Below are 125,000 nucleotides of genomic sequence, written 5' to 3' on the forward strand. Positions count from 1 at the left end.
AAAACCAGATGTATTTTGGTCCCTTCAGGTAGATGAAGCTTATAAGCCACCTTACCTATCTTGTCTGTTATGGTGAAAGGACCAAAATACTTGGGGCTTAATTTATTCACCAGCCCTTGACTAATGGACTTCAAATGCGGGTACCGAAGCCTCAAATACACTTGTTCTCCAACCTCCAACTCCCTGTCGCTTCACTTCCTGTCTACAAATTGCTTCATTCTATTCCTAATTGAAGTCAACTCCTGTTTTAATTGTTGCAAGACCTCTCTCATCTGCTGTAGATATTCCTCCACCGACAATTCTGTAAACTATCCTTCTACAGCTGGTAATAGCGGGGGTTTATACCCATAAATTGCTTTAAAGGGGGACATTTTTTAAGCAGTGCGGTATGTGGAATTATACCACCATTGAGCCAAGGCCAGCCACCTATGCCAATGCTTGGGTTGCATAATACACATGCACCTTAGGTAGGTTTCTAGCACCTGGTTAACTCTCTCTGTCTGTCCATCCGTTTGTGGATGGTAGGTTGTCGACATATTGAGTTTAATTCCCATAGATCCATTAGTTCCCGCTAGAAATGGCTTGTAAACGCCTTGTCGCGATCTGAAATAATTGTGCCCGACACTCTATACTGAGAGACCACTTTGTCCACAAACACCCGAGCTACTTCCTTGGCTATGTAAAGGTGAGCTAACCCAATAAATTGAGCAAATTTGGTAAACCGGTCCACCACCACCATTACACTATCTTTTCCTCTGACTTGGGCATTCCTTCGACAAAATCCATGGCCACACTAGTCCAAACTCTGTCAGGTATTGGAAGGGGCTGTAATAGACCCAGGTAAGACACATTCTCTAGCTTACACCTCTTACATATGTCACATGTTAGCACAAACTGCTTGACATCTCTTCTTAGGTTGGGCCAATAGAATAACTGATTAACTCTGAGGTAGGTGTTTTGGATACCAGAATGCCCGTCCACTGGTGATTCGTGTAGAGTTTGCAATATTTTTTGTTTGAGGTTCCCTCCATCCCCGATTACAATCTTGCCTTTGAACCTCAACATTCCATCTGATATGGTGTAACCATCAACCCCACTAGGTTCCACCACCACTTCTTCTAGTATCCTCGTCATCTTTTCATCATTGGCATAGCTGTCAATAATTTCTTGGCACCATTCTGGTACCACAACAGTAATGGTTGTAGAACTACCTTCCTCCTAGCACCTTGACAGTGCATCGACAGCCACATTTTCCTTGCCCCGCCTATACTGTATCAAGTAATCAAGCCCCATCAATTTTTCCATACCCCTTTTTTGCAGCTGAGTATGTAACTTTTGTTGTAATAAAAACTTGAGGCTTTCATGGTCCATTTTAATAATGAATCTACCACTTTCTAAATAATGCCGTCATTTCTCCACAGCCAACAACACTGCTAGGAACTCCTTCTCATAAATACTCAACCCCAAATGCCTTGTGCCTAAGGCTTGGCTCAAAAATGCCAACGGTTTGCCTTTCTAAACTAAGACTGCCCCTACGCCGACCCCACGAGCATCAGTCTCCAGTATGAATGGTTCGCTGAAATCTAGCAATCCTAAAGTTGGGACTGCACTCATTGCTTCCTTAAGCTTTTGAAAGGCTTCTTCGGCCTCCTCTCCCCACTTGAAAGTTCCCCTTCTTCAAGAGTTCTATCAGTGGCCTACTTATCACTCCATATCCCATTACAAACCTCCTATAATAGCTGGTTAACCCAAGGAACCCCCTCAATGCCTTCAAGGTTGCGGGTTTAGGCCAGTTGACCATAGCTTCTATCTTCTTTGGATCTGTTTTAACCCCCTCTCCAGATATTAAATGACCCAAATATTCCACCTGCTCTTGGCCAAAGGAACACTTAGACCTTTTGATGAAAAGCTGGTTGGATCGGAGGACCTCTAGAGTAATTCTCAAGTGTTTCAAATGCTGGTCCAAGGTTGGGCTATAAACAAGAATGTCATCAAAGAACACTAGTATAAATTTTTGCAAGTAAGGTTCAAATATTCGGTTCATGAGTGATTGGAAAGTGGTCGGGGCATTAGTGAGCCCGAAGGGCATCACAAGGAACTCGAAGTGTCCATGATGGGTCCTAAAAGCAGTTTTATGGACATCTTCAGACTTCATTTTAATCTAGTGATAACCTGACCGAAGGTACAACTTGGAGAAAATTGTGGCATTGTTCAATTCATCCATTAGATCTTCTACTAGGGGTATAGGGAATTTATCTTTTATGGTTATGGCGTTTAATTGGCAGTAGTCCACGCAAAATCGCTAAGAACCATCCTTCTTTTTTTCTAGGAGCACTGGTGAGGCGAATGGGGAATGGCTAGGTCTTATGAAGGACTGGTTTAACATTTCCCTCACCATTTTTTCAATTTCTGATTTCTGGGTTGGTGAATATCTGTAGGCTCTGATGTTTATAAGTTCATAATTAGGCTTAAGGTTGATGGAATGGTCAAGGTTACGAGTGGGTGGTAGGGTGTTAGGCTTAACAAAGAGGTCCCCAAATTCCAACTGCAGTTTATCAATAAGGTGCTGAGAGTATACCTGGCCAATCCTTCCTTGAGAGCTGCTAGTTGACAGGTTGAGTTCCCCAATCACCCCCTTCTCTAATCCTTCTTCCGCAGCTACAATTGAGAACAGTTGAATAAGCTTGCTCCAATTATTTTTTAGGGCTCTTTGCAATCTCTTCCCCCTTTTAGTCTCATCCTTTTCCCTTCTTTATCAAAGGAAACCTCCATCCGATTGAAGTCAAAACTTATGGGACTCACCACTTTCATCCAATCAACCCCAAGGGCCACGTCACAACCACCCAATTGTAACAACCTAAGATCCGCTTCAAACCCTTCTCCTTGCATCTCCCACTTAAACCCGTAACAAGCTAAGTTGCTCAGTACCTTGCCCCCATTAGCCACTGTCACACTCAATGTCTGAGTGTTCGAGAGTGGACACTTTAAGTTTCTGGCAGTATCCTCATCAAGGAAGCTGTGAGTGCTTCCGCTATCTATCAGAATCAGCAAGCTCTTATCCTTCACCTTACCTTCTACTTTGATTATCTTATTGTTGGTCACCCCTTTCAATGCATGGAGTGATATCTCCCCATTGTCCTCACCTCCAAAATCCTCATATTCTTCGATTTCATCTCCTTCTTCTTCTCTTACTTCCCCTGAACTACCCTCTAGAAGCAAAATTTGCCGCCTACATTGATGCCTCGGGAAGTACTTATCCCCGCATCTAAAACATAGCCCGGATTGCCTCCTCTGGTCAATGTTCCGACCGGTTGATTGAGGCATCCCTTGCGGCCTGACTCCGGGGTTACCCCCTGTCCACTCACAGTTTATTCCTCTGCCGCCTGAGTGGGACGCTCCCACCATAGCTTTAGTTTGTTGCCTCTATTTTTTCATTAGTGCTTCCACAACCATTTCTTGTAGCCTAGCACTTTCCACTGCCTGTTCTACCATTCTAGGCCTGATCATCTTGACCATTGGTCTCAAATCATCACTTAGGCCACTTAGGAAACTGGACACAAAATAGGCTTCAGATAGGTGTGGGTCTTGGCTGCTCATGAGAGACCTAAGCTCTTCAAATCTCTTCAAGTAAATTTTCAAGTCTCCCACCTGCCTTAGTTTGTTAAATTCTTCAATAATGTCAAGACATATTTCTTTCCACATAGTTTCTTGATGAATTCTCCCCACATAGGTTGACCCCTCACATTGGTCCAACCCTGGTACCAAGCATCTACTACATCATCAAAATAGGCAGCCGCTAGGGACACTCGTCTACCCTCTGGTATGTCATACCATTCAAACATCCTCTCACACTTCCTCACCCACCAACAAGGGTTGTCCCCCTCAAAAACGGGTATCTCCATCCGAGGCATGGGGAACCCCGTTTGTTGGCGATGTCCTTGCTCTCCACGACCCCTATCCTGCATTATCCCTACCTCATCATCCTGACCACTCCCCATATCAGGAGTTACAAGCCTGATATGACCTCTGTTGTGTCATAAGAGAGGTTCCGTTCTATCTCGAGGAGGGAATTCGAGGGCCATACTAACTGGGTTTTGACGTGTGAACATCAACATAAAATGTTGAAGTTGGTTTCCCAATTCTTCCCTCATCTGCATCATCTCTTCTTGCATTTGAACCAACGTCTCATCCAACTTTTGATCGATCGCCATGATTACCTAGTGGTTACGACTATTTCCCAGTTCGAGCTAGTTGACTCGCCTTTGGACTTCGGACATGGGCGAGCTGGACTTGTTGCAGTTGAGTCTCCATGTTTTTCATGCGAGTCCCTTCCGCCATGAGCTAGCAACAATCCGGGGCCAGGATCAAGCTCTAATACCAAATTATCACAGTGTGACAATGATGATTACCTTGAATCAGTGAGATTCAAGGGTAGAACAGAGCAAAGGAAGAATATATATATAGAGAGAGAAAGAGAGAGAGAGAGAAGAAAGAGTAAGAGAGAATTTAGAGGGAGGTTAATTGAGAAATTGTTCTATTGATTGTTCATTCCCCTCCCACAAAGTTGGAAGAGTTGATATACTCGCTTGGGTGGGTGTGGATGCAGCAGATTGCTCCCCCTCCCAGCGGTTACAACCAATTCTTTTGTCCTTTTCCTAAGGCCTCACAAGTAACCTTTTGATTCTAACAAACTGGCAGCTGGAAATTGAAATACAATACTAATAACAATGTAACAAGAATCCTAACAGCAAGCAATAAGGCAACAGCAAAAGCAAAAATTAAAATAGCATAGTCGTGACATGTGTCTATGCTTCTTACAATGGGTGCACCATAGGACATCTTTGTTTAATCGTGACAAATCTATACATTTTTTAAGGTAAGATGTTCATTGATATAAACATCTCCTTGTTGAACTCAATAATCACCAGTTCTGAATGCTCCATTTCACCCACCTGTTGTGTGTTAGCCACATAGGCATGCTTCTACCTCTTCTGCTTACCTGGTTCTTTACCTTCAACTTGTGGTTTCTCATGTAACTTCTAGCACTTATCTATAGTGTGTCTAGGTTTCTTACAATAGGTGCACCATGGGAGATCTTTGTTTGACCGTGACAAATCTATAGGTTTTTTAGTCTCACCTCCTCGTTGTTCTACACTAAAATGATGGATCTTTCTTGTCATTAGTGCTGAGTTTTCCACTATATGAGTCTCAAGCAAGACACCTCTCCTTCCTTCTTCAACTTGAACAATGGCTATAGTCTTATTTAGAGATGGTAAATCCTCTTTTCCTAGTATCTGGACTCTCACTGCATTAAAATCAATATTTAGGCCGACAAGGAATTCATAAATCCTTTCTTTTTCCACAAACCTTTTAAGTAAGGCAACATCCTCACTACATTTCATTTTGATACATTGGTAGTGATCCATTTCCTGCCATAGAGTTTGCAGGAGATTGGAATACTCAGTGATCGCACGGTTTCCTTGCTTGGTTGCTGAGATCTTTGTCTTGATCTCATAAATTTGGACTGCATCTCGAACTTTGGAATAAGTTTGCTTGATTGCATCCCAAATTTCTTTAGATGTACCTAGAAACATAACAATATCACTTATCTCAGAAAGCATAGAATTCCATAGCCAAGACATTACCATAAAATCCTCTTCATCCCAAGCTTCAAAAGTAGGCCCTCCTTGCTTAGGCCTAGTACCGAGTAGAAGGCTCAATTTGCCTCTCCCTTTCAAAAAAGTCCTAACCAATGGAGACTACTTCAAATAGTTCTTACCATTCAACCTATAGGCTGCCTGGATATTCTGCAATTCTCCATTTGACGGATTGCTTTTATTCTCCCCACAAACAGTGGTTGTAACGGGTGATTCAGAGGCACCACTTGTTTCGATTGAGGTAGACATAGCTCCTAGATGAACTGCACTTGAACTTCTCGAGTCACGAGATAGCTAGGCTTAAGGCCTCGGACTAAGATGTTGGGTTTCTTTGAAAATCAAACGCCTTTATGGCTCTGATACCATGTTATGAATTGGCAAGAAAAGCTCTCTTTATTTCCAGCCTATAACTCAATATATATACAGTTTAGGAGAAACACTCCCCACTTCCTTAAATTAAGGATCCACTACTCAACTACCAATCTGAACACAAAACACAACTTGAGGGCCATAACTTCAGCCCACTAACAGATAATACAACAGAAAAACAACCAAATAACTGTATAAAAAACAACAAATCATAAATCTTATAAAACTGTAAACATGCTCCTTATTTCCCAACACAATAAAACAATGTGAATTTTCCATATTTTTTCAAATAAATACTTGTCACAAAAACCAAATATTGTAGTTAATGTTGAAATCCATGTGTAACATCCTTGTGCTAAATCATTATTCCAGCAAACATAATGGGCGGGCCATATACCAAAGGGATAAAACGTAAACACTTTTTTTCAGCTCACTGCTGGGTGTGTTGTTTCTGTTCTGCAAATTCACTTTCACAAAAACAGCCTTAGAAGTTGGAATTTCCATTTCTCTCACTTCAAATGTTCGCAAATGGAACAAATTTGACACATTGATTCACCTTTACCACATTTCTTTAAATATTCCAATCCCGCAAATTAATCTTGTTTACCAACGAAAGAGATATATGTTAATACTCAGCAGCAGGAAAAAGCAAGTTTCACCCATTGAACGTTTGTTTACCTATGCAAATAATCAGTCTACTTAAATTGGAAATTTCTCACCCAATTCTATATTTAGCCCAACAATACAATCCCAAGCCTTAATCCTAGTAGGTGGAGTCGTCTACATGAATCCTACGCCTCCAGCCATTTCTATCCGTGGCCATATTCTCAATAGGACCATTGTAACCTATGTTATATCTAAAGGTTTCTTACCAAATTTTCTTTGGTCTTCCTTGTTCTCTTTTGTTACAAATTTCCTTTGTTTCATCCACTTGCCTCACAGTCTATTGGTCTTCTTCTCATGTGTCCAAACTGTATTAATTGTGACTCATCATCTTATCTTCAATAGGCCCCATTACAACCCTAAGCCCAACTCTATTGGTTCGATGAAATAATTCAAGATGAAAACCTAACCCACCAACCCCCCCCCCCCCCCCCCAAAAAAAAAAAAAAAATCCCTCAGTTACACAAGCTGAATTCAATTTAGTATCTAGACAGCCAATCTGACAAAAAAATTTCAGGCCAGAGCATATAAAACCGACATATATGCCTAGGCAAAAGTGCAGAGCTCAAAGCAATTCAATTCTCCCAAGTATAACTCAAACGGAACCCATCAACTTCAAATAGCCACCCACCAGAACAATAAACTAAAAATTCCACCAGCCTAGCACAAACTAAGTCGAATTTGGAAACCCATTTCAACTCTACGGCATATAATACCAACGCATATAAATATTCATGCATATATATAGTTAACGAAGGATAAGCGCGTATACTGACCACCATGAGTACGAGACGAGGTGATCGAGCTTGAAAACGAGCAGAATCGTGAAACATAAGAGCAAGGTGTGGGCAACCAACGCCTGCACCGATTTGGCGACTCTTCTCCAGCTCATTCCTCCCCGCCGACGCAAAAACAAAACTAGGGTTTCGCCAAATGCGAAGACTTCAGATTTACATATATGTATGTATGTATATAATATATGAGTGTTTTGTGGAGGTGAAGCTACAGAGCAACAGTGAAAGCGGATCGCTGAAATGACGACGACGACGACGGTAACGATGAGTATCGCGAAGAAAGAGACCAGAAAACGAAACGTGAGGGGTGGAGTTTCAATTTTGCTTCATTCTTGGGGGTGCAAGTGCAATAAGCATATTTTCCCCGCCTAATCAGTTACACGAAGACAAAAATATTTAATCACCCTCTCCACTCTCTCCAGTCCTCACCTCACCTCTCTCTCTCTCTCTCTCACCCTCCAAACGTTGCTTTCTCCTTCTCCCTCTCCCTCTGCCCAACTTAGATTAGACTTGACGCAAAAGGAGAGTTTAAAATTTTTAAATGCTTTGCTTTAATTTCGTTATGCCGTGTTTGGATGATATATTTTCTCGTTGATTTAGAAACTATCCGATTTTTATTTACATTTTCTTGTAATTTTTTTTATATATTTACTTAACATGTTTAATTTTAGATTATTACAAAATAAATAATCATATTATATGTATGGTTGGATATGGTATGTGTGACAATTTGAATGGATTGATAAAATTATTTTCAAATCATTAAATAATTGCAATTATTCTTATATGGATGATGGCTTATGTTGTCATGATGTTTTGTGGGGGTAAATTTGGAAGACGGCCTCTAAAGTTTATGGTTAGGTTTACCTAAACTAATTAATAAGTGAAATATTATTAACCCCACTTCTAACTTTTTAACAAAATAATTATTTTGTCATAACTTTTTTGCTTTATTTGATTTTAATTATCATTCATGATCACAGATAGTTTTTAATCTTTATCATCTCAAACTCTTTAAAATATCACAATTTATTTTAACCATATCTTAAGTGTACAAACGACTTAAGTCTCAAACTCTTTAAAATATCACGATTTGTCTTGACCATATCTTAAGCGTACAGATGATTTAAGTGGTTCGTAGAATAGATAGATACAGATAATTTTAATTGCCAAATTACTTATCTAAAAATAGATAAGGTAATATGGTAAAATATAAAGTAAGTGAGCACTCTGTATCAATTATGATATTTTATTTTATTTTTGTTAAATATTATTTTTAAATCTTAATTTATTGGCATTAATTTGTAAACACTCATTTTTTATGCTTTTTATTTTTATTTATTATTATATTAAAAATATCATTGATCAAAAGACTATTAACTTTGCAAAAAATAATATTTATTTTTTTCTTCCCTATAAACACATGGCATGAGGTGATACTTTATAATATTTTTTTGTCATAATTGTTGTGTTATATACAAAAGCTTATTAAAAGATTAAAAAATGTCCAAAAGTCTAAAATAATTATTTGGACTAAAGTGTTTAAATTTCATTATAACCGAGGGGTTTCGTTACAACGTATAAATTAAATAATTTTAATATTCAAATTTTTTTTAAGAATTTGACGAAAGAGATAAATAATTATAATTCTAAAAAAAAATTAAATAAGGAGATAATCGTTATGTATAAAAATCTTAATCTTAACAAAATAAGAAAATATCAAGATATAATCATAATTTTAATAGGATTAGAAAATGTTAAGATTGACATTATTTGTAATAATCATAATCATGTTATGATTGAAAAATGTTAAGATAGACGTTATATACGGAAATCTTAATCTTGAACTACTTAAGATTATCCCATACTCTTTTATAAATAAACAATCACTTATTCTAAAAATGTATACTTTTAATATTAGTATAAATATTACTCTCGTGTTTTCAGCATTCAGCATTTATAATGTTTGAATTAAGTATTAAAATGTTTGTACGGGAGATCTTTCTCCGTACTTTGACTGTTTATTTTCTTGCAGACTTAAATGACTAGATGATGACTTTTTTAATTAAATAAATTTATTATTATATTTTAACGACAATAACAACTAATACTATGTTGCTACCCAAATAAAACATATTTTTTTTTGTTTTTTTTTCCATGTAACTATTGTTATCAAAATTGAATCAATATCACGTGATACATCTATACATGTTCTAATTAATTTTTGTAAAGAAGTAATAATATATAATTAAACAAATTCAGATTAAAAGTTGGAATTAGTGAGGCATTTTCAATTAAAAAAGTTATTTATTAATTTCCAGACTCATCTCATAATTAGTAATTCTAATAATAGTATAAATACAGAAGCTAAATTTTATTATTATTTGTATATAGTTTCTGATTTGAGATTCCAAGGAGACAAGCTGAATATATTATCTCTAAAACAAACAAGACCATTAATAGCTCTCTTAAAGCTGTCAAGTCACGAGTGTAATCAGACTTTGGAGTTTTCAGAGGAGAAGATGCCATTTAAGTTGGTCCAAAAGGTGAAATCGCTTACACGGCGCCTCTCACATTCGGCTCGATAAGACGTGAGAGAGATTAATCATGGTGACCCGGCCGGACGCAGTGGCTAGATCTGGACTCACCGCGCACAAGGAGCCCCCTCACTTTGGAGAGAGAATACCCCCACACTGTCACTTACAAGACTTGATCCTTGGTCTTTTGGTCCAAGATTCACCACAAAAAACACTTTGTGTCTCCCTTCTTAACCAACTAGGCTGCCCATGCAGGCAAGATGCCATTTAAGTTTGCTTGGGTAGAAGGAGGGCATTCGCTTACTCCAAGAATTAAATTGATTTAAAAATATAAATAAATAAATAAAATTTAAATAATAAAAATTTAAATAATTATACAAAAAAATATAAAAATGTACAAAACAAAAATATAAATTTGTTCCCATCTTGGCGTATATTTTTAAAAGATATTGATATTTATTATTAAATAATATGTTTTTCTTTAGTGAATACTCATCCTTTTAATTGAGTTAAAAATGTTCATTTCAAGTATAATTATTACAAGATTCAAGTATTAAAACTTAATCTTTCTAATTAATGAAATGTTTGGGACTAAAAACTAAGTTACAATTTAAATTTGTTTGAATGTTGTAATTATATATACTGGTAGAATTTTTAGTATCCACCATCTTAATATTATATGTTTCACTTGTTTTAAATTTTATCATTAATTAGATGATGTCATGTTATATAATTCAATAATTTATATAAAATATTTAATAATATTACTGAAAATAATCTTTAACAAAATATTAAGATTCAGTAAAATATTTGAAAGTTAAATTACTGAAGCCTAAGAAAGTGACACTGAGTCCACTATCCTTATTATATACATATATGTATGTATATGGAGACAAATTATTGATTGCTAGTATTGATTAGAGATATTTCCTAGAATGCATGAATAGTATATAATATAATGGTTGAAAAATGAGGGCACCCACAGAAGATATTGAATGATATAAGCAAATAATTGGCAGCATATAGCTTGTTATCTGGAAGGAATATCATCATTGAGCAAGTCCACTCCACAAGCTGTACTTTTAATGCATCAAGGTAAAGGTATATTTTTTTTCCCAGTAGCTTTCATAACTTTGTCATTTCCTTTCATAATTATTTGGTGTTGGATAATCCACCACACACACATATTGTCATTGTCACCCATATTATATCTATTTTTTTTCAGATTCTGTTTATTATTGTGTTTCCTGGCTTAGCTCCACAGGAATTCCTCAACTGGAGGCCCATCAAAGCACCAAAGCAAGAAAATGAGATATTTTCTAACACTTGTGAATATGAAAAGAAAATTAGAAATTGGATGACCACATGATTTTAACTAATTGGATTCAAGCAATATACATTGTTTTATAGACTTAGTTTTCGTAGTAACAACAAAAGATCACAAGTTTAAAATTTGAAAATAATCTCTATGAAAAATACAAAATGTTAAAAAGTATAAAATCAACCCTCCCCATCATCATAGAACAAAAGAGTTTCGGGCATTGAAGTCGACCTTTTTTTATAAAAAAAAAAGAGATGAAAATGGTAAAGGAATTATGAGACAAAAGTGATGACGTAACAGAAGGCGCAGAGAATTATCCTTTAGAGTTGGGAATAAAGAAAAACTACTTGCATAATAGGGATAGACACAAGGCTATTGACAGAGTTCCTTGCAGTATTACAGACATAATCTCGAATCCCATAATGCAGTCCTCTTCCACTTTCCCTTCAAAGCAAATTATCAGATTGACATTAGATAAATCCATAATACAAGCATACTTCAATGGACAAAATATGTAAAAACTCACAATAGCAGCAGTGGGACTGAGAAGCCATTGTTTAAGACAATGGCTATGTTAAGATGTGAAACCTATACAAGAGGCATTCATTTCCCCCCCCCCCCCGACGGTTAACTTCCCATGTAAGACCATGCAGACCCAAAAAACAGAAAATTACCCAGTTCATTCTTTTCACGCCCATTGAGAACCTAGACGAGTACGTACGCAATCACCGGGTCCGTGTGCTGGAGCGAGAAACGGAAGAATTGGGGATGGATGAGAACTAGTCAATCTGAAGACTTCTCACAAAAGATGCCGAAAGGAGGCACAAGTAGAGAAGTTGGCAAGGTCTTGAGCTCCCCAAGAGCCTGCTTGAGAGTTAACCGTTGCCGGCCATCACATTTACAGCATCAAGGCTATGCAAACATCCAAATGTGGCAAGAGTAAAGGGCTTTTTGAGGGTAAAAGAATAAATGCTGAAGCCAGGGGGTGGGAGAAATTATAGGAATTGCTGAAGCCAGAGAGCGTTCACAGCATCCTTCTCTAAGTCATTCTTCAATTTATGCACCTGTTCCAATGCATCCTTCAAGTCCATGTTCTCTAGGGGCAATTCAGAAAAATCTCTCAAGAACTGGTGAGCCCGAGCAGCACCTCTTGATATATCATCAGGGTCATGCTCTCTCTTTCGTTTGGATCCAACCTGTAAGTCGCACTTAATAAATTAATAAATTGTCCAAACTCCAGAGTCATTGACAAAGAAATCTACATAATCCAAAACTTGATATCAAGCAAAATCATATCCCATACAAGAATAAAACATACCTCTTGTTTAGCATCACTTGAAATTAGAGTGATAGGTGAGAAATCTTCCAACTCTGCAGCCTTTTCTCTAGCAAGGCTTACAACACTTTGAGGGAAGTTTGCAAATTCAGCAACATGAATACCAAAACTTTGATCGCAAGCACCTGGTTCAACCTGGAAAAGTAAGACCAATATGAGAGGCTGTGGTTGACTTGATCAATCAATGTACATGGCCTTACATACAGACTAGCAATTCTATAAGACACATTTGGAGGAAATTATGCAAATTATTCGTTTTCAAATAAGAAGTGAATATAGTAACTTAATTCATGAACAGATGATACACTACTAATTTTCTTTAAGTATTTCATAATTTCACCTAGTCTGTAGGTAGTTGTAATAAGTGCAATAGTTTAGCAAAATGTAAATACAATCATATTTGAAAATATGAAGGGTTTTAGCATCCGTGATTGTACGCATTGCAATTATGAATTATTTGTTACACCACCAAATAGTTATGCATGTAAGACAATTGACATATGCTGGCACGAGTCTTGTTAGAAATAGACGTGCAAAACTGAAGGTCTCAATGGGCAACACTTGTTTTTCATTTTCTAGTTTTATTCTCAAATTTTTCGGAAAAAAAATGTTTGGCAACTGTCACACACACATCCAACCACCTACACTTACACTGCACATCCTATCTCCATCACATTCAATCAAACACACCACATCCCATCTCCATCACTACCATCTAACAAGCATAGAACAAGAGGATTTCAGAACACAAACATGTTGATATGACAGTTTTGAAAGGATAAGAGCCAAAATGGCAGGTAAGTAACTATAAATAGAGATATATTCATATATGCATATGAAAAAAATAATTCCATCTTATTTTTCATTACTATTTTATTACATCAAAATGGTAAAAAAGATTCTTGAGCACATGAGATAAGGCACAATTGATGATGAGGCCATGGCATGAAACACGCAGTCTCTTATTTCAAAATTCTAAAAATGTTAGTGAAATAAACTTTGCAGACATTTTAGCCCCCTCCCACATGCTCGCGCTAGGAATTAAAGCATGATACATTGTTTTGTTCAACCCACTCACTGCTTATCTCTCAGAATCACTCCCTTGCCATTTATTGCCACTCACCACAACACCTTGTTTTCAAAAGCACTACGCAAGGGCCTACAGAACTTAGCGCACAGTGAAAAACACATAAATGAAATAGTATAAACTTTTACAAGCATAAAAAATATCATCTATTAAAAAGAAATCATTAAAAAAACTAAATAAGAATGAGGCCTACAAATTTAACAAATGAGGAAATACCACTTTTCATTTATATTTTATACACATTTACAAGTTCATAAAATCATAAAAAAAGCACAAGGAAAAAATCATCCCTAATTTACATCTATCCCTGATCAATCAACCCCTAAACAATCAATCAACAATTCACAACTTACAGCAATCGGAAATTAATAATCAATCCCTAATTTACGACAATCAAAAATATATTAACAATCTCTAATTTACACCTAATTACATGTTTCCATCAATATTTTTGCTCGAGAAATACAGCCTCTTTTTGTTTAAATGTATATATGATTTTATCAGATCTTAAACAATTTTTTTTTAGTAAGGTTTCCATTCAAGCAGCCAGATCATTGCAAAAATTTAAACAAATCCAACCATTTATACTGTGATAAAAAAAAAAAGAAAAAGAAACCAAGTGTTTTTCTAAAGTGCGCCTTTTTGCGCTTCAAAGCTCAGGTAAAACTGCAACTTAAGTGTGCTTTAATTGTGCTCGGCTTCACACACAAAAATAGCATGCTGCCCTTTGAGCTGAAAGCACACCTTCTTAAACACTGCCACAACAGCCACTACAGGCCACCCAAAGTACTTTTTCTCTCATACAAAATAATTCAAAGCGAAGAGCATTGACTTACACACACACATATATATATATATTTTTTGTATTTATTGTGACTGAATGTACCAAAATGTTTCGGTCTTTGTTTTTTGTTTTCTCCTTTCCTTCGGCAAATTGGAAAGACAGTTCCTTTTCTCTGTATTAAGCAATTGAAACTAACCCACATTATTAAAGGTCATCCAAACTAAGTTTGTTAATATGGCAAAATGTTTATTGAAGCAAGCATTTTCTGAATTTGACTAAACGTCCAGTTTCTAAGTATGTATGTATGAATGTATGTTTCAAGTGCCAGCTTCTTGGTAAATCTGTATCTGTCTAAAATGTTGACTTCTTGGTGCTTAGGGCAAATAATACACCCAACAAGTTGGTTGCCATATCTTTATTCAAAGGAACTCAACAGCTGGCCAAACCTTTTTATTACATTTTCCAAGAAAATTTAGAATTAAGTAGGTGCCTAGAGGCAATTTCCCTGTTTGATATAGCGTATGAAAAGATAACAAGAACAAAGAAAAAGAAAATGAAAGCAGAACATGTCATTGAGATACTATACCTACCTTGTAAAGCATGGTCAGCTTGTGACTTGATGAGTCAATGTGTGCACTGACATGATAATTTGCAACACCAACAATTCTCCTTGAAGCAACCTCACGATCTACACTTTCATGAGCTAATGCAGTGAGTTCATGGAAATGGGTTGCAAACAAAGTTGGTGCTTTAATGATGTCAACAAGATGCTCGCAAATGGCCCAAGCCAAACCTAGTAAACAAACGCAACATATTCATTTTTCTGTATGTTCTGCATATAATTTCATCATACTTTAGGAGACATTCAAAGATAAGTTCAATTAGAGCAGTGAGGTATGGCCTAAGAGCAAGCAAATTCCATTGCAATAATATGCAAGTGGGACAAGCATGTGAAAATAAAACTCAAGCTCACATATATGCTCTTTCAAAATATAAAAACCACAGTAGGTGACTTATAGGTCATCCCGCAATTCTTTAGCAAACTCCCATTTAATTAGTCCATTTTCCCAATTTATCAAATTTTATTCTCACAACAATAACTCTAATGAGATAAGTGGATAGGGGAGTTAGAACTTTCTAGATCTCAAAGAGTGATATAGAAAATGACAAGCTTCAAGTATGAAACTAACCGAATCCATCATATGTTGATGTTCCACGTCCCAACTCATCAATTATTACCAGTGACTTGTCTGTGGCTCCTTTAAGAATTGAAGCAGTCTCGAGCATTTCTTGCATAAAGGTAGAAACTCCACGTAGCTATTTGAGAGAGAGAGTGGGAGAGTCATATTACAATAGCATACTAAACCATCAATTGCTTGCCTTGAATTCAGGTGATTATTGCTAGTTACATATTAAGGATATTTCTTGGTCAACTAGCATCTTGCTTAGTCTTGTCAAGATTCAATAACCGTTTTTCATAAGTAAGCAAACAATATAAAAACAGGAAAACATGTAACGATACAAGGGCAATATCCATGCTTTACAAGCACTGGATGGCTACCACTACCAGCAAGCAAGAGAGAAGGAAGCCACTCAAGCAAAGGATAAAGCCAAAACATGCAGGAATCATGCAACAAACAATATGCCTCGCAACACATGAGCCATCCTTAGCAGGTAGTGGTGCCTACTGAAGATTAGATGCACAAGATACAAATAAGAGGATTGGAACATGTGAGAGGAAGACTGCAAGAAACACCTGTGAGGTCAGTATATGAAATGGAAGAAATTTGTAACGAAAAAAGTAGAGGACGACAAAAGAAAACTCAACAGAAAACCATTAAACATAACATAGGACATAATGACCTTAGCATATTGCATGGATAGAAATGGTTGGAGAATTAGAATTCATGTGGCCTACCCACCCAATGAGGTTAAGGCATGTGATTGTTGCTGCAGTACATTTATTTTTAATATTTAAAATGTCAAAAATGTTTCTAACTGTTTCTATATAATAGAATATTAATACAAAAACAATGTAAACATTAACAAAAATACTCATTCGTTGTTGTTCTTACCATATGTGCTAATCTTTTCCAAAGTACTGCATCTGCCACATCCCTATTGTGTTATATTTTTCCCATATCTGTATCCATCTTAATCATCCACACAAATCATTTCAGGGGTGATTAACCCAAAGAAGCAACTTTATTCTTCTTTACCAAATAGGTGAGGGATATTGGTTACAATATACACTGTAAAATGTATATATATATATATATATATTGAATTACTTCAGATAAGAAAAAAATCATTAAGCTATTTTAGTAACATATCAAACTATTATGAGTTTACTAACACCCAAATTAAGATACATTACTTCATGCAGTTCAATTTTATTTTTCCTCTGATTTCAACAAAAAGTTAATATTTAGAGTTCATGGATGCAAAAGAAAAAGAGAAGAAAACATTTCTTAGCATCTCTCATGTGTAAAACATGTATTGGCATTTCCCAATCCAGAAGAGGCAAGAATAATGCAGGAATCGCATCACTTAAGTATATGCCAAATTAACGGTTATGAAGCATAAATAAGTAATTCCCAGTTCTTGCCCCTCAAAGCAAAGTAAGATGGTGAGATGAAAGTCTTTATGAACTCTATTATCCTATGAAGTGCTCTCACACTTAACTTGAGTCTCTCTGATCGACTTCTAAATGATGAAAAGTGAACAACTATAAGATGTAGAATAGAAATTAAATGAAAATAAATGATTTTCATGTTGAAATTCTCTTCTTAAAAAAACTTGCGAGGTGTTTTTCATTTCCCCCCTTCATTTGGTGTTCTTCAAATCCACCAAAACATGTCATCTGAGTCTAACCTGGCAGTCCCCTGCACCCACACGGGCAAATATGCAATCACGAACAGAAATGCTAGCTGTGTCACAAGGAACAAAACAGCCAACCTGTGCCATCAAGATGTTCACACCAACCTACATTTAGCAAGAAACAAACAGAAATATTGAACTGTCAATGAACCAAAAACAGTAACTCTAATAGTATAGGAAAATCTACTTTATCCTGTTGATCAAGGACAACCAGATGGGTTCTATGTCCAGCATGAATGAGCTAATATAGTGGCTTCTAATTTACTATATTCATTGAGTCTATTTTAAATAAACTCCATCAGACATCTCATATCCTATCCCGAGTTCAAGTGCTCAACGAGGTGGTTCCTTCAAAATTTTGGAAGAGTCACGAGCACAGGTGACTAGAGAATCAAGACAGGATACCTGTCTAATAAATGTGGATTTTCCACCCATATTGGGCCCTGTGATAATCTGGAACCAACTTTTTCCCCTAACCTGTGGCAAGGATAAATTAAGTAAGATTCAAGACATTTTAAATGAAATAAATACAGAGAGAGAGAGAGAGAGAGTTTTGCATCAAAGACTCACAAGTCTACAATCATTTGGTATAAAATTCACCCAATCTTGTGCCTCGACACAAGGATGTCTACTCCCTTCTAATATAATATCTCCAACATCCTGTCATGACCAACGATACAATAAGCATAACTACTGCATAGTAATTTTCTGGCATGATTGGAAAACATTATTGTTTACAATAGAGTGAGCAATTTGTACCAATGATACAATAAGCATAACTATTGCATGGTAATCTTTCTGGCATGATTGGAAAAACATTATTGTTTGCAATAGAGTGAGCAATTTGTACCAACGATACAATAAGCATAACTATTGCATGGTAATCTTTCTGGCATGATTGGAAAAACATTATTGTTTGCAATAGAGTGAGCAATTTGTACCAACGATACAATAAGCATAACTATTGCATGGTAATCTTTCTGGCATGATTGGAAAAACATTATTGTTTGCAATAGAGTGAGCAATTTGTACCAACGATACAATAAGCATAACTATTGCATGGTAATCTTTCTGGCATGATTGGAAAAACATTATTGTTTGCAATAGAGTGAGCAAATAACTTGCAAATCATTACCGACGGGGTAATCTCTGGCCTTGTGTAGGGACTGGGAGAGCTAGCAGCCAGATCAGCAAAACTGAGCAAGACATCCAATTCAGAAAGCAACGCAGCTAAAGACTCAAAAACCTGCAAGAAGTAGTTTTGATTAGTTGGAAATAATAGATAAAAAGTAAAATATCCAGTTAATATAACTACCTCAGAAAAAGTTGCAGCAGTTTGAACTACCCTGGCAACCAACTCCTTTTGACAACTCTTATAATTCTCAACAATCTCTTGGTATTGGTCCCCTAACCTCTTTAGCTTTGCATTTGTAAACTTCACCCCATCCTTCCGAGTTTCAAGAACAATGAAGTGGGTGTTGAGCTTTTTCCTAATCTTTGGTTCTTCCTTCTTTGTAATTCTGAAGACGTGTCCAAACTGTGTGCCCTTATCTAACTTGAGAGTCTTATCTACAGCCAAGTCAAGGTCATTAGCTGTTTGTTTGTGCAAATTATGTATTTGACTTTCCAATAATTCTTGCTCATTCTTGAGTTCAGATAATCTTGGGTCATAACTAGATGAAATCATGTACTCCCCATTTTCAAGTTGATCAAGGTCAACAGCAGCTTCCACAAGAGCAATGAACCTATTCAAGTGATTGTCATCAGTCAAGACATCCAGTTCATCCAGATACCTTAGCTTGACAAGTGCTGAAAACTGTCCATCATGCCCTTTCAATGCACTTTTAATGTATGGAAGTCTAATGCTTGACTGCAGCATAAGAAAAACATGAAATAAGTGAACTGGCAATTTTCTCCAAGAGAAATTTATCCGGACACCTTCATGAACATTTGAGGTGCATTCACCAGTATGATATCAGACATTCAGAATAAACTCTCAGAGAAAGATATAACATTGAGTGAAAACATGAATCATGCAGGGATTTTGGCAACTGAACCATTATAAAAAAATTAAATTTATTGAACCTTACAATAGAATGATAAAATACCTGATAAAGCTTTACTATGTGCTGTAAGTTAGCTCTACGCTTCTCAACAAAGCGCATCAATCGCTCAATGTCAGAAATTCGTTTCAAGTGCTGTCTCAACCCCTGGCGAAGAGCAGTATCCTCTACAAATGCTTGTACCAAATCTAACCTTGAGTTGATTTCATTCACATCTAACAATGGCTGTTTGAGCCACATGTGCAGTAATCTTTTACCCATCCCTGCAGTACAGGTTCTATTCATAAGACCAAACAAGCTATAATTTTTGTTTGCATCTGTTTTGCTCTCCACCACATTCAGAGCCCTCATTACAGCAGAATCTAACCTCATATAGCTGTGTAGATTATATTGTTGGATGCTATAATTTCCATAGTTGCTCTCATCAGCAAGTAATTCTGCATAGGACAGCAATGAACCCAAAGCCCCAGAAGCAACTTCAAAGCCAGATACTAAATCCCGAACTGGTTCAATAGAACCTTTCACAAGCCTACCAAGATCCTGCACTAAATCCCTTCCTTTAAACTCGCTTTTCTTTCTTTCCATTAGCATCACACCACATCTTGACAAAGCATCATGTAAAGGTTTACATTCAATGGATTTGGAACTGTCAAGGGGCAAAAGGCATTCCTTGCAACCAAGAGCAACTAAAGCTGACTCCACATTTGTGAAGTGGCTATCTTCAAGAAATTCAGCCAGACCTATTACTCTTTTAGTAAGGTTAACATAGCCCATTCCTACAGTGCACCCATTTTCACAGAAGTTGGGACTGAGGGCAACAATCACAGGAGAATCCTGCATATCATTGTTAGCAAACAAAATGTCTTCAAAACTGCCTAAATTTCCAGGGCTACCACGTTTTGTTAGTCTCCAATTTGACCCACTTCCTTCATACAGCTCTAGAGTATGGTCTGCTCTCTCCAAGAGAAGATCACGGGTAATGGTCTCAAACATATTTCTACTTACACTAACACTAGAAATAGCATCAGATCCACTACCCAGTTGCCGTAGAGCAGTAGTAGTATGGTAATAGGTCTTTGCAATGAAAGTTGCATTCTCGCCATGAGAGGTATAGTAATCCTGAGGGAATAACACCAAGTTTTAGCAATATAAAAGGAAAGCATTTAATCATCTTGTCTCCATGCATTTGTAACTTTGTGAGTGGAAAACCATATGATCCAAACAACAAAATATTGTTGGACAATTAATTCTATGGTACATGCCTGATGATACAACAATATTACATCAACAGAAATTAATACTAAGATACATGCTTGACGTTCACTATTACATCATCAAGTGTGTCTAGTTTGAGTGTCTTAATTATATGGGTTACATCAATTCCAACCCCTGGATCTTATGTAGAATGGAGTACAAGTATTGAAACTGCTCACCCTTGGGCATTAACTACAATAGATTGCTAAATAAAATTGATTACTTTTATCCAATATTCTGTTCTTAGTCCTCATGAACCTAAATGGAAATATTATTACATAGATAATACCATTGCTTTCTGTCAAGGCATTTTGTTTTGTTCAAATGGATAATTAGGATTGGGGGTAACTCAGTAAATGCATTTGAAGCTTCCAAAGGCAGCAGATATTGCGATATCCTTAAGCGATGTTTTGGCCAGACAGACTTATTTCATGATATTAATAGGATTCTATTAGTAGAATTGACAAACCTCGGGGGGGAGAACATAATTCTCAAGAGCCTAGAGGATCCAATGTAATAGTCAACAGAACTTGAGGAAAATGGATATGCGTTGTGCTATACTCAATGGCATCCTCACAACTGGACCATGCCAATTCCAGAATGGTGGAAGGAGAAACAAGGAATTTTTTAGTAAAATTGATAAAGGATCAATGATAGGCCCTTACCTCTTCGCATTCTTTTGGGATTAACACTCTAGAAGCATTCAAGAGAATCTTTCAGGGTATGATATTTGCAAAGAAATATAGTTTCAGATATGATGAAACAAGAGGAGTATCATCAAAGATAAGAGTTAAGAATATCCTATCTAATAGGATTAAGTTACTTAGGATAAATGAACTTTTTCATAATTACATTCTGAGATGAAATACAGCAGGATTTAATGGACAATTGGCTTTTGTTGATATCTTAAATCAAATATTCACAGAAGTGGAGAGATTGCAGAGGATATGGATTGGGCCAATAGAATTATAGGAGGATGGGGGGAATAGAAACGTGTATTAGGAGCTCTGAGTGATCGTGGGATCTGCATTAAGTTTGAAAGAAAACTTTGTATAAAACTTATTCATGGTACTGAATGAAGTGTGTGCAAATTACTATAGATGAAATAACAATGTTAAGATGGATTTTAAATTACAATAAAATAACCAACACAGAATTTTAGATAAGTACAAATGCCAAAGTTTTAAAATAAACAGCACTAAACGGTTTGACAAGGTTCGGTCGTGCGCATCATAAATCAATTAATCTAAATTTCAGCTATTTGGGTAAATACATACACTAACATTGATATTATATTTTATTTAGAGGAGGTGAATGCACACTGTATAATAACATAACAATCATCGCATCCACAACAAAATCACTATCTCTCACACACACAACAAACAGAGAGAAAGAGATAGATGAAGAGAGCTAACCCGGCGATCAAAGAACCGAACCACCTTAGCGTCCTACAAGCACAGCAAATCATCAGTCAAATACATTTTTTTTTCTTAACAATCCCAATTTAAAAAATAGAGACTCAAACCAACTGCAAATATACAGAAAGGGTTTGCTTACATGCGGTAGGGTTTTGAAGAACGAGAGAAACCCCTGAGCTTGCTTAGCATCTACAACAACAATCGAGACCCACGGTAAATCGAAAAAACAAAAACCGAAAACCCTAGTTCGTATCGTTACATTTTCAGCAATCAAAACCACGAAAGCAAACAAAAAACTCAAGAAAGGGTTTCACTCACTCCCCTTTTGGCATACATACCGAGTTTGAGCTCGGGAAGCTTGTTCTTTTCCAGCAAATCTCCCTCCATTTTGGGGCTTTAATCTGCAAGATACAGAGATGGATTCTAGGGTTTACGTTAAAAGTAAAGATTCAAGCGCTCCGAACACCTCGACACTACAGAATTATATACATCTTCCGATGGGTAATTGCTCCAATTTATACGAAGACGATTCTTCAGGCCGGCAATTGGCGGGAAGAAAATGGCGGGCACAGGGAAGGGCGTGGCGACTTTGTTCTTCCGATTTGGGCCTAAGATCCACAATGAAGGCCCATAAACTTTGGGCTTGTTAAAATTTGAATGGTGTGTCTCTCTCCCAAAAAAAATAAAAAATTGAATGATGTGGGCCCACATTGCTATTAATGTAACTTTAATTTAATTCTAATTCGATATAATTATTATACAGCCAATGGCATATTTTTGACTAAAATTTTATATATTTTTATTTGTGCAACTTTTTGTAATTTTCAAATATGTCATTAGATCGTGCAAAATTACTTATTTAAATATTTACCCAACAAATAATATGCACGCGCACTAATGTAGTAGTTTACTAGCATCTTCTTAGCTTTCCCCCTCTTTCTAACTATGTCTCCTCAACTTCATTTATTTTTTGACTTTATTTCTTTTCTTTCTAATGTCTTTTGTGTTTTGGGCTACGTCTCTTCCAATGTCTTCTCTCTCTAGCGTTTCTTTACCTTTCTCTTTCTCTTTGATTACATCATCTCAAATTCAATAACATTTTTGCTCTCCCTCTTTCTTTCTCTATCTATTAAAGAAAGAGGGAACTAGAGAAACTCAAGATGACATGTAGCTAGAGAAAGATAAGGAGTTAAAAAACTTCAAAAAGAAAATAGGAGCTAAAAAGATGCTAATGTAGAGAAAGAGAGAGTTGATAAGACATAAGAGAGAAAGGACTTTGGAGAGAAAGAATGAAAGAAAGAGATGGAACTGAAGAAATGCTAGAAAACTGTAATATCAACATACGTGAGTATCAATTGATAGCTAAGTGTTTAAATGAATGATTTAATTTACATGGTTCAGGAGCACGTTTAAAATCACAACAAAAATTAAGATTTCACAAAATATATATATATATATAAAAGTTTAGGGGTAAAAATATGCTATTGGCATTGTTGAACACAATGAATATTCAATGTAATTTATGAAATTGAATCTTTTTTATATTTAAATCTATCTTAAAATTGTTGAGTGTAATTTATTATTATTATTATTATAAATGACTTCTGATGCCGGTTGTTTTGACATATTGCATATTAATTTACTTAATCAACCAATTTATTTTAATTTTATTATATTTAAGTTTTTTTTTTTTTGGTAACAAGTTAAGGAATTGGAAAGACCCTCTATTTTATTTGTTTTCTTGTAATGAAAAAAAGGAATCAAATATAATATGATGGCAAGCTATAAATAGATATAGTTACAAAATGGGTAAATTACAAAAAAATATTAAATAAAAATAACTTTCACTTGGTCTTTAAATCTTGATTTAACATTTAAATGTAATCAAATGAGGTATTCATTCCATGTTTAATTTCACTTTAATTTTTAAATAAAGTGATTGCCATGCCATCATATCTCTCTCCTTTCTTTTACAAGATTAAAATGTTGTTGTTGGAGTTAACAAAAAAAAAAAAAAAAGAAATATAACTAAAAATCACTCAAAAAAGGTTAAAATATTGGTTTAAATAAACAAAAAAGTTATTGAAAAACTATGTTTGCATGGTAAATATGAGCACAATAACATCTAAGGGTGTTCAAATTCTTGTTCGAATTAGAAAATCGATCGGAAAGTGATGGATGCAGTCCATGTTTCACTTAGAGGTCTAGTCAGTTTTTGATTCAGGATTGATCTAAAATCGAAAATCAATTGCAATAATACATATAATATAAATTAAATTATTTAATATATAATATAATATGTTATTAAAATTATACGAATAAAAATTACTTTCGGTCTGAACTGCATTTGTTTTTTAGAGTTTGTGTTATGAATATTTTAACTATATATCATTCAATAAAGTGTATACAAATAGACATTTATTAAGGACATTTAAAACATTTTATACCCCAAACTATAAGAAATAACTATAGTCTAAATTGAAAGTAATCAACAACAAATTATAAAATTCTCCAGCTTATTACAAACACACACACACACACACACACGCATATATAATATAATATATATTATTAAAACTAGTGTTGAAATTTTATTTAGATGATATATATAAAAATTTTGTTTAGATTTAGAATTTTGTTCAGATTCTCAATCTAATTAGATTTGAACCTTTGCAAGGACACTTTTTTGGCATTAAAGGTAGTCTCCATGATCATATCTGGTCCACTGGAATGAGAAATTGAGCATCAAAGAAGCCACTATCACACAGTCTACCCTCCCATTTAAGGGTTTTTCCCCCCCTTTTCAAAGCCTAATTCAGGCTTTCAAAACCCATCTTCCTGAGATTAGTCAAATAAATAAATAAATAGTCCTATCTTCCTTAATTAATCAATTTTTCATCTCTTATGGAAGTTCCTTGTTAATGTCTGTGATTTGGTTGGTCAAGTACTAGTTCTATCTTTGCTCAGAATATATATATATATATATATCGGCGCTTAATTAATCAATGGGTATCATCATTGCTTAATCCATCAACCGAAGGTGATGCTGAGATATTGACACAAAAGGTAGAGTTTTAGGGTTAGGTATACGTATATATAGCTCACACATGATCAACAGAGAGGTGCAATACATTCCAAAACAGTGAAGAAGACTAGAGCTAGCGTGCCACGAGCTGTTCTACTGAATTGACTCGAGCAAATTAAATTGCATCTTAATTATTCATCAATTTGTACTCGGGCTTTATATATATATATATATATATATTTATACACGTATAGCCACGCTGGATTAAGTTATATGATTTGTTGCTTGTCACAGTCATTAATTAGCTTAATTATTATTTGGTGGTTAGTTGGAAGTTTAGTTTTCAAGAATAATGGTTGCCCTTTTACTGAAACAATCTAGGGCTTGTCCTAACATTGCTTGGTATCACACCATGCCACAAGAGAACAAAGGATAAGATAGTGCAAGGAAATCAACAAATGCTTTCTTCAGAATACTATGAAATGATTCAAAGGCTTTGGCTTTGGCAGGCAGGCAGCAGGCAATAGTACACCACTCCCTTTTCCTTTCTTACTTGTTCTTTTCCTCTCCATCCAAGGAGAAGGAAAACCAGTTTAGGGTTTATGATTTAATTAGGTAACCGAAAAGTCTCTTTTGTATCACCAGGGAAGATTAAACTTGATGGATCAATTAACATATATATACAAAGCAAATATATATACAGTATAAGGATTAATACATTTTTGGAGCACACAATTGGAGTAAGTAATTAGTGGCCCCCCACATGCAATTCATTAAACTAATGAGAATTTTTTCGATCACGCTTAGAATGATCCGAGGACAGTATAAGGAAATCATTATGGAAAAAGCAGGAATAATTAGGACAAGCAAAACAAAGCAAAGCTAGCTGCAGATGATGATTAATTTAATTTGCACACACTTATATATATATATATATAAATATATATATTTTTGGGGATAAAAAGGAGACATCTTTTCAGGTCCAACTCCAAGGCAGGCGTTTGGGTCCAATCAAGAACATCTTCAATTATAGAAACAACACATAGAAGAAACCAGCTCTAGAGCGAGCCAAACAGGTGCTATCCTAACATGGTACATATCATCTACCTACTGCACAAAATGGTGACATTTCTTGTCATTACAGAACTGCTTCATTGAGAAACCATTCCTGGAATGCTTTTTAAGCTGTAAAGTGTCTTAATTAGTACCCCTTTGAAGCGTATGTATATGTGCGCGCGTGTGTATATATATATATGTCGAATTTTACACAAAAAAAATAACAAAATGAAATAGAACTGTGAAATTAATCAAATCTAGGGTTCTAAGACTCAGAGCTGTAAGAGTAAAGTTTTTTCATCACATGTGTAATTATTTTTTTTCTTTTCGTTTTTCTAAACCAAATATTATTGGAATGAATTAATGCGAACTGATGCGAAGCATGTTACAGACATCTATGAAATAAATTGTAAAATTAAATCTTGAGTTCTGAAAAGAAAGAAAATGAAGGAAAAATCAAACTTAAAATAGGGAAGTGGCCTCTAACTCTTAAGTAACAATTTAGGACTATGAGTTGTGAAAAGAAAGAAAAATTAATGAAGTTATGTATGTTCTATGTATAAAAACTTATAATGGGCAATCAGATTCAAAAGTGAGGTTTTTACACATACATATCTATTCAGTCAGTTCTCATTTTTCTTGACTGATCAAATAAATAGATATGGATAAAAAAGGAGACAGTCAAACAGACATCTTTAAAAGAGTACTGCACTCTGCAAAAGGATAAATAAATAAAATAAATGGTACTGCAAAAATAAATCTTGGGAAAAGCTCCCCTTAATTAGGGGGCAAGTTCCACTGGGGAAGTGACCTTAACCTTAACGTTAGATATTTGTGGAAAGAGAGGAAAAAACAAAAGAAAGTTAAATTGCTTATCTTTGATGGGTAAATAAATAAATATACTGCAAAAATAAATATTGGGAAAAACTCCCATTAATTAGGGGTCAAGTTCCACTTTGAAAGTGGCCTTAACCTTAATGTTACACATTTGTGGAAAGAAAGGAAAATAGAAAGAAAGTTAAATTGCTTATCATTGATGGATAATCACTAATGAAATAGGAAAGATGAAGTTTTTGGCACAGATTTACACGAGGACAATTGAATTCCCCATTTCAATTTCGTGTGAAGGTACAGTACTGGAGACAAGAGAAGGGCTAAAAGCCTGAATGGGCAAAATTCAAAGTACCACTGCAAACACATAAAGTTACGGAACAAGAAATAATGAACAGGTCGTACCCAAATTTCTTACTCCCAGTGGAAACTGGGAATGGTTCATCCCCTAAGAAGCTGAAAGTTGAAGGAATATGTATATATATAGATAGAGAGAGAGAGAGATAGACGAAGAATCTGCAGTGGCAGGTTGAAAAACAGAAAGGAAAAGTAAGCATATAAATGGTAGTGGCAGAGATGAGAGATATAGCTTCTTGGATCGCCATTGATGGGCCATCAAAAGAAGGGAAGGGAAGGGAAGGGAAGGGAAGGGGCCTCTTTTGCATATATCAGCCGAAATGAAAGCACTTATTTTGGAGTTGAATGGTCTCATTGTCACCAACCTTTAAATGGGCTCTCTTTTGGCTTCATAATAACTCTCTATCTACTACTTCATGGTTATCTCATCCTTTCCCCTTTGACAGCAACCCCAGCAAAACCTCACCATTTGTGGTCCTCCTACTAAGCAAGTAAAGCCAGTCTAAACATGACAGCCTCTCTCTCTCAGCCATATAGAGAAAGAGAAGAAAGAAAAACCGGAGAGAGAGAGAGGTGTGGAATAAGGGGCGGCATGTAAAAATGGAAAGGAACATGTGAGGAGAGAGAGAGAGAAGTATATCAATGGTGGATTGGACTATTACTATATTGTCAAATAAAGATGAGTAGGCAGTATCATTGGCAGGAAGTGATTGGATAGGGATTCAAGCAGGTCTAGTGAATATCAATAGCAAGTACAAGCATATGCAACTCTTTCTTCAAAACGTCCATCTCTCTCACTCTGTGTGAGAGAGAGAGGTAAAGCTTTAAAGATGGAAAAGAAAAGATAAAACCGATAAGCATGCGTCAGGGAGAGAGAGAACCCAACAACGACATTCTCTCTCTCTCTCCATATAGACTCGGAATATATTGATTGATGCACATACATAGAGAGAGAGAGAGGAGAGAGAGCGCGGGTGGGGGGCTTCCTCTTTTTGGTGAAAGCGACATCGTCACCCCAGTCAAAGGATCAATTGCCTTACAGAGCAGGCCTCACTGTATAATGGCTCGAGAAAAATAATTGTCCTTGTCTAGGGTTAAAGGTGGCCACGTGGTGCCACAAAAGGTATGGTGTCACACGGGCAGCATCTCCCCAAGCCATCAAGCTACTAACCCTAAACCCACAAACTCCAAAATGGAATCCTGCAACTGTTTGATTTAACAGCGGAATAGGGAAAGGAAAATTCGGAAAAAAAAAAAAGCCACGACATCAACTATATCAACAATGTATCAAGTTTTTATTTTATTAAGTGAAACTGAGTATTTGAATTTTAATCTTCCAATCATTTGTATATATTTATGTATATGAACTCAATTTTTGTAAAATTATCATATGATTTACATCCTATTTAAGTGTTTCTGTGAAAAAAAAAAAGTTGAGTAGATGAGTTTCCCTGTCAATCTCTCACCTGCAACCATGTGAAGTGGCACTATACCATCAAGTGGCTTCCTATCCACTCACTTCTTACAATATCTCTGCCGCTTCCTTTCCCTTTCATGGTCCAACCACAGAGACCCAACTTTTGCTATAAAGGTGTAGATGTAGAAATTCATTGCTCTTTGTCCCCAATAAATTCCTCCTTTATTATCTCCATCCTTGCTCGTCACAACACAAGAACTACTACTACTATTACTGCAGAGAAGTCTCTCTAGTTTGAAACCCACAAAAAAGCTAAAGCCTCCGTGGCTGTCTTTCTCAAACTCTGGTTGTCATTTGCTTGACGGAGAGAGAGGTGAAGACACAGTGCCCTCTCTCTTTCTCTCAGGCACGCAACCAATTAATCCCCCATAACCAACACAAGTACAAGGTGTTTTAGGTTCAAATAGGTTGTCTTTCTCAAGCTTTTAGACCCAAAAAAAGGACTGTTTTTACTCTCAAAATCTCCATCTCTGATTGTGCAGCACATACACTTAACCTTGAAAAGGGTTAGAAATTGACACTTGGAGCTTCCAAAATCAGTCCTCTAAACTCTCAACTAAGTCTTTGTTTGTTACTCTCTTACAGGGCTGAAGTTGAAGCTATCTCAAGAGATGGTACGGAGCTCAAAATCTTAGGGTGCACCTGTCTTTCTCAACCTCTCTCTCTCTAGTCCCCACTATAGCTTCAAAGTTAAGCTACAGTTTCAAAGCCAACCATATAGATAATATGTTTTCTTCCAACAGCAATGGCTACTCTCTTCCTAATTCAGTCCATGAAATCAACCCCAATTACTTTTCTCCGTTCTTCCACTACGAAGACGACGTGGTCCTTCAGAACTTCCATGAGCTCTTCCTCCAGCCGGCCCTGACAGCAGACTGTGCCGCCGCCGGAACCGCCATGGCGGAGAAAGGAGAATGTGAAAAGCAGATTCTGAGAAAGAGATCTTCCAAGAAAGACCGCCACAGCAAGATCACCACGGCGCAAGGCCCGCGAGACCGGAGGATGAGATTGTCGCTTGAAGTTGCCCGGGAGTTCTTTAATCTGCAAGACATGCTGGGATTCGATAAAGCCAGCAAAACAGTCGAATGGTTGTTAACCAAGTCCAAGGGAGCCATCGAGGAGCTCACCGGAGGGATAAAGAAAAGCTTCAGCGACGGCGCAAACAGTGCATCCTCCACTTCTGAGTGTGAAGTTGTGTCCGGGACCAACACTTCTGTGGCCACTGGAGATGTCATGATCCAATCCCAAATCCATAAAGCCAAGCCGCCCTCGGCTTCTTCTGCCAAGGAAATCAAGAAGTCGGCCAGATCAGTGGCCCGCAAATCTGCATTTCACCCTCTTGCGAGAGAGTCTAGGGAGAAGGCGAGGGCGAGGGCAAGGGAAAGGACTAGAGAGAAGAATGAATCGAAATTTCCAGTGGAAGGGGTGAATCATGAAGTGAATGGCCGATTAGGGTCTTCTTGGAGCACTGATCCCTTCGAATATGGAGAAGAATCCGCTGCTCAAAGCCACAACATCAGCCCCTTCGACATTGAAGCGCTCAGTTCATCCATGATTTTCAACAACAATCTGCAAAGCAGTGGGATATCTGAAGAGGTAATAAGTTCTAAATTCAGTCAAAATAAAAGACAATTAGGACATCGAAACAGTGCAATAACATGGTAAGATCCTAATTCAATTACTTGTCTCTCCAAAAGGAAAATAAAACTGAATTATATAGGATATATATATATATATTTCAAAATAGTGCAATAACATGATCCATCTAGTAGTCATGTGTTAGAAATTTTATTTCTAGCAAAATTAGGCTTCCATTAATCGCACAAACACAATACAATTTTAGTGAGATATGGATAATTAATTATACTACTTGATAACGACCCACTCATCGGATAATGTGAAGCAAGTAATACCCAACTCAAAATATGCTGATCCTCACATGTATATATTGTTTGCAGCATCATTTCCCAGACTTCCAAGTTTATGGCAAGCCATGGGAGGCCTACAACAGTATAAATCTAAGCTAAGTAAGCCCATCACGATTACTTGTATCTTCTTTGTTGCTTTGAGAGGAGAAAAATCCGAAGAAGGCTCTAGATACATAATCTGCCTTTCTTTCCATTTGGGAAATATGTTCCAATAGATATGTATCTATTAATGAACATATACATATCCCTCTAATTTGTGAACTGAAGCTACTTTGTTGAGATGATTGTTATGTACCATTTAATTGTAAGTGAAAACTCCTATCTTTCTTGATGTGGAATCTCTCTTGTGCCCTTCTGAACCTTCTGTGGTTTAAAGAGACAACCAAGATAAGCCTAGCTAGGCCAAACAGAACTGGATAAATATAGTACTCTAGAGATACCGTACGGTGCAAACTATTAACAGCCACAGGCCTTCTGCTTGTTTCTTCATTCTTTTCTCTACTGCATATATATTGATGCAATTCACGACCGCATGAAAATGGAGTATGAAAATACAAGGTTGGAGATTTTCGTCATCAGCTCAGCTCATAGATTTATATAGTACAGTACTGCAAAGATCTAAGAAAAAGGCTAATTTTTAATGTAACAGCTGATCATCGATCAACTAACTAATTATACTTGTTCTTCCCACTTCTGGATCTGTGATATGCATAGGCAAATGAAAATCATGTCTAGATTAGCTAGGGACTGAAGGTAAGTCCAATTTTGGCTTTCAGAATGATGTACGACTCAAATCGATATTTCATGCTATAGTTGGCTATTGATGAATTATTTTCTTTGAAAAATTAAGCTTCAGAAGGAGCCAGTCATATATGAGAACTACGGTATATGAATGGAGAATCAGATTAGGTCCTCCAGTTCATAAACTATGCTATATACTCATTTAATTTTAAACATGTGATAATTCAAAAGTTAGCTAGGAAATATACTGTGCTTCATTCCAGAATAAGAGGTTTTTGTTTGTTGATTGCCCATATCTAGGAAATATCTTCTTCATTGTCTCATTGTTTAAACATTCTAGTTAAGTTGGGTACTCCAATACCATAGTTTCTATATAGGATAGATCAATGTTCAACCTGGTAAGGAAATAAATCATTTGTGGATGAAATATGTTTTTACAAATAATTTAGGGTCCAAAATAAATAATATGAATGATTTAGGGGATCTTCAATTGCATAGATTTCTCGTTCACATGCATACACAATATACTGATTCTATATATGCCTCGACAATTAAACCGTCGAGGGAATATATAGGTTCAAATGTACAAGAGTTTTATCCACAAAAGTTTTTCCAACCATTCTACGTGCATTTAGAACACTTTCACACCCAAAATCCAAGATGTTATCCCTGTAACTCCTTTCTCCCTTGATCTAGTTCTTCCTCTTTGTTTCATGTTTTCACCAAGTAAAAAATTAAAACACATGAGCAAATAACTTTAAGTATGCATGCTTGATGAAAATCACTGAAAGGGATTGAAGATAAAATCCCTTTTTCACTTTCAATTCATGCTTTCAAGTGAATTGATACATGGAGAGTGATTGATCTTACAAACTATATGTTGAGCTCATTTTATTTGGCGACAATAATTAAGGTTTGGAAGAAGCCAATCATGAAATGAAATAATATATACTTGCAATTTACAAAAATTCATATACAAAATTAAACTTTGTATTCAATACTATAAATTGAATACTTGATCTTAGAAGTATTAAATGTAATACCTTTTCTTCTTAATTCATTTTTTTGAGTTTTTTTTTAATTATTTGTTGGTAAGTTAAACAATACATTATTCTTAATGAAGTATTTTTATGCTTGTTTTCTACTTTTATACTTTTTATTTCTGTTCTTCCTACGAGCCCTTATTTCTTTCAAACTCGTAGAGATAAATATTGTATTCAGATAACATAGATTAATGAGTTAATGATTGAGATTAATTTGGCATCAATCATGTCCTTTTTCATTACCTATACATACATAAATAAACAGTTTTTTTTGCTTGGTCATATTAATAAACAATTATTCTACTATACAACCCAACTTTTGTATAACTGGATGTTAATGAATAAAAAATAAATCTCAATCTCAAACAGGTGTTCCCTAATCAAGTGCTCTGCATGCACGAATATTATATATTTTCATGAACATGCTAAACCTGTAGCCATCTGCATTTTGGTTCTATTCCCTTATCCCAAAAAGGTTTTCTACTTTTGGTTGGGTTTTAGTAGAGAAGATTGTGAAGTAATTCAAACTTTCAACATCTTAACCATGCCTGATCATTAATCATAATACCTAATTTAATGTAACAAGTATTTCTCTCTACAGTTCTCATCAGTTAGGTGGAGAATTAATGAGAATATGCCAATAAAATTGAGAAACAATCCAGAACACAGTGCTGTTGCAGCCATGGCATAATGATAGCAAATCCTCGGTTAAGGATGGAAATTGACCGACAATCAATTAAATCAAATGCATTGATGAATATACATAATTTCAAGCTGTAAAATATAATGTTTAGCAAAGGGTTAACAAACTTTTGGATTCATGAAATGTAATGAGATCTTCAGATAACTAACTATGCACTCAGAGAACCCCTAAACCATATAATTTGTAATGAAACTTCATGCAAACAGGAAATCTTTCAATGCTCAGAATATACCCTTTTTAAAAAAAAAAAAAAAAAATTCTAACCACAGAGCCAGAAAGCACAGCAACTGATGATTTTCTTAAGCAAAGAAGGAAGATGTGTTCGTTGTTTATTGCATTCCTCATATTTGGGAAACACATTAATTTTTCTTAAAGAATTCTCATAATCATTGAGAGAAATAATTGTGGGATCTGGTTTTGTATACCTTTTAATTCTCTTTCATTCAATAAGAACATAAGATTACCACAAAGAGCAAATTTACTGAAAAGCAAAGGCATGAAGGGAGCATTGAAACAAGTTACCAGCTTTCTCTAAATGGAAGGCCCTTTCTATACGCCGATGGTCGATCCCCTTCTGCAAGAATGTGAAAACAAGAAAGGAGAAAGTTGAGCAAATGACATAATAGAGTTGGAACAAACAAAAACCATCACCTCCGAAATTTTGAATAGTATTTTCACAATTTTGAGCTTTAATTAAGTCCAAATATGTAAAAGATTAAAAGATTACAGAAAGGTTTATGGAAAGAAAAATGCTTCTTGATCATGTATAAGAATGGGAATTGAAATGGTTCAATTTGTGTATAATAGGAATATCTGTAATAAGAAAAAATAAAATAAAATTCATCCATTAGACAAAAAGGGGATTACAAAAGGGAAGCACAGCTTCCTCTGTTCACAGAAGCCAGTGTTATAGTAATTTTTATAGTAATTTGCAGGTTCTTGATGTACTCATAGGATTGTTTTGATAAAAAAAAAAAAGCATGTTCTATGAATGATCAAATGAACTTTCCAAGGTTGTAGCCCCAAGGGCATAGCTCATCTGGCAAAAGAAGATCCCACCTGCTCTGTAGTGTTGTTCTCTGGGCCCGCAATTGGTCGAGGGATCGAGCACTGGCCACGACGTGACATATCCTGATTTACCTCTCTAGTGTAGATTTTGGGGCGGGGAGGTTAGAGACGCCAGTGATGGGTTGTAGTTCCCCCTCCAAAAAAAAAGCTTTCCAAAGTTATATGTTTGAATTTTCACCTATATATGATAATATTTTGAAAAAAAAATTATTTTTTTAAATGATCGTTCGAGACATGGGGTGATTAGATGAAATACCCAATCTAACCTAACTTCCTCTGAAAAGAAGTGCTGGCTAGTCAGCGAGGAATGCATTATAGTTTTCTGTTTTTTGTTTTCTAATTTATTTATTTAGAAGAGGTGACCCTTTTCATCACCATTCAAGTAATGTTGGTTAAAATGTGAAAAATCAATGGAAAAGTGTGCTTTGGATGCTGGTTACAAAAGTGAAAAGTTGCAGACTAACTCATCACTAACTAAAGATGAAAATACAGAAAGTTGGAACGATTTCCTAATAGGATATAGATCTCATGTAATTATAGTTAATGCACTAATATACTAATCATGTTTGTACATTTTTCTCTGAGTTTTCCGATCACTATCCTTTGAACAAATGTCATGTAAAAGGTTCATTGGAAAAAAAATCAAAACAAAATACAATAAAATAGACTTTTGAACAAAGGTGAGTTTTGCAAAGATATATCAGTTTTTTAGGCACTCATTAAACATGTATAAAGGCCCTGTATTTGTGTACAAGTTCTTAGAAAGGGAAATATTAAAACAAAAGGATTTTTCAATTTTACTTAGAAAAATAAAAATAAATTCATATGAATAACTAAATATAAGTATATTGTTGTTGTGTGGTGTATGCTTCTTAATAAATTGTCACATTTCGAAAACATTATTTATTTGGGAAAACATATCCTATACACAATCACAATAATTCAATTATATAATATCCAGATTATTAGTGTGGTTAACAAGAATCAAATTGGGGTTGGATTTCACAAACCTTAGTCAAACCCTAACGGAGAGAGTCCAATACCAACTAGATATATCGTGAAGACTAATAATTTTTCTAAATTATCTTCATAGGTATAACACTTCCCACTTCTCCCCTCCCAATTTATATGGTTCTTGATGTTCATTTTGTTGTTATGGAAGCCATTTCACTTTTTGGGTAGTCATTGTCTCTTTCAAAGAATGCTAAGACCACCGTATATTACTTTCATTCTTATTTCAAGACTCTTTAGATATTTTACATAATTTCTTTTTCATGAACTATATTAGTTATAGGCTCTAAATCATCAATCTATATGATAGTCAGCTAGCGTAGATGGAGACTTAATCACTCTCAAAATCGAACAATTAATCATTTGTACCATACCTAATACTTAAATGCAAGCAAATGAGGCAAGTCTTTAACTAGCATATATGATGGAAGGTCAAGTCTTTTAGCATCCTAGCTTGCTAGAGATGTTTGTAAACCACCTAATCAATGCCAAATTGAACCTCCAATAGAATCAAAACCATTGCTATAGTGGCTTGAATTTTGTGCTTGAAAATGATGAGCAATAAAGTATTACAGGAAGGCTGAGAGGTCCACAATGTCTGAGGAAATCCTATACTTGTAGGTATAATAATCCTCGTGTCTCTTAAGCATTTCCAAGTGACGTGAAGGCTAAAAGCAATTGTGACTTAGAAGTGCTTCGAGGAGGGTATGGTGACATTGCAACTTCATTGAATGAAAACTACTCTTGATTTGACACCACCCTTTATTTATTATCTGTTTTAAATTTAGATTAAAAAAATAAGAGAGAGAAGGGTGACGCTATATAATTGATAATTATTATAAAATTTGTCGAATTAAATAAACATAAATTTTATACAAATTTAACATAACAAAATGAAAACTTAGATAAATTAAGGAGAAGAGTGACGCTATGTAATTGACAGTTACTATAAAATTTACTTGACAAGTTACGGTTGTTTCGGGTAATTTGTGACAATTACCAGAAATGAGAGTTTGATTGATGGTAGAATTTTGGGGCATAATGGGAATGGACTCACCACCCTTTAGTTTTCTCTGAATGTGAAATCCCCAATTAGAAGAAAGAGACTGCATGTCAAGTCAAAGTGGTTAAATTCCAGAGATAGAGACAAATGCAGCTAAACACAGACTAATTCTATTCTTCAATCGGCATTAAAAGGAACCAAATAAAATTACACAAAAGGGGTATGAAGGTTTAGTATGATTCTTTCACAAAATCATAATACTAAAAAAATGAAATTATAAGTCAAAAATATCGAAAAAGGTTAGCACTGTGTATCTAATTAATACAAATATATAATATACTGACACAAAAATGTCACACCAAGCGTTATTCCTAAAGGTCCAAATAACATTTCTAAATTAATTAATAGGAATTAACAGGCCACTTAATCATCTTACAAATACTATTATGTATCTTGTTTACGTAAATTTAGTATTTAATGAGATTATCGAAATAAAAAATAACATGATATTTTCTTTCTTTCTTTCTTTTTTTGGCTTGATAATAAACTATCAAACAAAATCAAAGGCGAACCTCAAACCCCTTCGAGCTTCGTTCTCAAGGAGAAAAAAAAATATATTTTTTGTTTTTATACAAGCACGATATTTTTATTATATTATAATTTAATATTTAATTTTTTATTAATTAATTAAATAATTTAAAACACTATACATTTTTCATTAATAAATAAAATTTATTAAATTACTCATAAATAATATTAATTAAGAGAACAAACTTTAAATCAAAATTACAGAATCACTAAAATGGCAAACCCAACTATACACAACATAATGAGTGACCTTACAAATTAGGTAAAATCCAATTACAAATCAATAAAATTGGGTCACACAACCTCTATTATTTTATTAAAAATATTATTTAATTACTTAAATTTGATATTTTATATTAATATGACATAAAATCAACACAAGACATTAATATGTATAAAATTATAAATGCCAAATTTAAGTGTTCAAATAATATTTTGGTTGAGATTATTCCACGCATTGGCGGGTCTCTTTATTCATTGCTTGATTTATTTTAATAAGGAAAAAATAAAAAGCTTGGGTTAAATTTTATTGCTTAATTAAATCATTGCTTATAAAAAAAGAAAAAAATCGAAGTGGAGTATGACCAAAAGTTAGGCGCGAATGGATTTGTTGTTGCCTAATTAAATCACTGTTTATTTTTAAGGTACTCTTTAATTTTTTTATTTTATCACCCTGTTAAATATTATTTTTATCTTCATTTTTTCTAAAAATCTAAAGATTAAACCCATAATTTAACTCATGTACTTTGACATTTTTTTTCGTATGATAACTCAAACTTTTTATTATTTCAATTATACTCTTATATTATGTATTTTTGAATCAATTATATACCTCGTTGAATTAAGTTAAAGCGTGCAATACACGCGTACTGATAAATAAATAACTAAGAAGTGAAAAGCTAAAAACTAGAAACGCACCTAGACAAAACTTCAGCGATTGGATATAGCTATAAGCATAGGCGACGACACTACTTGGTGTTTCCATTAACCTTTGCTTTTGGTACTGAAAGAGGAAAAACAACATTTCTACGAGCAAGAAAGTCGATTCTAGTTGTTTCACACACCTAAGTAGCCACCATCGGGTCTCTTCTCCAATGAATCTTCCATCCACCACCAAATTTGTCCCGCCACCACCACAACCCCTCACCACTCGTGTTATTCGCCTCCGACAATGGCAAGTTTGTCGCCAAAATCCATGTGCTTGCTCCACCGAAGAATGATATCTTCTTCTATAAGTCATCAATCGAGCTCAAGCGCATTGACAATGTGAGTTCTTTGTCAAGTGGGCGAAGTGTGCAATTGACACGAAAATATATAGTTTAGGAGTATAATTGAAATAACGAAAAATTCAAATTATCACATGAAAAAAAAGTTTAACCTACAGGGTTTTAATTTTTGATTTTGATTTGACCGATCTAAAACTTAAAACATACTAATTATCATCAAATAAATCTTAATATAAAACCTTTTATATTTTTTACTTGCAAATATAGAAGGCGTGCTACACTTTTAGTTATGAAATAATACCAACAATGAAAATTTAAATATAAACATTAATGGGTAATGAAGAAAACCTAAGAGTAATTGTATTATTATCAATTCTATTATGTAAGTAAATGTCAGATTTAGTGATATTAATTGTATGCCTTTTTTTATATTTAAAAATAATTTTTATTTAATTTATTTTAAAACACACAATAATCAAAGAAATTATTTAGACTTCTAACCTTAGTTTATAATCTTTTTAATCACAATATTACATCAAGATCTTCATCTATAAAAGACTAAACATATCACGATAATTTGACACTAAAATATCCTGATATATTGTAAAATTTTGTTGACCCTATTCACTCTCTCCCCTATCTTTCTTCTTTCCTTCCTCTAGCAATTGACTCTTTCGTCGTCGCCTCACCTTTTGTTGTTGTATCTTCCCTCTCACTGTCATTGCACAAAGGAAGGGGTGTATAGTGGTGGCGAGAGGGAGGATGCAACAACGAGACATGGTTGCTGGAGCAAGGGAAGGGCGATTGTGCACTTTTGCAATTAAGTGAGGATATTTTTATCATTTAAATTTTACTTTCTGTCAACATGTATATCAACTTCTATGTACAAGTAGTAAAATCCAAAAAAAATTCTCAAAAGGGTACAAAATGTTTGTTTACAATTAGAGTTTTAAATTTTTGCATTAAGTTTCTGTTGAAATTTATAAAAGCAATCTAATGTTTGAGCTTAACATCCTAAATAAATTTAAAAACAATCACACAAAATGTTGATTCATAAATTAATTATTTTTATACTGCTTTGCATATATTTTAATTTTTTACTTAATATTTACAATTATTTGTGAAAATGCATACAACAAATTAGAAAATGAAAAACACAACACAGCAACGCCCTTTTCAGTTTCCATGTACCTTGTTCCCTTTTTGTAAAAAACAACAAAGAAATGGAAGGTACTCTAACAGATCCAAAAATGCTTTGATTTAATTCCTAAGGCAGTTTATATATATGAGTATAAAGAAGAATCCTTTAAGGCGGCTGAACCTTAAAAGGGTTACTAAAACTTAGAAATAACGCCAAAGAGAGTTAAGGAAGGCCAAGCAAAGTTGATGAAATTTCCCCAAAATTCCTTGCTTTCTGAGATAAAATTCCCTGATTATCGGATAGATATAAATATATATATATACATATATATATATATAGAGAGAGAGAGAGAGAGAGAGAGAGAGGTGCAGGCATCGAAACAGAAGAAATGTATTTTGATGCTGATTTCTGTATTTGAGAAACTGAACAATGTTCCCAGAATGATGAAATAAACTGAAGCCACAATTTGTACTTTCTTAATTTGCAGAAGGGGACAGTTAACCCTAACCCTAATGATACTTTCCAGATCCAAATTAAACAGCTTCGTTCAAGCCTCCAAAGAAAACCAGCAATTCGGGCGACTTGGGCATGGTGGGGACCTTTTTGAAGGGTAACTAATTAGTTTTCCGGGGTCGCTATCTAAGTGGTGATTTCAGACTAGGGCTTAGACCTATGGGCAAGGCCGAGGCTCACTGGGCATTCCACATTCATAAAGAGGAAAAGATCATTAAATTTTTCCTCAGCCAATCGAGCTTCTTTCCCTCTCTCTGCGCGGGGATTCTCCATTCGTCTGCACCCAATAATTTCTTACAAGCGAAAACCCTAGTTATAGAAAGATGCACTGAACGAGAGAGAGACAGAGAAGATTGTGATCTAGGGCAATAAAAACCCAATAATTACTCCTTTGAAAGGGCTGCACCCTCCAGATGCTTTAGGGTTTTTAAACCATCGGTTTCCCTCTCCAGATCTTGTATGGATACTCATACCGAGAAAAGAAAAATTGTAGAGAATAAAACGTCCTTGTAACTAAACCCTAAATAAATTGATCTAATTGGTCACCCATAAAAACTTCAAAAGGTTCAACCTTTTACAGAAACCATCCACTCAATCTCAGCATGCTCTACAAGGATAAGTTCTAGAGCGAGAGAGAGAGAGAGAGAGAGGCTGTCATCATCCTCCCCAAGAAGATGCGAGGGGTTTGCTTCTCCTATGAAACCCCACCACCATTCACCATTACAAGACACACAGTAATATGAAAGACAGCTAAAAGATAAAGCAAGGAAAAAGACCACCAGGAGATATTTACTAGGAACCAAAAATAAAAAACCACAGTAAGCTACATAGAGAGCGTGGAGTGTCATGGCATCCATAATGTCAATAAACATTTAAAAGTCGGACTGACAATATAAATTAATTCTAAAAAACTATTGTGACAAAATTTTAGGTCGAATGTCCATCCCCACCCAACCCTTCAGCAGCAGAAACAGTGAAAAAAACAAATTAAAATTGTGTTTTAACCCAAGGGTTTAATGATTGCTCAAATTTCTGGTGTGGAGTGGCAAACACCCAAAACAGTACTCTTGGCCACTGAGTACTGTCTCACCCAAGGGACAAGCTGTCATGTGTTTCGTTTTCTATCTGAGGCAGAGCAGCAAGGACAACTCCTTTGCGCTTGAATGTGACATAGTGCAAAAAAATATAATTGCAACCATGCCCGGCTTTGTGTGCTATGTTCAATGTTTATGCACCCCATTTCAAACTATCCTTATCCTCTCTCTCTCTCTCTCTGCCCATCTGCCATTTGTAACTCCTTTTGTGGAGGACCACACAAAAACTCTAGTCATTAACAAATTAGTATGAAAGCAACAAGTTGCTATAAGACAATCATCAATATATATACACACACGCATACATGGAAGGGCTAAGGTTAGTAATTAAAGCAACAAGTACACGCCCAACTTATATAATAGTGTTCATGTTCATGCACCCAACTAGTGGCTGTCAATGCCTTAGTTATTAGATATTTACCAAATTGTTCCAACTTTTTACCATACATATGTATATATAAATGTGTACCACAGGATTGCACTTGCACTTTCATAGTCTCATCAGCAGTTACATCATAATGGCTTATTCACTTGGGATGCATTTCCTGAAGGATAAGTGATCTCTCAACTAGCCACAATTTTAGTGAGCTTAATTAATCGTATAAATAACATTAATTTGGCAGAAATTATTATTTTTAGTAATTAGTCGTTTCTAATCTATCGTTGTAGTGCAATCCACGAGCAAACCAAAGGAAAAAAAAGAAAAAAAAAAATACTATTAGCTTGACTTCTATCTCTGTTCTAACCCTAATGCGGAGAAGGATAGCCATGCAAGGAGATTTTGTACAGTTGGTGACAAAATCTTGTTGAGAAGCTCATAGTTTATATTTTTCACTACCTAATTAATAAAAGCCAAAACATGAGAAGAATGGAAAAAGTTTTTCAAATTTATAGTCAATATATAGTTTCTATATTAAATCTAAAGAAAGCTGAATATTAGATTAATTTAGAAGCTGAGTTTCAATAGAATTACCTCCACAAATTTAGGTTCAAGCTGATGCAAGTTTAATGGAAACTGCATTGAGACACTGCAATGAAAAACTGCTGCTTCCAAGTAATGATATCTTGGTCTCTACTTCCCAGTCCACAAGCTCTTATAGAAGCAAATGTAGAGAAGAGAAAGAAGAAAAGAGGAGAGAAGAGAAGCAAGCCATTGTAAGTTCATAATTAGACAATAAGAGCAAAGTACCAAGCAGGTCATTGGAGACACAGTACAGGAAGTCACAATTAATGGCTTCTAGAAGGGAATTAATCGAAGATTAGACCGTCAAAACTACACAAGGATATTAACTTGCAAGTCGAAACCCAACAAAAATGCAAAACCTGTATAATAGAGAACTCACTAGAAACAGGTCCCCATGCATGTATATATGCTAAAAGAAGAGAGTACTTCATAGAGATTTTGGGAGAAAAAACAAAATTTATAACACATACTAAGTACTGGATTTGTGCAAATCCCCATGGTTTCTTGCAGGAATACGCAGTTCCAGGGCAGTGATCATCGACAAACGATAGCTCTAAACGACTTACGGAGTGCAATCAGCAGCATTTGCAAAGGCAACTTAATTCTGAGAACCAGAAGGGCTCGCTTGAATCATATTGAATTATTTGCCTTTACTAGGCAAAGGGCACATTCTTCTTCTAGCCATGTAGATTCAGAGCCAAATTGTAATTGGGTTTGCCTCGTGCCTATATAAGCTAGTTTGATAAGATTGATGACTACACAACAAAGTGCAAGTTCTCCAATGGGTCCGTGTCTGTTCTTGCCTAATAATACCACAAGTTACATCCCAGAAATGTCTCGTACGGCTCTCCTTTTCAAAAGAATGGCACAAAAACTCTACCCTGTTGCGCTTGCAAAGGCTATTTAATTAGATAAATCCACTAATCAACTCAACATCAAATAGTACAACATTGGATTACCTACTTGGATCACCTTTTAAGGTCCTAATTAACATTTCAGTGAAGATGCAAAGAATTAAACCTCCCTGAAGAAGTTAAAAACAGATAGCCAGTTGAAAAAGAACCTACACATAGGCCAAAAGTTAAAATCATGTGGGTTAAGAGCAGGTTAATTTGAGAAGCTCCAGATAGATCTCCTTTCAAACCCAAATCCAAGAAGCTCTATACAACAATCCCTTTCCGCCCTTCTCCTCGAGCATGCCTAAGCTACTTATACTTCCTTTAGATCAACACAAGTATCCGGAATTCAGCCAAGGGTAGGCTAAGAGTATAGTATATCTCACATTTTAACAGATAATGGGAATCAGAGTTCAAACTGTATGTAGAGGATTGACTAGAAGCCAACCATATATGCCACCTGAGTTATAGCAAGTTCAAAATATGCTTGCCCCAACATCTGAAATGCCACAAGCATACTAGTTAATTACACCATACACATTTCAAACAAATCCTATGATCGACAAAGGAGACGGTGACACAGTATAATCATGGAAAACATCATCTAGCTAGCTAGGTCATAGAATCTAACAATTTCCATTTCCTTGGGACCCTATTCCCATACCCAACGAGCTTCATCTCTTAGAAGTAACCAGTCAGCAGAAATGGAATCAGGGAATAAAAGGTCTCAACGATCAGACATTCATAAAGAACATAACTAGCTAGTTGATAAATTCTATCCAGATTTGGGGAAGAGGAGAAACATGCTCTCTTTTTTTTAGAAAAACCCTAGTTATTGGTGATTCCATTGTAATATCTTTTGTTAGATTGAACTTGTATAAACTCTGGGATTTTCAGAGTATCCCATATCTGATATCAGGTGGGAATGAGAAATCAAAGGGATTGCTATCTATAAATAGACACCTCACTAAGAATGACGCAACGTGTAGCGTGTGTGTAAAAAAATACACCAAAATAAACCCTTGAAAGAGCAAACTTCAATGGTCGAAACTTGGCTTTCAAGAAGACGCAAAAACAAGACTGTTTTGCTAAGAAAACCCAAATAGGCAGCTGAAATTTGATTGAGAAAAACTTGATTACAAACTTTAGATTCTAGGCATATTTATAGTATTTGGCTAATCCAAATCCATATAATATTTGTAAACAAAATCCAACTAGAATCTTAATAGAAATAAATCATAATCAAACATGAAATAGAATCCTAAATCAAGTGAAATCCTAAAATATATGAAGTATTAAAATATTGTTTTGGTGCTACTATTCTAGCGTGGTCGGCTCGGCCTTGGTTTGGGCCAGGTCTTGATCAAAGTCCACATCATTCAGTGTTAAAGGTTATTTAGGAGTGGTATATCAGAATATTGCATGCAGTTTTTTCATTCAAAAACTTCAACTTAAGCGATCAGTTATTATCCTTTGTCTTGGGGATTATAGGCATATTTCTATGGAAAGATCGAACCATGTTTCATTAAGAACATTGCATTACTAAGTGGAGATTTGGTGCGATTCCATGAGTTGGGGATCAACTCATTGGATATGTCTTTAGCGTGTTTCCTCAATTTGGAATAAAAAAGAAGGAAAAAAAGAAGTTTGCAGGATGGTTTTCTATGCACTCAATTGGTCTTTGTAGCTGCATAAATGAGATTATCTTCAATAGGAGAAGTGAAGATTTAGATTAAGATCTCATCAAAATTCACAAGGCACATGAAGTCAAAATGGAGTGTTCCATCTGTCAATGGAACTTTTATAATCTCTCTGAGTTTTGTGCCCATAATGTGATAATAAATTCAACAAATCTCGGTGTTGTGTCGTGGCTTGACTTACAAATCAAAGCAATAGGTAGAAATGTAGACTTCATAGGCCGATTTAGTTCTCTGCCCAATTAGTTAGGTCAAGGACATATTGTGCTATAAATTAGAATCTAACTTAGCTATCGTATTTAGGCTTCGATACATTTGCCATATATTATCGTTCTTACACACTCTTTAATAAAAATCTTGTCCTCTTAAAAGGGTTAATTATGATCTATAAATAAACATCTTTTTTATTTATTGACTGAACATAATAATGTCAGGAACATATTCATCAAACCTAATTACCCAGAAGAATTATGATCAAACATAAAGTAAGGAAGACAGAGAGTTTCTTCAATTGGTACCTTAAATCCACTAGAAGTATAGAAGCCATATAGCTGCATCCTTATGGCTCAAATTCCTCGTTCCTAGTAAGTTAGTAACATCATCTTCCCATCTTCCATCTGTCTGCATATGTCAAGTAGCATCAATTACTCATAAATTAAATCAAATAAAATAAAGGTAAATTAGGAACCTTTTCCTCTTTATATTTTGAAAGAAAAACACATAATGCCTTTATATGTCCTTCACATACCAATTTTAATTAAAAAATGGTTAAACTAATTAACATTTCTTAAACTGTAAAATATTATACAAATTACTAATATTTTCTTGTTTAATAAGTCTTTGCTTGCATCAACTGTGATCTTATTTTGACTCAAATCACTTATAAAACCACAAACCCTCATGAAAGATATTTATATTAATTTAAAATTATTAAAAAAAATTAAATAATATACTTAAAACATATTAGTGTGAACCTAACATTTAATTCATAAAAATTATTAATAAAGTTAAATAATATACTCAAAACATGTTAACGTAAACTTTAACACCCAAAGGGATTGAGTCTCTATCCCTAAGCAATAAAGCCGTGTGTTTCTATCTAATTCAAATTTAAGAAATAATTTAACAAATTTAATTTTTAAATTTCAATCCCAAAAGATCCACAATAAATTTGGGAGAATCACTATTCTAATTCAACCCAACAAATCATTCATCAGGCAATAACTATTGAGCTGAGAAATCAGGAAGATAACTATGAGTATCCTGTCTCACTCAATTTATACAAGGAGCAAGACCTCCACAAGTAAAAGCATATTATTTATCTTGTTTACTATACTCTTACTAATATTTCATATGAACTTATTAGACGTTAAAAAAAAAATTAAAAAATCAAATCACGTCCCTTTTTACAAATATTAATCTCAAAAAAGACTTTAATAACCAACCCCAACCCATCATCAGTTTTAACAATATTATTCCTACTAATTAATCTCTTTACACACACTTCTTTTCACTAATGAAGCATCAGCTTTAACGCTTACCTTTCACTAAAGGTTACACAGGAACCCTGAAAATTTATAATTAATAATATTATATAAATAAATATTATATTTTAAAATTACAAAATCATGTTAATAAAATATATCGACTTCTAAACAGTAATTGATTTATTAGCTAATTCCATCACTGAGACTCATTTTATTACAATTATCAAACACTCTAAACTGTCCGGATAGAAGCCTGAAGATGCCAAAGAGACAAGAACAGATGAATCAACAGAAAGGCTGCAACTTTTATAATGATCGGCGGAAGGCTCATTGCAGTCATATTTGTGAAGGACTTGATCAGATATAACGGTACGAATTACAGTTTTCTGATGAAAAATCCTCGTCATATGATTCCTTCGTTGTACTGCAAGCTGCTTCTGTTACTCCACAGAAGAAGACAATTTCCAAGGCTTTCTTGCTTCTTCTAATTTTATTTTTTTTTGGGTTCTCTTTTATTGTTTTTTAATGAAAAGATAAGTTAAATATCACATAAAATTTCTCTTTTACCGTTCCCTTATTTAAGAGGTTAGGTTCAATATGTGAAAAGTACTAACTTAAGTAGTTATAATATATAATCTTATAATTAAGAGACAAAGACATTCTCAAATAAATTCAAACATGAAACCTCTCGACTAAGTACTAAATGCTTAAACTTGACTTCACAATCCTTGCCTCATATCAAGAGAGAGAGGGGAGCTCCACAAATAAATAAAAGTTACAAATTGATAGGTACGAGAGAATATCAAAGAGAGTTTTGCATGTAAATGAAATCAAATTTTACCATTACTTTGTACAAGAGGTGATGTTCAAAGAGTTACTAATTATAGTTATAAATGAAAAGTACTAACTTAATTAATAATAATATGAAATTATGTAACTGACAAGTAAAGACATTTTTAAATATATTCGAATACGAGACCTCTCAATTAAGTACTAAACGCTCAAATTTTATTTTATAATTATTTTCTCATGTCAAGAGAGGAAACGAGACTCCACAAATAAACAAATTAATCATTAGGAGAGAAATAAAACTCAAAGACACCACGGATGTACATCACTCTTTCCCGTTAACAATCGCACTTACCATTTCTATTATACAATTAATGCATCTTTTAAATTGTATACGAAGGAAACGCCCTTAATTGTATGACAGAGTATCGTTGTATACCCTAACATTTTATTTTATGAATATACAAAAAAGTGGGGGTATATAAATAGACTGTAGGAAGCCGAGTCTGAGCAGAAGCAAGGAGCCTACATTTTTGACTTTTGAGAGGAAGAGCGAGAGAAGACAGCAGAGGGGGCTTTGGGGTATCCAAATCACAATACGTCAGGCAAAGGGACAAAACAAAGCACCCTGCATCGTCATTTTGGGGCTGCCACTGCCACTGGGACTGGGACCCACCACAGATCTCCATTGCACTTAAACAACTGTGCTGTGGACCTTATCCCTTCCCGGGATAGAATTCATCATTATTATATTAATATATATATAATCATATTATGTGTGTGTATATATATATATATAGAGAGAGAGAGAGAGAGAGAGAGAGAGAGATCCCATAATTGAGTGGAAGGTCGAAGGCCACGCGTGCAGATTTGGCAATCTATTGGGCACCACATCTTCTGCTGCGACCAGTAGTTCAAGGTTGCAGCTTGTGGACAAGACCATCTTGTTCTCTTCTGAAGGTACTACTAGAATCGCATGTATCTGAATTAATATAAATTGAAATTAAAATTCAGAAACAGCGATTGGTTGTGAATTTGTTCAAGTGATGGGAGGTACAGAGGCTGAACATCCCTTCATTAACTTTTTTGATGGTTTTGCTCAGATTGGCAAAAAAGTGATTTTTTCTTTTAAGATTAAATTTATAATTAAAAATAACACTAACATTATTGTTTTTAAAAAATTGGTGGTTGTGTGTGATGGATGGTGCATCCTAATAGTTTCCTTATATTTTCTTTTGATTAAAAGAGTATTTTGCTTTCAAATATATTAGCAGCTAATGAAAATGTTAATTTGGATTGGGAGATTGGATTTTTTTTAAATAATATTATTATTTTTCCTTAATAAATATATACCGTGTGAACAATTAAAAAATAAAACGTTTAGCTTTTAATGTGTAAAATATCAAAATTCAATATCTTAACTATTAAATATTATTACTTTAAATTCTTATCGTAACAGAATATTAATTGGTGTAGGAACGCGCTCGTTTTCACGAGTGATACACTATGTGAATGACCAGTTGAGATATAAAATATTGACATTTCTATACACTAGTGATCAAACGTCATATGTTTTAATTGTTAAAAAACACAATACACCAGCAGGACTGGTTGAAGGGGTAGGTTGGTGAGACAATTACTTAGGGTCCAACCCCTTTAGCTTAATAAATAATTATTTTACTTTATTAATTTTTAATTTTTCATTAAGGGGTTGGGCCCCTAAATTAATGATAACTTAGAGCCCCCTAAACCCTTGAGCCGATCCTACACACCAGTCAACCTATTCAAATGCTCTCAACTGATCATCCACGTACCGTGTTACTTATGAAAACAAACACATTCATACACACATTAACATTCCATCGTGATAAGGACTTAAACTAATAATTTTTAATAATTAAGATACTGAATTTTGATATTTTGCACATCAAATACTAAATATCATATTTTTTAATTGTCGGGAGGATCGCATGTATTAAGCCAATTATTTAAGTTATAAGTTTAGAATCAAAATTACCTTATTTTTGTCAATTTAACATTCGCGTTATCTAAGCTTGCGTTGGTCAACTACTGAAACTTTGTTAAGTGCTAAGACATGTAGTGATGGACGATGCCACTGTTGAATTGTGGGAAGTGTCGGGTCGGGCCGGGTCTTTACCGAAGAAAAACTCTCCTATTGGAGCTATATATATATATAAATATTCTAAGCTTGGGAAAGACTAGCTAACTGAATCAAAGGGTTTTCACTGGTTGAATTGGGAGGGGTCTTATTTGAACAAAGTTGAGATATTATTATTGGATGTTAGATAAACCATTTTTATGACTATTACAGGTAACTTGTGTAACCATTCTTATGACTGACTATTTCAGATAACTTGTTACATCAACTCGAAGACGACTCTAATTAGATTAATTACTTGTGATGTAATAATTAAATTAACAATTAAACGACGCTAACTAACTAGATTAATTAGATATTATTCCATATATACCTATCCATTATTCACAATTAAATTGAATTTTAATGAGATCAAAAACCAATTTAAAGTAATAACAATACTCAAAATTATGGACACTCATCACACAAGAAAAATACAAAGTTGCTTCAACCATGACTAAAACAATTATAATGTACTCATAAAGCTTAAATCTTGCCAAAAAAAAAGTTCAACTTGTAACTCATAAATGCTCAAACAATTTTGCACAAAATTTGTTCTTTTATCATCATAGACTTATTTGTGTAACATCTTTCATTAAACTTCTATATATATATATATATAACCATGCATTCTGGGTAAAAGCTTCACCATTGAAGTGTTTATTTTTTTCTATAAGATATATTTTTTGTGGTTAATGCTATATTATGATGTAATATTATAATATACGACTGTCGTTTATGATTTTTTTTTTTTTTTATATAACACAAACCAAAATAAAACCTTAAATCATATTATCTAAAATTTAGCAACAAAACTAAATTATATGATGAACAAATTAAATGTTGAGATCAGTTGGCACTTACCTTGCATTTCAGACTTGAAACTGAATTCATTCCTCCAAGGGCGCCCAATAACCAAGACATTCTGAATTACATGGAGAATGAAAATCCCTAGAATATGATAAAAACAAGCATTTCAATCATGCATGAATCTTTAATGACTCTTATATATATATATATATATAGGCATTTAGTAGGGTTAGTAGGGTAACTAAGATGATACATACTGAATTTTTTATTTGGGAAAACATAAGCAGAATAATATATTTTTATATTATATCATAGTGTTCTTAGAGAAACAAAGTTTATATATTAAAGTAACATAAAAAAGGAAAAAAATGCAACGAAATGGCTCAAATTTTAGATGGATACTAGATGATTTTCCATGAAAGTAACCCATGTTTTGCTAGGGTAAATCTTCCATTTTTCTACAATAATACTTGAGAGTTTTAAGAAGTTGCTCACATGCAGTTCTCCATTGGCATTTGGCAAGGCTTCTTGGCCAGCTGCTTTGCAAGGATCATGCTGCCGGTAAATCACAATTTCATATTCATCATGGTGAGTAGTTTTACAAGCAGAGAAACTTCTAGAAAAATACAAGTTCTTCCAGGGTAGAACAAAACTGATCAGAGAGAGAGAGAGAGAGAGAGAGAGAGAGAGAATCATGAAGCTCAAGAATTCAGCATTGAGAAATTCACATTATAGAAGAGACAAGGGATATCACTGTATATGAATACAAAAGTGGTAAAAAGGAACCCAGTGGGAGGGGGAGAGAGAGAGAGAGAGAGATGGTCCAAAAATGGGTTCAGAACTTTTGACTAACCTGGAATATTTTCTGCAACATTCATTCCCATTCACATCCTAAATTCCCTCATTTTCCCGGAAACTTCCCCACCGAGAGGAAATAAGAGAATCCAGCAGAAAGAGAGACGGATTCTTCGTCATGGGAGAGAACATCATCACTTGCAAAGAGAGGCCAAAAGTAGGAAACATTAATACAACTGGGGAGCTTGCAGTGTAAATTCATTCAATCGTTCATTCATCGAAGGAAAGTTCAAACAAAAGTTGTTACTGTGGAAACAGAAAGCTACAAATCCGGAAAAGGAGATCATGGCAATAAATACCGTAAGGCTACTGATACTCACCGTACACAGCCACAGGAAGTCTATAATTCTATATCTAGTAATTCTGTACTATCTATCTTTTTCACTGCCCTTTTCTTCCCTGGAAAGTTATTGTTAATCTTAATTTGTGCATAATATGATTCGTGGGTATGTGTAAAAGTGTTGATGGACTTGATTAATGTGAAATCCAAGAGCTTTCCAGGGCAGATCTTTTAATTGTTGAAGGAGAATAAGATACTCTCACTTAACTTTTCACTTTTAGGTACAAACACTTTTCACTTTTAAGTACAAATTGCTGTTAATAAGGTATATCAATATACATACATATATATATATATGAATCATTTTATATAATATGTATATATTTATTTAGTAGCTAATAGTTAATAATTTTATGTTAATTGTAATTTTTTTACTTTATTTAAAAAATTAAAGCCACTGTGTGGAGCATTTTCTTCCAAAAGTGTTTCATGGTACTGGGCCGTGGGCACTCAGTATACTAGTTTTCGCATTCAAAGCTCAAGGCCTCAAACTAAAGGAATTTAATTTTGAAATGGTGTTCTGACTACTGAAAGTTTAATAATACCTACCAAAAGAAACCATATATATGTATATGTATATATGCCATATATAACTTTTCCAAGGAGCAAGTGAGAGTCCTTACCAGCTCCTAGCTAGGGTTAGCTCAACTGGGTCGTCCTCTCTTTGTGGAGATCACATCTTTTGACTCCACTGTTTAGCTCCCAGCAAACTTTCTCTGTTCTATATATATATATAGATATATAGGGGTTAAGTATTGAAAAGAAGAAGAAGAAGAAGCAAAGAAAAGGAGGGAATATCTGATCAGATATGGTGAAGTGAACTAAACTAGCCCCACTTGGTGAACTTTCTCTTGCTCATGTCTTCTTCTTTTTCCAAATCATTACAGTTTGCATAAACATATATATGTATGTATGGGGTCTGAATGGATGAGATGAGAAATGGTACTGATATATATATGTGTGTGTGTGTGTATGGCTCCTAGAAGCAGGGGGGGCGTGTTCAGGAGTCTAGGGCATGACTACTACTGACTCTTCCTTGAATTAAGGATGTCATGGTCCAATCCGCTCAACGGCGGCACCATCAATTGGACCATACCCCCATGCTAGCAATACATTAATATAATGTGACATAAAATAGGGTAAACAATACCTGGCATTCCGTAAGCTTAGCCAAATATATACAATGATTCTAAATTTTAAAAAATTATAATATAAAAATATCACAGTAATATATTTTTCTAAAAAATATATATTTAATAGAAAATTCTTTAATAATATCATATTGCCATGTAACTTTAATGGGTTGGGAAAATTTTAATTTGGACGTAGAGGATGTTTCATAATAATAAATCGCTTCTCCCTACTAGCTGCTATCACAAATCTCCTGGAATGACTGCTGTGATCTCTGGCCATGTTTAGGCAGGCCTTTGCTTTGACTGTTATTTCATGGAAGCTTTTCCTTACTCTAGAGAGGTCGGCCTCTTGGTACCTTTTACAGAACATGAAATACACTTTGTTATAGCTTAATGAAGGTTTGCTTCCCAAGGCATTGAAAACTCAAAGTAAAGGATGAAATAACAGTCACAAAGGGTACCACTTCTGGTTTCTTATTTCCCCTCTTGGCCCCAAAAAGAAATCGATTCATCAGATGATATTAAGGATGTTAAATTACCCAATGCTCTCTGTAACATCATTCTAACAATCAATGCCAATCTCAAGCTTTTAAATCTTTTAACAATGCCCTCCAAACATTGTTATTAAAACCAATATAGTCCAAGCCCAGCGATGAATCTAAACAAATTTTATACAAATTTTATGTTTCCTAAATGATTTGACACAATTTTAATAGAGTCCTACATGCTGCTACAATGCTCATCAGTACATCACATTTCCGGTCAAGCTGGCTACTCAATAAACAAGAAAAAAAAACTTACAGAAACCTGCTACGTGAAAAGCCCTACTCCAATAGTACACATTCCAAAATTAAAAGATCAAACGAAGAATGTACAAACAATATCGTAGTAAAAGTTACATCACGTAATTATGTTTTGTTGACTGTTCGATTCTTGATTTTAATTCGGAGTTTGTGAGTAGAGCTACCTTCCGGTGTCTCAGCCCGGCTGTCTGACATCTTTATCACTACCTTTGATCCACCAGCTTCAACTGGTTTCACTTGCAGACTCCTCTTTGTCTCAACCTCTTGCAGCTTACCCTGCAAGTCCGTTACTAACCTATTTTCAGTTTCATCTTTCCTACCCCGAAACTCAACTGGAGCCATCTTGGCTTCGTCGTCAGCGGCTTCACATCTCCCTTTCGAACTCGGCAACTCAACTGAAGAAGCCGGCTTTGCCTGCTGCTCGCTCAGCAGCTTTGCCATCTCCTTCTTCTTCTGCTTCTTTTCCTTCTTCAAACGTTTTCTTTCCAAGTACTCCGGGTCGTCAGAGTGACCTTTGCGGTGACCGTGCTTTCGCTTCTTTTCCTTGTCTTTCTTCTTTGATTTCTCTTTACTATGGTCAGCTGAGGCCAAGGAAACACTATCAGTATCGTGTCTTGCCACAGAAAGAATTTGAAGGCTGGCATACTTTTGCGTTCTTGTCGCGCCATTATCCTTGAAGATGCCGGGTGAAGACCGGTCATCAGATGGAGGCAGCGCAGAAACCTTGCTTGAATCGGCAGTGCATTGGAGTTCTTTCCTGAGCTCATCACCTTCACTGGCAAGTTTGGCACTACCAATGCTGGCGGTCATCCGGGACCCAAGATCCTGGCATGAGTTGACTTCATCGAAGTTTTGATTGCTTGTGCACACAGCTTCAGTGAAATTTCTTTGGGGTGCATCGACAGAAAAAGAACTGCTGGGACCACGATCAGCGTCCACTTGTCTACCTTGAGATTTTTCGACTGTGGTGTTATCTGCATCCTCTGCTCTACTGGATGCTGCGGATTGCTTGACCCTGATCTTGACCACTGGCTTCCTCCGCTCGTGACTATTTGAGATAGTACCAGCTTCCTTAGAGCCATCTGGAACAATAACTAAATCATCATGCGACAAGTTAGGAGTATGCACATGAGGTTCTGGGTTAGACGGCTTGTGGATTGCTGCTGTAGTGTCTGGATGTGGCAGGTCAGGAACGTCCCCAATTGGCTCCGGGCAAGCGTCTTTAAGGATGTCTGCAGTAGGTTCTGTATGTGACGAGTTAGGATTTGGCCCAGTGGGCACCAAACATGATAGATTAGGGGCACCATCGGCAATACGCTCCTCATGTGATATTTTAGGGATGCCCTCAACAGGCTCCATCAGTAATGGGTTTGAGGTATCGACAGGAGGCTCTGGATGGTCAGTATGCTCCACATCTGATGTGTTAGGGATGTCCTCAGTAGGCTCTATCGGTAATGGGTTTGAGGCATCAACAGGAGGCTCTGGATGCTTGGCTTGCTCAACCATAAATGCAAAGAGATTCTTCAGTTCACTTGAGGTCTTTGCGTAGCTCTTTTGCAGTGTTTCATCTCTTGGGACTCCGTACAGTGTTGGTGGCCTGAAAAGGTGGAATCTATATTTAGGGACACTGTTATGAAATAAAAGCTTCTTTGACTTATTATCTCATTAGTTCTAAATTCTGCCAAAACAAAGATAAGCAGCAGACTGGAAGAACCGATGCTTTACTTTTACAGCTTCCAGATCTACGCATACTAAGTTCAGGTAAATCAGCTGCCCAACAAAAATTAAACAATGGGATTGGTTCTTCATCCAACTGATGAACCGATAAGGACCTTGTCAATCTAAGGGCCCATTGGTTCTCTCATACACCATTACTCGACTTACTCCACATCATAAAGTACTACCAAAGTGCAAAGGACATTATCTGCTGTCGGCCCTTTTCACGTTTATGCCATTTTGCTTCTACAACTTGCTATTGATCTTTACTTGATTTGCCCTATGTCTTCTACTTGTTCGACATTAATTTGGTCTGAGATACCATACCCACCTGCCCAACTAAACATCCTGAAAATCAAATTTGCCCTTGGCATATTCAATTTCTTCCACAAGTCCCAAATTCTGGATTTCCACATCTAATAAAGCTGATTTGAAATGGACATATTAAATAATGTTACCCAATGTGAGTGGCAGAATAGTGTTGAGGCAGATGCATCAAACTTTTACAAATGAGATGTTTTCCTGTTCACTTGATGAACATTCTCACAATTTCCTAACATTACAATGAACTTAATAGTGTTAACCTTAGTAGCAGTTTTGCGTTTTTCTTAAATTGTCTTTCATCTGAGTGATAAGAATGCTCTTTCTAAAATATTGAATCGTGAAAATGCAGACATTTCAAAGGCTCAAATAATGACATAGAGACTGCTTTTAAGAGACTCATATAGTAATTGCGAGGTACTTCCAAATACTGTATTTTATAGCAAGAGTTGCTGTCAACCATAACCAAAGAAACATTAATTGTTAGTTATGTTCCACAGAACAGATATTAAAATGTTAGATGGGTTAATGAGTTTCACCACATAGAAATGCTTCAAATAAAAAAGAAAACATATATTCCAGTACCTCAAGGATAGTTAAAGTTCCATTACCTGCCTGCAAGGACTTGTAAAATGCAAAACAGATGGTGACGAAGAACAACATTGTTGAATGCCATGCGACTTTCAAGAAGACGAAGCAAGGATCCAAGAGATTCGCTGCTTACATCATGATCAAAATGAGATCCATTCCTCATCTGACATAATCTCGTAACATGGACACCTAACTTTGCCTGCCCTGTAATAATGGATCAGAATTCTGGTGAGAAAATGCACCATCATGACAAGATTAGAATAATAGACTCAACCCACCCCATCCAGAAGGATGAGTTGAATCAGAGTAAAGAAGATTTATCTAACTGAAGTAAGTAGAATACAACCTCTGAGGGAGGGCTCTTCTTTTAAGTACTCAATGAACAACTTTAACGATGCATCAATGCCTTTGAAGTGAAACTCAAGATCAAGGAGAGCTTTGCTTGCTTCAATTCTAACTTGCCAAATTGACTTAAGATCACAAAATGGTCTGATAAGTGCAATTGCACGATCCTGAACCACAAAAAAAAAAAGAATTGTAAGTTGTGAAAGAGCATTTGAAAATTAGAATACTGTCAGGAGAAATACTAACGTGTGGGATGAATTCTGAGAGCTTTAGTGCAACTTGAGTCAATGCACGGATGCAGCTGATTGTCAGTATGCCATTGTAGCTTGGCATAAGCCTGTACATGCCATTCAACATACATGCAATCAATTACAAGTTAATCAATTAGTTCAGTCCAACAATCAGAGATTAAAACAAACCTGTCAAATTGCAAAAGCCGATCGATGCGCTTGAGAAGTGATGATAAAAAAGGAATACTCTGTCACAAAGTTAGACCACCTAAATGTAAGCTTCCATAAAGGAGCCTAGCTTAAGGATAAAGTTGTCAGACCATGTGACGTAAAAACAAAGAGCACTGTTCACAATAACAGTCACAGCAGAAGATTTACTTCCAGGAACATCAAATTCTAAAAATTAATAGTACCATTCACAGGAATGGTCACAGTAGAAGATTATTTGCAGGAGAAAATGGACAAATCAGGGGCTTTGAGAATCCTAAGCTTAGACTATTTCCAAAGCGCACAAACTTTTCAAGCTAAATTCATGAATTGAAAAACTTTTTTAGGCTTGTCTTCTCCATTATTAGGTTGGTTTGGGGAAAGCTAGGTATAAACACTGGGCATTACTACACCCCAGAAAGTATATAAAAACTAATATGGCAACTTCAAACTAAAAGAAAAACTACATGTTGTCTCAAATGAATGAATATAGACATAAGCATATGGAGGTGCTTAGTATCTTGCCTGTGGTTTTTAGTCAACCTTTCCAGCACATATTTCTCTCCATGGAAAATTTTTCTACATTTTCAATATATGTATATTTAACATGGTGCCCCCTTGGGAACTTTTTAATGTTAGCTGCTTTGCCGATCAAAAAAATTGCATGCATATTTCATTATTCCAAATAGTATGATATTTGTTTTCACATTCTCTATATTGGAAAGATATCTAAAAGGTAGTGATATTTATCCCAAAAACCTCTGCCTACCCAGGAAGCATGAATACAGCTACACAATGAATTTGTAAAATGCGGACACAAACTACTAGGCTGTGACATGGAAAAAGCGCCTAGTCTTATATATCAATCTTGACGCTCTTCAAATTAGAAAAGACACATGAAAAAGTCCAAATTACCATTTTTAGAATGTCTAAGTTCATAAAGAAAAAAGATGGTTTGTGTTTTAGAATTATTAAATCAACAATTCTCAAGGCAAAAAACTTAAGATAAATCCATATGGTTTTTATATTAATTATTTTAACTTAAGTTATTTCCTTCAAACTTGTATTACGTTTTACATTTCTCTAGGCAACAATTAGATGCTCTCATCACCAAGCAAACCAAATTAAAAAATAATAAAATAACACACTAAGATGTATATATATATTGGAAAGTGCCCAATGTGTCATCATATCCACATGGGTGTCTAAGATGGACACAATTTTTCATGTGTCCAAGCGTCTTAACTATCACTAGTCACTACACAGATTGGAAGTTTAAAGTTCCTAAAATAGAAGGCCTATACGAAATTAGCAGGTGGATATTCGTTATTTCAATTGTATTGCTCACTGCCAAATTACTTTCCAAGAGTTAAAGTATGTCACCTTGCTATACAGAGACTGAACACAAGTCTCAGACAGCAACCCTCATAAATCCACGAGCATTAGTCTTTTAGAAGTGTCCAACATCCCAAGTTCTCAAGAAATCTATGCTTATTAGCGGTTGGCATGTAACACAGACAGCTTCTTGGCAAAGAGAAAGATTAAGCCCCTTAAATGTGTAGGCAGTAAAACCAACAACCTATCTCTGGGTTGTGGCTAGTAATATTTGCATGTGACTAGTAATTCTAAATCTCTGCAGGTCCATGGCTGTGGATCATTTCTCCTGCATTCCATGATGTATTTAAGATATGTTTTTTGCTTAAAGAGAGAGATGTGAGTCTCTTGCGACATAAGGCATCTTCAAACTTGGAAAGAGAAAATACAGTGTTTGTCCAAAACCAGGCAGAAACGGTGGATAAAAATTTTCAATCAAGTCTAGCATGCCTTTATTAACAAACAAATATATGCAACAAAATGTATATGCATGCATATCCATATATATCAACAACCTTATACACAGCAGAATATCAAACTGTAAACAGTCAAGAAGAGCCAGCATAAAGAAAAAGTGGCACTTGTCAAGAAGAAGCAGGGATACTCTTTGAAATCAATGAAAATAGTAGCTCCAGACCTGCTGTCCAAATTCAAGTTCACCAATGGACTGCACTAATGTAGCAAGCCAGAACACATCTGAGTATGGATTCCCATTGTTATCATTATACTGTCAGACAATAAAAGTAAAGATCAGAAAAATGTGAAAGAGTAGAGAACTTGGATGAGGTACAGGTACAAGATGATCAAGAAACTAAGAACAAGGATTTCCAATCTCTCCTATGAACAACAGAGAAATAGCTTGGATTTACCTGCTTACCAAGGTGGTCATCTAAAATGTTCATGTGTTACAATCATTTTTACTTTAATGGCTAATTCGAAGCATATATAGATGGACACCAACATTAAGTGCTATTAAAACATCTGAAAGACAGACAAATATTTAACAGAAATAAGCTTTTAAAGAATTGGCGAAGATGCACAAAACACGCTATCTAATTTTTGCAGTGCCCATGGACAGAGAACACAACAGAATAACGACACAATAACACCACAAATCTGAAAGAAGTACAGCATGAACTTGCTTGGCCGCATATTATAATTTGTGCATCTCTCTTATGAAATTGTATTAACAAAACTATGGAATTTTACTGTTATCTAAATGTTTCCACTAATATTTTGGGGGAGGGGGGATGATCTCAGAATGCATACAACACACAATTTTTAGTACTTTCTTTATTCCTACAGATGTTTTAACACTAATACTTGTTCTCTTCCCACCAATGGTAATCCTTTAATGCTATACTCTATCAAGAAGACTGATAGAAGCAATTATGAGGTGAGAGGATGAGATAGCAAAGTTGTAGCAAAAGAGGGAGGGAAAAACCAAAAGAATATTGGAGGAAAGCCTTTAGATCTGATATAAAAAATAATGGCATTATTGAGGATATGAACATGGAGATAACTGATGGGAGACAAAAATTCATGTAGGCAACCCCACCTAGTTGGATTAAGACTCATGATTGTTATTGTTTTTGTTGTTCTCTCTCCCAAGGAGTTGTCAAGTAGAAATTTTTAGATGTCATTGGAAGATAAATTTGTCAGGTTCCTAGACCTGACCTAGGGTTTCTTTAGGCATTTAAGAAGAGATCGAGAACAGAAAGAATAGGGAGAAAGAGAAAGAAGATAGAGGTTTTTAGCGGGAAAGAATTTTGTTATTTCACACAATGAATTCCCATTCTCCAAATGGTAGCCTATTTATAGGCCTTCTAGCTTTCATTTGTAACTGTAACTGAAAGGTACAAGTTGTAACAGCAGCAAATAAGGTATAATGCAGTAATTGCAGTAAGCTGTAATTACTGTCATCACCCTAGGGTCATGACAGTCCCCTCTCCTTAAAAGATTTCTTGTCCCCAAGAAATCACAATAGCTTGGCCGCCTCAAAAATTGCTTAAATAAGTCTGACAAGTATTCCCAAGTAGTGTGGTCCAGATGCAAATGAGACCACTGCACCAAAACTTGGGTAATGGGCAATGTATTCTGATATATCACTCATTTCGCCAGGACAGCCAAGGCTCAATTTCCACTTGGAGGAAGATTAGTACTGGTGGCTGCAGTAGGTTCCACTGACATTTTAAGCAATGATACGTGGAACACAGGATGGGCATTCACATCAGCTGGCAGCTGCAATCGATAAGCCACCTACCCAAGCTTGGCCACAACTAGAAAAGGCCCATAGTATTTAGGACTCAATTTAGAGGCAGGAAAATTAGAAAAGGAATGCTGCTGAAAACGTTTCACCCTCAGGTAAACCTTATCACCAACATCAAATAATCTTTCACATCTCCTTCTGTCAGCATACTACTTCATACGGTTTTGGGTTGTGGCTAACTCCTCCTTAATCAGTGTTAGCATATCCTGCTGTTGCTGCAGGTATTGATCAACCATAGCTACTGAATTTGGGTTGTCCATCACAGAAGGTAAAAGAGGGGGTTTATACCCAAATAGAGCCTCAAAGGGGGTTCCTTTAAGGAACTGTGATAGTTAGAACTGTACTACCACTGAGCCAAGGATAACCACATATTCCAGATTTTGGGTTTCGAAAAACATATGCACCCTAAATAGGCTCCCAAGCACTTATGATAGGCTGTGGATGATAGGTTGTGGAGATATGTAATCCAACCACCAAACTTTGAACAGTTCTTGCCAAAAAACACTAAAAAAAGATATTATCCCTGTCAAATACTATAAATTTAGGGACCCCACGTAATTTCACAACAATGTCCAAAAATATTCGAGCAACCTCTTGGGCTTTGAAGGGGTGAGTTAAACTCAAAAAATGAGCGAACGTCATAAGCCTGTCAACCACCACCAGAATAACATCTCTTCCTTCTGAGCAATTCAGGTATATCCACTGGCTGTAATAAACCAGGGTAAGTGACCAGTTCATGTTTGCAACGCTAACAAACTGCACATAACAACACAAAAGCAGTCACGTCCTTCTTCAGGCCAGGCCAAAAGAACAGCTGCCTCACCTTGTGGTAGGTAGCTCTTAGGCCTGAATGTCCCCCCAAAGGAGAGTTGTGTAATGACCACAAGATCTGGTCTTTTAACTGCTCATCTTCCCCAACCACCAGCCTACCCTAGAACCTGATTAAGCCATTAGATAGTGTATAACCAGGTTTACTGGCCGGTTGAATTACTACTTGAGCAAAAAGGTCCTTCATCCAACCAGTCATTTCATAGCTCGCAAATATATCTTGCACCCAGTCTGGAACAACTGCAGTAATGACATGACAATTTCCCTTTTCTTCCCTCCTAGAGTGTATCAGCCACAACATTTTCTGTTTCCTTCAGGTACTGAATTATGTAGTTGAAGCCTAGCAGTTTAGACATTCCCTTCTTCTATAATTGTGCGTGCTACCCTCTGCTGCAACAAGAACAAGAGACTTTCACGATCAGTTTTGATGATAAAGTGGTTTCCCTCTAAGTAGTGCCTCCATTTATCCACAACAACCAATACTGCAATTAACTCCTTGTCCTAAACACTGAGTCCCAAGTGCTTTGGGGCCAAAGCTTGACTGATATAAGCTAGTGGTCTTCCCTCTTGCATCAACACAGCCCCCACTCCCGAATCACAAGCATCAGTCTCCAATACAAATGGCTTAACAAAATCAGGTAATGCCAAGACAGGAGCCTGAGTCATCACTCTTTTTAATGATAGGGAAGCAGCCTCTGCCATAGGATTCCAATGAAAATTGTCTTTCATGAGCAATACAGTCAAAGGCTTGCTTATCACCCCATAAGTTTGTATGAACCGCCTATAATACCCTGTCAGCCCCAAAAACCTCTCAATTCTTTAACTATTGTCGGTCTTGGCCACTCAACCATAGCAGCTAGGATCAGTGCTAACTCCCTCACCTGAAATTATATGGCCCAAGTATTCTACTTGTTCCTTAGCAAAGGTACATTTAGATAACTTTACATACAATTGATTTAATCTGAGGACCTTAAATGCTGTATGTAGGTGGGCCAAGAACTGGTCAAAGGTGGGACTATATATAAAGATATCATAAAAAAAAGTATGAATTTCCTCAAATATGGGCTGAAAATGTGATTCATTAGGGCTTGGAAGGTAGCAGGAACATTAGTTAATCCAAAGGGCATAACTGTGAATTCATAAAGGCCTTAATGAGTTTTAAAAGCAGTCTTTGGTATATCAGCAGGCTTCATCTGAATTTGATGATACCCTGCCCTAAGGTCCAATTTAGAAAAAAACAGTGGCTCAGATCAACTCATCAAGGTGGTCTTCAATGATAGGGATAAGGATAGGGAATTTGTTTTTAATAGTAAAGGCATTGCCTTTAACTAGCTTTTCTATTTCAGCCTTTTGAATGGGAAGATATCTGTATGACTAGATATTTACAGGTTCTGAATTCGGTTTGAGATGAATGGTATGGCCAAAGGGTCGGGGTGGAGGTAAGGCAGTTGGTTCAGCAAACAAGTCCCCAAATTCAATCAATAGAAGTTGTAAAGAGTCCCAATATTGTACATCATAAAGGAATTGTAAAGTAGCAGTACTTGTGGGGATTGAGTGATCATCATATGAAGGTGTATCACTGCTTTCCTCCAATTCTATCCATGCTTCCAACTCAATAGCATATATGGAATACAGCAGAACCACCTGAGCCTCTTTTTGTTGAAACATTTTGTGTAGTTTCCTTTCGGTGATCACCTTGCATTCATCGGTTTCTAGGCTCCCAGTCAATGTCAACTTCCTCCCTTCTAATTCAAAAGTTACTTCTAATCTGTTGAAGTCAAAGATTTGGGGACTAAGTGTCCTCATCCAATCTACTCCCAAAACTATATTGCAGCCTCCCAACTTCAAGATTAGCGAATCCACTACGAATTTGTGCCCTTGTATCATCCATTTAAAGTCAATATATTTGGATCTGCTGTAAATCTTGCCGCCATTAGCCAGAGTCACCAATAAAGGAAAAGTGGCCATCACTTTGCACTTCAAAGCTTTGGCAGTGGCTTCATCCAAAAAGCTATGGGTATTGCCACCATCTTAACACCATCAACCTTCTTTTTCCTACCATTCCCTTCACCTAACAAATTTACCAGTAGGACAACCTTTTAGAGCATGGAAAGAGATTTCTCCTCCCTCATCTCCCTGTAAGTCTTCCTTAAGAATCTCTGCCTCCCCTGTAAGTCTTCCTTGAGAATCTCTGCCTCCTCAACAACATCTTCTTCATCTTCTTCCAATCCCTCCATTTTCGACAATTGTCGTCTGCACTCATGTCCGGGACTGAACCTTGTCACAGCCCCAAAGGGCAAACAAGGGTATGGATGTAATTAGTAGAAAGGGGGCAAGCCTGTAATTAGCTTAATACTTGTAATGAGCAGTAGTTGTACCAAACGGTTATAGCTTTAACAGCTTATACACTTTCGGTTACAACTAAAAGGCTTCCTATAAAAGGAGAACAGATGCGTGAAGATGGGAATTATGAAATGAAATAGAACATAATTTTTTCCCTCCTATTCTCTCTAAGTCTCCCTCCACCTTTCAAATTCTCTCTCTCTCCCCTAAATTCAAATTCCTACAGCTACTATAATTCCAAAATTGCACAAGTCTCAGATTCAAGAATTATCATTTTAGTATCAGAGCCGGTCATCCCCAGCGACAAAGACAATGATCGAATCAAGCAATTGTGGTGATCTAGCGATGTAGAAGCAATGGTAGAGGATACTCACTTGAAGCAATTGGAGACACGAATGTTGGCGCTGAAATTCGAAATGAATCAGACACACAATGCGATACCTCAGGGAAGGGAAGAACATATCACTTCGCATGAAGGGATGCAATGTGAATTGGAGAAGCAGAGAGAGACAATGGGGAGCAATATAGACAGAGGATCAATAGCATGTTCAATATTCTATCCTCTTTGCCTCAATTTAGGCAGTAGCCTGAATTTCCACCCCGATCATTCACAAATCCTAGCCATTCCAACCACAGAATCCTCCCACGACCTCTAGGGATGGAGGAGCCAACTGAACCATTGGAGGAGGACACGGGAGTTCAGGTAAGAGGAATTACTTCCCATACTAATAGTCATACCCCAATACCATGACTGGAGATTCCTCTGTTCAATGGATCCAAGCCTAGGTGGTGGGTCCGTCGATGTGAGATTTTTTCCAATTGTACAATGTACTTGAGGTGCATAAGGTAACCATGGCAGCAACTTATCTTAATGATACTATCGACTCTTGGTATCAAGGGTGGATCAAGGCCTTGAGAGAGGGGCAGCTTGGAATGAATTTGCAGAGGAGTTGTGTGTGAGGTTTGGGGAGAAGAATATGTCTGATGTAATCAGAGAATTTAAGATGCTCAAACAAGTAGGAACGATGATTGAATATTTGGATAAGATCAAGGAATTAAGGGCTTGCATGTGGAATGCATAGCCATCATTAACTGAGCAGTACTTTGTATCTAATTTCGTAAGTGGCCTTAAGGGAGAACTACGATCCATGGTCAAAATGATGATGCCTACGTGATGCGGTCACCAATCAAGACCCAGCCCAAAGCCGACCCGATCACGCCGGAACAATATTTTAGTACTTCTTAAGTTTTAGAATTCTACTTGATTTAAGATTCAATTTCATGTTTCTACTTGATTTAGGATTTTACTCCATGTTGGATTAGGATTTTAAATGGATTTTGTTTACAAATAATAGATGATTTTGGATTAGTCAAATACTATAAATATGCCTAGGATCTAGAGTTTGTAATTAAGTTTTTCTCAATCAAATTTCAGCAACCTATTTGGGTTTTCTTAACAAAACAGTCTTATTTTTGCGTCTTCTTGAAGGCCAAGCTTCAGCCATTGAAATTTGTTCTTTCAAGGGTTTATTTTGGTGTGTGTTTTTTCACACACGCGCTACACGCTGCGTCAGGTGGTATCAGAGCGGTTAATCAACCAATCAGATGGCCAATCTTGAAGGTAACAGTAGGAACCAGCCTCGTGATGGTGATCAGGGGTTGTCTGCAGTTTGGAGAACAATCGAAGAAGGGAAGTAACTCGTACTATCCAGTGGCGATTGGAGCAAATTAGCAACCAATTGGGCACATTCCTACGAGTTGATGATGATAGGAACCTGAATAATGCGGTGAATCAAGCCGGAGCGAGAAGACCACCCATTAATCATGTCCTTGTTAATCCTAGAAAACCAGTGATTGAAGATAGCGATGAAAATGATGATTTTGGTCGAGCAATAGCTAACCCTAGTGGTAGAGGGGTTAGGAGGAATGCGCATCAGCACAACTACTAGGGCAACGATGAGTATAAACTAAAAGTTGATATTTCTACCTTTAGTGGAGATCTTGATATTGAGGGGTTCCTGGATTGGATCACTAAGGTTGACCGTTTTTTCGAATACAAGGAGATCCCAGATGAACGACAAGTAAAGTTAGTGGCTTACAAATTGAAGGGCGATGCATCTGTTTGGTGGGAGCGATTACAAGAGACAAGATTAAAGGAAGGCCGATAGCTAGTTCAGACATGGAGACGAATGAAGCAGCTGTTAAGAGGTAGGTTTTTGCCCTCTGACTATGAACAATATATGTTTGAAGCTTATCAAAGATGTGCACGGGGAATGAAGAGTGTGAATGAATATACCTCTGAGTTTCTGCGATTGGCGGAGAGAAACCAATTGTCAGAAAGTGATAATCAACAAGCAGCTCGTTACTTGAATGGATTAAAGCCTGCTATTCATGATAAAATTGGAGTTCAAATGGTTCTGAGTGTGCAAGAAGCAAGGAACTTAGCTTTAAAGGCTGAGTTAATGTTGAGTGAGAGAGCTCGTAATGACAACTATCATCGGTATAGTGGGAATGAAAATAAACAAGCAGTTTTTGATAAAGGCAAGTCCGTTTAGGGAGCGCAACCCTCCAATCCACCCCATACAGTCAACCCTAATAAGGCTACAACGGAGGAAACATTTGAGGTAGTACTTCTAATCTTCCAAAATCCCCTAATCCTTATACAAAGCCTATTCTTTTAAAATGTTTCAAGTGCAATGAGGTTAGGCATCGATCTAGTGATTACCCAAGGAGGAAAACAGTTAACATTGTAGAAAGGGAAGAGGAAAATGTTGCTGAAGAAGAAGTATATTGCGGGCTTGATGGGGAGGATGACGAAGAAGATTATGGACATGGAGAATATACCTGTGTAGTGAGGAAGTTAATGCTATCTCAAAAGAATGAAGATACTACTCAACGGCATAAGCTTTTTCGCACGATGTGTACGGTGAAAGAAAAAATCTTTGAGTTGATTATTGATAGTGGAAGTCAGGAGAACATCATAGGAAGAGACGTTGTGGCAAAGATGCAGTTAACTCCTAAAAACATCAAAGCCCTTACATGATTGGATGGATCAAAGAAGTTGGTGGCATACATTTGGATAAACGTTGCAGGGTGCCTATCTCTATTGGTAAGTACTCCAACGAAGTCTATTGTGATATTGTTGATATGAATGCTTGCCATATTTTATTTGGGAGGCCTTGGCAATTTGATGTGGATGCTAAACACTCGGGTAGGACGAACACATATTAGCTTGAGAAAGAAGGTGTGCATTATACTTTGTTACCCATAATAGAAAAGAACCAAACCAAAGCTTCTAAAGTGGAGAGGCGAAATTTTCTTACCATTACACATAAGCACACTGAGTTTGTGAGGGAGTGTAAGGATACTCAAGAGGTTCACTTATTGGTTATCAAGGGTGAGAGCATGAGTGAGCCACTGAAGGTAAATCAAATTCCAATGGAGATGCAGGGATTGTTGGAGGAATTTCATGATGTGGTTCCTGACGAGTTGCCTAATGAGCTACCTCTTATGAAGGATATTCAACATCACATTGACTTGGTTCCTGGTGCTAGGTTGCCTAACCTACCACACTACAGGATGAGTCCTAGGCAAAATGAGATTTTGCGTGAGCAGGTAGAGGAATTGTTGAGAAAATGGCACATTCAAACTAACATGAGTCCATGTGCAGTGCCAGCATTATTGACACCAAAGAAAGATGGAAGTTGGAGGATGCGTGTTGACAGTAGAGCCATCAACAAAATTACTATTGGGTACAAATTTCCAATTCCTAGGCTTGACGACATGCTTGATAAACTTGATGGAGCTGTGATTTTTACCAAAATTGATCTTAGAAGTGGTTATCATCAAATCAGAATTTGACCTGGAGATGAGTGGAACACAGCTTTTAAGACGAGAGATGGGTTGTTTGAGTGGTTAGTCATGCCCTTTGGACTAACCAATGCACCAAACACTTTCATGAGAATAATGAATCAAGTATTATGCCCTTTCATTGGTAAATCCGTTGTGGTGTATTTTGATTATATTTTGATATACAGTAAGTCTATTAATGAGCATGAGAGGCATATTCGAAATGTGTTGAGTGTGCTGAAGGAAAACAAACTTTATGCTAATTTGAAGAAATGTACTTTTATGAGTGAGAGCTTGTTGTTCTTGGGCTTTGTTATAAGCAAAGAGGGCATAAAGGTAGATGAGGAAAAAGTGCGAGCTATTAGAGAGTGGCCAACCCCTAAAAATGTCAATGATGTGCAAAGTTTCCATAGGTTAGCAACTTTCTATAGGCGGTTTATCAAACACTTTAGTAATATTGTGGCTCCAATTACTAAGTGTTTAAAGAAATGAAAGTTCCATTGAGGTGAAGAACAAGAGCAAAGTTTCGCCTTGATAAAAGAGAAATTATGTACCGCTCCTGTCTTAGCTTTGCCAAACTTTGACAAATTGTTTGAGGTTGAGTGTGATGCGAATGGAGTGGGTATAAGTGTTGTGTTATCTCAAGAGAAGAGACTAATTGCATTTTTAGTGAGAAGTGAGAAGTGTGAAACCAGAAGAAAGTGGTCTACTTATGATAAAGAGTTTTATGCAGTGGTGAGGGCTCTTAAGACATGGGAACATTACTTGATTGCCAAAGAATTTGTTCTGTACACAGATCACCAAGCTCTTAAGTACTTGAGTAGCCAAAGACAATTGAGGAGTGATATGCATGCTAGATGATTTGTTTTTATTGATGAATTTTCATATAAAATTGTGCATAAGTCAGGACAGCATAATCGAGTGACGGACGCTTTGAATAGGCGTGTGGATTTGATCAAGACCCTTAGTATTGAGATTGTTGTGTTTGAGTGCTTGAAAGAATTATATGTGACAGACAAGGATTTCAAACATGTGTGGGAACAATGCATGTCTCAGCAACCGTAAGGAGATTTCTATGTGCACGATGGGTTTCTCATGAAGGGAAATCAATTGTGCATCCCTTGCACATCTCTTCGTAAGAAAATTATTTGAGATTTGCATGGTGGTGGCTTAGCAAGGCATCTTGGCAGAGACAAGACTATTGAAACTATTATGGGAAGGTATCATTGGCCAAGAGCAAGGAGAGATGTTTCTATTATTGTGGCGAGGTGTTATATATGTCAAACAGCTAAGGGGCACTCTTCTAACGCCGATCTCTACATGCCATTGCCTGTTCCCAATGCTATTTGGGAAAATTTGTCTATGGACTTCGTGTTGGGTCTACCACGAACCCAATGAGGTATGGATTTTGTTTTTGTAGTGGTTGACAGGTTTTCCAAGATGGCGCACTTTCTCCCATGCAAGAAGACGGCAGATGCAGTAGCTACAGCCAAACTATTTTTCAAGGAGATTGTTAGACTACATGAAGTCCCTAAAACTATTACTTCGGATCGTGATACAAGGCTTTTGAGTCACTTCTGGATTACCTTGTGGAGAATGTTTGATTCATCTTTGAATTTCAGCAGCACAATACATTCCCAGACTGATGGACAGACAGAGGTGGTGAATCGTACCTTAGGAAATCTGATTCGCAGTATTTGCAAAGACAAGCCAAGACAATGGGACCTAGTCATAACTCAAGCGGAATTTGCCTACAACAATGCCGTGCATAACTCAACAGGAAGATCACCATTCTCTATCGTATACATGAAAGTTCCTAATCATGCATTGGATTTGGTAAAATTGCCAGAGGTACCAAGTTTCAATGTTGTAACTAGTGACTTAGCTGAACACGTTCAAGCAGTTCAGGAAGATGTCAAGCAAAAGTTGCACGAGGCAAATAAGAAGTACAAGGCAGCAGTTGACAAGCATAGGAAGCACAAGGTATTTGCAGTTGGAGATGAAGTCATGATATTCTTGAAGAATGAACAAATTCCAGCAGGACAACAGAACAAGCTCAAACCAAATAAGTATGGTCCTTACAAGATTACAGAGAAGATCAATGATAATGCTTATGTTGTGGATTTGCCAAATCATATAGGTATTTCCAAAACATTCAATGTTGCTGATCTTTCTTTGTATTTGCCGAACATTGAGTTGTCATACCCAGATCATAACATGAGAACGAATTCTTATCAAGTGGAGGTGAATGATGCAGTCACTAATCAAGACCCGGCCCAAAGCTAATCCGATCACGCCGAAACACTATTTTAATACTTCTTAAGTTTTAGAATTCTACTTGATTTAGGATTCAATTTCATGTTTCTACTTGATTTAGGATTCTACTCCATGTTAGATTAGAATTTTATTTTTATTAGAATTTTGGTTGAATTTTGTTTACAAATAGTAGATGGATTTGGATTAGTCAAATACTATAAATATGCCTAGGATCTAGAGTTTATAATTAAGTTTTTCTCAATCAAATTTCAGCAACCTATTTGGGTTTTCTTAGCAAAACAGTCTTATTTTTCCGTCTTCTTGAAAGCCAAGATTCGGCCATTGAAGTTTGTTCTTTTAAGGGTTTATTTTGGTGTGTTTTTTTTCACACACGCGTTACACGCTGAGTCACTACGACCATGAGGCAAGTAACAGAGAAGGCTCAATTACAAGAGCTAACATTAGAGACCATATTTGGGAAGAATAAGGTGTGGTCTAAGTCTAGCTCTAACCCTCAACAGACAGTGGGGATGAGCTTGAAGGGGATGAATGTAGGAGTGTTGTTGGGACTGCCTAAGACGAATTTCAACGGAGAAAAAGGGACTACAATGGAGCAAAGAAGGCAATTGGGGCTCTGTTACAAGTGTGGGGATAGATATAGGCCAGACCACCAGTATAAAAGACAATTGTTGAAAATAGAAGGCAGAGAAGAGGAGAAAGACGATGACATCGAGGAAGACATTGAGGGGGTAGAGGAAACAAAAATGGAAGACATACGAGGAGAGATCTCCTTTCATGCATTGAAGGACGAACCCATGGGGAAGATCATAAAAGTGAAGGGCCGAGTTGGAAAGAGAAAGTTGATAGTTCTCATAGATAGTGGCAATATGAATAATTGGTGGTTCTCATAGATAGTAGCAGTACACATAACTTCCTCAATGAAGCCATTGCCACTAATCTAAAGTGTGAATTGGTGGCTACTACGCCGTTGTCTGTCACTATGGCCCATGGTAATCGCATGTATAGCCACTACAAATGCGCTGATTTCAAGTGGCTCATGCAGGGGTAAGAATTCTCTATGGATTTGAGAGTTCTGGAGTTGGAAGGATGCGATATTGTATTGGGGTTGATTGGATGAGGACAATTAGTCCTCTGACATTCAATTTTAACAAGTTAGAGGTGATAGTAGATGAGGCCAATGAGAAGCTAACACTTGTGGGGAGCCCAAAAACGAGGGAGTGTAAACTAATCACCAGGAAGAAATTGCAAAAGTTACTCAAGAAGAGAAAGGTCCAAATTTCCCCGCTATTCTCCATTCAAGCTATGGAAATAGAGGAAGGAGAATACACTACAAGAAGGGACAAAGAGGAGAAGAAGCTGGAACTTACAAGACCCTAATATGAGGTAACTACTATGAACGCCCTCAATGAACTTTTTGATTGAATTTAAGGATTATTTGCTAAACCTACCTCTCTTCCTCCTACTTGAGCCTTAGACCATTCCATCCCTCTTAAACCAAACTCAAAATTGATTATCATCAGACCCGATCGTTACTCACCTCTACACAAGTTTGAAATTGAAAAACAAGTAAAACAGATGCTATCCACTTCACTTATTTATACAACCCAGCCAAAGCCCATTTACATCACCCGTCCTATTAGTAAAAAAGAAAGAAAGATGGCACCTGACGATTTTGTGTGGATTACCGCCAGCTCAACACCGTAACCATCAATAATAAATTCCTTATTCCCATTATAGAAGACTTGATGGATGAATTACATGAGGCAACCATTTTTTCTAAGCTAGACCCAAGATTTAGTTATCACCAGATCAGAATGCACCCTATTGATATTCCAAAAATCGCATTCCATACCCATCAAGGCCTCTATGAGTTTCTTGTTATGTCATTTGGGCTCACTAATGCCTCCTGCTACCTTTTAAGCCTTGATGAACGAATTATTCGCCCCCTACCTAAGGAAATTCATATTAGTATGTCAAAATGTCCAAATGTTTGTTTGCAAAGGAGGAGGTGGAATATTTGGGGCATGTGATCTCGGGTGAAAGGGTGACTACAAACTCGACGAAGATTTTAGCCATGACTGAATGGCCAAGACCTTCCACCGTTAGGGAATTGAGGGGCTTCCTGGGGTTAAAAGGATACTACAGGAGGTTTATCCCACACTATGGGATAATTAGCAAACCCTTAACAGAGCTACTAAAGAAAGATAAGTTTCAGTGGAATCCCAAGGCAGAGACAGCATTCACAGCTCTTAAGTCGGCACCCCTAGATCCTGGGCCGATTAATCGGGCCCAATCAACACCTAGGCTGCCTAGCCGCCTAGGTTGCCCAAACGTGCGTGCATGTTTGCTAATATTGAGTTGTTTGGTATTTCCCCTTTCTCTTTCTTGTCGTGCGCCGCCTAGATCGTCTCTCGTGAACTCGCTGCTTTCTCTCTCTTGTTGCTTCCTAATTTCTCCATTCGTTTATACTCCAACACTATTTATAGGCACTTGGATGATAGTCCCCCACGTGGAGCTCAATTTCGACTACACCTGGTGCTGCCATGGAGGTAAGAAGAACCAGTCCAATGGAGACAAAAAAGAGGAAGAAGACAATCGAAGCACCGAGGCAACACTGAAGAAGCAGAATTTGTGTTCATGCATTTTGGAGGGTTCGGGGAACAGAAAGATGCTGGAGAAGGCTCTTGTTGTTGCCTTTTATCCATCCTATTTTAATATCATATATTATACATATATATAGATATATATATATTCAAGTGGCAGCACATGGGAGAGAGAAAATAACAGTGGAGGTGGAAGCCCTTTGTGCGTCCAATATGCTGGAAATTTCCACCAGCTGCTCTAATCTTCTCATTCCCCAACTATTATATGATATTAATATATATTATGTTAGCAATATATATATTTATATATATATATGTTATTAACATAGTAGTTGCTAACATTATATATATATATTACATCTTAATATATATATACATTAGCCACGACAATCTCACCCAATTCCCAACTGCCTTTCAGTGTTATAGAGAAAGATTTATATATATATAGCCTATATATAATCTATTTATATATATATATGAATTTTTAATAATTTTTCTAGGCACAGCCTAGGCACTAGGCCCTAGTCTGGCGTCTTAACTAGCGCCTAACACGTTTTAGAACACTGCAGAGAATTAAGGAGAGAATTCTACTATCTCTACATGACTCACCCTTTGGGGGCCATTCAAGAATCAAGACTACTTACCACAAAGGTAGCTTTTCTTTTAGCCAAGACTAAAGAAAGAAGTGATGGAGTTTGTACTAGCCTGGCCTACCTGCCAGAGATGCAAGCATGAGCATGTGGCCCTACTAGGATTACTCCAACCATTAGTCATACTAGAACAAGCTTGAGAAGGGATATCCATGGACTTCATTGAGGGGCTACCTAAATTAGAGGGGAAGGATGTCATACTGGTGATTGTGGACAGGATAACCAAGTTTGCACACTTTGTAGGTCTCATCCATCCATTCACGGCTCAAGAAGTTGCTAGACAATTCCTAGACTTAGTGGCCAAGATCCATAGGATTCTGAAGTCAATAGTGTCCGACAAGGACAAGATTTTCACAAACCACTTCTGACAATTGTTTAAAGGCCTAGGAGTAGGGTTGCCTACCATCTAGAGACAGATGGGCAAACTAAAAGAGTGAATTAATGTTTGGAGTCCTATCTAAGGTATGTGTGCTTTGCCAAACCCAAGAGTTGGAGTAGATGGTTGTCTATGGCACAGTGGTGGTACAACTCAAGCTATCACGGTGCCATTAAAAAGTCCCCATTTGAAGCATTATTTGGATACCAAGACCCTATTATGCCTGCCTTAATGAAAGCCCCCACAACAGTGTCTGTTGTGGAAGGCTATCTACAACAAAGGCAAAGGATGCTACAATTATTGAAGGAGCTTACAACAGCTTAGAATAGGATGAAACAAGTGGTTGATAGGAAGAAAAGTAATGGGTGGTTCAACGTGGGTGATAAGGTGTACCTAAAGGTCAAGCAGTTCCTCCAACACTTTTTCTCAACAACTCCAGATTCTAAATTGAGCCCTAAGTACTTTAGGCCATACATTGTGCTTGCTAAGATAGGCAAGGTAGCTTACAGGCAACAACTGCCCAAGGAGACACCCCACTCATCCAATGTTCCACGTGTCACTGCTAAAGAAAGCAGTGGAGCCTACAACCACTACGAGCCCCAATCTTCCCCCAGTAGTTGAAGACAAAGAGGTGCCCATGGTACCCCAGGCCATCGTGGACCGAAGGATCACCTACAAGGATACACTGCCCCTCAAAGTGCTAGTCCAATGAAGCTATTTACACCCAAACAATACCACCTTGGAGTACTTACTAGACTTGCTAAAGCAATACTCTTGAGCAGCCCATCCTCTGTCCTTTCTTGGGGACAAGAAAGACCTCCAGGGGAGGGGAAATGTCATGACCCCAAAGGGCGGACAAGGGTATGGATGTAATTAGCAGAAAGGGGGCAAGGCTGTAATTAGCCTAATACTTGTAATAAGCAGTAGTTGTACCAAACGATTATAGCTTTAACAGCTTGTACACTTCTGGTTACAACTAAAAAGCTGCCTATAAAAGGAGAACAAGTGCTCGAGGATATGAAATGAAATAGAATATAATTCTTTCCCTCCTATTCTCTCTCTCAACTCTCCCTTTTCAAATTTCTTCTCTCCTAAATTCAAATTCCTACCGCTACTATAATTCTAGAATTGCATAAGTCTCAAATTCGAGACTTATGAAACCTTTCACCCCATTTGTAACACAGTCCTAATTGCCTCCTATGCTCCATAGAAGGGGATTTAACTTAATTAGACCTTGTAAAAACCCTAGGATTCAAGTTTCCTTGATTCATCCCTGAATTTGCAATCTAAGCATTTCCTCCCCACTGCTGACTAGCCAAAGAATAACTTCCATGTAGGACCTTGTGATTTCTAAAGATTGTTTCCAATGCCAACTCTTGTAATCTAGCCTTCTCGATAGCTACCTTAACAGTTGCAGGCTACATCATCTTCACCATTGGCCTCAAACTCCTCATCTAGGCCATTGATAGAGCTAGATACAAAGTAAGGTTCAGCCAACGTAGGATGTGAAATAATCAATAAGGGCCTCAATTCTTTGAATCAAATCTGATATTCTATCATCAATCCTTCTTGTTTCAATTTATTGAACTCTTCTGTTACATTGACCATAATCCTCACACCAAATCTATCACCAAATCAGCTCTCATTTTGCTCCATCATTGATACCAAGCATTAGCTATATTATTGAGATAGGCTGCTGCTAGATTTATTTTTTGGCACTTAACTATATTGTAATACTGAAAAAATCGTTCATATCTCCTAATCCACCACCTTGGTTTAACTCCTTCAAAAACCGGTATTTCAAGCCTTGGCATCGAAGTATAATGAGAAGTTTGAGAAGAACCTTCAACCTGAATTGTCTGATCCAATACAAGTAGTTCCTCAGCTTCCTACAAACCAGAGGTATGAGGAAGGATTCCAACACCTATTAGAATCAGATCTGAAATGGATCCCGGTGGAAAATCCATTGGTAAACGGGCCTGAGGCATCTTCAAGAACATATTCAAGAATCTATCTAGCCTTTAACAAAAACTAGCAAAATCATCGTTGCCTCCTTTCTATAGCGTATGTACAATCTCCCTAGTTGTAGCATTTTCTGCCCTGTCATGACTAACCTCCTCCTAAGTCTAACGTAAACCGAACTCCATCGAGTCCAACCAAGGATCAACTACTCTGATACCAAATTGTCAGGTTCCTAAACCTAACCTAGGGTTTCTTTAGGTATTTAAGAAGATATCGAGAAAGAGAAAGAAAAGAGAGAACAAAAAGAACAATGAGGAAGCGAAAGAAGAGAGAAGTTTTTGGGGGAAAAGAATTCTGTTATTTAACACAATGAATTCCCATCCTCCAATTGTAACTGTAACTGAAAGGTACAAAATGTAGCTTTCATTTGTAATTACTGTTATAAAACCCTAGGGTCGTGACATAGTTTTACTTTCTGGTCACTTGTATGATCTATCTTAGGATGCTGAACTTATTACCTATTAAAACATTCACCACAAAAACCAAGATATAAGAGTTAAGTTGATTATAAGAGTTAAGTTCCTTTGCCTTTGGTTTCGGAAAGAGCCGAGTCACAGATCAAGATAAATCCTGCAGAAGAAAATCTTACTGCTGTTTTGGGTATTTTTTATCTTGGACAGTATGACAGCATCACTGTCATATCACATGGTGTAGACCAGATTCAAAAGATGAAGGAAGAGAAGGTTGCTGCCATCTGGTTTGGCAGTTTTGACATTGGAGAAAGGAGCCCTGACATGGCTATCCTTGCAGTCAACATTTTAGATTTGCAGGAAAAGTAAAAGAGAAGGAACATAAAAGGGAACAGGAAGAGGCCTAGAAGAAGAAAGAAAGAAGGATAAAACAGATAGCAAAGGCAAGAACCGTGGCCACTCGCTTGTAAGCTCTTGGGGACAAGAACTCACACAATGAGGGGGGAATTGTCACGATCCAAGAATATATTAGGGATATATTAGGAATTATCTAATACATGTATTTTTCCATTGTTGTACTTTGCCGCTTTGTACCTTTACCTATAAAGCCTATAAATAGGCTGTAAAACCTAGAGATTTAGGAATGGTGAAATGATAATTGAATTCTTGTCTCTCTCTCATTCCCTTCTGATTTCTCTATTCTTGTTGTTCTCCCTCTCTCTTGTCTAATTCTCCCTCAATTCTCTCTGTTTCTGTTCTTTCTCCCTCCATTTCGGCTCTCTCTTCCTCTTACTCTTCTCAATTTCCAATCTAAATGCTAGGATCATGACAGTTGTATCCTTTGCTTGTTGTAGCATAATTACAGTTATATGACTCTTAAATATTATTTGGTCAGAACCTTACTAAAGTTTTTTTTTTTTAAGTGTTCAATATAGTTGGCATTAACATAATAAGCACTGTATCAACAATTAGTGGCATTACACAAAAAGAGTGTAGATTTAAAGCATGAGTAATAATTATTGAACATGTGTAAATATTTACACAGGCTTAGATTTCTGCGTTTAAATATTTTCATGTGTGTGCAATCTTTAGTAATTTTTATTATGTCACAAAAAATACTCTTCCATTTTCAGAAAAATCAGAACACTTTGAACCTAGAGTCCAAGACTACTTGGCAAATGGCCGTTCTCCCAATTGCATGTCATTGGAAAATTATGGCACTCATGTACCAGTTAACATTTCTCTTTTACTCTTCACAGCTAACTTCAAAAGCATCCAGAGATAAGATCATCAAATGCAATAACTACCTTCAGTAGTTGTAAAACAAACTCGACAGCTTCTCTTGGACTTTTCTTGTCGGATGCTCTGACCATAGCTACTGCATTTGGAATAGCCTGAGCAAAAACAAAAAGTACTAGTTCCAATTATGTATTCACCCACTCCTTCAAGGAGACCATAAACCATATAGACAAATAATAAATTCTTGGGCAGTGCTTCAGCATAAATTCATATATATTATATTTTTGAGTGTCAAAGTGACAAATATATCAACCATAAACATACTCATATGAACCTTTGTATATTAGTGGCATTCAAAGCTATAACTGCCTGGGTTATAAGGAATACCCACTACTAGCGACCTAGGTTCAACCAAATAATCAGGAAACTGGGGATTCATTGTGCACATACAGGAGCCCCAGACATCGACCAAAATAAGAGTACAGAAAAGAAAGAAGAAAAGAAATCAATTGGATTTTTGGTCTCTTTCTTTTCTTTTCTTTTTTCCCCGTTCTTTTTCTATTTTGGTCCCCAACGTGAAATAAGAAACGACTTTGACCACATAGGACATAATACCCATCCTACCTCATTGCATTACCTCAAGTACGAAGTACTCTGGGAAATCATGAAAGTCATTTGGCCTGCAAAGCATAAAAGGGTTACAAAAAATTATCTAGTAAATTATACATTTCACAGAAAATTCATCGAAATTTAACTTGAGGGTCAACAAGCTCACTTTGGGAGTCCAATATTTATGTCATATCTCCGACTTTTATAAAATTTAATCAGATGAAGTAAGCCAGCCCAATCAGTTTCCTAGTATAAAACAAAGTTAGAATCAATAGCTACATCAAATTAAGAAAAAAATACAAGCACACTGGAAATCAGACAGGCATTCTTGTTCAGGTATGTGAAGGACATAAGACATAGAGCTCATATAACTTTTCATTTCTATAAAAGTTGATGTAGAGAGGTTCTGAGCATCACATGTATATAAGAAGGATATTAGGATCGGATAATGAGCATCTTGAAATTCAGACATGATGTTGAACAAATTCAGTTACATGCATAGAGAAATGATTCCTTTAGCCTAAAATCATACTAGTAAAATTTAGTTTGAGCATAACTTAAAACGTAATAATGTCATTATAAATCAAGTACAATAGGCACATGTAACTAAGCATGATAATCCTCTCAGATTTAGGGCCCACAATCATAATTATAATTCTCATTTAAGTAATCATTATGCGTGAAATATTCATTTAACTAAGCCAATCATAAATCTTTTCAGTCAGTACAAAGTATGCATAAAATGACATATAAAACTGCACATGTATGAAGACCAGGAATTCCATTAGGCAGAAAAAAATCAAGAAACTACCATTTATTTCAAACAGCATACCATAACACATCTAAAAAATTCAAGGAACACATTCAGTGTGCCATGCTATATTCGTAACACAATGGAAAGTATCTTGGATAGGGGTGTAAATGGTCCCCATTGAGTCACAATTAAACCCATTTAAAATTAAAACAAGTATAAAAATGAGGATATACATATAAGGCTTATTTGAAAATTTATTAAAATAAGTATCTAAATGGGGTTAAATGAGGCCCCATTTACATCCCTAATCTTGGACCTGTGTTGGGGCAAATTACAACTCACAACCAATGGCTTATAACCAATAAAAACTGCAATCTAAGTGCAGAAAAACCCTAGCAAGTACATGGAACAATAATGGAAAATTTACAACTCAAAACCAAGGGCCTGTCACCATAACAAACATTGCAGTTTAAACACAAAAGAACTTAAAGAACACATCTTCCATGAATTAAGAAAACATGCATGTATGAAAAAGTCAAAACGTAAAGTATATACCTCACTTGCTGTACAAGCCAATGCAAATGCTGCCTCAACCCGAACTCTCCAGAATGCCTTTTAACACAAGAAAATTTCAAAAATAGCATCTTGCGAAACAAAAATGAATGAGAAACAAGAATGCCTCCCAAAAGCATGTGCATGCATGTGTGAGAAAGTGTGAGGGGGAGAGAGAAGTAGCAGATAAAGAGAGACTAAAAAAGTAAAACCTTGGCATCACCGAGGAAATTATTCAGTGCATTAACAACAGAAAATGAAAGCTGTGGCATTGCCTCTAACATTGTGATTGCCTGTGCTTGAGCAACAACATCTTTGTCCTTCTCTAGTTGATTTATCTGATTAATCACAACCAACATAGTCAAGAAAAACAAGCAAACACAGAACAAACTAGGAAATTACTAAAAATATAATAGCAATAAAGAGAATAAATAAAATATGCTGCACTTCATGCAAGCAAAATATGCAATATAATGTTCCCATTGGAAAACAATCCAAGCTGTGCTTTAACAAAGCCAAGCTAAGATGCTCTCAAGGGAGCAATAAATACATATTCCCTTTTCCCCTTGTTTGGGAAAACATATTTAAGAATTGAAATTATCTTGAATTATAGGAAGGAATATAATCTCTACGTGAGGAGAGTGGGTAGAATTGAACAAGTCTCTTGCAAAAGAGGTAGAGGACGATCAAGAAAAACTTGGCGGAAGACTCTTAGCTATGATATTAGTTATAAGTGTCTTACAAAAGATAAGGCTACCAATAAAAATGATTAGCGAACTAGAATTCAGGTAATAGACCTCACATAGCGAGATTTATGGGAGGGATTCATGGCCAGTCATTCTAGGATATCAAGAAGGCCAGAATTTTGAGAAATGCCATTCAAATAAAAAATTGGAGGCAATTGATCAAGAAATACTTGCTGACATTAGAATATTCTCCAATATTGGCATAGAATCACCAAAATTGATTGAATGAAGATTCGAAAGTTGTATACAATCTTGGCTTAAAGACTCTTGAGCCTTCAAGCTACAAGGAAGAAGATTCTTGGCCATTTAGTTACTTGAGCCATAATAAAAAAGTTACAAGCCAACTTAGCAAGCAATCAAGCAGTGACACCATAAAATTTATTGAGAAACATCTCATAGAACTCGAGGGGTTATGAATCTCCTCTAGTAAGCCAAGGCAAAAGTTTTTACCTAAATCCAGCTAGATTAATGAAAACCCAACCACCAGCGCCCACAGAAAGTAGTTGGCATAATCCTAGTAGGGTAGAGCCTGAACCTTTGTAATCAGCATGTTTACAAGTGGAAGGTTCATTTGGATTTTCAACAAGGTCCGATTAATTTTCTCAATTTGGATTTTTCAGGTAAAATTTTTTGGTTTTATAGATATTTAATTATTGTATCGCCCAGTCTTTAAATGGAGGTTTGTTGAGTCAAGAATATTTAACATAGTTTTTATGTAAAGCTTTCCACTCATGCTACTCCTAGTCCTTGAATACCCTCACATATGAGTGACAATAGTTGATTTATAGTGTACTACACATTTTTCTTCCCAGCATGGCATTAGCTTGCAACATGATTGCATTAACTTGCAAAAAACATTGTTTTTTAATTGAAACAGCAGTTGATGTGTACCATCAGACCTTTTCAATGCACAAGCTGACAAGCAAAATAATATACAATTAAATCACCATAAGATCATACTTACCAACATCTGTACTGGCTGATTGAAATTAATTTCAGCAAGATACTCCATTTCTGGGTCTGCTCGAAGCCATAACAGCGGGGAGTCAGCACTGTAGAACACATTCACACACTCCCGTCATCTCCACAACTGAATAGAAAAATCTCATAAGAGAACAATAATAACTGCATACTTGGATCGCAGATCAAGGTTAGATACAGCATCGCCATTATCATCAGAGCCATCTGGTTTAGAACCCTTTTTAGGCTTTTGAAAGCGTTTTGCAGCAAGCTTTGAGTGACATTGTATCTCTAGCAGCTGCCAAGTTTCTCCAGCCATTGGCAAAATTGGATGGTCATACATGCCATCAAGTTCATAAACCCTTATGCTCATCATCCCAGGCCACCCAACATCACTTTCTCGATTCTCTGTGTCGAGGTCACCATTAACAACCTTTGTCATTGAGTCTAAAGAGGCCGTGCATCCCCGCATGACTGCCAATTCGACCATATTTTTCCTCTTGTTATAGGAAAATCCCATCCTTTTCAGCATTCAAAAGATAGGTAACCATTCAAAAGATAATCTCAGTAAAAGATGCTGCCTGGTTTGAGGCATGAGCAAAGCACAAATGTGTAGTCACATATATCATACCTCAGCACTGGACAACCACAAGACCCAACCCAGCGAGGAAAAAATTCCTTAAGAAAAGGTCGCTCAAGATTTCCAATTTTATTGGCAAAATGCCGAAACTGCATTTTTGAAATTTAGTCAGAAATAAAATAATGACAGAAGAAATTTGGAATTTCTAATCTCAAAATGAATTGGCAAAGAACTCAAAAAATTGCAGAACAGATATAACCTGCATCTAAGAATGAAGACTGTAAATAAATTCATCAGACTTTTCAGGTTAAATGTACAAAACAAATGAAAAAGAAAACAGCAAGATTAATGGATATCCACATGCCTTCCAAAACTCATCCCCACCCCACCCCAAAAAGAAACACAAAAAGGGAAAGAAAGATAAGTCACAAAACCACAACTGCGCGTGCTCTTGTTGAGAGAGAGAGAGGGAGAGGGGGGGGGAGCTGAACTCATGTTGTTCAAATTAAGATCACCGCCAAATGATAATAAATATTGGTGCACTTTAAGCACCAGTTGCAAATTCTGCTAAGGCATAATCCTCTTTTTATTACCTGGGTGACTGTAGAAAGATGACAAGAACTCAAAAGTTCAGAAGCAACTGGATAAGATTGAAAAGAACTAAAGAACTAGATGCAATACACAGGCTATCAAACGGACAAGGGAAACTATATCTATGCATATCTTCATTTCTAGAGCATTACAAGATATTGGCACTACTATGAATTGGCAGCTGCTGCACCAACTCAGGTTTATTGATTACCATTTTCCACCAAAGGGTTATAAGGATTCAATGGATCCATGGCAAAGGCTGACATTGTGCTTTTTAACAATTGCAGTCATGAATAATGAAATTGCAGTGGAAGTCTGGAATATTGATATGTGAAGGATGCCATGAAAAAGAAGTGCATGCCTGCAATTAAAACAATTAAATCTCTGACCATTCCTGCTCATTTTATTCCAAATAGGGATTGCACTTGCAGATTGTAGTCTTGGTCCATTCTCAAACGGGAACATTTAGTAATGACAAATTATTGATTAACTGTCATTACTATCGATTGGTTATGAGAAGAAGCCCATTGCAGTCCAGACTTACCAATTGGTTATGGGTGGTTGCCATTTAACAGAGCTTCAATAAGGAGGAGGAGATGTAAGAATAGAATAGCTTATGAAATGAATCATCAATTCCCTGTAAAATTTATCATGAAAACAAGAAGTCTATTTGCATCACTAATTGCATGGCAGGCTACGGTTCCATAATTGAAAAATATTTAAGCGAGGGATCTTTGAAGCATTTGGTGGCCGACACTACACATGTAAGGCATATCATGGATAACAGAACAGACTAAATGCCAGTAAAAATAATTGGTAATCTTAGAAAAGAAAAGTATATATGGGAGGCTACATGCACGTCATATAATTTTTAAGGGCTCTTGTCACTGGAATTTGTGGCGACAAATATCTATCACTGGAATTTGTCAGGACAAATATCAGGCATGGATTAAACAATTTAGCTTAGTTTTTAGCTTGTCTCTGTTTCCAATCTTTGGAAAAGCTCCCCAAAATTATTCTTTTCATGTTTAAAAAAGGTGGGACATGAAAGCAGGAGCAACAACAGATACATAGATTCTAATCAATCACCTCCTTTGTACTAAGATTTCTCATGGGTCGAGTAGTATCTTGAGTTCGAGTTCGAGAAAGAATTATCTGCAGGATCTGCATGTGAAACAAAAACCAGAACAAGAAATTAATACTTGATAAGGTTACCACAAAAGTCATTAACCATAAATCAGAGATGAATGTCATCCATTCCACGAATATCCAATAATCAGCAACATAGAGCAAGGAGAAAAGTACAGCTAAGAGAAATGAAGTAACTCTGATTGGGTCCATTAGGAAACTTTTTTCATCCATTATAATCAACAGTAATAATCTTGTAGGCAGAACTAGAATCATTGAAAGTAGAAAGTGTTTGTCAAATTTATCCTCTTCGCAAGTTGGTATTGAATCACGCATCCAACAAGCAAAAATCAAGAGAAAGAGAACATAAAATTTTAACATGGTTCAACCTCAACAGACTTATGCCCACAATACCACAATAATAGGAGAATTCCAATCAATCATAATATAGTTTCTGAAAGGAAAAACTATGTATCCTCTCCCAACACAGTTTTTGGACACAAAACTGGAAGCCCTCACCACCCCAATAACCCAGTTACAACTTCTCTGAAAGCCATCATTGACAAGATGTGGTCGCTCGATACTTATGATATGGGAAGGGCCTGTTCATAGGCAATAACGCCATCAAGCTCTCTTAGTCCCTAATGGAATAGGTGTAACGCCCCGCTTTCCCGGGCGCGTTATAATTCGGACAATTCCGGGACAATTTTTTTTTTTTTTTTTCTTTCAATCACTAAAGCTAAACCACATCATTCCTCGAATCCGTCCCAAAATTCTCATACATTAATCTCGAAAGAGAATCATTGTATACATCAAATGCGGAAGCAAAGATCGAAACCTAATATCTTAACATTAATCGTAAATAAATTCAACATTCCTCAAAACGTTCAGAATCTAAAGTAGCAAAACTTAAATACATGGGCTGTACAACATACATTTCACTCTTCATACACTCTCTCTACTAAGTGCCGTTTCATGCCTCATTTATCCTCGAATCTGCTATAATCTTCACCTAGAACGTTTGAATATTTCAGGGGCAAAACCCAATTTAGATGATGAATCATCTAAGTAAGGATACATAATGCTATATCATATGTGTATGCAATGTCTTACCTCGTAGGTGTCAACTGCACCCCTCATGCTACCTACCATTTTTGCGGCCCCCTTCTTTCGAAGCCGAGGTATATGGGTGCACCCTTGGTAAAATAGTGGTGCTAGTTCGTACTCCCTACGGCCTCAAATGCGAGTGATCAATGATATCAACATGTATTTATGCATTTCATAGTCATGTCATGTATGCAGTCTACGTGATGGATACATATCAGGACATGTCAATATGATGAAAACATTTTCGAGAAACATAAATCACTTATAACTCAACCATTTTCCATAAAACTAACTTTAATTGGGGAGTACCACTTACCTTCTCAAGCTTATCGGGCTACCTCGATATCCGTGCCTTGCCACGTGCATCACCTCGATTTGCGTGCCAACCTCAAAATTTGACAAGTCACTTCAACTTATTCCTCAAAGCATTCTAATCATCATAATTATTTGAATAAACATTAAAATCTATTTTTTCATAATTTCTGATATTTTCTATAATTTCCTCTCTATTTCCTCCTATATTTTCTCAATAAATCCAAACTAAATATTTCTAAAAATATTTTCTCAAATATTTCACTACGACAATTCATAAAATAATATTCTTGAATTTCTGGAATTCTTAGGGAATTTTACTTACCTTGACTTAGCCTCTCCGGTTTCCTCGGTATGCGAGCCTTGATCTCGAAAAGCATGCCCAAACAATTTTTCCTGTCAAAATCTCCAGGATATTACCGAAATATAATTTCCTATCTTTTGGGATTTTTCTGGGATTTTTTTCGACATTTTCCCATTTATCTTTCCTTTTCTTTTCTTTCTTTTTTTTCTTTTTCTTTTCTTTTTCCCTTTCTTCTTCTTCCTCCTCCCTCCTGCGCGACCTGCAACTCCATTTTTTTTTTTCTTCCTTTCTTCTTCCTTCTCTTCTTCTTCTTCTTCTTCCTTCTCTTCTCTTCTTCTTCCTCTCCCTTCTTCTTCTTCTTCTTCTTCTTCCTCCTCCTTTCTCTTCTTTCCTCCATGGCCGAACCAGCACTGCCCGCAGCCGCCGCTACTGCCAACGCCCCCGCGCGCCTCAGCCGCTAGCGGCTTCCGCCTCTCCCAGCCGCTGTACCGGCCGCACCGTCGCCTGCCACCGCGAGCTGCCATCGCAGCAGCTCCTTTGCCTCGCGTCCAGCTTGCTGGAGCTCGCGGCCATGGCTGCCATGGCCGCGGCTCCGCTGCTTCGGGTCGTTTCTCGGCCCACCAATCACCTCCGCACCTCACCTTGCTGCCTCGGCCATCGCACGACCGGCTGCCCCTTCTTCCTTGACCACCATGGCTGAGCATCGAAGCTCTGCTTCGCGGCCATGGCTGTTGGAAGTGGCCACTCTCAGCCGCTTGCTCTCTCTCTCTCTCTCTCTTCAGCGAACTCTCGCTTCCTTACTGCTCTTAAACAGCCAAGCTTCATGCCTATTTATAGGCGCTCGGCTGCTCTCTCACCTCACTGGCCACACCCCATTGTGTCTGACACACTCAATTGGCTGCCATGGATTTGTAGAGGAGTGGGATTTGCGCAAATTGCGGGTGCAAAAACGCATGGCCAATTTACAGGGCGTGGGATTTGAAGTTTGGAGTGGTAGGGCATGCCCATTTGCATTTAACAGAGGCCTTTGCCATGCGCTCATATGCACGTGCATATATATATATATATATATAACTATTTATTACACTTTAAATTAAGAGAAATTATATATTAAACCCCAATTTTATCATAATATCACTTAGGTAATTTTCTTATTGCAACCATGCCTGCAAACACTGATTAAACTTGCATTTTAATACCGAAAATCCACAATTAATAACTTAAATTTTACTTGATATAGATGATTTTTGCCCCAATAACCTTACCGGGCTGTCGATTCATCCCAAAACCACTGACGGGTTGTTCGTTACGCAAAACCAAAGCCCCCCTAGGGTTCCGTTAATTTTTCGGGAGTCTCCTACAACGATTCAGTTTTTCAGCCTAAATGGCAGCTGTATTTTAGCTGTATCGAAAACTGTTCCCAATTCAATTTCTTTCGATACCATAAATCCTATCTCGATACGCTCGTCAAGTCCATATAATTTTCCTTAGATAATTTCGCTCTGAGGCATTCCCTGCAGTTGATTCGATACCTGAAATTGCTATAAAATCAGTTTTTCGGTATTTTAAACTTATTAAAATTACGTGGCAGCCTTATCTAAACATGGGATATTACAATAGGTTTTCCATACATACCTAGATTTGCTTTTCCTAGCATCCTAATTCCATCCGATTTGAGGTATGAGGAATTATCTAACATCCAATTATTATGTTCCTAATGATAGATAGAAAAACAAAAATCAGAATTTTAACTAGCAAGCATGCTGACAAGGACTGTACTCTCAAGATAAATCCACATTGAGAAGCCTTTAGATTGACAGCAAAGTGAACGGGGTAGACCAAATAATTTCTCTTACAGATGCTTTGAGAAAGTAAAATACTAGACTTCTCTACGATCTAACTCCACTTACACAAAGAATAACATTTACACTTCTAGGGTACTATTGGCCTCGCATAGTGGCTAAAAAAGCAAATGAGGACATGCAAAGTTTACAACTGTTCATTTGATAATGGCCAATGGGATACATTTCCTCCTCTAGTATACTCATGTAGGCGTTCAGCTCTGCCAAATACAAGAGAAAGAGATGCATATTCTTTATCTTCCCAAGAGTTCACGTGCTCCTTTGATTCTTATTACTGTTGTAAAACATACCACGACCTACGACTAAGAGATGGACCCAAACAAAAATTTCTCATCTACAATAATTATTTTAATCACTAAAATACAGTAACATTTTATGAACATAAAGAAAATACAAAGGAGGGAAAGAAAATAGCTTATGGAAAATGACAACCCCAATAAGAAGGATGTAACTCAGTCCTATAAAAGCAATTGATAGAAGAACCAGTTTACATCTCCTAAGAAACAAATTATATTTTTAAAAGGCTACTTTAGTAGTTGCAAATCAGTTTCTTTGTATTAATAATCAACGCTAACATGAACACCTCTATGATCTATAAAATTATTTTTTTTTTCCATATTTTTCTTTTTTAGCTTGTATCTGAGGCGAACCTTGGTGGAAACAGTAAACTTTCTACTTTAAAACCAGTAGGTCACAAGTTCGAGCTATGAAAAAAGCTTCTCCCTAAGCCAAAGGTAAGGTTGTGTTATAAAACAGCCTTCCCCTGAACCTCACAGGGCAGGGATCCTTGTGCAACGGGAGCCTCTTATAAAGTTATTGTATTTTTGGCTAGTATATTAAAAGGAATCAACTATTATTATCACTTTCTTTTTAACTTACTATCAACCACCATGATACCCTCATGTGCACCCGGCCCTGGAGGACAAAGTCTCAACCTTAAACCTGTATCTCCTTTCACCAGTTTTGAAGGATCCCCAAAAAAAAAAAATGAAAAAATTAAGTAGGTATCAGGCTGTCTACTGTAAGTCTCATGGAAAACACACATCCAACCTCATCCAAAAGGACTTTTTATACAGACAAGAAGGAAGCCATTTTGTTTCAAAGAAATAGAGAAAATGACCGACAGCAAGAGTGGCAGCCACCATTTGCAGTATGTCAAACCCCAACTGCATGATGAATTTCCTCTAAGCACTATCTCCCCTCATGCCTTGGCATCATTTCCAATGTAAAAGTGAATTTCCAAGGGGAAACTACCAAAAGACTCTAACATGGTTGAGAGCCTGAAACATCAAGATCTCACACACACAAAACAATGATTGTTTTGACTAGAGGAGAAGAAAATTCCACTCAAGGATAGAATTTCTACATAAAAAAGAGAAAGCTGCACTCTGCAGTGCAGAGGAATGTAGATAAGATTTGGACACTACTTTTATAATTAACCTAAAAATCTCCAAGCTTACAAACTGAAAGGATATAATCCAACAGCGTTTTGAGAGACGATTTAAGAATCAGATATTCTACACTAGATAAGAAAAAGTCTTAACAGGACCAAAAATATTGTGGCTGCAGTGTCCCGCCAACACAACAGCACTCAGTTGGCTGTCTGACAATAAAAAATATCCACTTTTTTTAAAAGTACACAACCACCAAAATTTAATTGCAAACTAGCTCAGACTAGACAAACAGTGTTAAACAAAAGAACAGGGAAAAATGGAAGAGTAAGTAGATTCTTCCTTTGACTGCAGAAAACTAGCTAACAGACTACAGTAAAAGATGATCAACTTACTTTACGAAAAGACTCTGGCCCCATCTGCTTTTCCAGCATTTGAAGGACAGCCACCTATTATGCATATATGTCAAAATAGAAGGCAATCAGAAATTAACAAAATCAACAGGAATGTGGGTACCACTTACAGACTTCCAAGATCGTATTTTGCCATATAAACCAATGCACTGGGTTCCATACAAATCATTAGAAGAAGTAGAGGAGCTTAATGCAGTTGCACCACTATCATCAGCTTTGCAAACAGCACAATTTGCCTGCAGTTAAGGGAAAAGAAAACTTCAGTTAACTGGTATCCGTGCACACCTGCACACAAGCGGGGGGGAGTAGGGGTGGGACCTTAAAAGCATTCACAACGTTAACTAGTTGCATTCCTCAGTGCAAGAGGCTCCACACTTTTTAGAGGGTGGGGGGGGGGGGGGGGGGGGATCAAAATTGTATGCAGTCTCTTCCCCTTAACTGGTTGTACCACACAAGAGTGGAGCCCCTTGCACTCAGGAAGACTGGCTGTACCACCAGCAGTTACAAGGGAAGACTGCATACAATTTTGATCCTCCCCTGACCCATCACAAAGTGATGGGGCCTCTTGCACATAAGGTGCTATGCAACTAGCTAATGTAAATGCTTGATGTTCAAAAGTCAGACTGAAGATCTTTACAAGATCCAGTCACACATCATTTTGAACTGCTGCAATTTAAATTTTACCACCATGAAATCAATTAATATTGATCTCAACAATTGCAACATTACTGTAAGTGCAAGGAGAGAAATTTGGAAGCCAGTTATGTTCCACTCTTGTGACATTATCCATGTTGTCACACTGCTTCACTATTTCATGAGTAGGTAGGTGCAGGGAAAGACAAGGTTTCATGCATAGCGCATAGAGATTTTAGAAGCTGCAATGAAACAAATTACACAGAGTTTTCCCAACAAACAGCATTTGATCTTCTCCCAACCATTTCCCCAGATGATAATTATTTACTCCAATTTGCCTGGATGAAGAAAGAGCATCATTGTCTTTCAATGCCTTTTCCCTTCACATCTTTATTTTTTCTGTTGACAAGTACTTTCATACATCAAACCAAGTGGAATAGTGACTTGGAACATCCAGCCCATAAGAGTCCGAAAGAAGCCAGATGAGCCTTTCGATTTCCTACTGCGATTAGGATGCCTTTCAGTTTTCCTATTGCAATTAGGATTTCCTGTTTTCCTACCGCAATTAGGATTTCCTACTGCAGTTAGGATTTCAGTTTTAGTTTTCTACTTCAATTAGAATTTCAGTTTTCTACTTTAGTCACGATTTGGCTTTTGTTTTTCTCTTCCTGATTCAGCTAGGAATTCCTTTTCCTGATGAATTAAGGTTTAGGTTAGCATATAAATATTCTTGTTCTAAGTATTAGAGAGTAGCTTTAGAATAATATCAGATTTCTTCTCTTAAATTTGATCCTGTCTTTAGTTTCAACCTGAAACTGGTCTAAATCGCTTCCTACCCTGTGTCAAACAGGCTTGGCTGAATGGTTAATTTGTACTTCCACCATCAAATCTGCCCGACTTTAAGATTGGAGGAAAACGGTATACAACACAGGTATAGATGTTGCTAATCATCTTTTATGCTGTTAGAAGGTGGTGACCTCAGTATTCGTATGCTACTTTCAAAATCATGACACTAGGCATGTGAAGCATAAACACCTTGTGTTGTAATTTCTAAGTGCACTTCAGAAGTATTATGATCTAGTGGTCATTACATTATGTAAATTAGCCATTTAAAATTGAAGTGGTTTAAAATATGCTGCAATGAAGTATGCAGACCTTGTATCGCCGATAGCGTGCTTCATTGTTACCCAGAAACCGCTTGATAAATAAATCGGTTAGAAACCCAGCAAGCCCATCCAGTAACCACTCTACGAATAAGCATTAACAAAGCATGTAAAAACGAATGGTTTTATCATATTAAGACAATATATAATATGAATTTGATTTTAAAGCAGCACCAGAAGTGTATTTGCAGCTTACCATCACTTGGGGCTTCAGCAGTAATATATACACCAAACCACTGTCTTGCAAGGGCAAAAGCAAGTTTAATCCTGGTCTCTATGGTCTGTAAGAAAATTTATAACTGATAAATTCAAACCTGAAAAACAAATCCAGATATGAAGAATATGTTCCTGCCACAGTTGGACACAAGAATCAAGGTCACAGTCACTACTCATATTGAAATATCAATAAGTTCACTACTAAAATTGCAAGGGGAAATACTACAAGGATTGCTTGGACTTCCCAAACTCAACAGATCAGTCCCAATGGCCATAAAATCTCTCTTGCACATGTAGAAAATCAATATTTTTTTTCCTTTAACACTGTCAAATTAACATTTTATTTATGGTACACCCATTAGTACCAGAAACTAAGAAAATACAGTTTATTTAATGACTGCCCACCATGGGCCGGGAATTCATGTATTTTTTTGTCAGAACTCCGATTCTGACAAGTTGAATTCCTCTTCAGCCGAGAGGAATGTAGAAGAATCAGACGGTTCGAAGGAAGGAAGAGAGAGAGAGAGAGAGAGAGATGGAGGGAGAGAATGATTGTATTGATAATTCTCTAAGTGATTTGGTATGATGGTATTGGAGCTATTTATACTGCTGGTGCCATCCTTAGGCGCCATAGGCCACTTGCCTTATTTACAAAAAATTGAAATCCACTTGCTTAACTAACTAACCACTCTTCCCGCTACCTTCTACAATTGTTAGTTACACTTGCGCCCCCCCCCCCCCCCCCCATTATTAAATCTCATGACATTCTTACCACTTCTTCATTTCAATTAATTAAGATTATCTGTAGTTATCTACATTGACACACTCATATCATTTTTCTCCCTCACCTTGTCCACAAGGTGATAGATTGCAATATGACCTCGACTGAAAAAACACCACAGACAAGATTACCAGGTGAGTGGCAGAGCATCATTCCCCATAAGAGTTATGTCGTTAAACTAAGAAATATGAGAACTTCCACAAATGTGTGTTGCCATGCCATGCAATATACCAACATTGGGCAGACACTTCCAAATATGTACTAATTGTATCCTATTCATGAATTTTTTTCCCAAAACTGGGCACGCCTGAAAGAGAAAGTAATCTATACCACAAGTTTCTCTTGAAACTGATTAGCATAAAAGTATCACAAGCAACCAAGGTATCATAGTTTTTAATAGGTTGACTAAAAGGAGTCCTGAGAAGACGTGGTAAGTTGTACTCAATCAATACTACACTTCTTCCCAAGTGGAGTATAGTGTAAAGAGAGTAAAAACTATTAGCAATTACCATAGGCATCAAGCATACTAAAAGATTGCCAGAGCTGGGCAAAGAAGAAAGAACTAGGCAATCACCAAAGGAAGAGTGGAAGTGGAGAGACAGCTAAGCATTCACATTATGCTTCCAACAATTTGAGGAGCCCTAATTATGGTGGAAGTTCCAGGCCATAAAGTTTATGTCTAAAGGGCATGGGCATAGAGTTAAGATGTAAATACCACATTAATGGGATATAATAGGCAAGTATAGAGAATAGCGATAATAAAGGCACCATGTCTTGAGCCATGGAATTGTAGGAGTAATGAGGGGGCCATGCAGTAGTTGGCCTCCCTCCCTCTCAAAAGTTCCAGGCAACAGTTGATGTCTACAGGACCCATGTCCTACAGACATGGGTTAAGATTCTAATACCATATAATGGGGTAAAGGGGTTAACGAGCAATTATAGAGATAGTAAAAGGCACCATGCCTTGCATCATGGAATTGTCAAGAGCATCTCTCTCCATAATAACTAGTCAAGACAAACTCATGACTTAATGACCCATAGCTCTACCCCATAATCCACATGTCCTAGAAGACACACATGTCACGTAGCTAGCAAGGTAGAGGGGTAGAAGGGTCCATCCTATTTTGTAATTCCATTGGATGAGCCTCGGCAGGGTAGTAGGGCATGCTCAGTCACAGCATGCCTTCCAGAAGAATACCCTAACAGCCTATAAAGCTGAGTGTACTGGAGCCATGCTCCCAATGATTAATGAGAATATTTTACATTTTCTCTCTCCTTTCTATTATCTCTCTCTCTCTTCCCCCACATTCTCTCTCTCCCCTTCTCTTCCCGATTCACCAAAATTCTCTCGAATTCCATTCCTAGCCTTGTTAGCCCCGGAGGTGCTGACAATTGGTATCAGAGCCTACAGTCCAAGATCGACAAGCTGCAACCAACGACTATGGCGGAAGGTACCCGCATGAAACAAATGGAAGCTCACTTAGACGCCATAGACGAAGGAGTGCGACATGGCCAAGAGCTGGTGAAGGAAAGGTTGGAAACGATAGAAGTGGGTATTAGAAATACCCACGAAGACATAAGCAGGATGAGGTCAGATGTTATCAAAATGGAGCAAAATTTGAGGGATGACTTCGCTCATCTCCGAGTGGAGTTTACGAGACTAAGCCAGCAGTTGAACGCTGCATTGGCCATTTTTTTCTCGACAGCCAAACGCGACCTTACCAGTGAATTTTCCACCAAGAACAGCTACTGCTCCCATCTTCCAAGCAACACGAGGCCGTGAAGATAGAGACAAGAGGATGGAACCTGCCGGAGAGGCGACCATGAGAGGAGGCTTAGGTGCTGCAAATAACATTCCCGTCCCAAAGATGGAGATACCAGTGTTCGAAGGAGTGAAGCCTCGTTGGTGGATAAGAAGGTGCGAACGCTTTTTCTATCACTATCAGGTGATGGAAGAAAACAAGGTCAACATGGTTGCTGCATACTTGAACGATGCAGCAGATTCATGGTTTCAAAGCTGGAGTGCTAGACGTCAGGAATGGAGATGGCTAGGGTTTGTCAAGGAATTTTGTGCCAGGTTCGGGGAAAGCAGCTTGACGGATGTGGGGAGCAGTTTAATAAGCTGAGGCAAGATGGGATAGTGGAGGAGTACCAGGCCCGATTTGAGGAGGTGAAATCGAGGTTAGGACATGCCCACCCAATGCTAGACGAGCAGTATTTTGTGTCCAGCTTCCTTAGTGGACTGCATGATGAGCTTCGGCCCATGGTAAAAATGCTACAACCCACGACAGTCAGGCAAGCGGCCGAGAAGGCTCACCTGCATGAGTTGTCCCTAGAGGCCTTCGCTCAAAAGCATAGACTCTTACAAAAAGGGTCTGGAGTGGGGTGGCAAGGGGGAGTCAGAAGGTTGGCAATTCCCAAATGCAGAAGGGAAGCTACTCACCAAAGACCCCGATTGCAGCTAGTCCCCTACGGTCCCTTACATGGGATCAAAAAAGACAAATGGGCTTGTGTTTTAAATGTGGGGAGAAATATACAGTGGGGCACCAGTGCAAAAGAGCACTAATGCAAATGGAAGGGGAAGATGACGAAGGTGGAGATGATATGGCCGACGAGCAAATGGAAGAAGAGGAAGGAGACAGATTTCACTTCACGCCTTGGAGGGCCACCCTTCGAAGAAAACAATCAAAATAAGAGGTAATGCTGGGAAAAGGAAACTTCTGATATTAATAGATAGTGGCAGTTCGCATAGTTTCTTGGATGAAAGCACAGCCAAGGAACTACTATGTGTCCTCCAACCCACCATTCCTCTATATGTCACGGTTGCTAATGGTCACAAGATGATCAGCCGATACAAGTGCCAAGGGTTTACATGGAGAATGCAAGGGCATGAGTTTTTGGCAGAACTGAGGATTTTACAGCTAGGTGGATGTCAAGTAGTTTTGGGGGTAGATTGGATGAAGAAAGTCAGCCCTCTCATATTTGATTTCAACACGCTAGAGGTGACTTTTGATAAAAGAGGACGAAGGGTAACATTAACAGGAAGCGGGGATGGAGGAGAGTGCAGGGCAATCTCAGGTAGCCACCTGCAGAAGCTCATGGAGCAGGACGAAGGAACCATTGCACAGCTCCATTCGGTCTATGCCGTTGAGATGTGCAAAGGTAGGTCGATAGAGGACACAATGGGCAGTCCGTGGTTCAAGTTACAGGCATCAGCCAATGCCCCGAGCGAGGTACCATTTACTGACTCTTTACATTCTCTATTTGTTGAATTTGAGGAACTGTTCTTGGAACCCACCTCCTTACCTCCAGACCGATTTTTAGAACATACCATTCATCTTAAGCCAAACATCGAACCTATCAATGTCCGTTCTTACCGTTATTCCCCGTTCCAGAAGGTTGAGATTGAACGTCTAGTAAAAGAAATGCTGTCCAAAAAGGTCATTCAGCAGAGCCAAAACCCATTTGCCTCCCCTGTTCTCCTAGTAAAAAAAAAAAAAAAATGATAGTTGGAGGTTTTGTGTTGACTATAGACAACTAAACACCTACACCATCAAAAACAAGTTCTCCATTCCTATCATAGATGACCTACTTGACGAATTATCAGGAGCTACAATATTTTCAAAGCTAGACCTCAGATCTGGTTATCACCAGATCCGAATGAATGCCTCGGATATCCCCAAAACTGCCTTTCGCACACACCAAGGGCACTATGAGTTCCTAGTAATGCCATTGGGCCTAACCAATGCCCCTACAACATTTCAGGCCCTCATGAATCACATTTTTTGCCCATATCTCAGAAAATTTATCCTTGTTTTCTTCGATGATATTTTAGTTTATAGCCCAACCATGGAACAACATCTATCCCACCTCAAAACCACATTCCAAGTCCTCAAATCTAACCAATTGTATGTCAAAAAGTCTAAATGTATCTTCGCAGAGGGAAAGGTGGAATACCTTGGGCACATAATCACTGGAGAGGGCGTGCTTACTGATCCCAAAAAAATTACTGCCATGGTGGAGTGGCCTACCCCTAAGACTGTGAAGGAACTGCGGGGTTTTTTGGGGCTAACTGCTATTACAGAAAGTTCATCAAGAGGTATGGAATAATTAGCAAGCCATTGACCGAACTGCTCAAGAAGAATGGTTTTGAATGGGGAGCGGAGGCAGCAGCAGCCGCCTTCAGTTCTTTAAAGGAGGCTATGACTCAAGCTCTAATTCTAGCCCTACCAAATTTTTCCAAGCCTTTCATATTGGAAACAAATGCATGTGACACGGGAGTGGGAGCAGTGTTGGTGTAGGATGGTAGGCCGATAACCTTCCTTAGCCAGGCTTTAGCTCCCAAACACCTGGGACTAAGCATCTATGATAAGGAATTACTAGCTATGCTAATGGCAGTAGACAAATGGAGGTGTTATTTGGAGGGAAACTCGTTTATTATCAAGACCGACCATGAAAGCCTCAAGTTCTTAGGAGAACAAAGGTTACACACACAATTACAAAGAAAAGGGGTAACCAAGCTGTTAGGGTTGGATTACAGCATCCAGTGCCGCAAGGGCAAAGAAAATACAGTGGCTAATGCACTATCCAAAAGAGAAGAAAATGGGGAATGCCAAGTAGTCTCTGTACTTGTTCCCAATTAGATCAAAGAAGTGTCACGCAGCTATGAAGAGACACCCTGGGCTCAAAAACTCATGACCAGCCTCGCCGTAGATGGGGGTGAGCAAAAAGGGTACACATTGAAGGCGGGGCTATTGAGGTATCGTGGGCAGATGGTGATTGGGGAAGACCCTGAACTACGGACTCGAATCTTACAAGCCCTGCATACATCCCCCATTGGAGGACACTCCGGCCTAAATGTAACCTACAACAAGGTGAGACAGTTATTCTATTGGCCAGGAATGAAGAAGGAAGTGGCGGCCTATGTTCTAGCCTGTTCAGTCTGCCAAAAATGCAAACACGAGCAAGTTCCCTACCCTGGTTTACTTCAACCCTTGGAAATACCAGACCAAGCATGGCAAAGAATTTCCATGAATTTTGTGGAAGGACTACCCCGATCCGAAGGGAAGAGCACCATACTCGTAGTGGTGGATAAACTGACGAAATTTGGGTATTTCCTTAGCCTAGCTCACCCCTTTACAGCTTCTGGGGTGGCCAGGATATTGCTAGATTCGGTGGTCAAGATACATGGCTTACCCTTGTCCATCACCTCCGACAGGGACAAGATATTTACAAGCAACTTTTGGAGAGAACTGTTCAAACAGCTAGGAGTTGGCCTACATATGTCTACAACCTACCATCTGGAGACGGATAGACAAACCAAAAGAGTAAATCAGTGCTTGGAGGCTTACCTACGGTGTGTGTGTTTCACAAGGCCGAAAAGCTGGAATCAATAGTTGCCCTTAGCTCAATGGTGCTACAACTTGAACTTCCACAGCTCACTCAAGCGATTGCCTTTCGAGGCACTCTTTGGGTACAAACCGCCGCTCATTCCAGCAGTGATGCACTACTCCAATGTGGAAAGGGATGTGGATAGATACTTGAGGCAAAGACAGGAAGCCCTCCTGATTATTAAACAAGAATTAACGGTGGCACAAAATCGAATGAAGCAACTGGCAGACCGGAGGAGAACTGAAAGGAATTTTGAAGAAGGGGATTCTGTCTACTTAAAGGTTAGGCGATTTCAACAACCACTGTTCACGGGCAAGCGCCCTTCTAAGCTAGGACCTAAATATTTCGGCCATTTCCAAATAAGAGCTAAGGTTGGAAGTTCAGTGTATAGATTACAGCTACCAGACGGAGTAGGCATCCATCCGGTCTTCCATGTATCATTACTCAAGAAATCTGTAGGGCCACATGAAGTGGTAAGTGCCGAACCACCCAACTTGGAGGAGGAGAACCTAGGGGAATCTGAACCTATGGCCATTATTGACATGAGGGTCATCTACCAAGGGTCCTTATGCTTGATTCAAGTGCAGGTTCAATGGAGCAATCGGCCCCCGAATGACACAACCTGGGAATACCTTCCGGAGTTACTCAAACAGTTCCCTCGTGTGGCTAAGCTCTTGTAATTTCTTGAGGACAAGAAATGTTTTAAGGAGGGGGGAATTTGTCACGTAGCTAGCAAGGCAGAGGGGTAGAAGGGTCCATCCTATTTTGTAATTCCGTTGGATGAGCCTCAGCAAGGTAGTAGGGCATGCTGAGTCACAGCATGCCTTCTAGAAGAATTCCCTAACAGCCTATAAAGTTGAGTGTACTAGAGCCATGCTCCCAATGATTAATGAGAATATTTTACATTTTCTCTCTCATTTCTGTTATCTCTCTCTCTCTTCCCCCACTTTCTCTCTCTCCCCTTCTCTTCACGATTCACCGGAATTCTCTCGAATTCCATTACCAACCTTGTCAGCCCCAGAGGTGCTGACAACACATAAGACAGACTTTGGTCCAGCCCAACCTAAGTGATTGAAATCCAAATTTAAGGATCAGCTTCCAAAGAATTCAACATGATTAAAAGAAGCAAAAAAGCAGACCTTATCTTCACATAGCAGCAAGAGTGCATGCTAAAGGGAGAGATTATGAAGACACAACGTCCCAACATATGAGGTTGGCAGTTGGAGAATATCATGGAGAGCTTGATTAGGAAAAGATTGTGAAGATTCAATATGTCACCTGAAGAGAATAAATAAAGAGGAGCCTGATCTTCAAAGGGAGAAATATATCATCTTGATAGGTTGGCCTTTGGAGATTCAAATAGAGATTTAGTTCTAGAGGGAGACAATGAGAAGATTTAAATAGCTGGTGTAGAGTTGATCTGACAAGCAGCAACATCAATATAAATGAGACATTAAGATTCTTAATAATTTTCTTATGCAAGGATTATTCATCTTTTCATCAATTAAAATATCTTAACACAGCCAGCAAACAAATATAGGAATCCACCTAAAGCTCACCGGAAAACACACAAAAAAAGGAATTACGTATCAAAAGGTGGCTTAAACACATTTACGAACAAAGGAAGGAGAGGAACAATAGTCTCAGTGTTATTAAAGGCCCAAGGCTCAAAAGAGTGTTGGAGCTTAAGGCGCAAGGCAAGGTGTGCCTGATGGAACTGGGTGCATGTTAACTAATAAAAAAAGAAAAATATATATCCTAATTGAAGAATAAGATATAAAATATATCATAACTCCTAATAACATATTTACAAGTATGTTATCAAGGAAATTAAAAAATTCAACATATACTAATGAAAAGAACAATAAAAAATGCTAAAAGATGCAATCTAAAAGTCTTTAAATCAACTTAAATTAAATCTTAAAACAATTTATAGGTCTCAAATCTTAATCAATATTAACTAATTATGCATTTTAAAAAATTTAAAAATCATTCTCATCATCAAGATCAAACATTTTCATATTTTCATCTTTAAAAGCATCATCTCTGATATCTTCTTCCACATCATCTCCCTCTCCATCTTCATCTAGTTCAAATTCAATTGGTGAATTTAAAGTAATAGCCATTTTACTCATTGTCAAATTTGTAGTTGAAACAATAAATTTAAACCCTAAACAGTAAAAAAATAAATAAAGTAATAAACAGTAAAATAAAAACCATAAAAACAGTTTAAAAAAAGCCCAGGAGCACATAAGCCTGAGATGTGCCTGGGTGCACCAAACTTTAATAACACTGAACAGTCCTAAATGCTTAGAAGATCACCTGGTGAAAAGGAACCATATTCTTGTGATGCAGTTCTAAAGTTTGGCAATCTGTAACTTAACAATTGCCCTAAATGAAATTCAAATTAAGTGTGTGTGCACAAACAATTGAATTTGTAAGCTGTCATTATACCATACTGAATGTGCATATCACCCCCTTTTCTAATTCATGCTCTTGCACCCTAAGGTCCGCAAATAAGGTTATATGTTGAGATCTTCACTCAAAAAGGTTCCTTAATACAATTTGGCCTATTTAAGAATTTTTTTAATTAAAACTATCTTTAATAGAGATGAAACGGCACCTAGAAAGCAAAAACCAACAAACATAATTTATCATCATAGAACCAATAAACCAATTGTATCATACCTGATCAATGACCTTCTCGTCATATAGAATTTGAGAACTTAAGATGGTCATGGAGGCACCCAAACTCATTGAGGATATTGCCATTTCTGGAGCAATAAAAACTTGTGTGTATGACCCAAATGGAAAAGACGCAGAGAGGTAATCTTCATAATGGCTGAATGCAGTATGAAAAAATCCCACAGTGTTTTGCAACTTTGAAAGATTTGCTGGCAAACACATGTATGACAGAAAACTACTATGACGATCAGGAAAGATTTCAAATGGTGCAACTGCAAGCGATATCCACCGTGCAGCAACTGGTACATTTAGCCTATATACATATGTTTTACTCGCACCATCCTTGCTCAAAACCTGTAAAACTAATATAGACATGTTATAAAGATAATATAACTAGCTGAGAATCTTCCCCATATAACAGCATCATTCTCAATAGAGAAGCCATCACTAAGGAAGTCTAGAAAAAGAACAGTGACAGTAAAGAGTATGTAAAATTACTACCATCATATGATATTAACATCGGACAAGCAAAACTCAGTTCATAAAGAAAGTATCACAAGCCCGTATGTTCATGTATTTTAGCTGCATATCATATCCTACAATTAAGCATTCAACAAGATCATACACTTTGGCTCACATACCACACCCTTAAAAATTACCATCAATGCATTAATCTCACCTGATATAGTAAATTTCCATTGCTAGCTGCCACAAAATTGGTGGGAACAGTAAACTCCATATCATAGCTGGAAAACAATAACACAATTCAAAATAATTTTAGACCCCAAAAAAAACCATAGATCAAACATAATTATGGCCAATTAAAACTGTTCATACCAACAGCACTGAGAACTTTCTTCCATACAGGGGAACCAACAGCATGCACGCCTTATCTGATTATCAGTGTGTAGAATACCATTCTCAAAATGAATTCCAGTTTCAGCTTTCTCTACCCAATAGTCAATCCGTACCAGTTTCACATTCTGCACCCAACATAACCTACATGAGAAACCAAAGACATGTAAACCCCCTCATGAATTTCTTCTAGTAGAAAATTTTGAAAGAGATTCATGTGCACCTTAGCTTCAAGGAGTTCCTAAATAACACCAAGGAAAAAGAAGATGCACCAAGCCATCTCCTGTGGATCTCTATCATGAAATCTTGTACGAGATTGTCACGGAAGGGGACCTAGGACTGCTACATCCTATAGTTAAAATCTTGGTTTATCTTTTGCTTACTATTGTCATTCCCATTTTGCTGTAATTTTGTTATTTTCTTGTTGTAATTTCCCTAGTGATATTAGCTGGAAGATTCCCACGCGGATGGGAATTAGAATAGGACAAAGAAGCGGTTATAACCGCATGGAAGAGGGATCTGCTGTAACAGTCCCCACACACTGAGTGTTATATATTTCCAGCTTGTTGGAGAAAGGGGTATCAAATGATAATATCAGAATTGATTCTCCTCCTCTGCTCCTAGCTCTCTTCTTCTCTCTCTCTCATTCTTCACTCTTGTTCTCTCCCTCCCTTGCTCTGTTCTGTTTTGTGTTGGTTGAAACCCACTCCTAATCCAAACCGGGCTAGGAGTAGTGGCATTCACGGGTGTGCCGTGACAATTTGGAATCAGAGCAACCTTTCCTTGGCCGATTGAGAGGGAAGTTGGTAATGGCAGAAGGGACTCGTATGAAGAATTTGGAATCGCAATTGCAGCAGACCAGTTCGGCCATGACCGATTGTCAAAATCGGATAAACCAGCTGGAGTTAGGAGCTACCCGTAGCCACGAGGCGATCATGACGTTGGACAGACGAGTGGAGAACTCCATGAATGGAATGGAGCATAGGCTGGAAGGGTCCACCGCACGGGTGCGAGACGAACTGAGTGCTTAAGTGCAACAGTTCATGGTTATGTTCGCTCGCCAAAACCGAGTAAGGCTGTCCCCTGATTCTCCACTTCGAGAACACATAGAACCAATCCTACATAGGAATGAAACTAACGGAGAACGCGAAACCTCGGAGATTGAAGCGGACCCAAAAGAGGAGCTAGCTAGGTTGATGGACAGGGCTCAGGACATACCTGTAATTCATCACTCATGATTTCTGATGCCTCGGATGGATATTCCCACCTTCGAGGGAGTTAATCCTCGGTGGTGGCTGAGGAAATGTGAAAAGATGTTTGAGTGGTATGGAATCCCCGAAGGGCAGAGAATACCCCTAGCTACGGTTCATTTCAATGAGATGGTGGACGCCTGGTATCAAGGAAGCCTTAGGCGAGGAAGGACCTACACTTGGGAGGAATTCTCTAAGAAGGTGTGCGAGAGGTTCGAGGAAAGAAGTATGGAGGATATTGTGGAGGAATTTAACAAATTGAGGCAAACCAGAAGTGTGGAGAGCTACCAGAAACGCTTTGAGGAATTGAGATCTTTCATGATCCAGCATAATCCTCACCTCTCGGAGGCCTATTTTGTGTCAAGTTATTTAAGTGGCCTTAATGACGAGCTCAGACCAATGGTGAAGGTGTTGAGGCCCCAGTTAGTTGAGCAAGCCTCCGAAAATGCTAGGCTGCAAGAGTTGGTGGTGGAAGCTTAATGAGGAAGCAAAGGCAGCAAACGAGGGGCGCTGTGGGAGGCCCATCTAATGTTGTTGGAAGACACCCCAACCGGGAACAGATGAGAGGAAATAGCGGGGTGAGAGGGGTGGCAAGCCCCAACCCAACTTCTTTTAAAGAACAACTAAGGGAGCAGAGAAGGTTGGCGGGATTGTGCTTCCGATGTGGAGAGAAATACCATGTGGGCCATCAGTGTAAGAGACAAATACTGTTGCAAGAAAGTAATGAGGAATCTGAACAAGCAGTAATGGAAGAAGAAGAGGAGGACGAGGCCAAGGAGGATAATGGGGAGATATTCATCCATGCCTTGAAGGGGATACCCAACAGCAAAATAATGAAGGTAGAAGGACAGGTTAAAGGGAAAGGCTTGATGGTCTTAATTGATAGTGGGAGTACCCACAACTTTTTAGATGAAGGCACGACCAAGAAGCTAGGGTGTCAGCTCACGGGAACGCCCCCTTTGAGTGTGACCGTGGCCAATGGCCAGTAAGTGATGAGTACATTAGCTTGCAATGGGTTCTGCTGGGAGATGCAAGGCGAACGATTCGAAGCAAACCTCAGATTGTTATGACTAGGGGGATGTGAGGTAGTGCGGGGGGGGGGGGGATTGGATGAAGGGGGTAAGCCCGATTAGTTTTGATTTTAACCGAATGGAGGTGTCATTTGAAAAGGAAAGAAAGAGAATGATACTGACAGGAGGTAAGGAAGCTAGAACACGCAAAATGATAACAGGAAGGAGGTTGTAGAAGGTGCTCAAGGGGAAATGGAGTCAGCTGGCCAGTCTCTTTTCAATCATAACTTCGGAGGAATTTCCAGGAGGGCATAGGAAGGCCTACCTGACGATCAGCTCAACCGAGGAGCTCCCTGACCAGGTAAACCACTTAAATTGCATTAATGAACTGCTGGCAGATTATGAGGACCTTTGCATGGAACCTAATTCCCTACCTCCCACCAGAACCATATGACTATATCATTCACCTAAAGCCAAATACTGAACCCATCAATGTAAGATCCTATCGGTACCCACCCCTCCAAAAGACTAAAATAGAGAAAATGGTTAGGGAAATGCTTCAACAGTCTATTATCAGGTCCAGCCAAAGCCCCTTTGCTTCACTCGTCCTATTAGTCAAAAAGAAAGATAAGTTATAGCGATTTTGTGTGGACTATCGCCAACTTAATGCTATAACCATCAAAGATAAATTCCTTATACCCTTGGTGGAAGACCTCCTAGATGAACTTCACCACACCCAAATCTTTTCAAAGCTTGATTTGCGTTCGAGGTATCATCAAATTAGGATGAGACCGAAAGATGTACATAAGACAACCTTTAGGACCCACCACGGACACTTTGAGTTCTTGGTAATGCCATTTGGGCTTACCAATGCCCCGGCCACCTTTCAGGTCCCTAATGAACCGGATATTTGAACCCTATCTTCAAAAATTTATCCTTGTGTTCTCTGATGACATATTAGTCTACAGCCCTTCCCTTAGCCAACACCTAGTTCACCCCAAAATCACCTTGGATGTCCTCCAGTCTAACCAGCTTTTCATTAAAAAATCTAATTGTGCATTTGGTCAAGGGCAAGTGGAATATTTAGGGCACATTATATCCAAGGGAGGGGTTAGTACGGACCCAAAGAAGGTGGAGGCGATGGTGTCCTGGCTGAAGCCTCAGTCCATGAGATCCTTGAGGGGGTTCCTAGACCTAACCGGGTATTACCGGCAGTTTGTCAAAAGTTATGGAATTCTCAGCAATCCACTAACGGAACTACTGAAAAAGGGAAATTTTAGCTGGGGACCAGAAGCGGAGAGGGCTTTTGAGGAGCTTAAGAAGGCCACGAGTAAAGTGCTGGTATTAGGGCTACCTGATTTTAGCAAGCCCTTTGTTTTGGAGACTGACGTGTGTGAAACAGGTGTGGGGGCAATCCTGGTGTAAGAAAGGAGGCCCTTGGCATTTTTGAGCCAAGCATTGGGCCCAAAACATGTGGGGCTGAGCATATATGAGAAGGAGTTCATTGCGATACTAATGGTTGTTGACAAATGAAGGTATTACTTGGAAACAAGGAGATTTATAATTAAAACAGACCACGAGAGTTTGAAGTTTTTACTACAGCAAAAACTACAAACATAGTTGCAAAGGAAGGGCATGGCCAAGTTGATGGGCTTAGGCTACTTGATACAATACCGGAAGGGAAAAGAAAATGTGGTTGCCGATGCATTGTCAAGGTGTTAGGAGGAGGGAAGTGTGGCAGCCATTACAACTGTTATTCCTGAATGGTGTCAACAGGTGATCGAAAGCTATGAAGGGGATGCAGCAATGAAGGAGCTACTGGAAAAGCTGGCCATAGGATCTGAAGGAGTTGAAGGATATACACTGGTGGATGGAATGTTGAGGCACCGGGGCAGGATTGTCATTGGGAATAAAGAAGACCTAAAGAAGAAAATCCTGCAATCACTACATGAATCTCCACTGGGAGGGCACTCCAGCATCCAAAATACTTACCTACGGGTGAAACAGCTCTTCCATTGGCCCAGGTTAAGAGCTGAGCTAAGAAGGTTTGTGTTGGGCTGTGACATTTGCAGGAGGTGCAAGGCTGAGAATGTGGCCTACCCGAGTCTTCTACAGCCTCTGCCGGTGTCCGAGCAAGCATGGTCTAGCATCTCCATGAATTTTGTCAAAGAGCTGCCCAGGTCTGAGGGAAAAGATAGTATCATGGTGGTGGTTGATCGATTCATGAAATTTGCTCATTTTTTAGGGTTGGCCCACCCTTATATAACCCAAGAGATGGCTAGAATTTTCATGGATCAAGTGGCAGCATTGCATGGGGTTCCAACTACTATTATCTTCGACTAAGACAAGGTTTTTACAAGCGCTCTATGGAAAGAACTTATGAAGACATTGGGTGTTAAGCTGAACATGTCTTCGGCCTATCATCCTCAAACGGATGGCAACACCGAGCGGGTAAACCAGGGTCTGGAGAATTATTTGAGGTGCATCTGTATCTTGCAGCCCAAGAGTTGGCACAGATGGTTGTCTTTAGCCCAATGGTGGTATAATTCCAGCCAACACTCTTCCTTAAAGGTGTCTCCCTTCGAGGCTCTCTTCGGTTATAAGCCTTCTTTACTACCAACTTTAGGAGAACATTCCACCGCAGCCTCAGTAGAAGAGTATTTGCAACAAAGAAGAGAGGTATTGCAGCAGTTCAAACAAGAATTGGCCACAGCTCATAATAGGATGAAGCAAGCTGCAGATAAGAAGATAAGTGATAGGAAATTTGAGGTTGGGGAGAAGGTCTACCTGAGGTTGAGGAAGCACCACTTAAAAGCTATTACTAAAAAGCGGGTCTCAAAGCTTGCCCCTAGATATTTTGGGCCTTTTACCATATTGGAAAGGATAGGAAAGGCGGCTTGCCTACTACAACTTCTAGAGGGGACTCGAATCCACCCAGTTTTCCATGTCTCCCTATTAAAAGCAACAGTAGGAACTGAGCAAGTGAACCCCGCGATGCCCACTATCTCTGAGGAAGAGGACAGCCTGGAAGAACCAGAAGCTATTTTGGATAGGCGGGTAATTCATAATCAGGGGGTTCCACTCATCCAAGTATTGGTGAAATGGCAGGGTGGTGCAGCAGGAAGTGATACTTGGAAGTACCTGCCTAGCCTGCTCACACGATTCCCCAGAGCTACCAGTCTTCTCAGCATTTCTTGAGGACAAGAAAGGTGTAAGGAGGGGGGAATTATCACGGAAAGGGACCTAGGACTGCTACATCCTATAGTTAAAATCTTAGTTTATCTTTTGCTTACTATTGTCATTTCCCATTTTGCTGTAATTTTGTTATTTTCTTGCTGTAATTTCCCTAGTGATATTAGCTGGAAGATTCCCACGTGGATGGGAATTAGAATAGGACAAAGAAGCGGTCCGCATGGCGGAGGGATTTGCTGTAGCAGTCCCCATACATCGAGTATTATATATTTCCAGCTTGTTGGAGAAAGGGGTATCAAATGATAATATCAGAATTGATTCTCCTCCTTTGCTCCTAGCTCTCTTCTTCTCTCTCTCTCATTCTTCACTCTTGTTCTCTCCCTCCCTTGCTCTGTTCTGTTTTGTGTTGGTCGAAACCCACTCCTAATCCAAACCGGGCTAGGAGTAGTGGCATTCACAGGTGTGCCGTGACAAAGATTTAGTATGTGGTCATCCAGTCACGGATTTTGTGCGTGGATTGGCTATTCTTTTATCTTTTCTTTCCTCCTTAACTTATTAAGGGATTTCATTCCTAGTTTTCTATTAACGGTGAATTGTCATGCCTTCATTTTGTTAACAGGATATATATATTGCTTGAAATTCGCCTGTGACCATCTTCACTTGTTTAATGTCAAGCAGAACATATTAAAAAAAATGAAAAGAAAAGAAAACTCCAAATTACTGGGATAAATACATTAACAGCAGTTGAAAGTAAACCAGTTGCAAACAAAACGAGTTTTCAAGTGCATTTACATGAGAGGGGTGTGTTTTTCCAGTGCGGGAGAAAGATGGAGAGGGAGGAAGATAACTATATAAAACCTAATGATGCAAACAACGCAGTCTACTCCTTCCATATGAAGCCAAATGATCCAAACATTTAAAAACAGAAACCTGCTTGGGTTCTTCAGATGAATGCCACCCGTTTTCCGAATTCGACTGTGCTTGCTGTTCACTCGCTGTCTTGACAGACTTGGAGCACATGATCATAAAATTCGGAACCAACTCATTCTCAAGAGATGACAAATAAACCGACCCCGCAGCACTAGCAGCAGAAGTAACGGAAGACACTGCGCACCATCGACCTTCATCCAACTGTTGATAGTGAGGGAAAGCTTCGAACTCCGCCGGCTCTCCATCGACCGTGACCCTCTCGATAACCAAATTATTGGCGTGCAACCCTACAATCCCGTTATCTGGCACCGCGATCTCAAGAACAGTATACCTAAATCGAGAGAGAGAGAGAGAGAGAGAGAGACGAAAACAGGCACCGCATCAATGCACCGCCAAATTACGAGTTCTAGAACAAAACAGTATTGGGATTGGGCAAAAAATGAACCTAATCGAAACTTCAACGGTGCAATTACGTCTCTATGTTTCAGTTACTCGACGCAATTAGGAGCTAGGGTTTTAGGATTTTACCCGTAGACGAGATGCTTGTCCATGTCGATTGAGAGGCAAAGCTTCTGATGGCGAACTACAGCTTCCGAATTATCAGGCTTCTGGTCTTCGTTCTTCGACTTCCGTGGCTTCGCCATTTCGGCACTCCAAATCGTACTCTCCCTCTCTCCTCTTCCCCTGTCGCTCACTCGCTCGAGCATGGTTGATCTATTTATAGAGGATGAATTCGGGCGAGGCGAAGAAGCTATGCGTTGGGTCGCGATGAGCCTTATGTGGTGATTTAATCTGGACCCTACACGTGTACGACCACGATCAGCCAGCTTAGGGATGCTGGAAGAAACTCATGGATCCGTGTCTACACGAGTGCGTCTCCCCACTGGCTAGTTCTGCCAGCCAATCAGAGTCGACTTTTAATTTGTTTTTTTAAATACTTTTTAATTTGGTTAATTGGTACTATTTCTGTATTTCATGTCACAACCATGGCGTGTGGGGATTACAATTGTAACTGAATTCATAGATAATCGAATTGAAATCAAGTCAGTCAACGTGATTAAAAATTGTTTGACTAGATAATGGTTTGATTTGAAAAAAAATCAAACACTGTTTCAATGGATATGGTTTAATTATGGTTTTCACTAAATTAAAACCAAAATCCGAACTAAATATATGGGTAACCGAATTAAACTGAACTGAATATACATATATATAATATATATTTATTTATTAAATATATTATATATACACATAATATATATATTGACTAATGTATTTTTTTACAAGTATTTTTATTAATATATTACAAATATATAAAATATTAAACATTTATAAGGTAATTAACAAATAAAAATAAAACCTAATCTTAAATTATTTTATTTATGTTGACCCAACTTGCTCGTATTAATTAAGTTTTGATGATTAACAAAAATATTTTTATGATGTAAATGTATTTATTTTTCATATAAAAAATAAATTTATTTTGAATTAAAAGTTGGTACAAAGAATAAATTTATTTTGAATTAAAGGTGGATTGTTTTTAAATATGTTTCATTTTTTTTATCATTTATGTCTCAAAATTTTATGTTTGAATTTTCATTTATTGATAAATGTTTTTATTACTTATGAAAAAAATATATTTATATTTGAATTAAATGAAAATTACTTTTAGACATGTTTTATCTTTCTCATACTAAAAGTAAATTTATTTTGAATTAAAGATAACTAGTTTTATACATATTTTCTTTTACTCATACAAAAAGTAAATTTATTTTGAATTAAAATATATTACTTTTATACATGTTTTATTGTTTTAATCATTTATGTCTTAAGAATTTATATTTAAATTTTCAAATCTTGATTTCTCATGCAAAAAATAAATTTATTTTGAATTAAATGTGAGACATATTTTTCTATTGTTTGATAAAGTCTAAACATTTTTTTAATTTTAAACTTAATATTAACATTTTATTCAGTGGCTAAAATGCTTATAAATACCCTCAAACTTATTTTTTGAGTATCTACTGCACATCCAAAACTCCCAAAAGCTTTCAAGCTAATTTCCAATCATTCCAAGGTTCTCAAATATTCATTATTCATCTATTGAAGAGCCGCAAGGCAAGAGGAAAAAAATTATTCAAATCTTCTACGACAAATCCGAACTTCTCCATTTGAAGTTATAAATTTATTTATTTATTTAAATATTATTGCCTTATATAATTTATTATTAATTATTTATTTGTGTTCAAATGTGGATAAATTATTTGTAAACATTTAAATTATTATTGAAGATTGTATAGGTTTCATAGATTCGTTAAAATCTAGGTGAATCTAGTTTCCAATGTAAGATAGGGAGAAAACATTTGTGTAGTGGTTGCCTAAAACCCATTGTAATCTAGGTATGTATCTAGTTTTCAATGTGAGCTAGTGTGAAAATCTTGGTAAAATTATTTTAGTTGAACCCCCAAAAGCGGTTAGACATTGGGAAAGTGGACTAAGTGTATGTAAATATACCGGACCACTATAAATTGTCTTGTGTCTTATTATATTTATTTTTATTATATTTTGTGGCTTACATTTATTATTAATCTCAAATATAATTTATTGTATTTATCAAATATATATTTTCAATAAAACTATTAATCAATAATATTTATTAAAATTAAAAAAATAATAATCACTCAATTCACCGTCTCTCTTGAGTGGCCATATCCTAAGGGACCAATAATTTTTATCAATCAAATAATTATATCTAAGCAGTTTGAAGTTGATTTGTAACTTTGTGCAAGAAGAAAATAACTTTATTAGAGTTTGTTGTGAAGTTATCAAAAATGTTTATAAATGTTATTTGCAATAATTTGTCTTTATTTGTTGGTATGGATCAAACTAAAAAAACTATAGTTAAAACCGAAATCGAATAGTTTGATTATGGTTTTTAATTTTTAAAATCAATTGGTAATAGTCTTGTTTTGGTTTTAGTAATTTAAGTTTGATTTTGTTATGATTTTGTCAAAAATCAAAACCAAACTGAACCATTGTCAATCCTAATGGTGTGTTTCCTTGCCCACGCATGACACCCATTCTCAAGTAGATGAAACGGTATAAAAGAATTGCCAATGTTTCTAATGATTTGATTCGATTCATTTGCATGCACAACGCCTCATCTCAAGTTAACAAAACGGTAAAATTTGTTAAGATGTTTTTTTTATTGATTTGAATTGATCATTTCGGCAGATATCTACAAGGCAAAATTATATTTTTGCTCTATTATTTTTATGTATTTTGTAATTATTTATTATTTTTATTATTTTAATAATACATCAAAATTATATTTTCAAATTAATTTAACCTTTATATATATATTTTTTTTTAATATAACAACTTAACACTTTTATTATTTTAATTATATACTTAAATTTACATTCTTAAATCAATTTAATATAACGTAAATATAGTATACCTTATATTTTATTATTTCACTTTACTTTTTTTTACACACAATAATACAAAATGCAATATATATTTTCTCATCTCACTTTATCTTTTATTTACATATTGAAATACAGATATTAAATTGATTGGATAATGTAAGTTCAGGAGTATAATCAAAATAATAAAAATCTCATATTTTTATACGAAAAAATATCAAAGTACATGAATTAAATTAATTCGAAAATCAAATTCAATTATATAATTAAAATAATAACAAATTTAAATATCCACAAAAATAAAAAATATATACATGAGAGCAAAAGTATGAATTTAACCGTACTTCATATCAATTTTAAATTTTTTCAAAATTTTTATGTTTTTAATTTATGATTAATCTTTTTTGCCTGATAAATTGACATAGAGACAAAGTAGACGAAGGTATTTTGGTCTTTTTGCCCCCTCTTCGATAACCCTTTTTGTCCATCTCTCAGGTAAAGTAACTCAGTATTTAATTTCCTCTCATACAATTCTCTTACCAATTTTAAGAGATATTATTCATTTTAAAGCAAAATAACATAATTTTGTGTTACAGAATATTAATTAATTTGTTAAATTAATAAATAAATTTTAAAAATTAAAAATAAAACCATAAAAGCAGCTGGACAAAGCCATCTATTTTTTAAAAATTGATTCGTTTTAGATAACCCATATTTGAAACAAAACCCATACAGGTTCCTTCATCTTTGAACCCATATGATTAATTATAAGTGATACAACAAATCACCTTCATCACTTCACCAATAATTAATTATCTTTTTATTTTTGATATCTCTCTCCTCAATTGATTCTATATAACTCATTAAAAATACAAATCCATCTCGATCAATTCTTAAAAACCCATCACTTATTATAGAATCAGGTAGTATTTATTAATTAATACATAGGTTAAAAAAAAGTAACATATGAATAGCATTATAAATAAAAATGTTTTCTATTATATTTGTTAAATTTATCTGACAATTTTTAAAAAATAAATTAAATATTTTTTTATATTAAACTAATCAAATAAATTTATTTTAGATATTATAAATAAGAAACAAAATTACTTATATATCTTGCAATGTATTTAAAAAAAATAACAAACAATTTAACAAAAATATTATAATGCTTGATACACTTATTTTAACTATTTTACATTTTAATTACAAAATATTTAAATATTTATTTTAATATAATTTTATATTACTCATTTTAACAGACGTTATCTCATTAGCGATGAGTTATTCATAGACTATAACCTATAGGTTATGGCCAATGATTATTTTCTCTCATTTTTTATGTATGTGTTTTTCTTATTTTGAGTTTAATGTTAATTTTTAAAATTGATGGAGGGGTGTATGTGTAAATAACTGAAAATAAGTGAACTTTTATGACTAAATTTAAAGTATATAGTGTCACGCATGGAGGTATACAATGTCTCCCAATCGAAAAAAATATTATAACGATAATTTATGTATGCACTCTTCTTGATATATCAATATAATAGTAAGAAAATTTATGTTAGGTTAAAAATAAATTAAATATAAGATTATAAAAATTAAAAAAAAAACAAAAGATACATATTATAGCAAATGTTAGAATTATTTTTTGTAATTATCTCTTTCTCTTTGAACCGGTATCTGCCAAAACTTGAGTTGCTTTTGGACTGCGAAATGGGATCGGGAGGATGGAGCGCGAAGGAGACACCGCAATGGCGCTCCCGCTAATATTTTTGAAAGATCAAGGAATCGCAGACGACGTATAGGGACGAAACCAGGGAGGTGGCATGTTTGGAGCACAGGCAGGAAGCATAATTGCCGAAGCATCCCCTCGTAAAGGTACGTTTCTGTTCTATGACGTTGAATCTTCATCATTATGATAGAGTGAAGTAAGTTTAGACGATTCGTGTAGTCCGTTTGTGAGTTTGCGGAGAAAACGAATGAAAGCACGCGAAGATGGATGTAGTAGAAGTGCAGATAGTGCAGGGGAATTCCGTATTGTGGTGACTTGGATGTTATTTAGGGCTAGTTACACAGATTGTTTATTGCGAATCATTTCGGAAGGCATTTGTCTGGCCGAAGAGAAATTCTGTAAACGCGCAAGCAACTAAATGTTTGTGATAATTTGTGGCAGAAAATTAATTGGTTGTTTTAGCTTAATTGAGCATTTCGAGGACACACATCTGAGATTCAACGTGGCTGATGAATTTGACAAATATGCCGTGAAGGGGTTGGATTTGGTTAAGCAATTTCCGTTAGATGCCGAAGGCAATGCAGGATGTGAAGATAAGAATGGTTTCGGGGAAGGATGAATTTCTGAAGAAGAAATGGTCACGAAAAGCTGGAGGTTTAACTTCGAGCATTCAGTTCGTTTGCTTCTCAGTTTATTTTTGGTATATGATGGAGGTTTACTCTCCTCAGGAACTGTAGGAAAAAGAATGGTTCTCAACGATCATGGAATTATCAGATCATCGTAATCCTTGTTAAATATGCAAGTAGCAAAGACCTTATAATGATGCTAGAACATTCAATCCAGCACACCTATGCCATTTGTTGGAGAAAGAAAATCAATTTTACATGATTCCTTTCCTCCAGCCAAACTTAAAAAGGGAATAGAAAGACATTCTATTTGACAACTTACAAGTTTACATGTATTCTAGTTGATTTCATTGTTTTAGTAATTATTGCTTATCTTTGTCTTTATGTAACAGAGAAGGACATTACTATATTGGTTCTTGCTAATCAATGGTGCCAAGAAGGGTAAAGATGCTGATCACGCTTCACAACCCCAGCATTTGTCATTGGTCTTCATTGTATAAATTTCAACTAAGGTATGCATAATGAATAGCTGAATTGCAACTAAATTATGCTTAAGAGCGAGTATGCATGTCTGAATGAAAGCACTGTTAAGCCTACAGCTTAGTAGGAAATGTTGATATTCTTTCTCTGTGTTGGGTGAATGAAAATGATTCTACAAGCAAGATTGCATCAGATTCAGACCTCCTCTAATTTTATAATTCGCTCACACAATTAGTTTAATGGTGAAGATGAGGATGAGAATGAGAATTTCAAGAAGACATTCAGTCTGCGAGTAGATATCAACATCTGCCATCCCCACTTTTAAAATGATTTGTTATTTTTCTTTTGCTGACCAAATGAATTGTTATTTGAGATATTGCGAAAGCTTCTTAATTTTTTTTTTTTTTTTGGAATAAAAATGAGGCATACTGTTAATAAAGAAACATCCTGCTATAACCCAAAATGCAACCCAAAATCGAATTACAACCAGCCTCAGCTAAGAGACTGCAGCTTAAAACACTGTCTATTCATCAAATCATAACAAAATTGTTAACCAGAAAAACTCCTCTCACTAGCCAGCGCAGCAGAGTAAATCTAATTACAACTAGCCACCACGGCAGAAAAGCCATCCCTGTTTAGCCCTAAACGCTCTAAGATTACACCATTTCATAGAGTATAAAAAATAATCTGCAGAATCCATGATCATAAAGCATAGCTGCAGAACAAATAAAGTAACCCGTATTAGCTATGCCTCAGAGAAACAGATACAAAAAGTTGCCAACTCCAAAGCCAAGTGACAAAATCATCTGTCCTGTGAACTGCACATTTAGCAAAACAATTTGGACACTGATTTACCTTGCTGTAGGCCCTCTGAAATTTTGCTGATTGTAACCTCAGGGAGCATTGACTAACCTTGCAGAGAGCATCCGAAATTTTCCATGGTTTAGATGCATATTCCCCAGCCACCCAACTGATAGCATTTGAGAAATCAGATTCTATAATAATGGCACCTTTCTTGTCAAATCAGAAGCAAGAGAGAACTCCAAAACTTTAAGAACTGTGAACACATCAGCTTCATTTGAGTCAAGTAAATAAATATGTGTGCCCCATTACCAGAAACTTTCTCCTCTCTTTTTAAGCTCAATTACAAATCCGACCCTATTAGGCTTCAACTTCCTTTCAATTTAAATAAGATAGAATTTTATATTCTTAAATAACTATTTATATTTTATTAATTATTTTGTTGGTTTGGTTCACCCACTTCCCCCAATCAGGTTTTTCTGGTTCTGCCTCTTATTTGAGCCCGGCCTCCAGAGGAGTTAACCATAAAGAAGGTCTAGACTTCTTTTTTTAAACTCCAGTGCTTTAGAGGATCAGAGGAAAACATAAATTATTGGTCACTGGAATAGGGAAAATGCTCATTGACCAGGATATCAATTCCTTCAATATTGTCTCAAAATCAAAATCTTGCTTCACCTCCTTGTTATTGGAAATAGCATTATGAATTCCAACCAAAGTGTCCATACAAATGCAGAAAAACGAGAGAATCATGCCTTCTTTTGAAGTGAGCTTGAAGCAAAAAAGCATAATTGCTCCAGCAACTCCACAAGAGAACATGGACATGCCCACTGCAATCCTCATCACCTCATAAGTTTTCACCAAATACTCCAAGAGTCCTAACACCTCAAAAACATAGTTGTATTCCATACTGCACAAGTAATGAAATAGCATCGAAGATGAAAATAGTTAAACATTACATGAACTAGCTAATTAAATCCATCAGTGATTGTAATTATTTAGCAATTCTTGATCGTTAAGATGCCGTGCAGTGTAAAATTTTAATGTATTATTACACATTAGTACATCAAAATATAATGTAAGGTTTATTAATCATCTCTAGTATCTTTTTGTTTGATAATTAACCATTTTGAGTATATCTGGAACTGCATGTGAGTGTCTAAAGTGCTTATGTGTATGCCCAAAAGTTTGGAGATATTGTTTTTCCATGGAAATCTTCTACCAGAGCTTCCAAACATATTGAAACAGACAAAATATTGTCACACTTCTCAAAAGATATGCATATTGGATGTTTCAGAAACACAAAAATTGTGTTAGACCTTAGGAGGAAAAACAAGAGTGTAGTTTTTCATAATTATGAATGGTTTGCAAATGGAAACTTTTATTTATGATTTTCTTATGTTTCCTTTTTGTGGGAGTCGGTGCATTTTTTTTTCTCTATTCTGGAAAACTAAGAACCAGCAATGCCACCTGATTTTTCAGTTTTTTTTTCCCTCTCTCGCTCTCACTCATGCTTTGTGCTATGAACTTTAATATGAAGACATATATCACTTTTGTGGAAATATTTCTTATATTTTGCTAGAAGAACATTTATACTGCAGAATTTCTGTGGTAAGGTGGAATATATTTTTCTAGAAGAAAATTTACACCGCAAAATTTCTTTGAATTTTACTCAGTAACTGGTTTTCTATAGATCCAATTTCCTTTCTTTTTGTTGCGGATTGTCATACTTAATGGCTGGTATTCTTGGTTTAGTGACAATGTGAATCACTTAGGGCTTGCTTTCTATTTTCATTTAATGAAAAACAAACCAAAAAATGATGTTTGATTGTTTGTTTTGTTTTTAAAGATTTTAAAGCTTTTGAAAAAAAAAAAAAACATCAAGGCGCATTCCATTTTTCTTCTCGTTTTCATTTTCTTTCCTTCTCCTGATATCCCTGCTAGCTGCTACTCTGGTGGATTGCCTGCAACTAATCACAAAGAAAAAAGAACCAAAACTAAAAACCAACATAAAAAAATTAGAAGTTCTGTCAAAGGTCTGCTTGAATGTTCAAGCTGATGGTTCGGCAGGTGATAGAGAGTGCTTATGAAATTGTGGGGAAGGTTACATAATAAGCATTTTGCAGCATTTTTCATTTGGTAATCTCATACACAATAATATGGCTCGTTGAAGACCATATATTGGGAAGAAAAATATCTACTAAAATAGTTCATAATTATGAAAATATCATCATTACATCATTCTAAAAAATTAAAAAAAAGTCTGCAATGGATCATTTTCTTTTTTCTTTTTCTATTTCTTTTTCATTTTCATAAAGGTGGGGAGCAGAGTAAAAGTGTACAAGTCTCATAGAAGTTGCAGTTTCTTTGCCCCAGCCTTTTGTCATCTAAAAGGCAGTTGTTGACCAATCTGCTGGTTTTTAAACTAAATGATTTCCCTAACATGCTGTCTTCTGTTTTAGGTCAAACTAAATGGTTTCCATGAATTGCTCCTTTTCTTGTCAGGGTTTCATTGACAATCCCGGAATCCCCCCTCTTTTCCAGGCAAGTAGGTGAGCATAAAGCGACCTTGATATTGTAGCAGATAAATGACAATTACATTTCAGCCAAGCTGCCATTCTAAGGTAATTTCTGCTTTGCTCTTTATTTCGTGTCCACTTTGTTTGCTTTGCCCGGTATTTCTGCTGATTTAATGTGTTTCCTTGTGTAATATAATTAGACACTCCTGTTATCCTCTCCTAAAAGGTACTCTCTTGAGTCTTGCCTTGTTATCTTGGGTTTCTTTATATATTTGTTAAAGTTCATTAGTCATTAGTTGGGATGCCGGATGCGCTTTATTAGTTCGGTCAAGTTTAGCGACCGAAACGAATCAATCAAATTATTATATTGCAAAACTGGACCAAATCAAAATTTAGAAAAATCAATTTAGCCATTTTAACTAGGATCGCAAATAAGATGAGCGGTTTGCGAGTAGTTCAGTATTCAACTCAATAAAAGTTTGTTCGACTTCGTTCGTTAAGATAAACGAGTCAAGATTGAACATAATTTTGAAACTTAATTTATAAACGAGTCGAACTAGAGCTTAGTAAAGGTTAGGTCGTTAGCTTGTGAGTTAATTCGATTATAGTTTCGCAAGCAAGTTCATTTAGAGATTTGTGAGCATGCTCAATTAGAATTTTGTGAATAGGCTGTGAATAGACTCGTTTATAATTTTATTAATTAATTTATTCATAATTTTATAAAAATATTATTTAACATAAAATTATCAAATTTTAAATTATTATAGTAATATCATTAAATTTTGTTGAGTTTGATTTTGAAAATGTTTTGACGATGAGAAATTAAATGCAAAACTTTAATATATTTTCTCTATTAAAATATGTTAATAATAAAATATATTGTGATTTACAAATTAATCAACTAATATTTTGTTTACTATTGGGATTTGTTAATTATTAGGTGATTTAAGGTTATATTTAATGTTATTGTATATTAGATTAATAGTTTTTTTTTAAACATAATTATGACAATTTCAAGCTTGAGTCCGAGTCTAAGCTTGTGTTTGCCAGAAGCTTGTTGAGCCTGAGCTTGAGATTGTGTTGAGCTCAAACTCAAGCTCGACTTGTCAATCTTTAACGAGCCAAACTCGAGCTGAACTTTAAGGCTCAAATCAAGCTCGACTGGACTCAGCTTGAGCTGAGCCTGAGCGCAATGAAGTTTGACTAGATTCGGTTTGATTGCAATCCTAATTTTAACAGAAATGACTTAATCAAAATTCACTGAAACAACTGAATTATAAAACTAATGAAAATAGTAAGTATTTATGAATTATGGTTGTGTTAAAAAGATTGAATTTAATGTAAAGAAGAAATACATTCTATAACTTGTTAAGAGGACAAAACCATTCAATAACATGTGTGTAAAGTTTGTTTAAAACACAAAACAAGTTGATTAACTAAATATGATTTTATAAATAAGATAAAATGTAAGGTTATTTTTTTGTAAAATAGTCATGTATATTATTTTGTCAATGTTTGCGTATTCTTTCCCTCAAGTGAATGGAATTGTAACAAGTAATATAATGATGAATAAAGTATCGTTTCCACGATGATTAGTTTTTGATTCTTACTTTAACCACTATTAACTTTAATAAGCCACACACAATAAAACAATTACTCACTGTAGGTATTATACTAATTAAAACCGAATGACTAACTACAAATCCAAAACAATTCCTTGGATTTTAAATGCAGAAATCTAATGTACTAGGGTTTATGAATTCATTGTAGTTTTTCAATTGGTTTGATTTTCCAGTGACCAGATTTTATAATTTTTGCTTTGAACTGAAAATTGATGATCCTAAGTTAATCAAAAGCCTCTCTCGATGGTCAATTGAATCTATGTTTATATATAAGATTAATTATCTCTAATTAATCTACAAATATCCAAACATGCATTTATCCATAACGATCATCTAAATAAGATTTCATAAGACATAACAGTATCTCTACCTATTATTGAACTTATTACTAAGTACTAATCTATATTAAATCTCTTAAAAATAATATAAATCACAAACACGTTCTAATGGTGGTCGAGTATCAAAACGAAATTAGTGCATAACAAACGATCAACCCGAAAGACAAGAATATGATAAAACTCGAATACTTTTAATTAAACCATCATTGAACTAGGTTTCATCAATCACCCTATCCACAAGGTACTTAACATAACATAGTTTCAACTAATGAAAGAATAATACAAACGGAGTTCATGATGTTGGAGAGAAGAAAAAACAGAAAAATACAACCAAAATTGAAGTTCTTCAAGAAAATCTCATTCTTCTTCTTCGACTTGCCTTCTTCTCTCCTTCCAAAAGCTCCCAATTTTTCTAAGAATCAATTTTTATATAGTGTTTTTTAGGTCATCAAGGTCGGAATAAAATGGGCTTAAAACGGCATTTTTGCGAAACTTTGAGCCTTATTACAACCTAACCACAGAATGTCTTTCGCAATAAGGCTGTGAGCCGCAGAATACTTTTCCAACCATAGCCTTACCACATAATACTTTCCGTGATAAGGCCGTGAGCCACAAAAAGTTTCAACAGCCATTGCCCTACCACGGTATGCTTTGCGTGATAACACTGTGAGCCACAAAAATGAATTCTTACCACGACTCTACCACGCAATGCTTTGCATGACAACACTGTGAGCCATTTCTCCTTGCTTTCCAACACTTCACCAATGACGTCCTCCTTCCGATGTTTTGCGATCTCATCAACCTCGACCCTGAATGGACCATTGACCTTGCCTTTAATGCCCAGTTTAGCTCAAAAAATGCGACATCGTCACTTTTTACTCCAAATATCTTCGACGCATGCTTCACATCTACATAACCACATATAAAACCAAATCAAGTAGAAATCATGCTCATTGAATGCATAAATACTAAGTTTATAGATCAAAATAAGTGTATAAAAGACACTTATCAATTAATATAGTTTGTTTGACTAAAATAAATAAATAAAAACTAATCTCAGAAGCGAACTGAAAATCAAATTTATACTTGACATTTATGAATTCGGTTAGAAAATTCAATTTAGTCGATAATGGTCGCCCTACCATTAACTTCCCTCCCCATTCAAAACAATACTAGTAGTAGTAGTAAAGAAACTGAACATTCTGTGGATTGGCTTTTAGCATAACTTTCTGGCTATTATTAGAAGAGTAAATAATTAAAAATGCTTTTTTTTTTAAATTTATTGAATTATTTTGCCTCATAGGTATTAAATATATATATATATATTTTTGGAATTTTATGCTGCCGTCAAAATTCCATTAAGATCATTCACTAATTCCCAGTCACAGTAATATCGATAACAAGAGGACACAATAGGACATATATAGCTAATGGTTACAACACGAGCTTATAGTGGAAGCTTGATGAGAGCTTAACATTGACATATTTTAAAATAAATTAAAACTTCAGGATAAAGTTAACCCCCCCCCCCCCCCCCCCCCCCCCCCCCCCCCCAAAAACAAAACTTTCCATTTCCCTTGTTATTATTCGCTTGTTTTCTCTAGACAAGTAAACCAAGCAGAGAATTGAAGCCAACAGAATTAAGTTTAACCACCTGGCTTTGATAGTTGATATAAAAGCTCCATTGGGACTTGTCGGCTCACATTCTAGCTCAAGATGTAGGGACTTTTAGGCCACTTTAAACATATTCAGACGTAGTTTAATTTCAACGTTGACCGAGCAAAAAAAATAATATATTGCATTTCATTAGTGTCCTTAGTGAAAAAGCAAAAAAAAAAAAAAAAAAAAATCATTATGGTATACAAAAGTGATTGTTCGGGTTGGACAAAAATAGGAATAGTAACTGACGATATATAGCTTGGGTGTACTTTTTTCATTTTTTTCCCCCCAAACTCGTAATTTGTTTCTAACACGTTGTGCCCATCGAATAATAGATTTAGTGCCATTCTCCATCTTTATTAGACTTTTGTACTCATTAAATTCAAATTAAAAAAATATTTATTCATGTTTTATCTTAAATTTTCAATCAAAACTTGAGAGTTTCTATGATTTTGGAATAGGGTTTTTGTTGAGTGTTAATTCTTTTAATTTTTTTTAATAAAAAAAATCTTTTTAAGTTATATCTCAACGGCGAGCTATATGAGAAGAATATGTGCAAGTCCAAGTGGTAGTTAACACTAAGCTTCTATTGGATAATTCACTTAGGCTTGAGGTTGCATGGATAATATACTGCATTCCTTTTCATATATGATATGATTTCGCCTCAATATTGATTTATTCAATACAATTTGAGTAAAAATTATGACATGATTTCTAGGTGTCAAATTATTGTATGTAAAAATTTTATTTAATTAGTTAGCATTGTTCCTAAAACTTCAGCTTCGGTCGACTTCAGGCTTCACACGCTCTTCGAATTCTCAATGTTTTCGCAAATGAGGCCACTGATCTGTTGTTGACTTTCTTAGTTTAATCGGACGGTCGCAGAGGGCGGATCCGAGAATGAAAACTAGAATCTCATAATCATATATAGTAGGGGCAGGTGATGATTAATTGTTGAAGAACGAACTCACTCCCACAGGCAATGCACCTCCTTTCTCCTATGTTATGTCCTAAACATATGAAAAAACTTAATATAAATTTGAAGCTAACAAAAACGAAATAATCTGTCAAATTAAGGGTAAAACCTCGGCTAAAACGCATGAAAGGGAAAAATCATCGTGTTTTCTTTCTGTGAAACTTTCTGTTGTTAACTACAATTAAAATTGGCTATTGTTTTATATGTTAGAGAAATTATTTTAAAATTAAACTCCAAAAATGATATTTGTAGAAAATTGATATAAAAAGCGGGCATCATGTAATACATACTTTATTCACTTTTATCCATCGGGCTATGGATTATATGGTTTAGTTGAGCCTCCTATATAACCTTACAATTAAACATTTACAGAAAAAAAAAAAACCTTATAATTATAAAAGTTACTTAGGTTATTGTTACCATATAATCTCTTATTAATAATTTATTGAGAAGGGTATAAATGATATCTAGTATCATGAATTCATAGTATTAAAATGTGTTGGTGTAGTCAAGAAAGTGTCTCGAGCCTTGAGGTTGACTTATATCAAATTAAAGTGTGGAATATTTTAATTAACAAAGTCACTAAGAAATAATGTATGGGAATTTGTCACGGCTTAATTAATTGATTTCATAAACTTATCATTTACCTTTATCTAATAGTTCTAGACGAGGATCCATGATAATAATTCAATATACGTACAGACATATACACACGAGCACACACAAGTTAGCTAAGCATTAAATATTTTTGTAATTGCTTTGTACTTGAATAAATTTTTGAATACGTGAATATAGTAATGCCTATCAAATTTTTAATAAAAAATCATGTTTGTATGATATTAATACTTTAATTCTATATCCATTCGAATCTGAGAAAATAATGACAAAGGATGAATCAATCTGACTCTATTCTAAACCATTTATGTAGGAGTGCAATGAAGAGACCACTCTGGTGTAGGAAGGCCTCAAAATTCAAAGTCTAAATTCCCACTTCCGAAAGGAACGGGCATGAAAATGAGAGACTGGGGTGGGGTGGGGGGGTTTGTCTAGCGGCGTTGTCCTAAAGTTCCTACTTCCCCTTTGGAGCCTGTGCAGGCACAAACATCCATGGTGGATCTTCTATTTCCAACCTAGCTGCCAACCAGTCTTTCTTCTTGGAATGATGCGTGGGTGAAGATTAATTAAGTAGAATCAAATTAAGGTGAATACGGTCGAAGAAGAAGAAGAAAGAAGTAACAAATAAATTAAAGAAAAGGTTTGCTAGGAGGGGGAAACCTTTCTTTTTAATTTCGCCTTTCTCTTAATCTGATTTTGCTACTGTAATTTGCATTAGTATAATTGTGATTTATGATTTTCTGTTTCACGATTTTAGCATTTCTATTAGCCTTTTTTTTCCTGACAAACAATTATATAAAAAAAATAACTGAAATGATTATTTGTATTTTATTTGTTAGTCTGGTGGCTCGTGGTAGGGGCCTTTGTAGCAACTTTTTATATGATTAAGATTCCAATCCCATTTGAGACCACTTTCTATAGATTGTTAGTAAAACAACACAATAAGGAGTCCACTCCATAAATAGATTTTCGGGACTTACATGGTGCTCTTTATTTATGAGGTGTGTTTGATGAGTTTATTTAATATTTAAAAAAATAACAGCATCATTGTGGCTTTCACTGTCAACAAGAAAAAGAAATGAAAAGAAAAATGTTAAAAGCAGTAGAGAACTCAAACATTCAAGTACAACCATTATAACAATATTATTATGGATCTTTATTATCCTTTATAATGATGATCTAAGGCCGAAAGAAAGAACGGTTAAGTAATAAATATTAGCCCTTATTTTAATGTCTGCCATCAGCATTCATCTCAAGATGAATGGATGCCTAATTATATATAGCTATTGGCCTCAAATGGGAGTTGCTAGGAGTTGTTCATAAAATTGTCCTTTATATCTACACGTGTATAGCATTTGTTCGACTTAGGAAAATAGGGATAAAAAATGGTATTTCTACAGAACGATACATCAAGGACATTTCCTGAAACTTCTGATGCCTTGCCCAAAATGTAGATATCTTTTATTGGTGTATTTTATATTTGTGTTAATTAAACACATAATGTAATATACAAATATCTCATAAAGTGTCGCTTTTAAATGTCGAAGTACGTAGTATTTTTGAATTTTAAAGATGGTGAGTTCAACCTACATTTATTTTCTCAAACATAATTAAAGATAAGAACTGGTTTGTAGTAGTAATTTATATGTAGGAAGCACTCAACATAATGCATTTGAACATTTTGACTGAGTTAATATTTTGTTTCATCCAAGTCTCTTCGGTCGGACCTAATAGGAGTTGGATGGGGTATATGGTAGCGATGATTTATTGACGAAATCAAAGCTTCTGACCTAGCCATGCGTTGAGAATATAGATATAAATGAAGCCTATATTTGGGAATAGGATTTTTAATCATCCATCTCGGAGTGCATGGTCACGCGAGTATATAAATCAAGGTTTGACTTGACAACGTTGTGCTATTAATGGGCCTTAAATTTGTTCCTTGAACGTGAAGGGAGTTTCTCATGGGAGGAATAGCCGACCATCCTGCTCCCTCTCCGCATCATCTGGACCTCACATCTCTCTCTCTCTCTCTTTCTCTCTCTCTCTCTGTTCGCTTAATTAGCTGTATAATCATCCATGGAAGCGATCACAATCCCATCTAACTAGTTAAACTCTCTCTCCATTTCTCTCTCCCTCTCTCTCTCTCTCTCTCTGATCTTTCTCCATGCCCTCTATTTCTATTCTTCTTTTCCCCCTGCCATGGCTCTCAAGCTTTCTCATTCTTTAGCCATCATGCTTTCCCTCTCCCTCCTCTTGTCTGCCATCTTCACAGTATTCAACACCGCCCGGTTTTCTGTTCCTGATCGCCATATTCCTATGCTGCACAGTAGAAGAGCTCTGGCCACCAAATTCGACTTCAAGCCCTTCATGCGGTGGCGGCGACACCGGAGACAAGACCCCGCCCCCGCAGCCGGAAGCGAATTCGACCCCCGCTACGGCGATGAAAAGCGCCTCGTTCCCACTGGCCCCAACCCATTGCATCATTAGCGATGAGGGTTCATGTAGCGATTCTTCTTCTTCTCTTCTTGTAGTCATATGAATATACCATCTTTTTGTAACTTCAGCAAAATTCACTTGTTTATGATCAATCAAAAATGATATCTTAACAGAGCATGATTTTTCATATGCAATAATATTCTTATAATTTATGTTAGTTAGGGGTGATCTTACATTAGTCCAATCAAGGGTGAGCTATTATGAGTTATAATAGGTAAGTAACTGCTCTATTTTGTTATGTATGCCATTTTTTAGGATAAAAGTATACGACTCTTATCTAAATAAAGGTATCTCTAAGTTAAAATAGACAATATCTCTTGATTTAATCATACTTTGCTGCATCAATGGCGATACCATATGTGCTACTAACTCTCTTCTACTCAATTCACCCTCAACTGCAGGGTCGTATTGAAGAGGAACAATCTTTACTAGTCAATAATCAATAATGAGTTATGATTTAAGCAAGGAGTCATTCTCCTTCTCAAGAGAACCTTTTTTAAGATAAACCTGTGATGGTCAAGAATATTGCAACAAATTAAATTATTATTTATGAGTATTTTAGTAATTTTTATGGGTACTTTTATGCATTAATATTTAATTAGAGAGATGGAAATTGTAAAGAAAGAGTAGTTGTGACGGCACGGCAAGTCAAGGTTAGAGCTAGGGAGCTAAAGCTGCATTTGAAAAAGGAGCATTATATTATTGGGGGTTGGTTGATGATAACAATTGGGAGTGGGTATTAAATAGTTATTTTTATATATTGTATGTTGTGTTTTCTAGCCATTACTAGAAAGGGTGTTGACTTTGAGAGAGTATTAACATATCATGGATCGTGGTAGATCTTGTGGGGTTGAGTTCTTCCTCTGCAATATAGTAGTTATTGGACCACCTGTAATATGCTATTCTTATACTCGAAAAACCACCTCTCAAAGCAGTATATACCATTGACAATTTCCAAAATAATATATATATATATATATGTTGTTGACGAGCCTGCCTGGTGGTAGTTTAGCTAATTGACCTAGTAAAATTTGACATTGGCTGAGATTATGAATTTAAGTCATGTGGAGGTTATACTTTATTGAATGGTCGTAATTTCTATGGTTTACGAGTTTAATTAAGTTCTACAGTTTACTAGTTCAATTAAGAGATTGATGATGTGATTAACAATATTATTTAATAAAATACATAAGTGCATTATATGTCAAATCACTATAAATAAGAGACATGATGGGTAGCCTTTAGTTCTTTTATTCTTACCATTTACATTGAAAAAATATTACATGAGCCCTTTAAAAAAATATCAAATGGTAGTGTTTATTTTTAGTTTTATTTTCTAGATAAAGGGTTAAACTAATGATAAGGAACCTTTATGTATAAATGGAGTTGCTCAATCTGTCTTGTCACTGTGATTAGTCTTCGTGAGGCCAAAAGAGACTTTGTAACCCTTGATGAAATATATATATATATTTTTTGTCCGTGAGCCCCGTGACATGAATTAGAAGTTATATAGTTTCACTTTAAAATGCATCAATTACAAATAACCACATATATTATGACCCTTTAAAAGGCACTCTTCTGCAGGATCTTTTCGGATGACCTCTTATGAGCAAATTTTGCTCTTCTGCCTAGGCTTACCAACTTTTTGCTAAGTTTCTCTAAGATAAATAAGTTTTAATTGTTGTATTACGACAATAACAAATACTTTAATTCAGCGTGAAATTTTGTCAAATTTTA

The 125,000-nt window shown here is 36.6% G+C and overlaps 5 protein-coding genes and 2 long non-coding RNA genes across 13 annotated transcripts in view; 3 read left to right on the plus strand and 4 right to left on the minus strand.

The window, feature by feature from the left end:
* LOC127792873 (uncharacterized) overlaps positions 1-7,959 on the minus strand; it is a 25,629-nt gene extending 17,670 nt beyond the window's left edge. The window contains exon 1 of the mRNA XM_052323494.1: positions 7,466-7,959. Within this exon, the coding sequence (XP_052179454.1) occupies positions 7,466-7,581 (116 nt within the window). The 5' untranslated portion in view covers positions 7,582-7,959. The remainder of the gene's footprint in view (positions 1-7,465) is intronic.
* Positions 7,960-11,754: 3,795 nt separating this feature from the next.
* Positions 11,755-22,730, minus strand: LOC127793063 (DNA mismatch repair protein MSH2). Its single transcript, XM_052323829.1, has 13 exons — positions 22,505-22,730; positions 22,306-22,355; positions 22,164-22,196; positions 19,537-20,610; positions 18,744-19,298; positions 18,564-18,674; positions 17,999-18,088; positions 17,834-17,905; positions 17,423-17,533; positions 15,739-15,865; positions 15,139-15,341; positions 12,660-12,812; positions 11,755-12,537 (listed from the first exon to the last, which is right to left on the minus strand). The coding sequence occupies exons 1-13, from the start codon at positions 22,551-22,553 to the stop codon at positions 12,337-12,339; spliced, it is 2,829 nt and encodes a 942-aa protein (XP_052179789.1). The 5' UTR covers positions 22,554-22,730; the 3' UTR covers positions 11,755-12,336.
* A 6,346-nt stretch (positions 22,731-29,076) lies between these two features.
* Positions 29,077-31,359, plus strand: LOC127793253 (transcription factor DICHOTOMA-like). Of its 3 annotated transcripts, none has more exons than XM_052324091.1 (3): positions 29,077-29,225; positions 29,498-30,508; positions 30,871-31,359. In XM_052324091.1, exons 2-3 carry the CDS (start codon positions 29,639-29,641, stop codon positions 30,937-30,939), a joined length of 939 nt encoding a protein of 312 aa, XP_052180051.1. In that variant the 5' UTR covers positions 29,077-29,225; positions 29,498-29,638; the 3' UTR covers positions 30,940-31,359. The 3 variants fall into 3 exon arrangements, with proteins under 3 accessions (XP_052180051.1, XP_052180050.1, XP_052180049.1); XM_052324090.1 differs by having other exon boundaries at positions 29,172-29,319; XM_052324089.1 differs by lacking the exon at positions 29,077-29,225 and adding an exon at positions 29,271-29,418.
* A 4,650-nt stretch (positions 31,360-36,009) lies between these two features.
* On the minus strand, positions 36,010-51,769 carry LOC127793254 (uncharacterized). Of its 3 annotated transcripts, none has more exons than XR_008021288.1 (7): positions 51,591-51,769; positions 50,626-50,764; positions 50,268-50,327; positions 49,827-49,913; positions 45,047-45,149; positions 41,945-42,064; positions 36,010-36,512 (listed from the first exon to the last, which is right to left on the minus strand). It is a non-coding gene; the product is annotated as an uncharacterized LOC127793254 (long non-coding RNA). The 3 variants fall into 3 exon arrangements; XR_008021286.1 differs by lacking the exon at positions 36,010-36,512 and adding an exon at positions 37,631-38,270; XR_008021285.1 differs by lacking the exon at positions 36,010-36,512 and having other exon boundaries at positions 38,282-42,064.
* Positions 51,770-52,753: 984 nt separating this feature from the next.
* LOC127793224 (transcription initiation factor TFIID subunit 2) lies at positions 52,754-106,673 on the minus strand. 3 transcript variants are annotated; one of them, XM_052324029.1, is made up of 24 exons: positions 106,497-106,672; positions 105,969-106,299; positions 99,569-99,714; positions 99,411-99,477; positions 98,735-99,085; positions 89,855-89,939; positions 89,651-89,742; positions 87,973-88,098; positions 87,845-87,898; positions 82,435-82,509; positions 80,806-80,903; positions 80,348-80,695; positions 80,179-80,266; positions 78,681-78,806; positions 78,472-78,528; positions 77,329-77,408; positions 77,191-77,233; positions 76,622-76,708; positions 58,325-58,414; positions 56,296-56,354; positions 56,123-56,213; positions 55,878-56,043; positions 55,552-55,735; positions 52,754-54,500 (listed from the first exon to the last, which is right to left on the minus strand). In XM_052324029.1, the coding sequence occupies exons 1-24, from the start codon at positions 106,610-106,612 to the stop codon at positions 53,009-53,011; spliced, it is 4,452 nt and encodes a 1,483-aa protein (XP_052179989.1). In that variant the 5' UTR covers positions 106,613-106,672; the 3' UTR covers positions 52,754-53,008. The 3 variants fall into 3 exon arrangements, with proteins under 3 accessions (XP_052179989.1, XP_052179990.1, XP_052179991.1); XM_052324031.1 differs by having other exon boundaries at positions 54,281-54,500; positions 55,556-55,735; positions 106,497-106,673; XM_052324030.1 differs by lacking the exon at positions 106,497-106,672 and having other exon boundaries at positions 99,569-99,730; positions 105,969-106,112.
* A 4,405-nt stretch (positions 106,674-111,078) lies between these two features.
* LOC127792866 (uncharacterized) lies at positions 111,079-122,967 on the plus strand. The gene is made up of 4 exons (XR_008021226.1): positions 111,079-111,277; positions 112,150-112,269; positions 115,541-115,659; positions 121,078-122,967. It is a non-coding gene; the product is annotated as an uncharacterized LOC127792866 (long non-coding RNA).
* On the plus strand, positions 122,967-123,254 carry LOC127793124 (CLAVATA3/ESR (CLE)-related protein 13). Its single transcript, XM_052323908.1, has one exon. It carries the CDS (start codon positions 122,967-122,969, stop codon positions 123,252-123,254), a length of 288 nt encoding a protein of 95 aa, XP_052179868.1.
* The last annotated feature ends 1,746 nt before the right edge of the window (positions 123,255-125,000 follow it).

This window comes from Diospyros lotus, unplaced genomic scaffold, assembly GCF_014633365.1.
Source record: "Diospyros lotus cultivar Yz01 unplaced genomic scaffold, ASM1463336v1 superscaf1, whole genome shotgun sequence".
NCBI lineage: Eukaryota > Viridiplantae > Streptophyta > Magnoliopsida > Ericales > Ebenaceae > Diospyros > Diospyros lotus.

Coding starts and splice junctions, on each gene's coding strand:
- LOC127793063 (XM_052323829.1), bottom strand. CDS start 22,553: ATGGAGGGAGATTTGCTGGAAAAGAACAAGCTTCCCGAGCTCAAACTC. Junction 17,534..17,833: donor AATCCACATTTATTAGACAG/GTATCCTGTCTT, acceptor TGCTAAATGTAG/GTTGGTGTGAACATCTTGAT. Junction 12,813..15,138: donor AGCTGACCATGCTTTACAAG/GTAGGTATAGTA, acceptor TTACTTTTCCAG/GTTGAACCAGGTGCTTGCGA.
- LOC127793253 (XM_052324091.1), top strand. CDS start 29,639: ATGTTTTCTTCCAACAGCAATGGCTACTCTCTTCCTAATTCAGTCCAT. Junction 30,509..30,870: donor GCAGTGGGATATCTGAAGAG/GTAATAAGTTCT, acceptor TATTGTTTGCAG/CATCATTTCCCAGACTTCCA.
- LOC127793224 (XM_052324029.1), bottom strand. CDS start 106,612: ATGGCGAAGCCACGGAAGTCGAAGAACGAAGACCAGAAGCCTGATAAT. Junction 80,904..82,434: donor GAAATCTTAGTACAAAGGAG/GTGATTGATTAG, acceptor TCAAAAATGCAG/TTTCGGCATTTTGCCAATAA. Junction 78,807..80,178: donor ATCAGCCAGTACAGATGTTG/GTAAGTATGATC, acceptor GTGATTAATCAG/ATAAATCAACTAGAGAAGGA.
- LOC127793124 (XM_052323908.1), top strand. CDS start 122,967: ATGGCTCTCAAGCTTTCTCATTCTTTAGCCATCATGCTTTCCCTCTCC.